This window comes from Erpetoichthys calabaricus, chromosome 17, assembly GCF_900747795.2.
Source record: "Erpetoichthys calabaricus chromosome 17, fErpCal1.3, whole genome shotgun sequence".
Taxonomy (NCBI): domain Eukaryota; kingdom Metazoa; phylum Chordata; class Cladistia; order Polypteriformes; family Polypteridae; genus Erpetoichthys; species Erpetoichthys calabaricus.
Window position 1 is genome coordinate 34,710,548 of NC_041410.2, and position 144,179 is coordinate 34,854,726.

General features: G+C 40.6%; 2 protein-coding genes across 2 annotated transcripts in view; both read right to left on the reverse strand.

Moving 5' to 3' along the window:
* ice2 (interactor of little elongator complex ELL subunit 2) overlaps positions 1-1,883 on the reverse strand; it is a 69,213-nt gene extending 67,330 nt beyond the window's left edge. The window contains exon 1 of the mRNA XM_028823116.2: positions 1,751-1,883. Within this exon, the coding sequence (XP_028678949.2) occupies positions 1,751-1,764 (14 nt within the window). The 5' untranslated portion in view covers positions 1,765-1,883. The remainder of the gene's footprint in view (positions 1-1,750) is intronic.
* Positions 1,884-59,472: 57,589 nt separating this feature from the next.
* LOC114667353 (aminopeptidase N-like) lies at positions 59,473-109,393 on the reverse strand. The gene is made up of 20 exons (XM_028822622.2): positions 108,550-109,393; positions 102,296-102,438; positions 99,413-99,549; positions 97,932-98,058; positions 96,474-96,628; positions 93,631-93,744; positions 93,154-93,297; positions 87,488-87,553; positions 87,252-87,317; positions 83,335-83,510; positions 82,255-82,331; positions 77,084-77,217; positions 74,184-74,239; positions 70,393-70,540; positions 67,338-67,429; positions 67,115-67,225; positions 66,821-66,988; positions 65,785-65,925; positions 65,269-65,350; positions 59,473-61,261 (listed from the first exon to the last, which is right to left on the reverse strand). Exons 1-20 carry the CDS (start codon positions 109,170-109,172, stop codon positions 61,109-61,111), a joined length of 2,913 nt encoding a protein of 970 aa, XP_028678455.1. The 5' UTR covers positions 109,173-109,393; the 3' UTR covers positions 59,473-61,108.
* Positions 109,394-144,179: the final 34,786 nt, after the last annotated feature.

Here is a 144,179-nt window from a genome sequence, read left to right on the forward strand (position 1 = left end):
CTATTTTTTGCATGGAGCTGGACAGCTTGATATCTGTGGCAGAGCGACGGGCGCCGAGCAGGTACCTGTCAATCATGGAGAATCCACTGCATCCACTAAACAGTGTCATCTCCAGAGAGAAGAGCAGCTTCAGCGACAGACTGCTGTCACTGCCCTGCTCCACTGACAGACTGAGAAGATCGTTCCTCCCCCAAACTATGCGACTCTTTAATTCCACCCGGGGGGTAAACGTTAACATTATACAAAGTTACTGTCTGTTTTTACCTGCATTGTTATCCATCTTTAATTTAATATTGTTTTTTGTATCAGTATGCTGCTGCTGGAGTATGTGAATTTCCCCTTGGGATTAATAAAGTATCTATCTATCTATCTATCTATCTATCTATCTATCTTGTATAATATTGTATTTTAATTAATCAAATAAAGAAGAAAAAACACCAACATTAGACGGGATGCCACTTAACTACAAAGAACTCTTGACTTTTCGACATCGAGCCAATAACATGGATAAGGATATGTTGTAAACGTACAACTTTAATGGTGAAAACAGGATACAGAACGTGACCTAAACCTATTGCTTGTCACATTATCCTCTAAAAATACACATTAATCACTGTTCTCCACGAGTGGCACGGTTCCACAGCTGTTGATGATTATTTTTAAACACTGAATCAAACGTCTAAAAGACGTGTTCGTTTTTAGGACCCAACATGCTGGAACTACTTTATTCAAATTTAAACGCCTTCAAATGAACATCTGGACAGGTCTGACCATCTTACTTATAGCCTATAACTGCAGCAGTTCTCCAGTATCAAAGTCACAGGTTCTTATGTGTGTTTAGGTGATTGTTGTTTGTTTTCTTATTTATAAATTTCTCTATCGAGCTTCTGTAATGTTCTCATTTCCCCTTGGGGACAAATAAAGTATAGTACATCTATCTATGTATCTACTAGTCAATATCTTGCATACAGCAGTGGCCCATCTCTGCCCGAAGTCCCCTAGAGCCAGTTCTGAGTCGCCAGTTAAACTACCGTTCATTTCCACATTTGTACGGAGAGGAGCCCTCGTGATAATCAAACAAACTGCCGTTCATTTCCACATTTTTACTGAGAGGAGCCCTCGTGATAATCAAACAACATTGGTGAGGAGACGTTGGTAACCTTTATCAGTATGCTGCACTAAGAACAACGCAGCATTTAATGATAAACGCTGCGATGGGATAAATAAAACAGACGTGTGGATACATTTACAGAAGCCATTCATAAATGCTGCACCAAGAATTACGCAGTATTTAAAGTTACACACAGCATTTAAGTACATACAATAGATAAACATTTACTGAAGCCCTATAAAAAGTGACAAACGTCTAGTCTTGTATAACAGAAACAAACCAATAGGGAAATGCTGCACTTTGAATAATACAGCGTTTGAAGACACACTGTGCAGTCTGATAAATAAAATAGATGTGCGGATACATTTACAAAAGCCATTTTAAAAAGTGCTGTCCTATGAATAATACAGTATTTAAAGATGCATTCAGCAATCAAATAAATATACAGTAATGGGATATGCAGATCCATTTTACTGAAGCCATTCAAAAAGTGGCAAACGACTAGACTTGCATAACAGAAACAAAAAAAACATTGAAAGTTATAGCTCACGTAAAAAAAAAATAGCATCACTTTATTCGGTGCAATAACATTACGAAAAAAGCTGGGCAAAAATTTAAAAACAAATATATAAATCTTACCAAGTCAACGCCATTTCAAAATGTTAAAGTTTCGGCATTACAATGACATAATAACGCTACACTCATAAGCTTGTTTACTTCTGACTGACAGTGCAGTTCATGCCATTCCGCTTCTAATGCTTGTTAAACCACGTGTCAGGTTTGTGTCTCGTTTTATTCGTCCCCTCGGAAACAAACTGTAATCCAAAAATCACTGCAAAATAACAGTCTCGATCCATAGTGTATCGCACCCTGTTGGAAACACATTTCAGTACAGTCTCCTGCAGTTCATTGGGTAAACATTTCATTTGAAATACTTTGTGATCTTACTGTTTTATTTAAAGTGAAACACGTATACATAATCTATGTTTAACGTGTGTTGAATCAGTGCTGTCATAGAGCTGCGCCTTTCTGTTACTGCATGGATTCGGGTTCGAGTTTCGTTTGCATTTCTTTTCTTTTTTTTTTCCCATGAAATGTTGTCTCTGATAGTCCTCGGAATGAGACATTGCTTGTTTTAGTTATATGAATATGTTTTATTTGAGCAATTTTGAAAACGAAGTACTGAAATAAAATAAAAAATGCCCTCAAGCAAGATGAGGTCTGAGCACCTATTGATAAACTTCACAATTAAAAAAAAAAAGAAAGAAAAAGTAAAATAATGATTGAGGAGTCTCTTTTGTGGATAAGTGCAGCCACTCAACTGAGACAGCGAAGCTCAATGGCGATGACATCCACTTTTTTCATTTTCAATGTATGTTATGTATTTCCCCGGCGAAAGGTTTTCTTATGAAAAGGTTAACATAAATAGAAATATAATATAGGCCTTTTAAAACAGTGACATTTCATTTCTATTATAGCCAGTGCACAAGTCTCTCATTTGAATTCCTAAAATAGTATTAAATTAGTATTATTTTCCAAACAAAATACAGCCAATGTTTGTTTAATAAGTGAACTAACTCAATAAATAAATCCTGTGAAACCTAACATAATTTTTGATGATACTAAAACATAATACTATGATACTTTTTGACATTTAAACCAGCAGCAGAAACAAAAAACCTAGATAGACTTCCTATTTATTTTTCCCCACTTCTAGAGCTCGGTCCTGCATCTCCTTGCCAGTCAAGCCCTTTCCCATCAAATCTTCTTTTACTTTATCCACCCAACTCTGTTTTGTCCTCCCTCTATTTTTCTTCCCTTGTACTCTCATTCCCATCACTCTTTTGGCCACATCTTCATTGTCTCTGCACATCACAGCTCCACACCATTTCAACCTACTTTCCTGTACTTAGACATCTCTCCTACTTTTGTTGTACGTCCATTTTATTCTTCTGTCTTTTTTTGCAACTCCACGCATCCATCTCAGCTGTCTCATTTCTGCCACATCCAACTTCTCCTACACTTCCTTTACTTCTCATGCCATATATACACCATTGCTGGTCTTAAAAACCTCACCCTTTATCTTTGTATAATTCCTCAATCACACAATACTCCTGAAATGTTCCTCCAATTGTTCATTTCCCCACTACACTCTGTGGGTTGTATCTGCATTTAGTTGCCTATATTGAGCTGCCACTGATCCTAGATATTTAAATATATCCACTGTCACGCACGAGAGCTTAGGAAGAAGCCAACAAGCCCAAAGGTGAGCGATACTACAAGGGATAGGGGGTCAATTGTGGTTACTAATGCTTCTCTTTCCCTATAAACAGAACCAATTTCGGTCATTTGCAATAACTATCCTGCATCACTCCCAACAATGTTGCTTGAATGCACAAAAACAAATTGAATACACAAAAGACAATGTGAAAACACAAAAACAAATCAGAAACCGCAAAAACAACTTGAATCTGCAAAAACAAATGAAAAAGGCAAAATCAAATTGAATGTCAGTCAGTGTCTAACCCGCTATATCCTAACACAGGGTCACGGGGTCCGCCGAAGCCAATCCCAGCCAACACAGAGCGCAAGGCAGGAATAAACCCTGGGCAGGGCACCAGCCCACTGCAGGACACTCACACCAAGCAAACACTAAGGACAATTTAGGATCGTCAATGTACCTAACCTGCATGTCTTTGGACTGTGGGAGGAAACCCATGCAGACATGGGGAGAACATGCAAACTCCACACAGGGAGGACCCAGAAAGCGAACCCAGGTCTCTTTACTGTGAGGCAGCAGCACTACCACTGCGCCACTCAAATTGAATGTACAAAAGCAAATTAAATACGCAACAACAAATCACAATATGCAAAAACAAATGAGACACAACAACTGCAAATGGAGAAGCACACAAACAAAATTAAAAATATGCAAACAAATTGAGTAGCATAAAATCAAAAAGAGCAGCGCATAACCCAAAAGGAGGTGGAAAAAACATTGAAAACTGAAGATCATAATGATTTAATCCCAGCTTTTCGACGGGTGGTATGGTGGAAGCAAGAATGGTATAAGGTAACAGAGGTTTCTAATCTATTGTAGGTATTTTATATTTTATTTAAATTATAACGTTTGTATAACTTTGAGCACTCTCCACCAGAGCAGGGTTTCTGTCACTTTAGGTCGTGCCATTTTCTTCATTCTATGCCCACAGCTTGTATTGCTCACATCATGCCTTCACTTTCTCCTCACTTTGCGCACTCCCTTCCCATTCCTCCTTTCACTCTCTGCATTTTACATCTTCACTTCAGGCCATCACTTTCTTGCCCGTTCCCTGCAGTCATGCTTTTCATTGTTCAGTTCGAAAATTAGATGTGATGTTTGCTCTGAGGATGTTGATGGAGAAGTTTAGAGAAGGCCAGAAGGAGTTGCATTGTGTCTTTGTGGACCTGGAGAAAGCATATGACAGGGTGCCTCGAGAGGAACTGTGGTATTGTATGAGGAAGTCGGGAGTGGCAGAGAAGTATGTAAGAGTTGTACAGGATATGTATGAGGGAAGTGTGATAGTGGTGAGAACTGCAGAGGGAGTGATGGATGCATTCAGCGTGGAGGTGGGATTACATCAGGGATCGGCTCTGAGCCCTTTCTTATTTGCAATGGTGATGGACTGGTTGACAGACGAGATTAGACAGAAGTCCCGTGGACTATGATGTTTGCTGATGACATTGTGATTTGTAGCAACAGTAGAGAGGAGGTTGAGGAAACCATGGAGAGGTGGAGATATGCTCTAGAGAGGAGAGGAATTAAGGTCAGTAAGAACAAGACAGAATACATGTGTGTAAATGAGAGGGAGGTCAGTGGAATGGTGAGGATGCTGGGAGTAGAGTTGGCGAAGGTGGATGAGTTTAAATGCTTGGGATCAACAGTACAGAGTAATGGGGATTGTGGAAGAGAAGTGAAGAAGAGAGTGAAGGCAGGGTGGAATGGGTGGAGAAGAGTGTCTGGAGTGATTTGTGACAGACGGGTATCAGCAAAAGTGAAAGGGAAGATCTACAGGACGGTAGTGAGACCAGCTATGTTATATGGGTTGGAGATGGTGGCACTGACCAGAAAGCAGGAGACAGAGCTGGAGGTGGCAGAGTTAAAGATGTTAAAATTTGTGTTGGGTGTGACAAGGATGGACAGAATTAGATAGATAGATAGATAGATAGATAGATAGATAGATAGATAGATAGATAGATAGATAGATAGATAGATAGATAGATAGATAGATAGATAGATAGATAGATAGATAGATACTTTATTAATCCCGATGGGAAATTAGAAATGAGGACATTAGAGGGTCAGCTCAAGTTGAATGGTTGGGAGACAAAGTCAGCGAGGCGAGATTGCATTGGTTTGGACATGTGCAGAGGAGAGATGCTGGGTATATTGGGAGAAGGATGTTAAGGATAGACCTGTCAGGCAAGCGGAAAAGAGGAAGGCCTAAGTGAAGGTTTATGGATGTGGTGAGAGAGGACATGCAGGTGATGGGTGTGACAGAACAAGATGTACAGGACAGGAAGATATGGAAAAAGATGATCCGCTGAGGCAACCCCTAACGGGAGAAGCTGAAAGAAGAAGACTCTTCCTTTTGCGCTCTTTACTTTATTGTGCATGCCACCGCAGGAAAACGGCCCCTTCCATCTTCCTCATCTTCGATCTCAAATAAAAGCAGTGACATTCGCCTTGCTCTTCTGATTGCTTGCTAGCTGGCTCGTGTCACCTACCCATTCATCGAATCCTGTATGTCCCCAATATGTCATGTTATTGGAATACTGAGTAGTCCTGACACGTGGGAGCGAGCAGTTTCCCAGTGAACTACTGCTTTGGCTTTCAGCTGGTAGATGCAATGCAATGCACTTACGTAGCAGACAGTACTTCAGATCAACAAGTCTTTGAGATTAACTTAATGTAATCCTTTCCACTCGAGAGAAACACCGTTTGAATTACTTGAACAACTCGCACCGTCAGCCTCACCTGACAGGTGGCCAAAACATATACTGCGCCTTTGTGCTTTTTACACGTAAACCGATAGAGAACAAAGGGAAAAAATACAACTCATGCTAAATGTGTTTCTTTATTTCAGCATCCCCTTTGCACAGTCCTCCGCGTGCAGCAAGCTACGCAATAATAAGCGATTCCCTATTCACTTCACTCTTCACACGCATATGCTATAGCCAAAAAGAGTTAGCATCAGACTCGCGCATGCTCCCTAACTTTTTTTTTCTGCGTAAGCTACACAAGTTTCCTTTGCAAATACTTGCTGAATGCCAACCTGCGTAGGACCTGGCGTAGGCAAAGGCTCCCTGCGTAAACCCGTTGAAGACTTCGGACAGCAGGATTCACCTGCACAGGGCCACTTAATTTCAAGATCACGTTATAAACATTACTTCCTGCTGATATTTTTTCAATCTTGATTACAATCAGCAGTCCTCTTTTAATGACAGTTTCAAACGCACACTCTGATGTCAAGTTCACGCTCTCAGTTTACTGTTCATGTCATGCCTGCGAATAACCCAGCAGGTGGCGACGTACTGCAGCTCCCGCTTGCAGTCCAAGAAAACCCTGCATGCGTTCACCTCTCACTCTTTGTTGCATCCTAACATTTGCCATGCCAACGCTTGAGCTCACATTCTGCATTTTAATGTCACTTTCGGTTCGTGCCATTTTGTTAATTCTACCCTCTCAGCTTGTAGTGTTCACATCATGCCTTCAATTTCTCTTCACTTTGCGCACTCCCTTCCCATTTCTCCTTTCACTCTGCTTTTTACACATTCACTTCAGGCCGTCACTTTCTTGCCCTTTCCCTGCACTCATGATTTTCATTGTTCAGTTCGTAAATTAGCATTGTAATCTTCCTTTGGCACTCTACTTTATTCTGAGGCCACTGCAGGAAAAGTGTCCCTTCATCTTTCTCATCTTCGATCTCAAATAAAAGCAGTGGCAATTCGCCTTTCTCTTCTTATTGGTTATTGTTTAATAAGTAATGTGGCCAAACTCCACGTACTAGAAACATATTCAATATTTTAATTGGAAGTGAAGTTATAACTTCATGGCGGCAGCACTCCGCATTGAAAAACGTTTGTTATTTACCTTTTTTTCATTACATTAGTATACACGCTACTAACGTGTTATTTAACATGAGCATGTAGTGTTTGGCGTCAGAGAAGGAGAAATGGAATCTGCCGTTTTAAGCTAGACTGCTGGATGTGGCCCTAAAAAGTTACCGTTCACTTCTTCAGCTTTTACAAGCCACCCGGCTCCGTGTCACTTCGCTCACACAGTGTCAGGGACAACCCATACACAACACTTCCCCCCGGTTCCGTGAGCCGACCCAAGGCCAGCGTCCACATAAGATGCTCATTGGAGGCCCAGCATCACAACCGATTAACTTTTAGCTTCCGGGCGAGGGGTGGTCTGCCCCACCTTGCACCAGTTACTCACAGGACTGCCCTTATAGAAGGCTTCACCGGGAATTGGACACCGGAGGAGTGTTAGAGGTTATGCTGCCACCTAGTGGCTCACACTATATAAACAGACAGCCAGTGAGTCCTGTTGGCAATTGACTGTTTAACACCGACCGTTTGAGTAAAGCAGAGTTGGCTTGTGGAAAACAGCTCCGCATGGTCTATATACATAAACATGGTGTCAGAAGTGTGTACTGCAACCGCGCCGATTTTACGACAAATCAACTACATATCCAGCTAAAAAGCCATTGGAAAAATACTTTATAACTACAGTGGTGTGAAAAACTATTTGCCCCCTTCCTGATTTCTTATTCTTTTGCATGTTTGTCACACAAAATGTTTCTGATCATCAAACACATTTAACCATTAGTCAAATATAACACAAGTAAACACAAAATGCAGTTTTTAAATGATGGTTTTTATTATTTAGGGAGAAAAAAAATCCAAACCTACATGGCCCTGTGTGAAAAAGTAATTGCCCCCTTGTTAAAAAATAACCTAACTGTGGTGTATCACACCTGAGTTCAATTTCCGTAGCCACCCCCAGGCCTGATTACTGCCACACCTGTTTCAATCAAGAAATCACTTAAATAGGAGCTGCCTGACACAGAGAAGTAGACCAAAAGCACCTCAAAAGCTAGACATCTTGCCAAGATCCAAAGAAATTCAGGAACAAATGAGAACAGAAGTAATTGAGATCTATCAGTCTGGTAAAGGTTATACTGTAAAGCCATTTCTAAAGCTTTGGGACTCCAGCGAACCACAGTGAGAGCCATTATCCACAAATGGCAAAAACATGGAACAGTGGTGAACCTTCCCAGGAGTGGCCGGCCGACCAAAATTACCCCAAGAGCGCAGAGACGACTCATCCGAGAGGTCACAAAAGACCCCAGGACAACGTCTAAAGAACTGCAGGCCTCACTTGCCTCAATTAAGGTCAGTGTTCACGACTCCACCATAAGAAAGAGACTGGGCAAAAATGGCCTGCATGGCAGATTTCCAAGACGCAAACCACTGTTAAGCAAAAAAGAACATTAGGGCTCGTCTCAATTTTGCTAAGAAACATCTCAATGATTGCCAAGACTTTTGGGAAAATACCTTGTGGACTGATGAGTCAAAAGTTGAACTTTTTGGAAGGCAAATGTCCCGTTACATCTGGCATAAAAGGAACACAGCATTTCAGAAAAAGAACATCATACCAACAGTAAAATATGGTGGTGGTAGTGTGATGGTCTGGGGTTGTTTTGCTGCTTCAGGACCTGGAAGGCTTGCTGTGATAGATGGAACCATGAATTCTACTGTCTACCAAAAAATCCTGAAGGAGAATGTCCGGCCATCTGTTCATCAACTCAAGCTGAAGCGATCTTGGGTGCTGCAACAGGACAATGACCCAAAACACACCAGCAAATCCACCTCTGAATGGCTGAAGAAAAACAAAATGAAGACTTTGGAGTGGCCTAGTCAAAGTCCTGACCTGAATACAATTGAGATGCTATGGCATGACCTTAAAAAGGCGGTTCATGCTAGAAAACCCTCAAATAAAGCTGAATTACAACAATTTTGCAAAGATGAGTGGGCCAAAATTCCTCCAGAGCGCTGTAATAGACTCATTGCAAGTTATCGCAAACGCTTGATTGCAGTTATTGCTGCTAAGGGTGGCCCAACCAGTTATTAGGTTCAGGGGGGCAATTACTTTTTCACACAGGGCCATGTAGGTTTGGATTTTTTTTTCTCCCTAAATAATAAAAACCACCATTTACAAACTGCATTTTGTGTTTACTTGTGTTATATTTGACTAATGGTTAAATGTGTTTGATGATCAGAAACATTTTGTGTGACAAACATGCAAAAGAATAAGAAATCAGGAAGGGGGCAAATAGTTTTTCACACCACTGTAAGCAACCATGTACACGAACACAATACCGCCATCTTAAGGCAGCAATTCAGTTCTGTTTTGGACTTGCATGAGTAAAGAACACTTGACAATTTACCTCTTTGCAGCCGAAATTCATGCCTCGTCTCTCAGAGGTGTGCAAGCCCTTGAACAGGCTCCTTGATAAAAACACACAGTGGCACCAGAAAGCCATGGACGAGGTCAAGCGCCTAATCGCTGCAGCACCAATACTAATATATTACGACGTTAACAAGCCTATAACAGTACAAAGTGACTATAGTCAGAATGGCCTCGGCTGCTGCCTACTGCAGGAAGGGCAGCCTGTAGCATGTGCTTCCAGAGCTCCAGAGCAACCGACCAGAATTACGCTCAGATCGAGAAAAAATGTTTTAAGCATTGTGTGTGCCTGCCACCACTTTCATAGCTATCTGTATGGTTGGGGGGAGATCACTGTTGAAACTGACCACAAACCGTTAGTCGCAATCTTTAATAAACCTTTGCTTAGCGCCCAAAACGACTTCAAAGTATTCCACTTTCACTCCAAAACTACACTCTGGAAGTAACCTATAAACCAGGGTCGATTATGTATGTGAGCGACACACTGACCAAAGCCACGATACGCTGTCACGAAACACACGCCACATGTCCGGCATTCAGTCTGCAGCATGTACAAAGAACAGAATGATATAGAGAACATAAACCAGGCTGAGTACTTGAATGTCACGTGCCAGCGTCTGTCACAAATCATAGAGTCCACCAAGCGTGACAAACACCTCCAAATACTCAAGTCAGTAGTGCTGAACGGATGGTCCGACATGAAGGCAGAAACACCCGTGGTCATTAGGGAGTATTGGGTCTACTGCTATGAAATCAGTCTACATGACAGGGTACTTTTTAAAGGCCAGTGTGTAATTATTCCAAATCAACTGCATCCAGAGATGCTGTGGTGCATACATTGGAACCACATTGGTGGTGAAGCCTGCTTTAGATAAGCTTGTGAGACACTGTTTTAGCCAAATATGCACGGGGAGATTAAAGACTATGTAGAACAGTGCACTGTGTGCAACAAATATGCGCATGAAGAGCAGAAAGAGACCATGATGTCACATCCATTCCCCACATGCCCATGGCAAATTCTGAATATGGAGTAAGTAAGGACTTTCTGCTGATCGCTGATCACTACTCAGACTTCTGGGAAGTTGAACTATTGCTCGACATATCAGCAGGCACCACCATTAAAAGATGCAAGGCTCAATTTGCCAGGTACGGCCAGCCCGACCGAGTCATTATGGACACAAGGTCTACAATTTGCTTGCACTATGTTCTATAAGTTTGCTTGGGAGTAGGTAGGGTTTTGAGCACGTTACTTCATCCCCAAGGTAGCCTAAAGTTAATGGCAAAGTGGAATCACTGGAGAAAATTGTTAAAAGCGTTTGCAGACGTGTGAACCAAATGAGTGATGACCCATGGAAAGCAATTTTGCACTGGAGAAACACACCAACTATGGATGTGGACACCAGCTCATAGTTACTGACACACTGCTCCAATCATGTGTAGTTGCGGATGTTCCTGATAAGCTGCATTTTAAACAGCAAGTCGCAAAACAATCTTATAAATGGCCAGAGACCTTCCCGAGCTGAATGTGGGGCAAAGCGTAAGAATGAAGCCTCTTCCGGGTGACAGAACCGGCATATGAAGACAGGGAGCTTGCCTCCAACAGGTAGCCCTGCACTCCAATCTGGTAGATGTGGAAGGAGCCCTGTATCGACACAACCGAGTGGACCTCAGGCCTGCCGAGTCTACTCTGACCAGAATGGTTTCAGGCTCACTGAGAGCCAGCGAGGTACCGCACCAAGACGCACCAACCGAGGCCATGGCAGAGAACCAGCTGGAGCATCCACCTGCAATCAACAACGCACCCATCTCAAAGCTGAGAAAGAAGATGCAAACTGAGAATGCACCTGACATCTCGCACTACACGCACAATAGTAGACGGATTCAACTGCAGAAAAGACCCGACCTCTGAATATTTAATTGATGCGGTTATGTTTGGTCACTTTATTGAAATGTTCTAGTTTAAAAAAAAAAGTTTTTGTGGGTAAATACTGTAACTAATGTCTCTTGTGTAAATGTGTTGGACTACAAAGTCGTAAGAAGGGAGATGTTAAAGGGCTATGCTGCCATCTAGTGTCAGACACTATATAAACCGACAGTGAGTGCTGTTGACAGTTGACCGTTTGACACAGACAGTTTGAATGAAGCAGACAGAGTTGGCTTGTGGAAAACGGCTCCTGGTGGTCAATTTACATAAACAAGGAGCATGTCCTTATCACATTCAGACCCGGGGCGCTGTGGTATTGTCATTTGTAGATGAAACAGAAAACGATTTTACTTTGTGGAGTCTCTCATAGCAGTTTGTTGCAAGAGCAATTTTGATAATTTCAGTCCCACATACAGTGTGACTCAGGTACTTTGTGCTATACTTATTTATATTTCACTTTCAGCCTTTGTTATCACCATATTTATAAAGTGAGTATGAAAAGAGACAGGCATTCCTTTTAGTGTATGACAATTTTATGTTAAATCCTGAAGTCTTTCATGTCAGTGTTCATATTTTAGCCTGGTCACTCTTTGAAATGTTACCACAAATACCATCAAAGCCAGAGGTTAAACAGCAATATGTCAAGAATCAATTACTGGGTCTTAAGGGATGGCATGGTGAAAACAGTGACACCGAATGTCTACTGTCTATTTAGCTATTTTTTAATGATTGGACATTAAAACTTTTGCATACCTGCCAGAGATCCATTTAAAGTATTACACACACAAGTTTCTAAGTCATGTACTGACTTAGAAAACCATAATGTGTGACGGCAAGCAAATATTAACCAGAGTGTTGCAGGACACACATAACCAACCAAAAGCAATCGGCTATGACAAGCGACAACTGATCTTTTTTAATGTAATTTGTTAGCAGGCTGATCTTAGACCAAACTATTATATCTGATACCAAGGCATCAAATTTGTTCTGCTGTGCTTGCAGTAGACATGTCAGATTTCTCCTGGATACAAACCCATTCACTGGTGACACCCCAGTCGGTTCTGCCATTGCTTTGGTCGAGAATGCTCGAAGTTCTTCAAAATACCTGAAAAAGATAAGAGATGTCTTTTACCTTTTAGCGTTCTCGCTTTCATCAAACCACTTGTTGAAAAACTGGGATTAAATCGTTATGAATTTCAGTTTTCACTGTTTTTTCCGCCACTATTTGGGTTATGCGTTGCTCTTTTTGTTTTCATGCTTCTCAGTGTGTTTGCGCAGACTTCATTTTGTTTTTGTGCTGCTCTATTTGCATTTGTTGTTTCTGATTTGTTTTTGCATATTCAATTTGCTTTTCCATTTTCTCATTTGCTTTTGTGTATTGTGGACCTTGGTCTGTGTACTTTTTGGTATTTGAAATTTCATTTTAGAAGCAAAAACGAAAAAATGAAAATGAAAGGAATTTTCAGATTTTTATTTCTGATTAAAGAATAAAATGAGGGAAAAAAAGGTATTTTTTAATTCTGTGGTAACAAATAGCAGTCATAAACTTAAAATTACACATACTTTTCTGGATTTATTTGTGATTCAAATAATGAAAGTGTTATAGCTCAAAAACAACAAAACAGACACATTTTCGTTGTCTGAAACCGGAGATACTTGTGTGCGATTCTTGACGATACATGCAAACAGTCCTCCTCACAACACATCGATCGACGGCCGGCAATTTTTATAGTGCTAGCATTTTGAATGGTTGCTCATTGACTTTTACCGGCTACTATAGCTAGTAAACGTTTCGAGTATTAACAGTGCACAAAGTGTAACACATGTTAGGAGAGCAACGTGATTTACAGAAAGTTTTCTTAACATGTGTTACACTTGTCAATGAGCAACCATTCACACAATTACACACATTCAAAATGCTAGCAATATAAAAATTGCCAGACTTAGTGTTAGCAAATGAAATCACCAAATGTTAGCTCTTTCACCATAAGTAACAACATTAACGTTCATAAAAGAACTGCTACATCAGTGGAGCAAAGTCTGCAAAGCTTGTATTTTTACCTGAAAGATGAGACTCAGTTTTTCTGCAGTTATGTCCTCGTCCCGGAGTGAACATTGAAAGGTTCTTTTAATGTACTGAAAAACAACGTAATGGTCCATCCTCTGCTGATGCCATGCAGTGTAACTTCAAGGCCGTTGGTCGATGTGTTGTGAGGAGGACTGTTCACACATGTCGTCAAAAATCGCACAAAAGAAGAAGTACCTCCGGTGCCAGACAACAAAAATGCGTCTGTTTTGTTGTTTTTGAGCTATTACACTTTCATTATTTGAATCACAAATAAATCCAGAAAAGTATGTGTAATTTTAAGTTTATGACTGTTATTTGTTACCACAGAATTAAAAAATAACTTATTTTCTCTCATTTTATTAATCAAAAATCAAAATCTGAAAATTCCTTTCATTTTCGTGTTTTCGTTTTTGCTTCTAAAATGAAAATTCAAATACCATTTTGTGGTTTCTGATTTGTTTTTGTGTTTTCTGATTTGTTTTTGGTCTGTGTACTTTTTGGTATTTGAAATTTAATTTTAGAAGCAAAAACGAAAAAAAAAAATGAAAGGAATTTTCAGATTTTGATTTTTGATTAAAGAATAAAATGAGGGAAAATAGGGTATTTTTTAATTCTGTGGTAACAAATAGCAGTCATAAACTTAAAATTACACATACTTTTCTGGATTTATTTGTGATTCAAATAATGAAAGTGCAATAGCTCAAAAACAACAAAACAGATGCATTTTCGTTGTCTGAAACCAAAAGTACTTCTTCTGCACAATTTTTGGCGGCACGTGCAAACAGTCCTCCTCACAACACATCGATCGACGGCCTTGAAGTTACACTGGCATCAGCAGAGGATGGACCATTATGTTGATTTTCGGAACAGTAAAAGAGTGACACTCCGGGACGAGGACATGACTGCAGAAAAACTGAGTCGCATCTTTCAGGTAAAAATACAAGCTTTGCAAACTTTGCTTCATTGATGTAGCAGTTCTTTTATGAACGTTATTGTTGTTACTTACTGTGAAAGAGCTAACATTTGGTGATTTCATTTACTAACACTAAGTCTGGCAAATTTTATAGTGCTAGCATTTTGAATGTGTGTAAATGTGTGAATGGTTGCTCATTGACTTTTACCGGCTACTAGTTACTAGCTAATTAGTAAACGTTTCGAGTATTAACAATGCACAAAGTGTAACACATGTTAGGAGAGCAACGTGATTTACAGAAAGTACAGAAATGTCCTCTTAGAGAGTCAAGGCTGGGGGGCTGTCAAAAGGCACTGCCTGTTAAAGTCCATTGTGGCACTTCTTGTGTGATTTTGGATTATACAAAAATAAATTGTATTGTATTGTATTATCAGTGACTGTGGGTGTGCCAGCATCTCCTTCCTGTATTTTTTCCACAATGCAGATTCTTTACAACACAGAATGGATAAATCAGGTTCAGAAACTGAATGGACTGCCCCAGTCTCCATTTTTATTAGTTTTATTTGCAGCAGATGCCTTCCTCAATTTTTTACATTTGCACTCTCACTATTTTCCTGTTTCCCAATGGGAATTTTCATATTTTAATACAATATGGTTAGCAAAGAAATGCTTACATTACTGGGAATTTCTTATGTATGACTTAGAGGCCCGCACACACCAGCGGCTGCATTCAAAGGCAGGGAAGGGCTTGTGGGAGATCAATTTGCGTCAATCACTTTGGCCCTTTCTCTCCTCTTTGTACTTCTCATCTATTAAATAGATGATGAGACCTTATGATAGACCTTTCAGCACCTCAGTATGATTTTTAAGATTAGTATATCAAAGGATCACATACAGGGTATTAAACATATGTAACACTATCAAATGTAAACCAGCAATAAAGAAACAAGACACAATAAAAATGAATTTGGACTTTGGAGTCCCCACATCATTCAAAGCTGCAAAGGTTTGACATTTACAGAGTCAGAGACAACCTACCACACTGCTTTTATAAGCTTCATTAACCAGAGGTTTCAGAACGCAGGCTACTTTTAGCAATAAAGAGCAGATGTTGATTAGAGTCATCGTCTTTTAAAGCGGACATTTGAACTTAGATTTATTGCTGGATTTGGCATTAAAATTATTTCCACATGAGGTGAAGTGCAGCTGAGAGCTATAAAGTGCAAAAGTGTGGCAAGGCAAACTGATCTCCTGTTCGATCGGCTTGTGAAAACCCCACTAATGACATCTGATGGACTAACGTCATCAACTCAAGACCATTAGTGGCAGTGAATTCTCTCCCATTTCATTCACTTGATTTTTATTGCAGTCTGTATTCTCCTCAAAGCAGATTTAAAGTGTTCTTCTTTTGCTTGTAAGGCAGTTTATTTGTTTCTCATTTATTTCTTCTTTTCATACTAGATTAGCTTTTCGTCAGCAATATTTGTAGTATCGTTGCCTCCTCTCAATGGATGTTGGCTTATTTCCTTATGAGATTATGGTCTGTGTCACATGGCAGGGTCACAACATGCGACATCTGTCACAATTAATATTGTTTAACAGAAACAGCCGTGACTCTCTTCCATCAGGAGATACATAAAAGGAACATTTGTGGGAAATGAAGGGGTAGACAAAAGGAAAAAAAGAAGTTCTATCATGAAAACAAAAGGCTGAAGTGAGGGATCACCCATCTAAAAGGTTTCCTTTCGTCTTATATCCTGCTCTCTGTCACTGAGAAAAAAATCTCTTCAGGCATTTGGGCTGGTAACTGTACAAGTGAAGTTGTTTAGCACTTCAGAATGAGTCCAGTGCAAATTAAGATGGATGTATCTATAAGTGTGACCTGCAGTGGATTGTCGTTCTCTCAAGGTTTGGATTCTTTGTTGCAGCTAGTGGTGCAAAGATAAGCCTTAGCTCTTTGTGACTCGTCAATGAATATTGCAGGCTGGTAAAGTGGATGGATGATAAAATGAACTTCTTAACATTGTGCAGACATTTTTATAGGTAGGCTTTGAGTAATTCAGGTTGTTCTCCCCCTTGTGATGGGTATGCACAGTGCAGTGGACTAGGAGACCACAGAAAAGTATAACATGGAGGTCTTCGTTTGCAGTATCACTGCTATAAAGTAAGTAGTGCAAATATGGTAGGTGCTCTAGATGGTCTACGGGCAGAAGAATAGGATATGGTGACAGAAAGAAAGTAAAATTCAATCTTTCAGGGAAAACCATATTGTTCCCCCACAATTCAAAAGGGCATGTGACCTAACAAACACCCGGGGAACTACTCTTCCTCAGGCTTAGATAATGTGTCCAGGAAGAACTTGGGTGAGGAGAGAAGACCTCTAGACCAAATGAGAACAGCACAAAGTCCTGGGCCAGGAGAACAGAACCAGGTTCTTTCATTACAATTTAATGGTTCACCTGGAAAACTAGTCTTTCTAAAGTAGAAGGTGCCCAAAGTTTCTGGTGTAGTGAGTCAAAATGAAATTCCTAAGGACATCCAAGGATCAAATTGGTTGTTGAGGTTTGGGGGGATAGAGAACTGCCACCTTGTGCAATGGTACATATTAACAACTTAAGCAAGCGGAATCACTACTAATTCAAATGAAATATATAAATCTCTCTTTTTCAATTTCCACCATAAAGTCATGAAAGTATTCTACATTTGCTGCTCTGTCTTGTTCAGTGACAAGAATTAGTGTTTCACAGTAGACAAAGCCATTTGAATATGTAAAGTTCCCCTTCACATTATATGATTTTTGCAAGGATTTTTAGTCACACAATTTCCTTACATAATCTTAGCAAGTCGGGAGCAGTTACATTACACTCACATGACCGTCATTCATGTAGTCAGAAATTTCCAGGGATTCAGTAGAATCAGTCTGTGACTTTCTTGGAGCAAATCAGCCAAGTTTCATTTTGTCTTAAATTGTAGGGATGGGCTCGTGCATACGCTGACAACCAATGAGTGCTCACCTGGAAGTAGAATGTATATAATGTACAATACAATACAGTTTATTTTTATATAGCTCAAAATCACACAAGAAGCGCTGCAATGGGCTTTAACATGCCTTGCCTTTATGACAACCCCCCAGCCTTGACTCTCTAAGAAGACAAGGAAAAACTCCCAAAAAAACCCTTGTAGGGAACAAAAATGGACGAAACCTTGGGAAAGGCCGTTCAAAGGGAGACCCCTTTCCAGGCAGGTTGGGCATGCAGTGGGTGTCAAAAAAAGTGGGCAAGTACAATAGAATGCACAGAACAGAATACAAGTAACCCTCAATACAATATAATATTACAAGTACAGAGCAGAATTCAACACTAGATGATATCACATAATACAATTTGTAGCTACGAAGAATAAGGAATGAGGGTGTTTTGAATCTTCAAATAAAAGAGTAGCTTGTGTTCCATCAGCAAACTGGCAGATAAACTTGAAAAAAAAACTGAAGGTGAGTGTAAAAAAACAAAACAAAAAAAGATATAAAGCAAAATGAAACCAAAGCCTAATGTAACAGACAATAATCATGGGCGAGAGAACGAGAGAGTGAAAACCAAAAGTACACGTGAGAAAAGAGCACAAAGATAAACTTTGAATACTTCAGAGATTTGGTATCCACTAGTTGTAAAAGAATTTGTACTCATAGCCGTCCTTTTATTGCATTGTGTCGATTACACATGGGTCACAACCTCAAAGGCCACAACCCTAGTTATACTGGAAGCGGACCTAACGATGGAAATAAACACTGGCGGCCTTTGAGGACCCAATAGCTTGTCTGCCAGATGCCTTGTGTTTCATGTACTGCAAGAGAAAGGAAAAAAGAAAAAAAAATGCAGTTATTGCAGCTGAATTTGTCATAACTGGAAAGCATTGGTGCAGCACAGACTCTGACAAGAAGTTGGCTGTCAGAAAAAGGAGCAAGCCCATGATATTTTAGAAGTGCGAAACTGCTCTGGAAAACCATCACAGAGTCTTCTAATTTGTCACTCCCAAGGATTTTTTATTCATGTAACCTGACACATTCAGGAAAACGAGAACAGCAACTGCAGTCGTCAATTTTGATATTCCCTCCAACTAAGATTCATGTAATGTGACACCAGCTTTAGCTTTTTCAGAGCACAGCAGCCATTGAAATTAACTACTCTATATACAGTAATCCCTCCTCGATCGCGGGGGTTGCGTTCCAGAACCCCCTGCGAAAGGTGAAAATCTGCGAAGTAGAAACCATATGTTTATATGGTTATTTTTATATTGTCATGCTTGGGTCACAGATTTGCACAGACACACAGGAGGTTGTAGAGAGACAGGAACTTTATTCAAACACTGCAAACAAACATTTGTCTCTTTTTCAAAAGTTTAAACTGTGCTCCATGACAAGACAGAGATGACAGTTCCGTCTCACAACTAAAAGAATGCAAACATATCTTCCTCTTCAAAGAAGTGCGCGTCAGGAGCAGAGAATGTCAGAGAGAGAGAGAGAAAAAAGCAAACAATCAAAAATCAATAGGGCTGTTTGGCTTTTAAGTATGCGAAGCACCGCCGGACAAACCAGCTGCAAGGAAGAGAGCAATGTGAAGGTAGTCTTTCGGCATTTTTTAGAGGAGCGTCCGTATCCTCTAGGCCAGCGTGCGAAAAGCTCCTCTGCTCACACCCCCTCCGTCAGGAGCAGAGAATGTCAGAGAGAGTGAGAGAGACAGAGAAAAACAAACAATCAAAAATCAATACGTGCCGTTCAAGCTTTGAAGTATGCAAAGCACCGTGCAGGAAGCATATGTGAAGATAATCTTTCAGCATTTTTAGACGAGCGTCCGTATCGTCTAGGGGTGCGAACAGCCCCCCTGCTCACACCCCCTCCGTCAGGAGCGCAGAGAATGTCAGAGCAAGAGAGAGAGAAAAGTAAACAATCAAAAATCAATATGTGCTGTTTGATCTTTTAAGTATGCGAAGCACCATGCGGGAAGCATATCGCTTGACAAAGCAGCCACATGTATGCCCAGCAAGGATGGCAGCAATGTCAAGGTAATCTTTCAGCGTTTTTTTGAGGAACGGCCGTATCCTCTAGGGGTGCGAACAGCCCCCGTGCTCACAATATATTTGAGGAGTTTTATTTAATACGTAATACACGCTCTGGTTGGGTAGCTTCTCAGCCATCCACCAATAGCGTCCCTTGTATGAAATCAACTGTGCAAACCAACTGTGGAAGCATGTACCAGAAATTAAAAGACCCATTGTCCGCAGAAATCCGCGAACCAGCAAAAAATCTGCGATATATATTTAAATATGCATATATATAAAATCCGCGATAGAGTGAAGCCGCGAAAGTCGAAGCACGATATAGCGAGGGATTACTGTACTCACGTATAACTCTGGTCTTGAAACCCGAAAAATCAATCATAAAATCAGACCCCGACTTATACGTTCGTTCAAAAATGTGGCACTTAATTTTTTTTTTGTTACATCTTCTTGCCTACTCCAATCTTGCATCAGTTTCTCAGACACATCGAATTTTGTTGCAGCAGCGCAGTTACCAATTTCTTTCACCACTTCAATGACGTTTAATTTAAAACCAGCTTCATATTTTTTTCTGATTGAATGCTCCATCTTAGATAAGGGATGCTCTTACGATAAAGGTGTATGAGGGTGTGAGATACAAAAAACACAAATCAGTGCAAACGTCACTTCGGAATAGTTTGGGTATTACCAAGTGGTCACGTAGGCACCATAGAAGACAGGGAGAGAGAGAAGTTAGGGGCACACGCTGATACAGCGCATTAGCGCACCCACATAGAAAGAAAAGGCCGTGTGCTCCATGGTTACTCTCTCGGGTGGGCGTTAGCATTCGACTTATACAACCAGCATTATAAAATACCACAAATTATACTGCAAAAGCTAATCCGTGGGAGAACTTAACCGCGAGTATATACAGTATTTAATGAATTCTCCAGTGGCAAAATCTCTTCTGCAGTACGTTTTGTGATGTGTAAACAGTGTTGGGGATTGTTACTTTTAAAAGTGACTTAGTTACATTACACATTACTTACAGAAACAAAAGTAACTAAATATGCTACATATCTACTTATTGTAACATTTAATGCATTTTAAATAGTGTGTTCCTTTTGTGTTACTTGTTCTTCTTTTGTATGAAAAACTGCACATTTCACTGGCTGGCATTTGTTATTAAATCTTAAACCTTCATGAAACTGACCAGAGGTATGGCCAAATTGCACCATTTTCTTGCGTTTTATAAATACTGTGGCACTTCTGGGTCTAGACCTGAGAGGGACATGCTCCTTAAATGACCATGACTTTTCTGAGTCAAATGGGAGTAGCTGGCTACAAAAGGCAACCCCCTGAAAAGCACAGGTGGGGGTGCACTTAGAGAGAACTTTGATTGTGTCTCCCCCAGCTAAGATGATCACTGGCTCTCTGTGACCCTAAACTAGGAAAATTAAAAGTACCCATCAGTGCATGTAGAATTAGTTAAAACAAATAGGCTATCACAGTTGATGACCACATCTCCTGCCTCTCAAACATATTCATGCATCAAAATCACCTGACTGGCTAGGTTTTCAATTACTATGGTACAAAATCCATATAGATACATGAAGTACTTGGGACTGTCAGGGTTCTTGCAATCCAGAAATGAAAAAACTGAATATCTAAAAAAATCAATTATAGCACAATCAGAATTATACATGCAAGGACCTAAGAGTGAAATAAAGACATGCAACAACATCTGTATAAAAAATCACATCTCCATCACTGCATTTCAAATCTCAAACTACTCAGTAGGAGCTACATTTTAATATAATAGGATTTCAGTGAATTGAATAGACATTACTGAAGCATTTCCATTACAATTGCTCAGACTGTGTCAAATATTTGGGAGAACTGTTAGTCTGGCCACAAAAACTGTAATCAGGGGGCTGAGGGGAGAAGTGAGAAGATTGCAACTCTGAAATTGTTTCTTGTTGATGTTTTCACAGCAAAGAACTTAAAAAGATTTGGTGTGTGGCGGACGGCTGAGAAGGATCCCTGGATGCCTGGAAGGACAGATAGAGGGACAATACCTCCCCTGGGTCATTAGAGGGCAGTTGCCCTGGTCTGCATCAGGGCCACAAGATCAGAGCTTAGAAGCTCAGCCCTGTTGCAGCCCGTGGCCACCGCCAGGGGGCGCCCAGAGGACTGTGGAGCTCTGGATTACAGGGCTCATGCGGCACATCCGCCACACCAGGAAGATCATCACAAAGCACCTGGAACACATCCGAGGCATTATAAAAGGGGCAGCCTCACTCCATTAGTCGAGTTGGAGTCGGGTGGAAGAGGACGGAGCTTGCGTGTGGAGGAGTGAGGGTGGCAGAAAGAGAAGAAAGAGAGAAAGAAGGGACTGAGTATTTGGCTGGTTAAAGTATTCTGTGGTGTTGTACATCGAAGAGTAATAAACGTGTGTGTTTTTGGACATCTGGTGTCTGTCTGTCTGTGTTAGGGGGCTGAACTTCACCAGGTGTCAGGTTGGTTTTCAGGGCTTCTGTTTTCAAATCTACTCTATATATATAAAATCTTAAGTCTAAAAGTGCAATGATTTTGTGCAGCGATTTTATGTTACGTTTTTTGTCACGCTTTAAATCAGGCTTATTTTCAAACCTACATATATATGTTTGGTATCATTGTTTTCAGAATGTGATGTTGTTAGATTTTTAGATTCTTATTCTGTTTCTAAATTATAAAGTAAAACACATCAAGAACTCACGTCCTGCGAGACGATACTTAACTAAGAGTGCCAAGAGATTTAACTACGCCTGGGGCAGGAAATAAAAGACAAAGAGTAGGACAGCTGCTGTACAGGCTTTTAAATGTTCGACACCACGCGAGATGCAGATCACGCGGCACGGCAGCAGCAGCAGCAAGCCAGCAGCTGATTGAGCAAAGAGGAGGTAAAAAAAAACTATTTGTTTCCCATTGCATCACCGTTTACAGGGAGGGTTTCTGTGGAGCGACTGCGTCTTCTTGGGGTGTGTTCAGCCCCCCTCTTCACAACGCGAGTGGCAGACTGGCTGCAACTGGGGGTTGGGCGCCAAAGACCCCAGGAAGGCTTGCCCCCCAAGTGTTTTTATAAAATGTATTTCAAACTTCTAGTCCCCCACTGTAAACTCCAAAACTACAAAATACCATTTGCACCAAAATTAAATAAATAAAATGGCAATTATGAAATAAATAAATAAATAAATAAAATAAAAAATAAAGTGATTATATGTAAATGAGTCAACAAATTGTGAAAAACTGCTTAATTGAATAAAAATGACCTAATCATTACTAAAAGACATCTAATTATTATGGAATACAATTTCATCATTGTATTATTATGACATGTTTTATTTCACAAGGGCCTTCTTTTTAATGCAGTTTTTATTTCACAATGTGACTTTTCCAAATGGCACATTTCTGAATGGCTTTCTTATTTATTTCCCAATATCTCTTGTTCTGATTGTTTTGTCAATCAAGACAAAGACCACCCAAATTGACCTGTTCCTATTGGTGAATCCTTTGCTGTCAATTCTTGATTGTAGGCAGTAGGCAGCCAAAGGTCTTTTAGCACTACTCACATTGAAACTGGAAAACACTCCAAGACAGCTGAAAGTTGGCATGGTCAGCTTGACAAGAAAGAGATTGTTTAACATATGGTGCTATTTTGAGACAAATTGGCAATATATTTGAAATACTCAGACACAGAAATGCTCTTCAAAATACTGGCATTGATAACAAAGTCATTAGTAGTTTAAGAGACTGAAAGAGCAATGTGTCTGCAAGAAAATGCCCATCCAAGAAATCTCCAAAGGCACACCATCCATCCATCCATTTTCCAACCCGCTGAATCCGAACACAGGGTCACGGGGGTCTGCTGGAGCCAATCCCAGCCAACACAAGGCACAAGGCAGGAACCAATCCTGGGCAGGGTGCCAACCCACCGCAGGACCAAAGGCACACATTAATGCTAAATGTCCGAGGCTGGAAATTTCAGATGACATAAGAAACATGTAAAAATGTGTAGAAACGGAGCTCAGTTGATCGTAAATTACCCAGAATCTCTTCATCAACGTGAATAGTTTGAAGATCACTCATTCCCAGTGTATCATCAATTCATCTTAAAACAGACTGCTCTTCAGATTGGTGGCGGCTCGCCGTGGGGCTAAATGCTTGACTGACAGTAACCTGTTAGAAGGGAGCAGGGTGCCCTTGCATTCCACAAGTCTTGAGAACATTCAAGATGATTGGTAGAGACTTTCAGAGGAAAGACAGTGGGTTTTTCTTACTGAATCAAGGAGAGTGAAAGAATGGGAGACACAGAACAACAGGGCGATCACAGCTACACCGGCAGTGTGACATTAAGGAGGGGGGAACAGAGTGTCCCTCACAGCAGGTCTTCTTTCATCTGGCATTTCCTGTGGATTGTAATATTGTGAACAATGTGGTCATTAGGCTGTTATTGTTCATTTTATTATTGTTTGATAAAGCTTCATATACTGTATTTCATTCATAAAACTAACTACCACAGATAATGCTGCCTTGATGTTTTTCCAGTTTGTGAGAAAAGTACAAGTAGCACTTGTAATGAGTAAAGAAAAACTTGTGACAACTTCACGAAGGTTTGGGGAGCAGCCCCGTATAATGTCCAGCCGAAGGACACAATATTAAACATAGAATCAAAACAGAATCGTCTAACAAAAAAAAAAAGAGGTTGATATGGGGATATTTACACAAAAGTAAATCAGGAAATGGAATCAAAATATGGGGACGGAAGTGACATCATCGGCTCGTTGACGGAAAAGACGTTGTCATGTCGGCGCCGGAAGTAACGTCATTGAGTCGGCATCGGTAAGCTATTCTTTTCCTTCGCTGGTTCTGTTGGTAGAGAGGGAGATAGGTTAGTACCATGATTCACCCCTTCGTCCCTTGCTGTTTCACTCACCTTAGGGCTTGTTGGCTGTCTCCTAAACACACATGTGTGATACACTAAAAGGTCTTTGGTAACCTACCACTTATACCAGACAAAAGTAATCAACAGCAAAGAATTAGCCGATTGGAAAATGCTCCGTCCAGTTATCCTTGATTGACAAGTGACGAAACCATTAAGAGAGACTCCAACAGACTCCAGCTTCAGACCTCCAGAGCTCCATTTTGTTGAGGAGGTTGTCGCCTTACATTATATGTCAGTGATATACTTAGTTACTCTTAAGGTTTCGATTAGGGTTGGGGAAGGTTATCTAACTGAAGTTGAGTAAACCAGGTGGCAAAAAATAGCGCTGGAGTTTCTCTTCTCTGTACTCAAATGTGGCACTTGGTGCCACGGCCCGCTGCACACCCAGCCTACCTGGAAAGGGGTCTCTCTTTGAACTGCCTTGGAAGGTTTCTTCCATTTTTTCCCTACAAGGGTTTTTTTTGGGAGTTTTTCCTTGTCTTCTTAGAGAGTCAAGTCTAGGGGGTTGTCATAAAGGCAGGACCTGTTAAAGCCCATTGCGGCACTCCTTGTGTGATTTTGGGCTATAAAAAAAAAAAAGTATTGCATTGTATTTAAAATGCCACTCAGAAATGTGCAGTTGTGGAATAAAAACGGTCTTTAAAAAAGGCCAATCTGAAATAAAACCTATATTAATAGTAAAATGATGACATTGTATTTCATAAGAGATGACTTTTATTTGTGTTTTGTCTCAATTTATTGACTCATCAATGAATATCACTGCAGTTTTGCATGCTATTTTTTATTTCATAATTGTCATTTTATTTTATTTTGCACAATGAGAGAACATGGATATACTCACCACGTGGGAGTCTTGGTGGGCACTAAGTATAAGCGAAGCTGCATTTCATGCGCACTTTGCACTAAATGTTCTCCCAAATCACATCCCTCTCAAAAAAAAAAATCTCTTGTTGCTAGGCAACAGTTTGTTTTGTGTAACCAAGGCAAAGCTACAGTCCCTTTGTTATGAATTGATGGTCCTGTTAGTGTTTTACAAGAGCAGGTTATTCTCTCTGTTGCGAGTTTAGTCCCAAACAGTATGGCCAAGACTGTCAAAATTACAAAGAAGCCACTGAAATTAACCCTTTGCACTTATGAATGATTTCCTTTGTTGTTGTTTGCTGATGTCTACCTGTTTTGACATTGTCTCATAAGCCATGATTCTTCTGATTGCTCTTCTAGATCTGTAAAGTTCCATCAATGGCTTTCATTTTCCAGATTATTGACTATGACCTACCGTTCACATGCAGTGTCCTTATATTAAATGACTCTTAAAGCCCACCACAAACAGTGTGAGGAGAACTCAGTAGCAAATGGTGAGTCTCATACAAAGTTCTCTTTTATAGAAATGGAAAAAAAATGCTCAGACTGCTCTAATGATGAAAAACTTGCCTAGTCAAATACCTTTTAAGCAGAGTATTGATCTCTTAGCACAGTAATGGCAATGTATCTCCAGATCTCATAAGTCACTTTGTCTGCCTAACAAAAATAATCCGATCAATTCTTGAAAGCTTTCCACATTAACAGCCAAGAAGATCTATATTTTTGTGACCCAGCAAAACACAGTAGACTTATGGCCTCTTAAAAAACAAATAAGCTCTTAAGTATGAATATGTGTAACTGTACTCATTTGCTACTTCTGTGATCATTGATCAGCCCCAAGTTTCTGTTTCAGTCATGTTATCACACAGATAGCAGATCCTGATTTTTAGGAGTTTTTCTTTTCTTCTTAGAGAGTCAAGGCTGGGGTGGCTGTCATAAGGCAGGGCCTGTTAAAGCCCATTGCGGCACTTTTTGTGCGATTTTTGGGCTATACAAAAATAAATTGTATTGTATTGTATGTGAATTTTTGTTAACAAATAACATTATGAAAACACAGACATCACCAAGTTCAGGGTGTTTTTCTTCTCCATAGGCATTTAGAAAATGGAATATTTGTTGATCAAACCTTTAACACAGACATGTCTGCACATTTTTCTCTTTACTCTGTTGTTTATTTTAACTCATAAAAAGATTACACTTCTTGGAGAACATACCAGTAACCACAGGGTTCTCCAAGAACCCAGTTTGAAAGCTGCCACCTCACATCTTCAAAGCTTACAGAATCCACAGAAAGGAAAAACTTAATCTCTTACAGCGACACTAAGGCTCAGTGGCTAACTAATGCAGCTGCTATGAAAGTGCTCTAATGTTGGTAAAAGCAATGATGTCAAAAAAAATATTTGAATTTGTATTTTCAGGAATGCCTTATAATGGAGTCATTTGTGGTACAAAAGGACTTTGAATGTGGTGTCACACTTACAGATGATCTTAATAATAATTCTTTGCATTTATATAGCGCTTTTCTCACAGCGCTCAGCAATTGCAGGTTAAGGGCCTTGCTTAAGGGCCCAACAGAGCAGAGTCTCTATTGGCATTTATGGGATTCAAACCAGCAACCTTCCGATTGCCAGTGCAGATCCTTAGCCTCAGAGCCACCACTCCGCCTCCGCCTTAACACCATGTCTTTACTGTGTTTTCCTTTACTAAACAGTATCCACCCAAACCTGAGGTCACTCATCTACTGCAGTACAATTGCTTCAGGATGAGTGGGATTTTGGATGGAAATGTACAGGAATATGATTTTCGCTTCTGAATCTGACATATGCCCTATCTTGTGCAGAGGAGCCATGGCTATCGAATATGTGAGGATCAAAAAACTTTGATTCAGCAATGTTTTTACTAACTTGAGTAGCACTGAAGAGCCATAAGAGATGTAGCCATATCTCATTTTGCATAGATGTGTGTACATTCTCAAAGTTACCTAATCCAAGTCAGGACTCTTGGGGAGGAAGGGTGGACAAAGGAGCCAGTCTATTGCCAGTCCAGGGTCCACACAGGGTAAGCACATACTTACACACCCTCACACTCACTAGTGGTCAATATAGAACCAACAGTCAACACAACACACATATCAGACAGATTACCTGGAGGAAAACCCACCCAGACCCATGGGGAATACGGAGACTCCACACTGATAATAACCAGACACAGGATTCAGACACTTGATCTGTAATGCAACAGCATTTACCATTACACCACCATACCACCCATATATTTATATTATATTATACTGTTTCTTAACCATTGAGTTGCAACCCACTTGGGTCATGGGCTGCCACTGGTGGTTTGTCAGTTGGTATTGTTTATAATGGTAGTAAGTCACGGTGGGTCAATCGTCCTCGTATCACCAAGGGGCAAGTGCTTTGACAATCGCTCTCTATTCACTAAGTGGGGAAACCCCCATTTCCCCTGGTGCATTGCAAAGACACATTCATGGGAACAAGTGGGTTGTGACACCAAAAAGGTTGAGAAAAAACGTATAACACTTTAGTTTAGGTACTGCAAAAAATCATCCATTACTCATTTACTGTTAAGTAACAAGATTTTAACAAAGGTTTCTTTTGCTCCTCAAAACACTTATTAAACATCAGTAGATCAGTTATTCATCTCTGTGCAGAGTGGCATGTTAAAATGATAGTAAAATTATTTGTTAATATGAAGGATTCACAGGTCTTATACTAAATATGTAATATCAAGAGAAGTGTGTCTCAGTTAAACCACCTCAGACAATTCCAAGGTGAAGTTTTGTTAGAAAGGTCACTTTGAAGAGATGAATAACCTATCTACTGATGTTTTATAAGTTTTATGAAATCCTAAAACAGCTTTTGTTAAGGGATTGATGCATATGCGTAAATGAGAAATAGATTCATTTTTTCAGTACCTTAAAGTGTTACAAATGATATTATATTATATTATATTATATTATATTATATTATATTATATTATATTATATTATATTATATTATAGTAGGGGGCTCTGCCCCCTGCTCGCTTCGCTCACCAACTCCTGGGTCGGTGCTACACACAGGCCTCTTTGTGGTTCAGCCACTCACGTATGGGGATGCGGATGTACAATTTAAACAGATTGTAATTTTCATGGGAATTGTTACATATGCATAATAGAACTAACTATTTTACATTACAGTGAGTAATTAACCTTATTAAAAAATAGTAAAATGTAATAATTTAAAATTAAATTATATTTCATATTGCATTATAGTTATTTGTTGCATTATATGATGTTGTTCTGTTTGGATTTGAAATTAATACGCAAATACTTTTTAAACTTACACTTTTATTGTAAAACTTCATTAAAAACAATTTTTTGAATAAAATGTTCGTCAATATCGCATTGAATTTTGATTCTGTGTTTGGACTTACATTGTGACAATGCAACATATAACTGCCCATGAGTGAATTTCGTTTCTTTCTTTCTAATAAATAAACTGACTTTTTCGAATGTTTGCCTCTGTGATTTGTTAATTGTCATAGTAAAAGCTATTCTTACGGGAAACTGTTAACATTTTAGTACAAATGGCATATCAAGATTTCCTTTGGTGTCTAATGTTATCCGCGGAAGATGTACTACATTACCTTTCTTGGATATATCCTTCTTTCAACAGTAATTCATGCGGTGGAAGACAATACACTGTTAATGGTTGTAGATATTCTTCGGGATATTGTAAGTTGATATTTTCATCTTCCGCACAATCACCATCAACTCTTTCAGCACAGTCTTTTGATACGCATTCAACCAATTTGATGTGTAACTGTTCAACAATTTTTGTATTAATACTTTTGACTTCATCTCGGTGCTAGGATTGCCAATGTACTCATTTCTTCTGTTAATAACCCTTCGGGATGAAATTCTTCAATAAGATTTGGACATAATAAGTTTTCTTTTTATTGGGAACTTAAAGTGAGAAAAACATAAAAATTTATAAGAGCTAAGAGAGCAGGAAGTGTGTCTGTCAAAAGCATTCACAAGAATGAGAGGTGAGAGGACCATATGCATGGTTGTATATGCTTGAGATGAAGGCGGGACAAGAAAAAAATCTCATGGCCAAAGTCTCATCTCGTGGGACTTGAACTTATCTTTTTGAAAAAGTCTCGTTCCAGGATTTCCTTTTATAATAGAGAGATTATATTATATTATACAAGGGACGTTCAAAGGGTTTCCGCACTTTCATATTTTTGTTTTAAACGGTGAAGGCAGGAGGAGTAGTAATTAGGCATTAAAAAGTTGGTACGATGCTGCGAAAATTGCATTGCAAATGAAGGTGACTATGTAGAAAAGTGATATCATTTGTTTTTGAAATTCTTAATAATTAGAGTAAAAAAGTGTGGAAAGTTTTTGAACGTCCCTCGTATTATGACTACATGGTAATGAAGATGTTAGTACTGGTGCCTCAAACATTTAGAAGAATGAATTCAAGTTCTTTTCTATTGAATGTCTGTGTGGAATTTTCACAAATGCTCTCCATGTATCTGTGTGAGTTTTTCTATGGATACTTCAGTTTTCCTTCCACACTGTGTTTGGGGGATTGGTGACTCTAACCTGGGCTGGTGTAAGTAAGTGTATGTGTACACGAGTGTGCCGTATAATAGACTGACAGTATCCAATGCTGGTTCTTGGTAAAGCATGTTTAATAAACAGATACTGTGGAAATACTATATCCCTTGTCTGTCCATGTGTTCATTTGTTTTTATATCACGTAAAGTTGCTGCAAAGAATTTTTAAAGAACATTGCTATTACTGCCTCATTTACAAAATCTGCTGCCTTATGAGAGTTTTCAAAGTTACTCTTTGTGATAGCAGATGTTTCTACTGTGTTCAGTTCCTATGCATTTCTGGTTAGAATTTTGGAAGTCCATATTGATTTGCTGCATGATCTGTTCCAAAGACAATTCAAGATTTTGTTCTCATTACCTGAATGTCAAAGCCAAATCATGAAGCCAGTGTCAGAATAGGAAGAATAACATTATATGATACACATGCCAAGTCACCACAGTGCTATAAAAGAGAGGACTGAGTTACTGCTGTTGGTTGTACTTCTTAAATACACAGTTAACTACACAAGGACGTGATTAGTTTAATTTCCCATTGTGATAAATTAAAGTTGACAACACGTCAAAAAGTGTTGGGGAATTGCTCCATATATTGTTTGGATGGTTCTTGGTCAAAAATGAATTGAAATAATTCAAACATTCGACAGACAACAGTGCTGACATGATCGTTTATATAAGAAAATGGCTACAGGAAATGAGTTGGCAGGAAGTTAGAGGGTAACGGAAGTGATGTCATCTGAGAGGGACGGAAGTGACGTCATCATCTTGGGACCGGAAGTGACATCATCTGGATTGACTGGAAGTGACGTCATCATTATCGAAGGACTGGAAGTGACATCATCTGGATTGGCCGGAAGTGACATCAACATCAAGGGGACCGAAAAGTGACGTCATCCGCGGGAGTAAGAAGTGACGTCGTCCCGGAAGAAGTGGTTGTTTTGGAGCCATTTTCAAATACCAGAAATGTTGTTGGTGAGTGTGGATTGTTATTATTTTTCCTCTTTGTTTCTGTAAATTTAGAGAGAGAGATATCAGTACCCCAATTCAACCTTTTGTCAGACAATATATCACTCACCTCCGGGCTTGTTGACTGCCTCCTAAGCGCACATGTATGACACCATGTCCTTGCAAGTTACTGATAAAGGGCTATTGGATTCAGGATTCTGCTTGAGTAGATTTTACTGGTTCTCTTATCAATACTTAACCTTGCACAGAAGTAGCAGCAGGACTGGCTCACACATCAACAGACTTTAATTAAAATGCCATCTATGCGTGCTAAAGACAAAGACAAATAGTTAACAGCTACAGTTGCAAGGACTAAAGTATTCAATATATTCAAAATACTGTATAATCAAATAGTGAAAAATCATATTTATCAGTAGAAATAAACTCTCACGGAGTATATATATATATAACATTGCGGTCTGAACTTACTAAAATTATTAAAAAGGAAAAACAAAATAAAAAGAAAGACACTTCTGGCTTGGCAGTTACAGCCTCTGAAGGATAAATTTATGTGGAAGACCTCATTCAGACAGAGTCATGCTCTAGATATAACGAACTGTAGCTTGGCTATCATTTGAAAGTTTGTCCAATCTAGGATGTGCAATTCTACTTAGACATTTAATCATCTTCTACAAGATTATTTCTTTTTTGCACAGAAAATATTTTCATTGACTTTGTAACATTCCATTTCTGTGCCTCCTTCATGAATTCCTTCTTCTGAATAAAATAACAAACATGCCATTCCTTAGCCTTATGATCGATTGAGAGTGTTGGCTTTTTTATGAACTTTCTACTAGTGTTTTTATATTCCTTCTTTTTGGGTATATTAGCTATTTTTCATTTCATTTGTAAAGATACAGATCTGTTTCAAAATTTAGAAATGCTAATAAAAGTTTACTTTATAAAATGGGCACACATTGACAAGGCAGGCAGAGAAAGACAAACAGAGCTGCTATTTACAGTCATTCTGGCTCCGTGACCAGTCTCATGAAATTTTCAGACTAACAAATAAATCTTTTTCTTTTTCAGAGTGTTAATTTCTTGGATGACCTTTCTGTATTCATGTTAGTCTACTCCCAAGCTTCAGGACCCCTTTATTTACTTACCTTATAAAGGCATCTGACAGCTTGTGACCCACAATACTGGGGAAGCAGAGCACTATAGAAACTGTTTTCCACTCTCGAGCTCTAATGGTTCAGTTCCTTCTTTATCAGGCAGTCAGTCTGATTTTCCATAATTTTTTGGATAAGATACAATATGCTGAAGCAGCTTAATAGCCTACAGTATTTGTATCTAGTAGTGTCACACATGTGCACATGGGAGGCAGCTAAAGGGGTTGAATGAGAGTAATCCTGAGCCAGACCGGGAGCTGGCGGAGTGCATTGACCCTTTTTCTCACTTTTCTGCAGACTGTTCACGGGAAATTCCGCCTGGTCCTGATGACGTCAATTTCAGTTCTGGCCCCTTTGACATCACTTCCAGGTCTGAGCCTATGGATGAAGACCCTTCCGGTTCCGACCACTTTGAGGTCACTTCCTATACTGGCCTTTAAAGCCGCCGCCTTTCCTTCATCCCCTCAGTTCTGTTCTGGACTCCAATCTGTGCACATCAGTATAAATCTTTAACCATTTTGTAGCCAGGGAATAATATACAAGTGACTGCCCCAAACCATTTTGTGGCTCTTTTTAATTTTTGTGACACTAGACTGAGTGTAAATATTTATTAATTTCCAATTCTGTCATTGAAACGCATGAGTGTACCATGGGGAAGTGGAAGCATGGATGAGACAGGTGTGTTTAGAGTTAAATTGAGTGCACTGGCATTGATTCCTGCCTTGCAACTGTAGCAGACTCTGTGGCCCTGTGACCGTAGTAAGTTCCAGAAAGGACAGATGGGCATGCCAGCTGGACAGAAAAATGATTTCTTACCCCCCACTGGAGGTTGTTAAAAGATAGACCTGTAGAAGAAAAGAAGTAAGAGAAGGAAGTAAGCAGCCGGGTGGAGAGTAATTAGTTGTTATCCTGAGTCTCGCATGTACTTTTCATTAAAGCAGACATTTGGGGGTCATTCTAATAGTAAACAGCAGATGAACCCTGGGATTCCTCCCTTACATTTTTAAATTGCTATTGAACCAAATGATTACAACATTCTAATTATTCTAATTGTAAAAACTGTCAATTACTTTTGCCATTTAATTTAATTTTCTTTCCCAGCAAGGTCTCTGCAGATTTGACCAATTTTATCCTTTTTATTCTCAGCATCCCTTTTCCTCATCCACGGTCTTTATTAAATTTACATTTTATAGTACCACTCTGATAGCAGAAAATTAAAGAACCCACAAGTCACAATAAGCTTTGAGCTACTTGTACCTGTGCAAAGACGTCGAGGTTGGCGTGACCCACCGGGGGATTGGCTATACCGTAAATGCCACTTTCTTGTCATGAGTACGCAGTGTTGACACATCAGACTGTAAGATGTTTTCTTTTGGCACGTATGGCTCCAGCTTTTCCCTGTTTTCATAAATCATAAATAAGGTGAATGAGAGTTTTGCATCTTAGACTGGCGAGTATCCTCCCATTTGGACAAGGCGCACTGATGTTTCCTTGACTTTAAGTGCACTGGGAGCCATGCAGAGGTCTTTATCTTGCTTCTTGTCTCCTTCGGGGTGATTTTGCTTCCATGTTTTAAAAATAACAGTTTCCTTTGATAACAGAATGGCCATGAAATAGCACACACTGATGTGTCACTATCAGGGAGCGGAAGAGATTGCTGTTAATTAAAAAAAAGAAAAAGACTCCAACAGCATAGAACAAACATCTTTTGATAATGTGCCCTCCATGCAACCTGCATGATGAACATTGTTTTTAAACTATCCTTTTAATCAGTGTAACACTAGATGGCGCTATACCAGCGCTTAACCCAACACACAGACACTGACAACATGAATTAAAAGCACCAAGATGTTGCTTAATCTTCTTTTGCCTTCTAAAACAGAGCCCAAAGCACCTCCACCACAATAAACAGGTAATAATAACAATAATACACACTCAATAAGCACAATATTTTCTCCTCCACTCCTCCCAGCAAGTTCTGTCACACACCTCCTGACTCTGGCTCTGTTGCTGGGTCTTCAGTAGTATGTTATATAGTCCTTGAGGTTTTCTTCAGCCCGGAAGTACTTCTGTTCTTCCGTCCCCATGACTTTGGTGTACTTCCGGGCTATGCAAACAGTAGGGACTTCCCAGTCTCCCTGCAGCGTCTACTGGTGGCACCCATGGTACCCAGCAGGGCTGTGTTGCCGAACTCCAAGTCCCATAGTGCCCTGCGGGCATCCGGGGCACCACTGCAGTCCAGGAAAGCTGCCGTCTATCGTCCTGGGGGAGGCAGTGTCCCTGATAATCCGATACTGGGGCGTCCTGGCCGGGATAAACTGTTGGCCATTCCTTACTTTAGTAACTATCCTCTTGAGATAATCAGATTATCATTCCTTTTCATTCCCAATTGAATCCAGAAGTTCATTTCTGCCAATTTAGAGAATAAATGCTGAAATAAATTATAATAAAAATGTTTACAGTTAAACCTGTTAAGGAAAATCTGAGGAGCACAATTCAAGGCATGTTGTGCCACATTTGTCATGTCATGTCATTTGTTGGAATTCCCCCGGAAGAGCTAGTAGAAGTGGCTAGGGAGAGGGAAGTCTAGGCATCTCTGCTGAAGCTGCTGCCCCCCGCGACCCAATCTCGAATAAGCGGAAGACGATGGATGGATGGATGTCATTTTCTAACCTGCTTAATCCAGGCCAGCATCATAGAGGGTGCAGGAGGCTATTACAGCTAGCATAGGGCACAAGGCAGGAGCAAACCCTGATCAGGGTACCAGTCTATTACAGGGCCACCACACTACACACACACACACACACACACTAAACACACATGAGGGCCAATTCAGTGTCACCAGTTCACCTAACCTGCATGTCGTTGGGAGGAAACTGGAGAAGCCAGAAGAAACCCACACAGATAGGGGTAGAACATGTAAACTCCACGCAGGGAGGATCCAGGAGACAAACCTTGGTCTCCTGACTATGAGGCAGCAGCCCTACCAGTGCAGCATGGTGCCAACCCTGCCACATTTGTATAAAGCATCAATTTAAAACTTTGTATAAAAAGGGTGAAGGCAACACTGCGGTTCAACAGTTAGTAGAGGCTGGTTTTAAAGTGGTCTCCACCTGTATGGAATTTGCAGACCCACATTCACACAGGGCCATTTTGAAATCACCAGTCCATCCCACCAGTTCATCCTGGATGATATGTTTAATGATATGAGAGATAACCTAGAGTACCTGGTGAAAAACCCATGCAGAGAGGAGGGTGCAAATTCCATATAGGCGATGACTGGCGTCAAGCTTTCTATCCCAGACCTATACTGGATCTGTGGAGTAGAAGCGCCAACATCTGTGCCACCATACCCCCCCCCCCCCCCCCCCCCCCCCCCCCCTCTATTTTATTTTGTTCAATTCAGCTCATTAAACCTCATGTCTTGTGATCAATACTAGGTACTGAACCTAATAAGTAAAAAATGGATACCTAGGTTAGAGAATTAATAAATGAATGCATTTTATTGTCCACCCATCTATCTTTAGAATGCAGGACTTGTGTCCAGTTTTGCTGGATTGGGCTATATCATTATTATTAATATCATTATTATAATAAATATAAGTACTGGGAGTAGTAGAGTTGTATTATTGTTACAATAGTTCATAGATTCTTCTGTTAGAAATAATAGAGGTCTGTGCGTATGGATATGCCTCCCTTGACCATCACTGACCCACCACCAAGCCAGTCAAGCTGAACGATGTTACAGGCAGCATAACATTCTCCACAGCTTCTCCAGACCCTTTCTCATCTGTCACATGTGCTCAGGGTGAACCTGCTCTCATCTGTGAAAAGCACAGGGCACCAGTGGTGGACCTTCCAATTCTGGTATTCTATGGCAAATGCCAATCAAGCTCCATGGTGCTCATGCCACCATCATGAAGTCTGTTTCTGATTGTTTGGTCAGAGACATTCACACCAGCGGCCTGCATGCTGGAGTTCATTTTGTAGGCTCTGACAGTGCTCATCCTGTTCCTCCTTGCCCAAAGGAGCAGATACCGGTCCTGCTGATGAGTTAAGGACCTTCTACGAAGGGCCCTGTCCAGCTCTCCTAGAGTAACTGCCTGTCTCCTGGAATCTCCCCCATGCCCTTGAGACTGTGCTGGGAGACACAGCAAACCTTCTGGCAATGGGAGGCACGTATTGATGTGCCATCCTGGAGAAGTTGGACTACCTGTGCCAGCTCAGTAGGGTCCAGGTATCGCCTCATGCTACCAGTAGTGACACTGACTGTAGCCAAACGCAAAACGAGTGAAAAAACAGATGAGGAGGTAAAAATGGCAGTGGCCTCCACCTGTGAAACCATTCCTGTTTTGGGGGTCGTCTCATTGCTGCTCCTGTAGTGCCCCTGTTGTTAATTTCATGAACACCAAAGCAGCGTAAACTGATTAACAGCCCCCTCTGCTATTTATCTGATCAGATCAATAGCCCAGAAGTTTCATTGACTTGATGCTATACTCTCATTAAAAATTGTTCCTTTAATTTTTTTGAGCAATATATTTTAAACTCAGACCATAGGCTTCTCATCCTGAATTGTAACTTCAAATGTGTTCAAGGTAAAGGCTAATTGGGATGTGGATTGATTGTGATTATCTTGTTATAAGTCCAGGTCTTTCTTTCTTTCTTTCTTTCTTTCTTTCTTTCTTTCTTTCTTTCTTTCTTTCTTTCTTTCTTTCAATTTAACACAAACAGGTAAGAAGGATGCAGATAATTTTGTACATTCACCATTATATAATAATGATATAATTCCCTACACCTTAACGCTGGCTTAGTGCACACAGTGAAATAGCAAATTCTCCAAACTAAACAGTGAAACAGCAGATGTTCTAAATTCGCATTTTTCGGAGGTCTTCACATGCAAGGAAGTGGTCCGCCTCCCAGTGGTAAAAGGAACTTGCTAAGGAGACACTGAGCGATTTGGAAATTGTAGAGGGAGAAGTGCTGCTCAGATTAAATAGGCTAAAATCAAACCAATCACCAGGACCAGATAATAGTTGCCCTCGAGTTCTTAAGGAGGATAGCGAGTTCAGATATAAATCCTTGACACATACTTTTGGGAAGTCACTGCACTCTGTGGAAAGTCCAGTGGACACAAAAATGGCAAATATTATTCTGTTATATAAAAGTGTGATCAGGCAGGTCTAAGCAACTATAGGACAGTAAGCTTAATGTGTATGACAGGAAAAATAATGGAAGGAATTATTAAGGAAAAGTTTGAGCAACACATGGCAAGAACATGAGTTTTTCTGAACGGTCAGCATGGGTACAGAAGAGGCCGAGTTTTACCAACATAATGGAATTCTATGAGGAAGCAATAAAAGAATACGATCAAAGTGGTGAATACAATATTACTTATGTTACTTCAAAAAGCATTTGATATGGTGCCACCTGAGAGGGCACCAAACAAAAAGAACTGGGATTTCAGGATGAGTGTGTAGAAACTTGTTAAGGGTTGATTTGTAAATTTGTGTTGGCTTCCTGTAGTGACACATATTAAATTCAAATCCTGCTTGCCTACTGAGCAGTCAATGGGTCAACACCTACTGTATGTCTATATACTGAGACATCTGTGAGGTTCGGTGCTCCTTCTCGAACCCTCACACTGACCTCTGCAGTCTGTGAAGCTACTTCTGAGGCTTTTGGTTCAGATATGGTAACCTTTTCTGCTACATTTAGCACACTTGTTGGAATGAGTGTTACTTGGCTCCCCTCAGCTTTATCAAGGACCATTTCACACTGCATTTCCTTATGCTTTACTACACAGGGAACCACCTGTGCAGCAGAATCAGCTTTAGGCAGAAGTCCTATGCCTACCTGTTTCAGATAGGTTTTCAGGTTTTCCAATGGTGCCTTAGCCATGTCTTCTATCTCCTTCATCACTTTTTCTAAGATACTGGAGTACCCGTTGTAGTGTTTGTATGTGCTGTATAATCACCTTCAGCTCCTGATGATCTGTCCAACATTCGGGTGTTTCCCCTTACTCCTCCGGAGTCGGTCGACAAGCAGTAACTTCACGCATGCTGAGTCGGGTCTTGCAATGCTTCCTGGGGATTTGTAGTTTGGAAAGTTGCCACAGTAACTGAGTCTGTTCCGATTACGTTAAACTGATGCTGACTTCCAGACACGATTCTCAACTACAGTTGTTAAACGAAATAGGTGAAGGTGTCTCACTCACAGGTTCTTCATGTATATCTGCTTCTACGGTGTGGTACATCGGTATTCGCGGCTTTATTTCCAGGATGCCATTTTGGTTTTCCCATGAGGCTTCGTGGTCTTCCCCGTGACTGGTTTCCTCAAATGGGGTGTCCCATATGGAATTTTCTTGCCTTGGAAAAAGGGGTGAAGGAGATGGCAAGCCAAAGACTCGCCGCACATATAAGCGGTAAGCACAGGTTACTGGGTGATTCTTTACCCAGTAATTTTAACTCAGCGGCGAGATGTACTTGGCTGTTCGTGTCGTCTCCGAAAATGTTCTTTGAAGTGTTTACGAGCGTGACCAACTCATCCCCCTGGCCGTAAGCTGCTCCGTCTTTCTCGGACTAGGAAGGTTTACTCCGATGTCTTCCCGGCAGCTAGGCATACTCTACGCGAGAGCCAAAGGTTCATCCCCCAAGGTATTGCCGCCTTTCTTAGGCATTTTCTTCCCTATTGTTTTACTGTACCAGTCCCGTTTAGCGTTCACTTTATAAGGTTGTTCTGAGTTTTTTTTTTTTTTTTTTGGCCACAACATATTTTTAAATGGGCCTCTTGCCAGCAGATGGCTAGGAAGTCCCATCTGGGATGTCACTTGTGAACCACCAAGGGGTGTTGCAGCACCCCAAAGCCCTGACACATCCTCACAGACACGAGTCCCAGTCTGGATACAAGGTTTATTCTTATAAATATCTTTCACAACAGGCTTTAAACAAAGGAGAAACAAACTACCACACAATTATTTTCTTCTCTTCTTTCTCTCTGATCTTCCCTGCCATTCCCTTCCTCCACTCCTGCCAGGCGAGCTTTGTCCACTTCCACCCAACTCCAACTCACCCGAATGTGGCAGGGCGGTTCCTTTCATGTTGGACCTGAGAGTACTTCTGGTGCTAGGGCATAGCCTGATGGAAGTTCTTCCAGGCCAATCGGAAGTCCCACAAAGTAGGGAATTGTTAATCCCTTCAGTTCCTCCTGGTGGCCCCCAAAGAACCCCATAGGGCTGCATCATGGGACTACAGTTTCCAGCAGGAATCCACATGGGATTCTTACCCCATAGAGGCTGCCACCTAATGTTTTGTGGGAGAAAATGTCCCAAATAAATTATCTTCCCCAATTCTTCCATTATACTGGCCTCCCACCCGGGTAAAGATATTTGTTTAGTTCTGGTCCTGCCATCACTAGATATTGAACATACAGTCAAAATCAACAAGCATTAACACACAAATGCCCAGTCACAGATGGATGGAAAAAACAATGCAAATTATAGTTGGACTTTGAACAGAGATTCTGTCCCTTCAGATTTCCGACTGTAGCAGTCTTGACTATCACTTGCGTCATCTATCGTGTACTTATTAGCTCAAAACAGCCCATTTTATTAACATTGGCAAGTAATTATTCCTGGAACAGAAAGCTTCATTCGATAAGAACAGTGGATGATGGCCAGCTACACAGATCCCTGAGAGTTCATTTCTAGTTCACTTTCCATTTATTTTACCTTTGAATGCTTTTCTCCTGATTTCAAATGAATTTGCCTTTGTCTTCATCATTTGTTTAAAGACTGAATTGTCTGCTGCTTTGCTGTCAGATTGGGTTTTTACCTCTTTACCACACTACACTGCTCATGCAGTAGAACTACAGTAACTCTGCTACTGTAGGAAAGAAGAAGAATAACTGAGACTCTACCGATCAAACTTACCTTATGCTTCTAGTTCCTTCTAAAGCTAAGGGACACAAACTTTGTGTAATTAAACACCCACCTACCAGCCAATACGCTATTGCCCCCACTAGCTAGTGGGACACTTGTCCTCTCTGGAGTCCCTGTAAGCCCCTTGCACTGTTTCTGTGGCTGCTCAACCAGATAAGGCTGGTGACGTCAAAGTGTTTTTAAAATCCCTTACCACAGTCACATCTGGCAAGCCCCCAAGCCACTAGCAATGCAATCTAAACACTCTTCTCATTTGGGAGCCCCCAACTAAGAATAAAGACAAGGAGGATAAAAAGGATAAAAAAATATACACAAATAAGTGTTTACTCTATAAATTAAAATCATAAGACAAAGCACAAAACAGACAGAAAGATAAACAAAGCCCAGCTATCTCGTTGGACTTATCTAAACAGATGTCGTACCCTTGGCTATTAGGCAATGAGAAGTAAAACAAAATGACACCTAATACTGGCTAACTAAACCGATTACAATATGAAAGCAAAGGGGCCTGAGCTGCCCCAGAAGCCTGCATATTGTAATCTGTATGGTTAGCTAATATAAGTTGTCATTTTGCCTCACTTCACTCTATTATGAAATGATTCATTATTAGATTGTTGAAAGGTTTTCTTTTATGATTTTCATGGATATTTCTCCCCTATTCAGGTTCTTCAAAAATAAGCAATTAAAATATAATGTCAGTTTTGAAATCTAATAAATATTTAAGGCTATTAAAATGACTGTGCACCATATCCATTGCCATTTTCTTTGGGTATTGGACATTGTAATAAGGCGCTATATAAGCGCCCGACCCAACACAGATTAGACATGGGAGGTACGTATAAAATAAAAAGACTTTTTATTTTCTTCAGCTGGAGGGCACTTCTTCCCCGTGTCCCCCAGCCACAACACAGTCCCAAGCACAAACTCAAAACACCAAAAACACTACTCTCTTCTACCACCACTTCTCCACAAGCTTTGTCCTCATCCTCCTAACTCTGGCCCTTGAGTGGTGGTTGTTGGCTGCTTTTATGGCCCACCCGGAAGTGCTCCAGGTGCTTGATCACCTGTTTCCAGTTGCACTCTCGGATGGGGCTGAAGATTCGTCCAGCTGGGCTGAGGGACCCATGCTGCGCACCCTGGCGACCACCCCTGATCCCAACAGGGCTGTGGAGAACTCCATCTCCCATGAAGCCCTGCGAGAGACTGAGGCACCGCTCCAACCCAGGGGGGTGGCCATCCAGTGTCCAGGGGGAGGTACTGCGCCATTCAGGGCTGCTCCCCCTGAGTACACATCGAAGGGGCGTCCCGGCTGGGCATGGGACCCGGCTGTCTGCCACAACATGGACCTTTTGTGAGTCCCGTTGTTATGGCGCAATCTGCAGTTGCTGTGGGCGTGGTCTCAGAGGTTGTGCTGTGTGATGTCATTGACCAAACTGCTGGGGTTCATTTTTGATTCTTTGATTTATGTTGATTACATTAAGGTTACTTTTGTTGATTTTCTGCATTATTCTTTGTATTTGATTTTGTTTACGTGTGTTAGCTGCCTGTGTTATGCAGTGGCGTAGCTCGAGTTCGTGCCGCTCGGGGCGGTGCTTCAATTTGCCACCCTCCAACATATCTGAATATGTTAACCTATTTAAATAGAAAATTAAAATTACGTATAGAGAAAAATTTAGATTTTGCATAGATTTATTCATATATAGAGAAACAGCAATAATTTTTCACATATAATTATTTATAAGCATCAACTAGACAAGAATATCATATAGACACACTGATAAGTCGTGTTCTAATTATTTGTTTAAAATAATTATGCTGCGAAAAACCAGAACCAGTGTAGTGTACAAGTGATAGGTGGGGATGTTTTCTGCACAGAGCAAGAACGCATTCGGATTGATAACAAAACAAAATTATAAATTGTAAATTAGTTGTTTATCTTCCTAGAAATTATGATCGGTGTAATGTTTATGTTTATTTTTGTTATTGCGTCTGTAAGAAATAACACAAGATAACCAAGATTAACGGTTGGGGATTCCATCCTTATTTACTGTAGATTCAAGCGTTTTAGTGCTATGGTCAGTTTTTCAATAGGTACACACAGACAAAGTATTGGTGGTACAACAAACAATTTATGCAGTGGGAACAGAAATGAGGAAAACAGTGCGCTGAGGGTTGTGGGATGGTGACGTCATCACTGTGGGACAGAAGGGAGTGGAGGAACCTGAAAGCGACCCGGACGTCTACCGAAGAATTCAAGGGGCTGTTTTCTCATCTTTCCTGCCAAAATAAAGAGAGATTGGCTAGTACATTGTCGCAGTTCCTTGCTTTGTGGTTTTGTGTTGCTCGTTGGGTCCCTAATCACTTGTGTGTGACACCTCATACATTTCAACTGCTGTGTCTGATGCCATCACAGAAGGGCAGTCTGAAAGTTATTTTTGAAGAATTTGTACCTAAAAATCAGAGAATTTTACTTTTTTCATTCATGAGTGATATTTTTCCAAACCCTGCTGCTTGCACACAAATTGTACTGAGCCTTTTGGCCAATAATGCCGCCCCCAAAAATGTGCCGCCCAGGGCAAACTGCCCGCCCCAAGCTACGCCACTGGTGTTATGTTCCATGTGTTTTGTGGGTGGTCCCCGAAGAGGTGGAGCCTTCTGCCAATCACCACTAGGAACTGCCCTGTGGTCAATAAATCTGTAGAGTCCGTCACAGTTGCTGATGGTTCATTTCAAATGTGCCTTTGTGTGATGTGTTTACCCGCGTTACATTGATTTTTTGGAATCATGAAATAAGAAAACAAGGGAGAGGCATTGCATAAAAATGTGTAAATACACAAATTAGACATCTCCCGAAGCATGTGGTGATCATCCGTCATATGGTGTGGTGAATCCACTTCCCAAAAAAGAATCACAATCATTCCTCCCTTACCCTTCTTTCTAATTGGCCTCTCTTCTGTTCTCCAGTCAACCTCTCACTCCATTCTTAACTTCAAGCTCAGCTTCTACTAAACCAGAAGGACTATTAGACTGTACAGAAGGACTGTAAATGTATTAAGCTCAGGCCATATTCTTTATCCAGAGTCAAAAATGCCCTTGAGAACTCCTTGATCTGTCCATTTTAAATTGTCCCTGGCTGCCCCAATTGTCCCTATACTTCCCATTTAAAGGTCCAGGTCACCCCTAGATTGCCTGCTCATTATAATTGGTAGCAGGAGGCCATGTATAAGAAATTAGGTTTTCCTCTTTCCACCAGGTGACCACTCCTGAAACCCAAATTCCTCCTTTGTCCTTCCATCATACTGTAGCATCATCTGGGAAATAAGTGCCTCCTGGTATTCCCACCACATTAAGGGGTATAATGAACCCCAACCCAAATGTATTGGCACATCCAAGCAAATTGCTGTTGCGTCTGTATACTCTAGTCTGGCATCTTGTTGCCTGACCTGTTGTCCTAAAATATGCTTTAGCACCCAAAGTTCCATTTCCTACTGCATCCTCCTTCACACCACCTTACTGGGTACACTTGCCCACCAGATACTGGCACAGTCATGTGTGCAGACAGTGCTATTTAAAGATAGTGGGCAGGTGCCTTTGAATTGTGTGGTGTGACATTTGGAGGGAGAGAAAAGTGGTAAGAGACCTTGGTGTGGCAGTGGGTGCCAGACGTGCTGGCAAACACATAACTAGGACAACATCCCCACAGCAGCTTTTGTGCACAGTAATAATGAGTGCATCACAACAAATGGTGGTACTGTGGTTAAATAGAAGCAAATCATTGATGAACAGAGCTGACAACTTGTGCAGAATTCAATGTTGGCTGTACTCTATCATCTAATAGATGAGCTGAAGATCCGCACTCAGAAAGGGTACCAGAAAGCACAGCTTGGAATATCTGGTCGTGCATTTCTAATGACAAGTATGGGTTTGATCAACTCTTACCGTAGAGCTTCAGTGGGCTAAGGAGCACAAGCAGTTCAGGCTAAGGCTTCTAGCAGTTCATATGAACAGGAAGACTAAGATATGGCAAAAACCACATAATTATTCAATACATTTATATAGCGCTTTTCTCAGTACTCAAAGCACTATCCACACAGGGAGGAACCGGGAAGCGAACCCACAATCTTCCACAGTCTCCTTACTGCAGCCCATGAATCCATTCAAGTATCTGTCAGCAGTGCAGGACAAAGATGGTGACGTAACATTCTCAATTACTGCTTTTCAAAAGGCCTAGCAACTGTGTAAACCCTGATGTATTTTATATGCACCTACATTGTAGACATGTGTAAAATAAAATAAAATAAAAAAAATTGAAAAAATCGTCGAGAAGACTTGCTAGAACACTGCACTCAGAATGGAAGCTGAGTTTTATACTCAGGTGATAAAGTGACCTAACTAGCGACCTAACAACTCAGGTTGTGGTATAGCAGGTCCACAGCTCAGATGAAAAGGCCAGGTTTAAATAAATAATCGGCGCACTCGTGGCTTGTAGAGGGGTCGTGGTAGTGTGGCCCAGAGCAGTTCTTGGACGCTACATGATGCGGCTGTTTCCTTGCTTAAATGCACATCCGTAATTGATGTCGAGAACTGCTAATCGCCACACCTGAGCCACGTCCCCATTATAAATAGTAGAAGCGTGAGTGCGGAGGGGAAAAAAAAGAAAGGAAAAAAGAAAGTGGACGGAGGTCATGGGAGAAGAAGGCTGCAGGTAGCTGAAAGTTGGTGCATGCAAGCGTGAGTGAGTGAATGAGTGAGTGAGCAAGCAAGCGAGATGGTGAAGGCAGGCTCAATAGAGAGAGCAGGCAGCTGGAAGAAGAGCCCCTCGGGAGTGTTAGGCTGACACTCGTGAGACAGCTGGAAGTTGAGCGCTTTGGAGGAGGAGGAGTGACCGAAAGGTGGTTGGCTCGCCACAAAAGGTAGCGGGAGTCAGGAGGCCTGGGAGGTGGCAGCCCCAGTGTAAGCATCCTGGTCGCTGGGGAATCCAAGTCATACTCTGGAGAGTCCTACGGAGCCACGGACCGCAGGGCTACAGACTAGAAGGAGAAGGTCAGCTGCAGGTAGGGCAACTCCCCTGGTGAATAGCCTGGATGGGAGAAGCAGGGGAGCCCCCAGTAGTTTTTAGTTTGTTTTAAAGGACTGCTTCCAGCCGTAGTATTTTAACTTCGTTTTTATGGATTTATTCATTGGATTTTAAGCTCCACCTTTTCACTGGGTTTTAATGGTTTATTTATTTATTAACTTTTAGAAGCACTGCACTATTTATTTTGAACACTGTTTTTGGTTCTGTTGTTTAATAAAAGCACTTGCACCTTTTTGCACCATCCCCTTGCTTCGTTGTGTCCTCACTGTCCAGCTCATACGGTTACATTACTGATGGTGTTGGGTTCAAGAGTTCCCAAAAGCAAGGTGGGAGCATGAAGCTGAACCCACATCGTCACTCAGGTCACTGTCTATGTGGAGTTTGCATGTTCTCACCATGTCTGGGTGAGCATTAGATTAGATTAGATATACTTTATTCATCCTCATCGGGGAAATTATAATTTTCCAGAAGCTCAAGAGAAGAAAAAAGTATATATATACTAGGGGGTTTGCCCCCTGCTCGCTTCACTCACCAAAGGCCTGCGCTATGCGCCAGCCACTTCATGTCTCTGCCACTCGTGTTGTGAAGAGGGGTGCTGAACGCATCCCCGATCTCTTGGCACAAAGTTTCGTCTCGTGGGACGTGAGTTCTTGATATTTTATAATTTAGATTAAGAATATAAAAATCTAACAACATCACATTCTGAAAAGAATGATACCAAACATATATATGTAGGTTTTAAAATAAGCTCGATTTAAAGCCTGACAAGAAACATCACATAAAATCGTTGCATTTTTAGGCTTAGGATTTCATATATATAGAGAAGATATATCCATAAATCGTATATATAAGCGTCTATGCGTGGAAGTGTGTGTATGTCTGTCTGTCCAGGCCCGGAAGTGTGAGGCTACCGCATGAAGCTCAAAGAGCCAGCAAGACAGCCCCAAGTTAATGAGTCGTAAGAAGAGTGAAGTACGAGGCTACAGCATGAAGCTGAAAGAAAGCGACTCCATCGGCAAAGTGAAACCGCCGAGGAAAGACAAAATTAGCTGCTAATACACAAGCAAGGCGAGCACATCAGCAAAACAAAACCTCCAAAGAGAGAGAAACTCACTTAGCCGCTGATAGACAAGGCGGGCGAGCACATCCACAAAACGAAACTGCTGACTCTGCATTTCAATTTTTTATCCGATGATTTCAATAGTTTCTAGGAGCCCTCGGCTTTTTACAGCACAGGTTTATACAGTTAGTAAATAATACAAGTATAAGTGTCTGTGTATTTGTCTCTGTGTCTGTCCATTTGCTATGTCTCTGTCATTTTAAAAGATGGTACATCACAAACATTTCTAGTAATGCATTTTATTACTATATGCCTTACAAAATACAATCCAATAGATCATGCACTGTAAACATTAACGCTCAGGTCTATGTTGATTACTTAGTTTTTAACACGTCTTAGACAGGTAGCACAGCTAATAAATAAATATTATAATAAACAAACAACAACTTCTCCCCAAACATACCTAAGAACTTTTGGTTTGGATATTGAAGAGCTACTGCTGTAAATAACAGGCTTGTAGGTGACATTAAGATGGTGAGTCACGTCCAGATGTACCACAGATTTACATTTAAAGGCATCAGCATTTGAATTCAGCAGGTCCAGCTTACAGTGTCAAGAAAAGGAACACACAGTTCAACCAAGGTTGCCTGGTTGAAGACATTTCTGACATGTGTTGATTTCCTCAATCCATTTATCTATTGTAACCAGTATGGGGTGCCACCAAACCCCAGACCCAATAATGCCCAACACAGTCATGGGTTCAAATAATGGATTTTTAATCCACCAACTATGTTATATCTTGAAGTAAAGCCATTAATCATACAGAACCAATTAAGCTCTTTCCTCTCCTTCTGCCTCCACTTAAGTGTTGTCTGCTACCTCCCGGCTCTGACTCCTTTTTTATATGCTGGACCCAGAAAGGCAGTTCATGACTTATAGGGACCACTTCTGTGTTGTTTGGGAACCAGGGCAGTACTCACACATCAGCACCTGGGACCCCGGCGTGGCTGCACTTCTGGGCTCTACTTCCAATGAACTCCTGCGGGTGCCCAAGCTGGGATGCCTCCAGCAGACTACTGCCACCTAGTGTATGGGGTATGGAACTGCTCCTGGCCTCTGGCTTCTTCTTGTATATCCCCTGGCACCTTCCATCTTAGTAACAATAGTGTTTATGTCCATTTTCTAACAAACTGCACTTGGTACAACAAAAAGGCACCATACTTATATTTGATGCCAGTCCGTCACAGGGTATGCACAGCCACACTCAAAGCGCAATTAAGCCTTTCAAAACCTGAAGTTAAAAAACATTTTGTAGGTCATTAAAACTTGAGCGGACCATTAATGCCTGTCACCACAGCCGGGGATGATGCCTTTCTTGTGCCCAGAGGCACATTTGGGATAGGCGCAGGCCTCCTGTGACTCTAAACTGGATTAAGTGTCTTTGAGAATATTATGTTATGTTACAGATAGATAGATAGATAGATAGATAGATAGATAGATAGATAGATAGATAGATAGATAGATAGATAGATAGATAGATAGATAGATAGATAGATAGATAGATAGATAGATAGATAGATAGATAGATAGATAGATAGATAGATAGATAGATAGATAGATAGATAGATAGATAGATAAGAATTTCTGGCTTGGATACTAGAGAACTGCTCAATCAGTAACAGACTTTAGGTTGGCAGTAAGATTGTCAGACTTGTCCAGATGTTCATTTAAAGTCTGTAACATTTGAATAAAGCAGGACAAGCTTGTTGTGTCCGTAAAAGGAACGTGCCATTATACATTGGTTATGTTATGTTATGTTATTTTATGTTATATTATATTATATTACTATGACAAAATGATTGCAACATTACAGCAGATCCACATCACTACCCTCTTCTAAGTGAAACCAGTAAGGTTAAAATTGTTCTGTAAAACTGGTAATCAAAGAAAGAGGGATGTGCTAATAGGGGCATTAAGCAGATGGTGTCATTTCTTCTCATCCTCTGTCAAGATTCTTTTGTTTCATGTTGGAGTTATCTGCTGTGCCTTAATGAGAGTTGTTACTGTGCTAATTAGTTTAATTTGTTTACTCAAACAAGGGTTCAAAGCAATGCCGATGTGCTGCTTGGCTTGGGCTTCAGCCACACCTCAGCTAATCCCACACAGCCGTTATTGCCTCTAGACCACAGGAGCCGCATAATGTTTCCAATTGACATGGCCGTGCCAGGATAACTTTGTCAGGATTAACTAGGCCTGCTTTTATCTCATGCTGTGGATGTTGGAAAAGCTACACAGACGGCTGTCTTGCCCCAAGTCAGGAATTTCTTTGATTCTGGTGTTTTTGAGCCTTCCTTTGTTAAGTGAGGGTCTTACAGGACATGAATTTGTCACAATGCCTCTGGGTATGGAGAGAAAGGACACCCAACCATTGATGGCATTTCACCAGTCCACCCATCTATCCATTTTAAGTTCATCACTTAAGACTGTGAGCAGCCTTGATGTACCCCAAGAATGATGTGAGCAAGGTGGGAACCAACCCTGCATGTGGTGCCAGTCCATTACTCAAACATCTAAAATAGACTTTCCAGTTAGAGTAACTTACACATGTTAGAAATGTAGGAGGAAAGCCAAAGTGACCTGAGAAAATGGAGAAAATGTAAAATCTCCACAAAGCAAACCTCAAAATTTAAATGTTTTCAAATAAGTTAACAGGAGTCAGTGTGCCTGTAACTTGGCTTTGGGCATTGGGGAGAAAAGCCAAGCAAAATGACACCTTTTATTGGCTAACTAAAAAGATTACAATATCCAAGCTTTCAAGGCAACTCAGGCCCCTTCTTCAGGCAAGATGTAAAAGGGAACGCACTCATCCATATTCCCATAATGGTAGGCAGGGGGCGCTAATAGGCTGTGTGACACAGCGATGAAGGCTTTGAACTTCACACCCTAAGGCTGTGGGTGCAATTAATGCTGTGTGATCTTGAGCAACTCACTTCACCTGCCTGTGCTCCAATTGGAAAAACAAAAGAAATGGAACCAATTGTATCACAAATGTTGTAAGTCACCTTGGATAAAGGCATTATATTATGTTGGAAAGAGAAACACTGACAGCGCTTAAGCGCAAAACCAATCTCATTTTTCTTTACTTCCAATAATCCTTCCTAGGCCCAAGAAATCAAGCTGTTATCTTCAAATGCAGACCTACACTACAAGGCTGCATAACGGAACCCTGTAATTCAATTATGACACTGTGCACATACATAACACATCGGCCAATACTAATAACAGTCATAAGGTTACTGCCATACCAACTACATTACCACATGCTCTTCAGAAGAGGTCATCCACATGAATCTAAGAATATTTAGGCCTGGACGGTTCTTGGACTATTAGACCATCTAGGAAAAGCTTGGGTTGCTGCTGGAAGAGGTGATGTTGAGGCCAGCAGGGGGCACTTACCCTGTGGTCTGAATGTGGGTCCCAATGCCCCAGTGCAGTGCACTGTACTGTGAAGATGGCACCATCCTTCAGATGAGATGTAAAACTAAGGTCCTAACTCTCTGTGGTCATAAAAGATCCCTGAGTATCTTCGTAAAGAGCAGGGTGTATCCTGATGTCCAGACTAAATTGCCCACCACAGCCTTGTCAATTTGGCCCCCTAATCATCCTCTGTCTCTAATTGGCTATCTTTGTATAGCTAATGTGTGGTTAGCGTACCCTCACATCATCCACGTGTCACTTCCTATCTTCCTGCTGATTCATGGGACTCATATAATCCATTTAAGAAAATGGATGGATGAGTGTATCTACCCCAGGCTGTTCATTTAAAGTTTTAATACCAAGTGTAACATAATAAATGAACAAATAGTTTTTATGACATTGTTACTTTGGAATGATCATTATTTTTAACCCCTATAAAAAGAAAAACGTAGCCACCACAGCTCTAAAAGTCACAGGCCGTAACATGACTCATGACTCCACTTTATCCTGAGCAGGCTCCTGAGCATTGATCTGTAAATTCCCAGGCTATTCTCTTCTAAGTTTTCTGGGAAACAGAGCGGTCTGGGGCAGGTCAGCGTACCTGTGCCAAGAGCCTACATTTTCATCAAAAGGAGCCTTTATTACTCATAAATTAATAAATCATCAGAGAGGTATTACAAAAGACCTTTGAGCTGTGGCCATGAAAGATTTCAAATGAAGAACAAGCAGCAAAGGGGCACTTCACTAAACTACAAAAGTACAATAAAATAAGGACTGCCAACCTCTGTGTTAGCCTTAATATTAAGTTTTTTATATTAAGTCTAACACCAAAAGCAGCAAACTTCTCATTTTGGACTTTGGCCAGTGGAAGGAGCAAAAATTAGCAGAAAGTGACTCTGTGAATCTTTGGCTTGCTACATGAACTCTTGAGCTTCTTGTTCACATTCAGGGGGCTAAGAGTCAAACATGGGGTGTTGTTGTTTTGGAAAGGATGTTTCTACTGCTTTTCTAAACTGCTGTTCATTGAGCGAATTATTGAAGAGCAATGGGGCATTGCAGTCCCAGGGATAAGAATGTTTCGGACATGTTGAGATGCCAAGGCCTAACACTAAAATGAACCGAAGACAGTGGACTGGGTGACCAAGGGACAGCAGCTCATCTACTGCAACAATTCCGCTGATGGATTTTAAATACCAGCAGTGGATTGCAGAGAAAATCACCGGGGCTGGAAGTCAGAGAAAGGAGTCGGATTTGTCTTCCCTTGTGTTTGGATGGAACTGTGTGGAACAAATTTTCCCCAAGATGAAGAGAGGACCACAATAACATCAACTATGAAAAATAAATAAAGGTTCTTCAGGAATATCAAGGGTACCCTCCTACTCTTGTGCAGGGTGTGCTGTACAGTAGTTGTTAAGGTATTCAAACTCCTGAGACAATGACGCTTAGCCTGTCTGTACTCCAATTATTAAAAAAACAGTAACGGAGCACTGCACGCTTGACTTGAGCATTCCTAGTTTTCCTCCTCTTTCTCTGTACGTTTAGCTATCGTTTGCTCAGAGGTTGATGTCCTTGCTGCTTCCTGAGCAGCAATTCTTTTCTCCACCCTAGCGACCCACTTCTTCTCTTCTTTCATCGGCATCTTTTCACGTTAAGACTGATTAAGTCATTGTTTGTGTTGCAATTACTTTGTACGTTTTCCTTAATTTTTCACTTAAACTTTCACTTAAGTCCCCAATGTGCATCAAGAATGATTAAGATATGAAGAAGTACAGGAATGAGAATGGCACCCGTACACATGCACTGCAAGGCCGCACTGCTGGCTGCTGCCAAGAGTTGCTTCTACAATAAAATAAAATTAAAAATTAAAAGAGGAATAACCTTGGAGATCAATCATCACTCTGAAAGTGGACAGTAGATATCATGTAGTATATGTGTACCAAATTTCAGGTCAATCGGTCAAACGGTTTGTGAGCTACAGGTGATTTAAAATCCTGGACAGACAAACGAACATCCACGGTACTGTATTATATATAAAGAAAGTCACTATACATAGTTATCAGCCAAATATACAATACAGTACACCCCCAAAATTCACGGGGGTTGTGTTCCTAGAGCACTCGCGAATTGTGAAAAAACCATGACTTTTGGATGTGGTTAAAAAATGCCTTTTAAATGCCTATTTTTATAGTTTAAACCCTAAATATGCCCCCATAGCACTTTAATTTCATTGCAAATGCAGCTTAATACATTAATACATTACCTAAAAAATTACCTTAGTACATTACCTAAAAGAATAATGTAAAGGTAATCCGTCTACTGTACAGTACTGTACTGCTATGTCTCCCGCAGTGCTAGAATGTAAAATACTGATCTTACCGCTATACGTTCTGTAATTCATGCAAGCGCGTTTTCTTTGGTATGCGCTGTCATTTTCTTTGTTATAAGTAGAGTAAATACGTCATAATTTAATTTAATTAAAATACAGTAAAATATACAGGTACTCACCAATGATGAATGATATTGATGATGATGATGAAGTAGCTGTGCAGTACGATGCAGAGGATTTACAGCTCCTCGGGTGGCGCCTCTTCTTCAGGCACTTCAGGAGGAGTCGTATCTTTTGACGGGTCTTCTTCTGACAATATTTTTATTCCTTACGGTCGTTACCTTTTTCGCACTATCAAAGAAACTTACAGATACGGAACTCCGGATCGCTGCCTCGTTCTTCTTTCACTACTGCAGCATAACTTTTGAGTTCCTCGAGCAAATCCAGTAGTTCAACCTTCTCCTGGAGTGTTTTAAACTTCTTCTGGCACTTAGTATCAGTGCCAGAAGCCTTAGAGAATGCAGGGTGTTTCGGTGACATCTTGTGCATTTAAGAATAACAAAATGAACACAGTAACAAAATGGAAAACACGAGGACACTCAGCTGGAGACACGTCACAGGGCAGCAGTCAATCAGCAGCAAGGAGAAATGAATAACGCTCTCGGATTGGCTACTTTCACCATCCCAAACTGCATTTCCCTCAGCGGTTGCTTCCTGTTCTCTCTACAGCACTGTATTACCACGAAAAAAGCCATAAAAAATTGCGGAGGATATTTGCGCTTTCGCTAACAATTAATAGTTAGGTTCTAAGGAAAAATCCGCCAATGACTGAATCCGTGAACCCTGAACCACGTCTTCGCGGAGGTCTATTGTAATCTTCTTCTGAAGCTTTCCCACTTTCATGTGGGGGTCACCATACCAGCTTTCTCCACTGTCGACACTTTGTATACTTCCTTTCTGACCTACTACTCCCCCTGCAATAGCATCCAAACTTAACAATAGCAATTGTAATCATTTGTCTCAAATCTGTGTTGTACGAGGGACATTTAAAAAGTTTCCGCACTCTGTTTATTAAGAATTTCAAAAACAAATTACACCACTTTTCTACATTGTCACCTTTGTTTGCGATGCAATTGTCCCAGTGTCGTACCAACTTTTTAATGCCTAATTACTCCTCCTCCCGCCTTCAACGTTTCCAACGAAAATATAAAAGTGTGGAAACTTTTTGAATGTCCCTCATATTACTTATAACAGTGCTTTTAAGATATGACTTTGTGTGTCCTATAAAAGGTACAACATCAAACATCCATCTTCTGATCCCCATTCTCCTTTACAGAATATCAGGTAGCCAGTAGGACTGAGAATGATGTGGGAGAACAAACCCTGCAGAAGAAGCCATTTAATCACTAGTCACTTTAATAACTAGTCATAGCTGGCAAGTTAGGGTTGCCCAGTAGGCCCGAGTGGCATGTCACTGGGAAGTGGGAGGCCCCTGAGTGCCCAGAGAAAGCTTTCACTGATGTGGAGGGAATATGGAAATTCCATACAGACAGTCTGGGATAGAGCCCAGGTCCCTAGAGGTGACAGATGCCACTATCATGCCACTATTATATTCTGGGAGCTCTGTGAGGACAGAGTTGGCTTGAAGTGTAATTGAGTCTTATTGTGTTTCATCCTGGCATAAGGAGATCAGAGGCTCCTAGTACTGTAAATATGAAGACAGCAACAGGAAAAACACAAAGTTAGTCTTCATCACCAGTGATGTGCATTTCCTCTTCTCTATATGTCATCCATCCATTGTGATAGACAGCCGGGGACCTTTCCTGGTCGGGACGCCCTTTTGAGGAGAGGACCGGGGGGAGTGGACATATCACCAGCACTACCTCCCCTGGGACACAAGAGGGCAGCCCACCTAGTTTGCATCAGGGCCACCATCTTGGGGGCACCAGGACAACTCCGGAGCCATGGTCTGTAGCACTTCTGCCACACTCGGAAGTGCTGCCGGAACTTGATTGAGGAGCATCTGGAGCACTTGGTGAGTTATAAAAGAGGCTGCCTCACTCCACTCAAGGCAGAGGACAGAGCTTGCGACAGTGGAGTGAAGGCGGCAGAAGAAAAGGACAGGAAAAAGAGATAAGGACTGAGCATTGTGGGGTTTATGCACTGTGTACGTTGTGGTTGTGCAAAACGTTAATAAACATGTATGTTTGTGGGACATTCTGAGTCCATGACTGTCTGTGTCCTGGGCTAATCTTCGCACCATCTATTATCAGACCTGCACAGTCCAGGTCAGAGTCACTGGATTCAGAGCGTATCCCACCAGCAATGTGCACAAGGCAGGATCCCACCCTGAATATCCTCCAGGAAGGAAACATTTTTATGTTCTTGGTAGCTCGGTTTTACTGCAGGACTAGCAATGAGTCAAATCATCTCCCATTGCAGGAGTGGTCAGACTGCTAGAGAAGGCGTTTGGAGTAGCAGAATGACCTCTGCCCCCCAGATAAGAGGAACACGAGGAAGCTGACCTCCTGCTAGGCCTTTTAAGTTGTTTCCTGATGCACAGCTGGTGATTTTTAGTGGCCTCCTGTCTAAGTGGTAATTGAGAGCCAGGCTTATGATGGAGACAGGATCACAAGGCCTCATTCCCGAGCAGCTACTCATGCAAGAAATTCTTGTGGGAGTGACATTTCATGGAGATTCTGATTTATTTAAGTGTAAGTTCATCATCAGTCACAAGTCCGGTGGGGGCCCTGCTGTGGGCTAAACATGCTGGACAGCACTTAGGGTTAAATATACTAGGTAGTGTTCATGTATCTTAACTGTATGTAAAAAGAGGAGTTTATTTTCTTATCATCAGTTATTTTCTGAGTGTATTTCTCTGTTACGTGTTAGGTGAACTCGGCTTTCTAAATTCAGCTCAGTATTCTGTATGCGCACCATATGACTAACCTGAAAAACTCATTAAGTCCCTCTTTGCCATTACAATGAACTTAATCCAAAAAAAACAATTTCCACTGCATTTCAGCCCTGCCACAAAAGGACCATCACTGCTTTGCACAAAAGGGCTTCATAGGCAAGAATATTGCTGCTAGTAAGATTGCACCTAAATCAACCATTTATCAGATCATCAAGAAATTCAAGGAGAGAATTGTTGTGATGAAGGCTTCAGGATGCCCAAGAAAGTCCAGCAAGGGCCAGGTCTGTCTCCTAAAGTTGATTCAGCTGCGGGATTGGAGCACCACCAGTGCAGAGCTTGCTCAGGAATGACAGCAGGCAGGTGTGAGTGAGGCGCAGACTTTTGGAGGATGGCCTGGTGTCAAGGAGGGTGGCAAAGAAGCCACGATAAACATCAGAGACAAACTGATATTCTGCAAAAGGTACAGAGATTGGACTGCTGAGGACTGCTGGAGTAAAGTTATTTTCTCTGTGTGATGATGCAGGTTCGCTCCATGCTCCCATCTTGCTTTTGGGAGCTCTTGTACCCAACACCATCAGTAATGTCACTGATGAGCTAGGTAGTGAGGCACAACAAATCAAGGTGATGGTGCAAAAAAGTGCCAAGTGCTTTTATTAAAACTGCAAACAAAAAAACAGTGTCCAAATAAATAGTGCAGTGCTTTACAAATCTTTATATAAATAATCCATTAAAACGAGTGAAAGGTGGAGGTTAAAATCCAATACCAGAAATCTTTTTAAAACAATGGCTGGAAGCTATCCTTTTAAAATACAAAGCACGGTGCCTTTCTTTTACTGGTGACTCCCCTGCTTCTCCCGTCCAGTCTATGCACCAGGGGAGCCACCCTACCTGCAGCTGACCTTATTTCTGCCTTCTCCTGCTGGTTTGTTCACCTCACCAATCCCTGGCTCTGGTAGGCTCTACCAAACCGCGACTTGGGCTCCCCAGCAACCAGGGCGCTAACGGTGGGGGGGTTCATTTCCCAAGTCCTGACTTCCACTGCCTTCTTGGCCTTATGCGGCGAGCCATTCTCTTTCCGGTCACTCCCGCTCTCCACAGAATGCTCAGCGGGTGCAACCACAATCGACTGCTCCTCGGGTGCCGACCAAACACCCAGGCTCACTGCTCAGCTGCCCGCGAGCCTGCACTCGCTCTCGCTCTCGCTCTCGCTCACTCTCACTCTCACTCTCACTCTCACTCTCACTCTCACTCTCACTCTCCTTGCACCGGCTTTCCTCTACCTGCTTCCAGTCTTCTTCTGCTGCAACCTCCGTTTCTTTCTTTTCCTTCCTTTTTTATCTTTTTCCTCCCCCAGCCGCCTCACGCTTCTATTTATCATGAGGACGTGGATCAGATGTGGCAATTAGCAGCTCCCGGGAACAATTACGGATGCGGACAACTCCTCACCTGTGCACTTGAGCGAGGTTCGCCCACATCATGAATTCCCCGGGAACCGATCTGCCACACTACCGCGCCCCCTTTCTAAGCCGCAAAAACGGCGATTATTTATTTAAAAAGTGGCCTTTTTGACGTGAGCTGTGGACCCGCTACACCACACTCTGATGAATTCCCTTTCTGATTGTTTGGGGCATCTGGAAAAAAGAAAAGGTGAGCGGCGCTACCATCACTCCTGTGTCACGCCAAAAGAAAAGCATCCTGAGACCATTCATGTGTGGCGTTGCTTCTCAGCCAAGGCAGTGGGTTCACTCACAATTTTGCCTAAGAACACAGCCATAAATAAAGAATGGGACCAAAACACCCCCGAGAGCAACGTCTCCCAACCATCCAAGAACAGTTTGGTGCCTTTTCCACCATGATGGAGCACCGGGCCATAAGGCAAAAATGAGAACTAAGTGGCTCTGAGAACAAAACATCAGAATTTTGGATCCAGGAAACTCCTCAGACCTTAATCCCATTGAGAACTTGTGGTCAATCCTCAAGAGGCGGGTGGACAAACAAAAACCCACCAATTCTGACAAACTCCAAGCATTGATTCTGCAAAAATGGGCTGCCATCAATCAGGATTTGGCTCAGAAGTTGATTCACAGCCTGCCAGGGTGAATTGCAGAGGTCTTGAAAAAGAAAGAAGGGCCAACACTGCAAATATTGATTCTTTGCATAAAATTAATGTAATTGTCAGTAAAAAACCTTTGAAACTTATGAAATGCTTGTAATTATACCAGAAATATCTGACAAAAAATCTAAAAGGTCACTTTGAGGAGATGAATAACCTATCTACTAAAGTTTTATTAAGTCCCAAAGAAACTTTTGTTAAGGCATTGTTACACACACATAAAAGAGAAATAGATGCATTTTTTCAGTACCTAAAAGTGTTACATATTATATTACTAGGGGGTTTTGCCCCCTGCTCGCTTCGTTCGCCCACTTCATGTCTCTGCCACTCGCGTTGTGAAGGGGGGGTTCTGAACGCACGCTAAGGAGATCAGCGTCTGATCAGCTGCTGGCTTTCTGCTGCTGCTGCCAAACTGCCTGTTCTGCTTGTCACGCTGTGCGTCGATCATTTAAAAGCCTGTACAGCAGCTGTCCTTTTGTCTCACATGACGTTAAAGTGTCTCTTGCGGGATGTCAAAGTGTCTTCCGAGAAGATTACGTATCGACCCAAGATTTTTTTATTATAATAGAGAGATATTATATTATATTATATTATATTATATTATATTATATTATATTATATTATATTATATTATATTATATTAAGGGCGGCACGGTGGCACAGTGGGTAGCGCTGTTGCCTCGCAGTTAGGAGACCTGGGTTTGCTACCCGGGTCCTCCATGTGTGGAGTTTGCATGTTCTCCTCGTGTCTGTATGGTTTTTCTTCGGGTACTCTGGTTTCCTCCCACAGTCCAAGACAGGTTAGGTGCATTGGCGATTCTAAATTGTGCTTTGTGTGTGTGTGTGGGCTGGCACCCTGCCCAGGGTTTGTTTCCTGCATTGTGCCCTGTGTTGGCTGGGATTGGCTCTAACAGACCCTGTAGTTAGATATTATATTATATTATATTATATTATATTATATTATATTATATTATATTATATTATATTATATTATATTATACTAGCCGTCCCCTGTTGTAATGTAACATAGTTAGTTCTATTATGCATATGTAACAATTCCCACGAAAATAACAATCTGTTTAAATTGTACATCCGCTTCCCCATATGTGAGCGGCAGATCCGCGAAGCGGCTAGCATGTAGCGCCCGCCCGGGGGTTGGCGAGCAAAGTGAGCAGGGGGCAGTGCTTCCTAGACTTTAATAAAGAGTCTAACTTCAAGTTGGGCATTGGTAGCCCCAGCTCCATGCTTTAAGAAGAAATCTTTTATTTTGTAAAGATCCTGCATTTGCCCTTATTTCTAGCAGGAGTTTATCAGTGATTTTTCCCCTCTAATGGGCATTTTTGGAAGTGCTGTTGGAATTTACTGGAGCTTGCGTGCTTTGGGACTCCTTGTTTATGACACTCTTATTATAATTGTAGCACGCAGCTAGTGCAAGCTCTGCTTATTGTCTGGTGTTTATATGTCTGCTATTTCATTTTATAGCACTGATGCTCAGATCAATTCCTGTATGGCTGACATACTGACATTAAATTGTTCTGAATATAAATCTTAATCTAATTGTATCAATACAGTGTCCATGTTTAAGTACTTTCTTACAGTATTCTTTCACCAAAACTAAGAGATGGAAACAAAAATCAAAGTCAGAGAACAAAGCAAAGATTCCGATAAACCAGAAAATCAAACACAAAAGTGCATACCACCAAGGAAAAGTTTATTATTCAATCTCGGATGTCAGGAAGTGCATGGAGCTGCCATTTATACCCTTGACCACTGGTGACAAGAGATGGCGTCACCTACAACAGCACCACAGTGACAACAGTACAGCACAAACTAGGGGCATCCATGAGAAGCAAAATGGAGTTTGCAGGGAGATGTCAAATATTTTTAGGACCCTTTGGGCAGGAGACATCCAGAAAACTAATAACAGCGATGAATTTCATGGATAACAGTACTCTGAACAAAAAAATAAATACAATTTTCACTTCTAAGAGAAGAACAATAAAGCAAGAAGAAATGAAATTTGAAAGCACATCATAAGACATGGCTTGAGCATACAGTATATTGCTCTTCCATCACTGTATGTATGAAGAGACTTACTGCAGATGATCACTGACCATTATAGATGTTGAAGGTGGTTCAACAAAATACTAACATGAGTAGTGGACACTATAAAAATTACTATTTTGCTTCATCCATTACTGTTTTTTGCATTGTTGTGAGTTTCTCTGTAAAGAAGTTCTCAATCAAAAATGGAACTCTTCAGCCCAAAGCAATCCAAGGCTGTGAGAGTCTTAGGTGAGGTCCAGAGATTCTGAAAGTCATTTTAGCCATGAACGTCGCCTCATCCAGGACAACATTAAAAATACACACTGAATCATAAACGTCTACACAATCAAATAAGTCGAAAATGTTCATTTCACCTTTTTTTTTTTATTTGTTCAATGATGCAGTTTAAAATACAAAACCACATAGTGGAATCATCCAAAAAGAGTATGAGAAGTGGCCCCTGAAAATGAAAGCACAACCTCTGAACGACCTGAACTCCTGCTTGATTATTTGATACCAATCAGTCAGATTTATTTTACAGATTGACCCCCCCATTCAGTCCTACCAGACAGTTCACACTCCAGGAGAATCGAGATGGCTGCAATGAATCATACGGTGGCTCATCAATGTCTGCTACCTTACTTTATTGATGTTCAATCACTAGAAAGGTAATTACAGTGTGCCATAACATCCAAATTGTGATTCTCTTTAAGCTTGCGTTTTAACTGTTCTGAACTGATTGCATTTATATGACAGCCAAAGGCTTCTTGTTTTGTTTTAATACTAAATCATCGCATGAAGAAAAGTCTCCTTGAGTTGCCTACACTTGATACCTAATGTAAGAAATTCATTATTCTCTGTCAGTCAGTCTGAAATGATTTGCTTGAATGTCCAGTGTCAGAACTGGCTTCCTGCACTGTAATAAAGCGATCATTGCAGGGATGCAGCATGTACAATGTTGATGTAAGCTCGGTGCACATCTAATATTTCACATTATTTATATTTGTACCCATGGTTCAAAGTGGATATCTCCAACTCCCTGAGACTTTGACCAGTAGAAATAGTGGAAGGACAGATCACTGCTTTTGTTAAAAGAATCAATCAAGACTAAAATGGATTGCATATTCCTGATAGCCATCAAATCAGTGTATAAAGCGTAGAAGGATTTCGGTATTGTCAACGATTTCCTAAGGAGGATGGTGCCACACTTGTATTCAATGAATATCGCTAGTCTGAAGAAAGACGTCTTCAGAAGCTGCTTTCCCTAATCAATATCCACAGTAACATAAGAAGGCACTTCATTAGACCCAAACATGTTCAGTTCACCTTCCACATGAGAGGACGGTTCAGTGCAAAAGTAGATAGAAAATAATAAAAAATTACATACGTTGATAAGCACTCCACATCAACAAACATACACGGTTATCTTTTTCAAGAAAGCTTTAAAATATAAACTTATTTCTTATAGATATATCAATTCATACTCTATATATAAATCATTTGTAGTCATATTTACTGTATAGGATCTTCATTACAAGTATGTACATACAATAAAAAGTCTACATTTAGCCACATAGTGCATTGTTGTCTTCTCTTCAGCGTATGATGACTCTTTTTCCAGCAGCTGCGGCCTTTTTGAGACACAGTGAACAGTGTGAGTGGATAAGCAGGAACATTATGGGGGAGCTTGTTGGACAGTTACACAATATTGGGACAATCCAATTCTTTATTGTTGGAAATAAAAGTCAAAAATCACAGATGCTTTCCTTACTGCTTCCCCAAAGGCACTTGTCCAGTTTGCATTGCTGGTGAAAAAATGTCTAGTTAGATAGAGTGATGGGAGCAGGGCTGTTAGCCAAGCCATTTGATTTTGGTTTTCTTTTACTGTCAAGTATTTCATCCACATACCAGCACAACTTAGCTCATAGCTCTGTCCTGCCTTCTTTATTTGAAGTGCTGCACAAAAGGGTGGCCAGGTGACTCCATGTATTTCAGTCCTATTAAAGCTTGTTATCGTCAAACCATTTCAACACTTTATCCTTGTTAGTGCTCACCCACTGGATGTTGGCTGTTGTCCTCTCCAAAGCCTGCTGCAAAGCTCTCTCACCAGAACCGAAGCCAATGTGCTGGTTATCCTTCCAGAACTGCTCCAGCTGTTGACATAACAAAAAAAAACATGAGAGGACTTGAGAGATTACACTGTGACATACGGCATGCGGACGCAAGCAGAGCCGAGCAGTCTGTGAACATGAGGACGTGGAGTGGGTTGGGACAGAACAAAAACCCAGATATGGCAACTTTGGTTTAAAAGTGACCTTTTATGACGTACATTTACTGCTAATGTTAACTAGATGGCACAAAAAATCCTTTTTAAAATTATCTTCTTATATAATACGTTACCGTGACTGTCCATTTGTCTGTCCAGGATTTTAAATCACCTGTAGCTTGCAAACTGTTTGACCTATTGACCTGGAATTTGGCACACATATACTACGTGACGTCTAATATCCGCTTTCAGAGTGATAATTGACCTCCAAGGTTATTCCTCTTTTTATTTTTAATTTATTTTATTGTTGAATTAACTCTCGGCAGTGGCCAGCAGGGCGGCCGTGTGGCGCATGCGTGCGGGAGTCGTTCTCATCCCTATCACTTTGTCGTCACTTCCCCTACTTCTTCATATCTTAATTCATTCTTTAAGCAGATTAAAGACTTAATTGCCAGCTTAAGTGAAAAATCAAGAAAAACGTACTAAATAATTGCAACACAAAAACTGACTTAATCTGTTTTAATGCGAAAAGATGCCGACGAAAGAAGTGAAGAAGCGGGCTGCTAGGGTGAAAAAAAGAAGAGCTGTTTAGGAAGCAGCAAGCGCGTCAGCCTCTGAGCAAACGAATGCTAAACGTACAGAGAAAGAGTATTAAAACTATAAGTCAAGTGTATTCATTGCACGTTATAGTGCAGTGCAACGTTACTGGTAATTATACAGTATATTTATCATGTACTAATGCCATTTTAATGGATCAAAATGTCTTCGGCTTTTCAAACATTTTATGTGGTGCAGTTTTCGTTAATTTGTTTTTCTTTACATAAAAACAAGTAACATCTTCATTTTAAGAATTTGTTAATTTTATAAATTCCCTTGGGGGCCACAGCCAGTATCAACAGTACCGGGCACAATGCAGGTGCCAGCCTTACTAGCACATTGCAAGCAGCATGAAGATGCCTGGTAAAAAGCAGAGTGTTAAGGCTATTCAGTTCTGTTCTTGGGAACTCAATGACGTTGCTGTCCTCAAGAGCTCAACTGCCAACAAAGTTTCTTTGTATCAATAGATGCACCAGTCTATTCATCCATCCATCAATCAATCATTTAGGTCTTTACATCTTTTTTAAACACTTTATCCATTGACAAGATGTTTCCTGAAGCATAAGTACAAATAGAGAGGCTGAGTAGAGAGTAAGGGCCCAACATGGGCCACACATGGAGGAAAACCCAAACGAGAGGTCATAGAGTATGTCTCTGAATTTATAGTACAGATAGATAAGGAATGCCAAGCATTGAAAATCCTAATAAGGCCACAGAGTGCTCTAAAAATGAACTTTTCCACAGTCACCGGTTTTGGAGTAAGAGGTTATAGGTTGCTTGCACAAGCCCAACATTATTCCTTAAAACATGCAGATGCTAATGAGGAATTCATAAGTAGGATGTTTGAATCATACTGCCTAAAAATAAAGGTGCCAAAGTGGTTCTTCAGAATGATGCCACAGGAAAACCATTTCTCCTTCCCAAATGAAACATCCACGTGAAGCTTCCAGAAAGAACCTTTTATATTGATTTGTGACATGTTCCCTAAATAACCATTGTCATACACATGCGCATGGGAGGTAGCTAAAAGGACCAAAAGAAGGTAATTCCACGGCAGGCCAGGGGGTGGCGGGCACAGTAAACTTTTCTCTTTCATTTCTGCAGACCAGACACGAGAAACTCTGCCTGAGTCCGATGACGTCACTTTCTGTTTCCACCCTGATGACATCACTTCCAGTGCAGGCCCCCCAAGAACATTACTTCTGGTTCCTGTTCCAGAGGACATCACTTCCACCGACCAACCATCAAAGAAGCCCAGCCACCTCTTTGCAGTCAGTTCTGCTGTGGACTCAATCTGTACACTTCTGTGCAACCAAAACCTCATTTTTGCAGCCTGAATCAAGTATATGGGTGGCTGCCCCAAAGCTCTTTTGGTGTCAAAGTCTATTTATTTCACACCATGAATAGACGATAACTGCTTTGTGAAATACCAATAGTTTCCTGGTTTTACAAGGAGTCTTGCTGCTTATATTAACATTGGTTAAGCTGAGGTTTTCTTGATGTGTCTGTATCCTGCTAGGTAGCCTACTATGCATTAGAGATTTCCGTTTTGTCCATATATTCGGAACCTTTAAAAGCCTCCAAAGAACCAAGAAATCTTCCCAGAATTAAGTGGTTCCTTGCCAAGCATAAGGAACCAAGTTTAGGAATATAAGTAACAAGCTGGTTAAGTTTGTAGATGATACCAGGATAGGTGGATTAGCAGATAATTTGGAATCCGTTATATCATTACAGAAGGACTATGATAGCATACAGGCTTGGGCAGATTTGTGGCAGATGAAATTTAATGTCAGTAAATGTAAAGTATTACACATAGGAAGTGAATACACAATGGGTGGTCGGAAAATCGAGAGTACACCTTATGAGAAGGATTTAGGAGTCATAGTGGACTCTAAGCTATCGACTTCCCGACAGTGTTCAGAAGCCATTAAGAAGGCTAACAGAATGTTTGGTTATATAGCATGATGTGTGGAGTACAAATCATAGGAGGTTCTGCTCAACCTTAATAATGCACTGGTGAGGCCTCATCTGGAGTACTGTGTGCAGTTTTGGTCTCCAGGCTACAAAAAGGACATAGCAGCAATGGAAAAGATCCAGAGAAGAGTGACTAGGCTGATTCCAGGGCTACACGGGTGGAATTATGAGGAAAGATTAAAAGAACTGAGCCTTTTCAGTTTAAGCAAAAGAAGATTAAGAGGAGACATGACTGAGGTGTTTAAAATTATAAAGGGAATTAGTATAGTGGATCGAGACTGTTATTTTAAAATGAGTTCATCAAGAACACGGGGACACAGTTGGAAACTTGCTAAGGGTAAATTTCGCACAAACATTAGGAAGTTTTTCTTTACTCAAAGAACGATAGACACTTGGAATAAGTGACCATGTAGTGTGGTAGATAGTAAGACTTTAGGGACTTTCAAAACTCGACTCGATGTTTTTTTGGAAGAAATAAGTGGATAGGTCTGGCGAGCTTTGCTGGGCTGAATGGCCTGTTCTCGTCTAGATTTTTCTAATATTCTAACCATACAACCCAATATTTCAAAGAGTGTATTATAAAGGCCAAATGGCTCAACAATCCTCAAGAACATGTACAGGTCACTTTACGAAGCTGAGTGTGATCAGGGTGTGTGTTGGTTCCAGGGATCACTAGCCTGGCATTCATGGCATTTTGAAGGGCATCTCTGACACTGTATATATCTTGTGGGGTGTCTCACAGGTTGTGGTGGGTATCAACGGCCACTTATTGCTAGAGCCTCATATCTGGACTTGGAAGGTAACCTTGGGGAATGGCTCGTTGACAGAAACGCTAGAGTGAGATGAAAAGCAGGGGAAAAACATACAGAGAAAGAAAAGAAACAGAGCTGGAAGGAAGCCATCCACATCTCGTTAGAGATTAACACAATGTGCAGTCATACCCGTTGGGGTAGACAGGCTGTCCTTATTGATTATTTGTTTTGATAGTTTGTGTTCCAGCTGTCATGAGCACCTTTCACCTATCTGTAATGCACTTATGTTATTTGTGTGTGGCAGAGAGATCAGAGCACTGAATGAGGAGCTAGACCACTGTAAGTCATATTCACACACCCAGTGTTTGAGCCACCAAGTAACCTAACCTGTGTAGTAGGAAAACTGGAGTAAACCTATGGAGCAAGTGGAAAATCACCACTTGTAAGGATTCAAATCCAGAGCTCAGCAGCTGTGAGGTACCAGCACTAGCCATTTGCTTCACAGTACAGTTTCAAATTTAATACAATAAGAAGGAAAGACATCTTGGAAGTCATTTCTAATGGCACATACCTGTTGGAGCTCAAAAGTAGTTGAAAATCTCTTTGTCACCCCATCGATGAGGTTTGAAAAGGAGAAGGAGCCGCCACCATACCTGTGAAATGAGAAGAGCAGAAAGCACTCAGAAGGAGAGTTTAGTTGGTGGTGAGAATGAGTCGGTGCTCACAAATACCATGGCATGCATGTGTGTGACAGGAAAGGATTCTCTCCCAGAATGAGGTGCTTTAAAGTATCAAGGTGATGAACACAAGCTTCTCATAATTAATGCCAAAGACAAAAAAGCTTTGTGAAACTGCTACAACTGTTATAAGACATCAAGGTCATTTTGGGCTTTGGGAAACTTTAGAATCGATAAAATAACATTTGCCATTGAGTTGAGTGTAAGGATAACTATTGCTACATCAGCTGACTAAAGATGCAAGTACGAAAAACTGAAAATGAGCTCTGATTTCTTAGCACATTTCATCATTTGACTGTTATTTATGCCTGTAAGAGTCATGCAAAAGGAGAAGGCAGATTTTTACTTACTGTTCATATATCTTAGCCCAGTTAGCTCGTACAAAATCCCAGGCTAGTGGCTGGCCCACCACATTATTAGCAATATAAACAATGGTGGAGGTGGCATCCTGCTTGCGGATTTTGCTCGGGTTCAGGGCATAATCAAGATACCTGCAAGAGATTTGAAATTTAGTTACATCTTCATGTTCTTTAAAAATCTGAATCTACAGTTCTGTGAGAGAAATTTATGAGGAGCAAACAGTTCATGACATGTCATAAGAAGGAATGACAAAAATAAAAAGCTCAGCACTGAGTGTTGAGAAGGCAACCAGTAATACAGGTGATCAAAATTCTGTGCCCATTTTCTGATTTTGCCCCATTGTGTAGAATAGACAGATTGATAATTGAAATAAGACGTGCTACTTCCGCCATAATTCTTAATTGAGCTATAAACATCCAAAATTGCTGCTGGATGAAGTAACAGCTTGATATTTTTATTTGCACATGTTTGGACCAGATGTCTGCTTAAGAAACGTTCAGTTTTACAAAAGGTTTATTTTATTTGTTTTGCTTAATAAATAAGGTTGTAGCCAGTAATCCACCCATTTACTAAACCTATGTAATCCAAAATTAAGGGCAAAATTATTGTGGTTCATAGGAGATGAAGATGATTTGAAAACAGAAGGGAAGGCTAAAAGTTGTCATGAATAGTTTCATATTCAGAATGTGCTGCACTAGAAAATGAGCATGCAGGAGACAGAGATGGAGGGAGACATACACTAGTGTCTTCTGAAAACTTTCAGTTAAGAGTTTTAATATATGAAAACTACCTTTTCTTCTTATCATTAATTTTTTAAAATGTGCACAAGACTTCTTTTCCAAGACCTTAAAAATGAAACTGACTGACAGGATTACAATTTATCAAAAGCAAGCAACATTCCCAGTTTATAATTTCGCCACGTTGTTTACAGTTACCCACCAGCGATACTGAAAATGTTAATCCCAATTTTTTATTTTCCCCAGCAATACCTGCTTCTTGTATATTAGTCTGAAAGCTATGACTGACCTGTTCAAAAGCCAGGGCTGTTTCGTACAGGAGAGAGCCGAGCGCAGTTTGTCTGCTTCAGTTGCGATGGATGCGTTGTTGAACATTTCCCAGCCAAAATCCCATTCTTGTTCCCCACCAGCAGCTATGGCGTTGCAGTAGATGGTTGTTCTCAGATTTGGATGAATTCTGTTTAACACAAAAATTCAGACCCCACTCACAGTTACTTCTCCCTAAATAAAACTAAACTTCTCCCTGAACTAAAATGAGAAATTGATTTTAGTGACAGATGAACAGTAAAGCAATTCCACTCACGGGTTATTGTCAGAATTTTTTCTCCATTGCTGATAGAGGTTAACGGCCAGGTCTCTGCACTCAGTCAAGCCATTGCTGCAGGCAATGCTAATGGCATTTATTTGGTTGTACCTTCAAAGTGAGAAGTAGGCACAGGTCAGTAGAGGTGTTCTGATTTTTGTACAGAGATGACAATCTGCATCACTTTCAGGTATCATTGAGCACAATCTAACAAATGACTTACTGCTCAGTGAGGCCAGTGGGCACTTTATTCCAGTTTTCAGTGATATTTTTAAAATGTTTATAGAGAGGAGTAACTTGTTTCCTAAGGTAAGCCTAAAAGATATAAAAATATTTCAGAAATTATTCAATAGTATTAAGAAAGCCTTACCATTTATGTCATGACCTCATTGACTACCTTTTTGTCTTTTGTCTTTTGGTTATTATATATTTATGCACTCATATTTCAGTTCTAGTCTGCTATTTAACATTTTCTTGTCCTACAGTAGTACTCATTTGTACCAAAGGTTCCACAGCCTAGTCAGAACATCTCTCTATTTTGTCAAAAAAAAGACTTTTTGGAAGATTTATTCAAGTCCCACGAGATGAGACTTTGGCCATGAGATGTTTTCAAGTCCCGCCCTCCTCTCAACCATTTTCAACCACGCACACGGTAATCTCAGCTCTCATTCGTGTGAATGCTTTTGACAGACACAGTTTCTGCTCTCTCAGCTCTTATAAATTTTTATGTTTTCCTCACTTTAACTTTTTAATTAAAGAAGACATATTATGTCCAAATCTTATTGAAGAACTTCATCATGAAGGGTTATCAACATAAAAAATGAGTACACGGGCAATCCTAGCATGGAGAAATGATAAAGTTAAATGAATTAACGCCAAAAATGATGATCGGTTACACGGCAAATTGGTTAAATGCGTATCAATAGACTGTGCTGAAACAGTTGGTGGTGATTGTGCAGAAGATGAAAACATCAACTTACAATATCCTAACGAATATCTACAACCGTTAACAACGTCTGGTCTTACAACGTGCGAATTACTGTAGAAAGAAGGATGTTCCCAAGAAAGATAATGTAGTACATCTTCCGCAGATAACATTACACAACAAAGGAGATCTTGATATGTCATTCATATTAAAACGTTAACAGTTTCCGATTAGAATAGCTTTTGCAAAGACAATCAACAAATCACAGAGACAAACATTCGAAAAGTTGTTTTATTTAATAGAGGGAAAGAAATGAAATTCAATCACAGGAAGTTATACGTGGCATTGTCACGATGAAGGTCCAAACACAGAATCAAAATTCAATGCGATATTGACGAAAATGTAATTAAAAAATAGTTTTTACTGAAGTTTTACAATAAAAGTGTAAGTTTAAAAAATATTTGTATGTTAAATTCAAAGCCAAACAGAACATAATCGTATTATGCAAAAAATAACTCTAACACAAAATGAAACATAATCTACTTTCAAAATATTACATTTTACTCTATTTTAATATGGTTAATTACTTGCTGTAATGTAAAATAGTTCTATTATGCATATGTAACAATTCCCATGAAAATAAAAGGCTGTTTAAATTGTACAACTGTATCCCCATACACGAGCAACAGAACCGTAAAGAGGCTAGCACGTAGCGCCTGCCCGGGGGTTGGCGAGCAAAGCGAGCAGGGGGCAAAGCCCCCTAGTCTTTAAAAATGATTAATTAATTACTGTGTCTAGTAATTACGACTTTAATTCTGAATGCAAGCTCTTTATAGATCAAAGTGGCAAGCTGGTTTTCCCACCAGAGAGCATGGCAACAGTCTGCTACAACTGAAGAGATTTCCATCCTGATTAATTTGCCTCTAGTTCTTTATCATTCATCGATCCATTTTATGAACACGAGTTTTCCAGTTAAGGGTCACAGAGGGCCAGAACAATCCCCACAAACACTGGATTTCCATCCATCAAAGTGTATATTTTCACACACACCCACACAGGGCCAGCTAATGGCCACCAGCTCACCTAACCTGCATACCTTTAGCATAGGGCGTCTGAACAACATCCAACAAACTCCACCAAACATCGATGGCAGTAGAAATCTCACCCAACTCTATGTGTTGTTAGCTACTAATTGATGAGTTGCCATGACTCTCAGCCATTCATTATATTAAATCTTACACATCCGAGGTGTGTACATCTGTTTCTGATTTATAGGGACATCATTTGGACAGCAAGAAGGAACCTTAAGCAGCCCATGGAATGTTATAAATGCTGAAGATAACTTAAAAAAGAAGAGTCCAGTGAAAGAGAACATTTTAAGGCAAGTCTGTTATCATGTGTACATAGTACAGTGAAATTCAGACTTGAGTGACTACTTATAACAGTTGACCAAAAATACAATACAATAAAAGATATAAAAAGTATACAATACATAGCATTCACAGAATACATATATATATTTGCATTTTTATGTATTTGAAGCTTTATGATTGACTCCTCAGCAACTTTATGGCTTGTGAGTAGAATCTGTCTCTGAATCTTCTGGTGCGAGTACCCATGGTCCTGCACCATTTGTCAGAATGTGAATTTTATTGCGAAGGAATCGTTACTCAGTGATGAGGTTCCCCTGATACTGTGCTGACTCTTTTACACATGTTTTTCAGACTCCTCTAAAATGCGTAAGAAGAAGCCAACATCCTGCTCATGCAGCAGACGTTTCTGTAGACCAGGAGGTTGTGGGTAGAGTTGACAGCAGGAGTAGTGCTGTTTTTGCATGCTTGGTAGCTGTCTCACACTTGGTTGCTTCTTACCTCCATAGAGGTGTAGCAACAACTGACCTTAGGCATTTGCAGAAGCAGAACATTTCTAAATTCATCATGTGTATCCAGGAATCACCCCATAAGACAGTGAGAAAGCAGGTCATTAGTGGGAAAGGAATAAGCAACTGCTAAAGGACATTTCTGTATTCAGTGCAGCTGAAGAAGTCTCTTTGGGTTAGCCTGGTCTAATCTCTTATTATCAGTGACTCCCCTTTGCCTTTAAACTGGTGATGTGGAATGGGAGTTCAGTGCAAAGTGGTACAGGGAGGATATGAACAAAGAAACAGTGATTTGGAGAGCTAATGTCACATTGCATTATCTTTACTGGGTATAAAAGAGATGGAGAAAAGAGCAATTAGAAAAAGGTTTGAGCTGTCAATTATCATGTTAAAGATTAAAAAGAAAAGCTGTGATAGTTATAAAACCACAGGGAATAAAGGAATGGTGTGCACTTACTGCCATTGATGCCCTACCTGCATAGGCCCATTCACTTCCGTCCGATCAAACATGAGAATGTAGTAGCCGAGGTTGTCTATAGCTGACTCCCAAGGCATAAATTCTACTTCATTGCTGAGATATTTTGTCATGTTCAAGGCATCTGTAGATTGAATATAATTTGCTCTAGAAATAAACAAAAAGGAAACGTCAAATGGACTACACTAAAAGAAAGCAGACAACAAAATTAAAGCATAACATCTATCATGAGAGAACAAGGGCTGAGTTATGTGAACTTTTAAAAAAGCAAGCACACTTTGGGCTCCCCTTCTATTTCTCTCATTCAACCTTCAAGGTATCTTGGTATAAATGCATCCCTGTCTATAGGGATGTTTACACTACTACTGTATATGTATGTAAAGAAAATAACAAGTATGGCAAACCATTCATTGTGTCTGAAAGGGGACCATTCATGTGGGAAGAGTGGTGGCTCTGTGGCTAAGGATCTGCGCTGGTCCCATTACTGCCAGAAGGAGTCCTACTCTGTTGGTCCCCTTGATCAAGGTCTTTAACTTGAAAGTTGCTCTAGGGGTACTGAACCATGGCTGACCCTGTGCTCTGACCCCTAAAGATCAAGCATAAAGACAATTTCCCCTCAGGGATTAACTATCCATCCATCCATTTTCCAACCCGCTGAATCCGAACACAGGGTCACGGGGGTCTGCTGGAGCCAATCCCAGCCAACACAGGGCACAAGGCAGGAAACAATCCTGGGCAGGGTGCCAACCCACCGCAGGACACACACAAACACACCCACACACCAAGCACACACTAGGGCCAATTTAGAATCGCCAATCCACCTAACCTGCATGTCTTTGGAATGTGGGAGGAAACCGGAGCGCCCGGAGGAAACCCACGCAGACACGGGGAGAACATGCAAACTCCACGCAGGGAGGACCCGGGAATCGAACCCAGGAGGGATTAACTAAACGTATTAAATAAAAAAAATTGTATTGTTGTCCACATATTGATTTGGCAAAATTTTTACACGAGATGCCCTTCCTGACGTAACCCTCCCCATTTATCCAGGCTTGGGACAGGCACAAAGAAACACACTGGTTTGTGCATCCCCTGTGACAGAGTAATAGGGATTGTGGAAGAGAGGTGAAAAAGAGAGTGCAGGCAGGGTGGAATGGGAGGAGAAGAGTGACAGGCGTGATTTGTGACAGACGGGCATCAGCAAGAGTGAAAGGGAAGGTCTACAGGATGGTAGTGAGACCAGCTATGTTATATGGGCTGGAGACGGTGGCACTGACCAAAATGCAGGAGACAGAGCTGGAGGTAGCAGAGTTAAAGATGTAAGATCTGCACTGGGTGTGACGAGGATGGATAGGATTAGAAATTAGTACATTAGAGGGTCAGCTCAAGTTGGACGGTTGGGAGACAAAGTCAGAGAGGTGAGATTGCGTTGGTTTGGACATGTGCAGAGGAGAGATTCTGGGTATATTGGGAGAAGGATGCTAAGGATAGAGCTGCCAGGAAAGAGGAAAAGAGGAAGGCTTAAGAGGAGGTTTATGGATGTGGTGAGCGAGGACATGCAGGTGATGGGTGTAACAGAATAAGATGCAGAGGACAGAAAGATATAGAAGGAGACGATGGCAACCCCTAATGGGAGCAGCCAAAAGAAGAATGAAGATTAAATAAAAAAAATACGTCCACATTTCTTGTCTGGATAGTTTATCGACATTTTTAAAATACCTACTTCATTTTTTTTTTGTTTTATTGTTCATTGAACACCTTGCAATTGTAAGCTTTGTGTGAAGAATTACTTCTAGGATTCCCTTTCCTGTTGGCTCTTAACAAGACTTTACCTACTATCCTACTATCATCACGGCTGAGTAATATTGTCCCAAGAAATTGCTATATAAAAATAGTACTAGGGTGTTGTACCATGTTAACCATTATGGATGCAGTGAAAGGTTAAGCAAAATGACACTAGAAAGATTACAATATACAAGCTTTTGAGGCAACTCAGGCCCCTTCTTCTTTAACCTTAGATCTTCAAATGAGTGTCTACTTATAATTCCAAGAGCTAAACTTAAAAGCAGTGGTGAGGCGGCCTTCTGCTGTTATGCATCTAAAATCTGGAATAGCTTACCGAATGAAATTTTCCAGGCTAATATGGTTGAGCACTTTATAAAACTGCTAAAACCCCATTATTTTAACATGGCTTTCTCATAGCTTCATTTTAGTGTAACCCTGATATTCTGTATAAGCATTTAATTATTGTTTTTATCGAAAATCCATATTAACACCTACTTTCTCTGCTGTTCTTTTTCCACTTTTCTGTGCTGGTGATCTGTGCCCCCACCACCAGATCAGGGCACCATGAGGTCCCTACACTGATGAATTGAAGGCCAGATTTCCACCATCATCATCTACTTCTTCCATGTGAACTCTGAATACCATGAGGACTGACTGAGATCATTTATATTTGGCTGAATGCCTTGTGGGAGCTGGGTGGTCTTGTGGCCTTGGAACCCCTGCAGATTTTGTTTTTTTTTCTCCAGCCCTCTGAAGTTTTTTTTTTGTTTTTTTCTGTCCTCCCTGGCCATTGGGCCTTACTTTATTTTTTGTTACTTAGTATTACCTAATCTTATTTTTATATTTTTCTTTTTTTTTCTTCATCTTGTAAAGCATTTTGAGCTACATGAAAACGTGCTATAGAAATAAATGTTATTGTTGTTATTCTTAGCCAATAAAAGGTGTCATTTTGCTTAACTTCTCACTACTTACAATCCTGTAAATCTGTAGAAAGTATTTTTAATTAAACCAGACAGAAAATATACATTGATGATTGGAGTAATGCAGACTACACAGGGTTGGAGCTGAGGAGCACAGATCTACTGTGGCACCTGGAGCTTTACACTCCCATCATTCTCAGGTGAGAAAATCTCCTTTTACAGTACAGCATGTCACGTAACCCACTGAGAAATAAAACTGGACTCCAGTCAGCTGTTTTTTTTTATTCTAACCAGACTGCCTGATCCTGGCTGAAGTGCAGCAAGTAAAGGGTTTCATAGAAAGCTGAATGCACATTTTAATTCATATAGGACCTTCCTAAGATGAAGGGTTTACCGTTACAGAGATACAATGCCTTTATTTATGTATATTTTTATGCAAAGAACAATAGAAAGGGTTATACTGGTGTCGAAATATCAACTTTCAGTTTTCACTGGGATTATATGCTTTACTTTTCCTTGAACATAGTAAAAATAGATTCCAGTGTCACACCTTTCTGTGTACGTGTGAGTTTGAGTGTGGGTGTGGGTGTCTGGCATGCGTAACTTGGGATGAATCGACTGATTGAAGGCAAATTTAGTTTCTTTTACATGAGAAATGTTAGAATCTTATCGCTTTCTGAAAATGTTGATGAACAGGAACACCCATCTTCAGTCTCCCACGTTGATAAGATGTTAATCTCGTTGTTTACCTTCCGTGGAGTGGGCACTGATGGTTTTATTATTGATGCGTTACATTTGCACAGAGGAGCAGAAATGTTCTGCCAACAAGTTTGATTAGTGTATGAAAAACATTGTGTAATGCATATGCTCAGCCTGTTAGAGCCGGTGCACAGGCAGCTGAAGTAACTCGCTGTGGGTCACAATGCAACTAACGGGAGGGGTCTAAACCAACACCACTTACCATTAATCCTAAGATCACATTAAATCTGTTTCCTACTACAATTGTCTGGCCAAATAAACAGCATTTGATTTCATTTTGAAAAAGTGCATTGTTTCTCCCTTCCCTTTAATCTAAACACATTTACCTTGCTAGATTAAATGCATCATCGATGATCTGGGCTCTGTTTATAACTGGAATGATCTGAAAAGGAAAAAAGAATGGCTCAAGTCCAAGAGTATAATTATGAAGCACTGCTGCTGCTGGCTGACTAGTTGATTTTGACAATGATGGCCACCCTTACTGCAGGCCACACCATTCAGACCAACGAGACAGCAGTTACTGTATATACGTATGTTTATTGCCTTGTGAGCCTAGAACCGACTCTGTTTCCATGCCCAGCTCTTAAGTATACATTACAGAAAGCTTACAAAATATGAAACTAAAATACTCATAATATAAAACAAACAATGCAAGAGCACCATTTTAATCACTTTTTAAACTTCAGTTTTTACACAAAAGTATAATTACAGAAATAGAGTAAAGGCTCTGCTTCAAAGGATAATCAAATCTGCATTCTTCTGGTCTCCAATTAAATTCCTTATTATCAGCTCCAAATCATCAGATTTATTAAATAAGTAAAACTATGCAATACATTGAAACAGAAGAACAATGACAGGCTTGTGTCACTTTACCAAAAGCCTCAATGAAGGGGATGCTGTTCGTGTCAAAGACCATGATGAGACTGCATTTTTAATGCAGAGAACTCTGCCCTTTTTACAATCAGGTGTTAGGAAGTATTGTGGAAGAATAATTTTAGGGTAACATAGCATTCATCTTAAAGGAATAGCATAAAGGCTTAATAAATGTCAGAAACCTGTTCAGGCACACCAGGGAGCCAGATAAAGGTCTAGTGAGCAACAAAATATACACTGAAATATAAGAAATGGTTGAGGAAAAATACTGAGATGGTCAAGTAAATAAAGAATATACCAGAAGAAAGGTTGATGTAATATACAAAATGAACTGAAGGATGACTAAGAGATGACTAAGAAATCAGCAGATGTCCTATAAACGAGAATGGACAGTTGTGATATGCACAGAAAATTCAAGGGTGGTAGCTCATCTCAAATAGTATAAAAGAACCAGAATATAAATAAATTACTATTATATATATCATTTGGGTGTAAACCAATGAACCAACCAGATTAAAATGTATGCATTGATTGACACTGTTATGTAAATTGAGTAGTTTATAAAATGAACCTCTATCTTTTGTTTCTCTGATCATTCTGACCACACTGTGACAGACTGCTTTTGAAGAATGCTCCCTCTAAGGCATTTTGCCGAGGAGTAATTAAAAGATACCATGAACAGCTTTTCTCCTGCCTGATTAATGGTTTGTCCTGTTAGACGATGTTTCTTTCTTTAATAAGATGTTACATTTCTACCACAGTATAGAAGAAGAAAAACTGTCAAGGTGTCCAAGTACACTGCATCCTCTGTGGGCGGAAATGTACAGAAGTGCAGTACAAGCATGCACTGGATGCTGGATGGAGGGCTACCTGTTTGTCTGAGTGATTCACTTGGAAGGGTTGGTCACCACCGTCAATGAAGCACACAAATGTTGGTACTGGGTATGCATGGCTGATCATTTTTTCTCTATCTTTGCTTTTGTTTTTAATGCTTCATTAAATTTTTAATCCTATTTTTTCTTTTACAAGAACATCTTGGTCAAGAACACCACAGTATTTAATTCTCATGTTTTACTTTTATACTGATGTGTTATTCATTTTTGTATCCTGCTGTTTTGATTTTTTTTTATTGCTCTCTCCTTGTCACTGACATTTTCATGGTATTGGATACTCGGAATTGCTGGGCAATGTGTTGAGTGTGAGTGCAGTGTGTGATGTTTGCATGGTGGAGCTATAAAGAAGGCAGCATGAATGTTAAAATTTTCAATCAATAAAAAGGAAAGCCCTTACTGAGATACTTGCACTCAAACGGCATGCAAACAAAGGCAAAACAATTTGGGAAACTACTGATTTTTGTAGTATTGAATCTTTTTTTATCCCCGTAACACAACAAAAGATTAGTGATAAATTTAGTGTTCTGTTCTATTCTCCTAACTGACCCCCATTAGATGGCAGTTCAGAGCTCCAGGATTCCCAAAGTTTGAAAGTATCTTGTACGCAGTGCTCATTAGAAATGATAATTAACATTACTGTCAAGGACACTCTAGAAACAGGGGTGTCAAACTGCGGTCCTAGAGGGCCGCAGTGACTGCAGGTTTTCATTCTAACCCTTGCCTTAATTTTAATTAACTTGACTCAGGCCCCTTTGTTTCTTTTTCCTTAATTAGCAGCCAAACAATAATGAGACACAAAACAAGCTGCCACATGACCAGCTAACCTGTGCCCATCACACAATATCTGAAAAAAAGAAGGGTGAACATCTCAGTAAAGTTGAACCTTTCACCAAAACATTTTTGGAAATGTCTGCTGTGGTAGAAAGAGAGCAGCAACAGGCTGTGGAATTAAATAACGGGTTTAATTAACAGCAAGAATTGTATTCTCATTAACAAACTGGTTGGAGTGAAACTGATTAGAGTTTGAAGTCCCAGTTTAGCTGGTCATCTGTCAGCTCATTTCATGTCTCATTTCTGTTTGGCTACCATTTACTTATGAAAAGAATGAATTCAGAGGACTGAATCCTTAAAAACAGGGCTATTAAAATGAATGGAAAAGGAGTTAATTAGCAGTGAAAACTGGTCACTGATTAGGAAAAGTGGCCTGGAGTTTGACATCTATGCTCTAGAAGTGCAAACCAAAGTGTAGTTAAAATATCAACTTTGAATCATTAAAGTGAACGCGATATTAGCAAACAATCTTCATTTTAACTTTTATATAACCTATCACTGGCTTGACTTAAGCAGCAATTTCAAATGGCCCGGGCAGACTCTATGAAAAGACAGAAGAAGAAATAGAGGACACTAATACAGCATGAATAGTTGATCTTGCACTGATATTACTTAATTCCAGTACTTACATTATGGTCGCTCTCCAGCTGTGTTTGAAGTCTGTGCCAGTTCTCTGGGTCATAGTTAACCCTGTAGTAGCCAGTGACATTGATGTTTGCCAGGATCCATTCATTTCCAGATGTAGTAAAACTGTTCACTATTTCTATTTTGGAAATAAATATAACAGTTAATAACAGATCTAGGGCTCTTTCAGAAGAAATCAGTGTTGTGATTGCAAGTCCATTCATAACATCAATATACAGTTGTGTGGTGGAGTGATTTCTAGCATATACAGTAGGTTGATAAATATTTTGCATGTCTTTATTTGTAAAATGTTGATGAGATGTTTATTCATCCAACCCCCAAGTCGTAAGGACTGACTCAGGATGTGAAATTTCTGCTGAGGGAGATGGAGCAGGTATCAGTCCAGTTCGGCAAGGGTGACTGAGTTTGGACTTACATGAGCTTATAAGCCCCCGTGATCCTGTGTCCAGATTCAGCGGGTTGGAAAATGGATGGATGGATGAGCTTATAAGCCATCCACTGCAAGAAGGCCATAAACTGACTAAGCAAAGCAAACGGGGCCTGAGTTGTACTGGGGTGCTTTCACTTGTACCTTGTCAGGAAGAACATCTCCCCATTGGTTTGTGATTTGTGGTAAGAAGGGTATAAAGTTGGTCACCTTGCCTTTTAGCTCTCCCTCTCATCTTGCCATGAAAAGATCACCTTTTATCTCGGCAGCCATATTGAGACAGGCATGTGGCCTGTTTCAAAACTCTGTTCAAAAACCATGCGGTAGCAAAGCAAGCTAGACTGAAAATAAGCTGAAAGGCACCGATGGACACAAGAAGCACTGCTACTTAGGTTCTAAAGGTATGGTTTGCCAATATTCAGGGCTGCAATATTGAGGGCTGACATTTTTTTCCATAAAACACAGTTTTCTGAAAACCACACAAAGCAATAGTTTCACGCAGAAATCAACATAAAACATCTGTTGCTGCGTGTTGTGGTCGCCAGTTCATGAGGAATATGCAGCAGTCTAGCAGCCACGCTGTCTTCGTGAGGCGGTTAGAGGGGCATTGGCAGCAGCGTCCATATACAGTCGCAGTGCATTGCAATTTGGTTTGTACCTCTTGTCATTGTAAGTGGCACTCCCCCAAGGCGAACATTGCCGTAGGTGCATCAGCTACATGAACCTGTTCAGCACCGCAATCAGCTGGGGACCAGTCAGGTCCCTGGTGCCTCACGTTTGTTTTCAATCACTTGTATCAAAATCGGACAACTGAGCGATAATATGCGAAACGTCGTCCTTGGAGTATTCTGCTTTACACATTTGCTTCGATCTCTCACCAGATGTTGATGCCATTTTTGCCGTTGTTTGCTACTCGCCACTCACTCAAGCGCAGGGAATCTTGGTCAAACCAATGGAGCTAATTTTCCTTCCAGCAAAGGGACACCAGCTAAAGCATAACGGTGGGTTCTGTCACCATTTACAGTTGATCAACCCCTTCAACCCCTCCTTTTGACAAAAGTCGACATCTGCCCTCAAAGGGTTACTATTTTTGGGCATTTTATCAATAATACATAATTCAATGCGTAACTTAGCTCCTGCCTATTTATTTATTCTGCCTAATTACCTGAGGTTGTAAATTTAGAATGAAAGGGGGTGGGGGTGCTAAAATACCTGATCACAAAGTGGATTTTAGACATTTTATTAAGGTCTACACAATAAAGAGTATAAAAAGGGAAAAATTGGTTCACCATAGGAAATTCAATGATAAAACAAGTTGCATAGTACAGTACTGATTGGAGTAAAAGCCAGCTTTCGGGTACCAGGGATGTTGTGGTGTGGAATTTTGCATATAAGTTGATAAATATTTTGCATGTCTTTATTGGTAACTTGTAACACTAATGTCTATCATTAATAGGAACAGCAATGGTTAGATGGTTAAGGACCCCTTCCCATCTTTTAAAAACCAGTCCTTTGTCATTTTTACAACAGGGTTGAGGGAAGTGCCTCAAAAAGATTGGCAAATGTTTCTCTGCAGGGCTCTCTCAATCAACCCCCAGAGGAAAGCCAGGCTGCCTAACTGGCAAGCTTCATGGGGGCAGACGTGAAGGTGTTCTCTGCCCCATCGGTATGAAGTATGGCTGTTTGGAATTGGCTTGTATCAGAAGCCTTTAAGTACTACAACACCCTATTGGCTGTAGGAGTTGGACAGAAAACCTAAAAATTTGCTTGCTTTACCCAGCTCTCTCTCTCTCTCTTACCAAATTGATGAAAGACTATCTCACACCATGAACTGAAAGGGACAACACAATGAAGAGCACAGCTCTTCATGTGGCCTGTTCTGAAGAAAGATGACCAAACATTATGCCTTAACTAGAAGCATTTTAGCAACTAACAAGTCTCTGTGCCGCCTGAAACTACACATCACCATTTATCAGGTTGTATGGTTGCCAATATTCAAATGTACTTTGCATATTGTTATCATTTATGAATATTATCAATAATGCATTATTTAAAGTGTAACTTAACTCTTGCTTGTCTTTTAATTGCCTAATTGCCTGAGGTTATAAATGTAGAAGGGAAGGTGGGGAGAAGTGATAAAGTACAATACCTTATAAACCAGGGGTGGGCAAAGTCATTCCTGGAGGGCCGCAGTGGCTGCGGGTTTTTGTTCCAACCCAGTTGCTTAATTAGAAAACAATCCTTGCCAATAATTACATTTCATGGCTTGTTAGTGCTTTAACTCTGCTTTGTCAAGTCATTCTCATATCCTAGATTAATTTTCCATTCTAAGGATATCATCCAAATACTTTGAAGTGTAAAACAGATGGGTAATTCTCAATCCTTCACTTTCTTCTCTTCTCTTTCCTTCCAAGTATTTAATTAAACCAAATAGTGCACGATAAATACACATGGGTGTAAAGGGTAACAAGCAAACTGGATAACTGCAGGTTTCTTTTGTCATTTGCATTTTATTGTTAATAAGGAGCAATTAAAAACCAAGAATGCAGCTATTTAAGACTTAAAAAAGCAATAAGCGTTCAAAATCTTAACGAGGGAGATAACTAAATTGAAGCAGAAGTGTTTCTAGAGCAATAAGTGCTTCTTATTAAGCAACTGGATTGGAACAAAAACCTGCAGCCACTGCGGCCCTCCAGGAATGAATTTGCCCACCCCTGTTATAAACAGTGGTAAGTCTACACAATAAAGGGGAAAGCAGAGTAATATAGAACTCTACCAAGACAAAACAAGGGATATGAATCTATCTAGAGAACATTCTTTTTATTTCAGTCCTCTGCAGAATCATTGTGCTGGAGCAGTGCTCTTCCAGGCCTCTGCATGCCTGATGAAGAGGCCTTAGCTGCCTCGAAAGCTTGCATTTGTAATCTATTTAGTTAGCCAATAAATGGTGCCATTTCACCCTACTTTCTCCTGTATCTCGGGACATAACGTGAGCTACCACAGCTATGCTGATGACACACAGCTGTATTTATCAATAGCACCTGATGACCCCGAATCTCTTGATTCGCTAACACAATGTCTAACCTGTATCTCAGAATGGATGAATAGTAACTTTCTCAAATTAAATAAAGAGAAAACCGAAATCTTAGTGATTGGTAATAATGGATACAATGAGGCTATTAGAAATAAACTGGATGCATTAGGATTAAAAGTCAAAATGGAGGTAAAAAGCTTAGGGGTAACCGTTGATTGTAATCTGAATTTTAAATCGCATATTAATCAGATCACTAGGGCAGCATTTTTTCACCTAAGAAACATAGCAAAAGTTAGACCTCTTATATCATCGAAAGATGCAGAGAAATTAGTTCATGCGTTTGTTTTCAGTCGGCTAGATTACTGTAATGCACTCCTCTCAGGAATACCCAAAAAAGACATCAATCGTTTGCAACTAGTGCAGAATGCAGCTGCTAGAATCCTTACCAGAAAAAGAAAATCCAAGCACATCTCTCCAGTTTTGATGTCACTACACTGGTTACTTGTGTCATTCAGAATTGACTTTAAAATTCTGCTTATGGTTTATAAAGCCTTAAATAATCTCGCCCCGTCTTATATATCGGAATGTCTGACACCTTATATTCCAAATCGTAACCTCAGATCCTCAACTGAGTGTCTCCTTAGAATTCCAAGAGCAAAACTTAAAAGAAGTGGTGAGGCGGCCTTCTGCTGTTATGCACCTAAAATCTGGAATAGCCTGCCAGTAGGAATTCGCCAGGCTAATACAGTGGAGCACTTTAAAAAACTACTGAAAACACAATGTTTTAACATGGCCTTCTCATAACTTCACTGTAATTTAATCCTGATACTCTGTATATCCAATTCATTATAATAACTATTCATTCAAAATCTGTACTAACCCCTACTCTCTCTTCTGTTTACTTTTCCGGTGTCCTGTTGGTGGTGGCTTGCGCCACCACCATCTACCCAAAGCACCATGATGTTCCAACAATGATGGATGGATTAAAAGCCAGGAGTCTGTATGACCATCAGCATCAAGTGACTCCGTGAGAACCCTAACTACAAAGAGGACTATTTCATTTATGTTAGGTAGAATGCCCAGAGGGGACTGGGCGGTCTCATGGCCTGGAACCCCTACAGATTTTATTTTTTTCTCCAGCCTTCTGGAGTTTTTTTTTGTTTTTTCTGTCCACCCTGGCCATCGGACCTTACTCCTTTTCTATGTTAACTAATGTTGTCTTATTTTAATTTTGTATTTTGTCTGTTATTTTTCTTTTCTTCATTATGTAAAGTACTTTGAGCTACTTTTTGTATGAAAATGTGCTATATAAATAAATGTTGTTGTTGTTGTTGTTGTTGTATCAATCTATGGATAACACGGTACAACACTCTACTGCTACATACAATACACGTAAAGAAGGCACATGAGCCCCCTCAGATTGGGATGGCTGACATTGGAACATTTTGCCTATAATTGATTATTTTTCTGTACTGTATTTTGCATATCATACCCAGTATACTGAGTGCTCATATTCCCTTCATTTTATGTAAAGTACACGAATTTGTATTTGCTGAATACATCAAAGTAAATCCAAAACTGATCTTGATGAGGGTACCTAATGGATTAATTGCAACACATTCATAATCATAAACAGCTATAATCATGTGCCATCTGAGGTTGGCCTCATAATGATCAAGCACTGCCAAGTGTACCTGACTTATCAAGCATCCAGTAAGTCTTCTCGTTCTCTCCTGGTTTCAACCAAGTGATGGGCACAAACCAGACGTAGCTAGAAAGAATAAAAAAAAAGTCAGGTTCTGTTTCAACATACAATTTGAAAATTCAGATCTACAGAAAAGCATGCTATTGATTATTAGTGACATTTTAAATCATATAAACAGTATTGATCTCTTAAATATTTTTGCCTACTTCATGCTCAGTGGAGTCACCACAAGTTAGAATCAAGCCTGCCTACATTGGATAAAATGCTGGTGCACACATGGTGGACAAATGCATAGAGACATAAAGATAGCAACTCAACATAACTATTGATCCAGATGACAGGAAGTGGACAAAAAGGAAGAAAACTGGACCCTAAGCAATCAAGTGCCCAAGTATCTGGCACCAGTATTATTCTGCCTGATGAGGAGGATGTACAGTTCTAAGCACTTATTTATCTGGAACAGATAAATCTACAGATGTTAAACACTGCCTTTTTCCTTAAATAAACTAAATCCCTCAATATCCATCCATTTTCCAACCCGCTGAATCCAAACACAGGGTCACGGGGGTCTGCTGGAGCCAATCCCAGCCAACACAGGGCACAAGGCAGGAACCAATCCCGGACAGGGTGCCAACCCACCACAGGACACACACAAACACACCCACACACCAAGCACACACTAGGGCCAATTTAGAATTGCCAATCCACCTAACCAGCATGTCTTTGGACTGTGGGAGGAAACCAGAGCGCCCGGAGGAAACCCACACAGACACGGGGAGAACATGCAAACTCCACGCAGGGAGGACCCGGGAAGCGAACCCAGGTCCCCAGGTCTCCCAACTGCGAGGCAGCAGCACTACCCACTGTGCCACCGTGCCACCCCATCCCTCAATATATTTGAGTTAATTAATCTCCTCCTAAAGCGTTTGGACTTTTGCATTGTCCTATTTGAGTTAATCAACCTCCTTTTAAAAGACAGTAAAGACCAGAAGGAGTGTCCCATGGCTCCAAAATGGCTGGCTAAGCTTCTAGTGAGGGACTTGCAACTCTGCCATTTCATCTTGCTTACTTGTATGGAGATGTCCTGTTGACAATGGATGAGCGATTGAGAAGAAAGTGTTCTTGAGAGATATTTCCATTTCTGGTATCAATGGTCACAACAGGAAAGCCCATCTGCAGAGTCCAGCGATTCATGATGTTGCTTACTGTTTCGGGGAGTTTCACTTCTGTCTGGCTATCTAGTGCCTTGTTTAAATGGGAGAAGAACAGAAACAAAAATGTTATTCCAGGTTTCAATTCAGCCAAAGAATCACACAAAGTCAATGTTCATGAGCGACCAGCGCAGATCAGTCTGCGGCTGTGAAAGGCAAACGCTTGCTGCAGGAACATTAACTTTTGAAGAAATGTTGAAGTCCTATTCTTAAAGACTGCATTGATTTATAACATGGTATATAAATATCGGTGATTTTGTTTATGGAGCCTTCAGAATGCTGCCTCACTGAGTGGTAGGTTAAAACTGGCATGGTGTGAGTGAGAGTGGTCGAGTGCACGTGGGTACTCTGTGACAGATTGGTGACATATCCAGGACTGGTTTCTATCCTGCACAACATTTTTTCCTTTGACCCTGCTTCGATAAATGGAATTAGAAAGTAGATGGATAAATATTTCACAAAATAGTGGGTATATGTAATAGTTGGTATGTCATAGAGCACAGTTTTGAGGATTTAAACTCTTGGCAAATTCATATTCTCCTTGCCACTGTGGTGGACAGCCAGGATGCCCCAAGTATGGAAGGAGAGAGCATTTTCAAGACCCTTTCTCCCTTGGACCGAGAGAGCGCAGCCCCCTTGGTCTCTAGCAGGGCCACGGGTTGTGAACATGGAAACTCAAACCTGTTGGGACTCTTTGGCCACCCTCGGAGGTACCTGGACTTTTACAGGGCCCTATTTGGCAGCACTTCCACCACACCCGGAAGTGCTGTCGAAAGAAGCTCTTTGGGCACCTGGAGTTCTTCTCGGTGACAGTTAAACAGGAGACAGTTAATGGTTAGAATCAGGAGGAAGAGGACAAAGCCTGAGGAGGAGTGGAAGTGGATGGACTGGCGGCAAAGAAGGGATTGTGCTTTACTTTGTGCTGTGGATGGCAATAAACTGTGTGCTGTGTGGCAAAACTGGTGCGTCCTGCCGGTCTGTGTCAGGGTTAGGGGGGCTGTACACAACCCGGGCATCACACAATATATATATCTTAGACAACCCTGAATATAACTTACAAAGAAATGTTTCTAAATGCTGACTATATAACATTTTACTGCATGATAAACTGTAACGACACCTTAGAACAATCTGAAACAGTCACTTTCTCAAACCAACTTCATCCAGTTCAGGGTAACTGATGCTGGAACAACCCTGCCCTGGGTGCCAATGTATCGTAGAGTCCACTCATGCACACAGACCTGTGAACCAAAACTGTAAAGAGTTTGAGATGTCCACACAGACACAGGGAAAATGTGCAGACTCCACACCAACAATGGCCAGGTAAGCAAACCTGTTGACTGAGTCAAAGTGTGCTATCTGACATCACTGAATGTATAAAAGAGATTTCATCTAATTTTCTGAAAGTATCTTAAAAATGAAATTTTATTATGTAATAACTTTCATTTGACTGTTAGATGTTACAGGCATAATTGCCAGAAATGGCTGTGCAATAAATTCCTAACAATTTTGCTGCCATTATAGGCTGTTGGTAAAAACTACAATGTCATGTAAACTGAATGGCTGCCAGTGAAGCTGACATGGCCATTTTCTTGCCAGTCCTGTGCTCTGATTTCCTGGATATTACTTTCAATAAAACAATGGTTTAGTAGATTTTAGCAATGACTTCAGTGCATTAAACTTCTAGTGCTGCCATCTCACCGGTGGCCACAGCCATCTCATTGTCTGAAAGTCCACTTCCTGATTCACAGCCAGCAACTCAATGGGATTTATCTCTCTTTGTGTAGCTCCTAGCTGGAGGAATAAGCTGCCCACCTCCATTGGACATTCTGGCTCCCAGAATGAGTTTAACAATCGTTTGAAGAATCTCACATAATGGTGAACACACTGTACTCTTAGAAATGTCATAGATAATGAGGTCAACATGAAATTGAAATAGCCAAACACAAAAATTAGGCCTTCAAGGAAGGAGTCATTTGGGTCCTACGCTCCACTCATGTCTGCTGATGAATGGCGCCTGATGATGCCATATCTGTATAGCATCAAATGTCAAACCAGTCTATTTTCATGTGTAGCTTCTAGCTGGAGGAATAAGCTGCCCACCTCCACTGGACATTACGACTCCCTCAATGTGTTTAACTCTTTCAGGGCTGATGTCGACTGTTGTTGAAATTCAGGGGTAGAGGACGGTAGTCAGCTGTAAAACTACAACAAAACTTGCTGTTATGTTATAATTCGACTTTCCTTTGCTATGAGGAAAGTTAGCTTCGTTGATTTGACCTCGATCCCCTGTGCAGGCCTGAGTAGTGAAGAGCAAACAACTTCTAAAATGGAGTTGACATCTAACGAGAAACCAAAGTGAATGCACAAAGCAACATACTCCATGGGCAACACTTTGCATGTTATCGCTGAATCGGACTCTGACTTTTCTGGACTTCAAAACTGATGCAAGTGATTTGGAGATGGAGATCAAAAAACGAAAGTGATGTACCAGTATCAGTGGATCGGCCCCATCATGGTGCTGAACACATTTGTGTAGCTGATGTGCCTACAGCAACGTTCGCCTGGGAGGTCCGACACTTATGATGACAAGCGGTACAAACCAGATTCCTTCACGTTGCGACTGCCACCGTCACCCACCTGCTATGGAAAGACTTCCAGGCAGCCACGCATTCCTGCTGGACATTGAGCCGCCCCCCACGCAGCTCCTGTTGCTAGAGACACCAACAGCAACCACAGCACGCACCAACAGACATTTTATGTTGATTTATATGTGAAAACATTGCTTTGTTAGTTAAGAAGCATTAGAAGAATCTCACACTGCTCTTAGAAATGCCATAGATAATGAGGTTACCATGAAATTGAAGTCACCCCCCCAAAAAAACAGGCCTTTAAAGAAGGGGGCCTCCAGGGTTATTTGGCTCCTATACTCCTTCTCGCCCACTCAAGGCAATTGATGATTGGTGTCTGGTGATGCCGCATCTGCAAAGTGCCAAGTCTCAATCCACAATCTTTTCATGTGTAGCTCCTGACTGGTGGAGTGAGTTGCCCACCTCCATTTGAATTGCTGACTCCCGCATTTTCTTTAAGAAGCATGTGAAGACTCTCTTATTTGGTGGATTTCTGTATAACTGATATCAACTGTTAGGTTTTTGCAGAACTGCAGTTGTAACTCACTTTGATCTCGTTCTGAGCTCTTCACTTGTGGTGATCAATTTTGTCACCTTGTCCTGTCACACTTGCTTCTAAACAGTTCCCCAGTACGCTCCATTATGTTGACCTCGTTTGTAAATTAATTTTGGGTAAAAGCATCTGCTTAGCACATAAATGAAAATGTAAAAGTACATTTGGCCTTTGCCTCACCTCATGGTGGGCATCACCTCAGCCAAGTATGCAAGGTCCTCCAATTTAACACTAGTTGTGTTGTTCAAATGGAGTTGAGCAAGAGCATTAAAAATGTAAGGCTAAATACAATTGTCATGCATTCTGTGAATATATTTTTTTACATGCTAGTGTTTACATTAAAACACTTTTACCCCTCTACGTGAACACAATATGAAACAGCCTGGACCTCATCTAAGGTCTTGGAGACACATTAATGTTTCTGCTCAGCCATTAGAGCAGCAGAGCATGTGATGGTGGACTTGAATCCCATAAGAGGTCATTATACTAAAATGTCACATAAAGACTGAACATTAGCTGGATGAATGAACCACATTTCACATGTGTAATAAAATCCATCATTCTCCTATCGCTTCTCCTTTTCTTATCTCACCTGTTGCAAGTGATCCCAAAGGTTCTCGTACACGGTATTGCTATATTCAAAGGCTGTCAGGTAGGACTGCAAAATAAAAAGAATAAGCATAATGAATGTGTCAATTGGCACACTTTACTACACAGTAAACAGAACCAACCCAATGCATGTATAAAATAAGCTGAGTATTCTACAAGGAGCCTGATCTGGAATGATAGATTTAGAAAATGGATAGCCAAATACATGAGAAAACTTACCGTCAGTCCCTGAAGAAAGACGTTTTCAGTCAGAAATTCAGACAGCATTCTTAAAACAGATGCTCCCTGTAGACAGAATAAGCAGAAGGCAAATGAATGAAATACAACGAAAGAAAATGAAAAACATATTAAGATTAGAGGCTGAATTGTTACACATTGACAACACTTTGATAAAAGCTCAATGGCTATGACTACCCAACTACAACTCCAGAGGTTTGGATTTGGTCCACAGGCCAAGCTCTTGTTTGTTCAAAGTTTGCACATTCTCTTGTCTGTTCTTGATGTCTCCCAAACTGAGAGGCTATGGGTGTCTCTTGCTCTCTGCGTGATTTGTGCTAAACATTCATCCCACCTATGCTTGCTTCCTTTCTTGCTGCAAGGATAACCTGCTTAGGACAGAGCAGGCTTACAAACTTAATCAACGAATGGATAAATACATTATTGGAATGAATTCATCATATTAATGCTGTTGGAAAAATGAATCACTTCTTGCAGATAACAAAGACCGCACTCCAGGCGTACTGGAATTTTAATCCATGGAACAATTCCTTTTGTATCAATGGACGTAGTGTAGCATTGTGAAGGGTGATATGTCATGGTGTGGGGGTGCTAATATGAATGTAAATTAATACTGGGTAACATATATGTACTGAAGTAGGTTAGGTGGATTGGTGATGCTAAGTTAGCCTTAGTGTGGGTGTGTATGTTCAGCCTGCGATGGACTGGCACCTTGTCCAGGGATTGTTCCATCCTTGCACCCTATGCTTGCTCGTTTTGAAGATGGATGGATGGTTTTCGTATTATCCCCCAATATAAGCATTCATAAACTTACAATGGCTGAACACTATAATTGTGAATTAAATCCAGACTAGATGGGTCTTTAGGAACTGCAACTATAGCATCAAAAACTACAACAGCTATTGTACATTTTATTATGGATCATAAACTCCCTAACCCACAAGGATGTCTGTGCCCAAATTCAAGAGAATTTCTTTTCTTCTAGTTATTCATGAATTGATTACATGTTTATTGATGATGATTTCCTACCCTATATTAAATCAAGCAAATTTGAAGATATTTTCATCTCCATCTGTCATGAGGATGGTGTCATTTAATATTATGACAAAAATATGATGATGATTTTACCTTCACCTCTGTTGCCCTCCCCCTGGTACCACAGGGCTCCATCCTGGAACCTCTTCTGTTCTCCTTGTATCTGCTGCCACTCAGCGCTATTTTCCGGAAACACAGTATTTCCTTTCATTTTTGTGCGGACGACTGTCAGGTTTATTTCCCTCTAAAGCGCCCTGGTCCATGTCTCGATGCATGCTCAATAATCCAGGTAAGAAAATTCTAGAAAGATGATTCTGTTCATCTGTGCCAAGAGGATTGCTATGAATCATATATCGGGGAAACCAAACAACCACTGGTGAAGCGGATTGCACAACACAGAAGAGCTACCTTGACAGGCCAGGACTCCGCAGTCTATTTACACCTACAAGACAGTGGTCACTCTTTCAGTGATGAAGATGTGCACATCCTGGACAGGGAGGAACACTGGTTTGAGCGAGGAGTCAAGGAGGCCATTTACATGAAAAAGGAACGACCATCTCTGAACTGAGGAGGGGGCCTAAGGGTACATTTTTCACCATCTTACAATGCGGAGATTGCAGCCATTCCCCAGCTCTCTGTGAACGGTACTCATGGCCACTGATCAATTGACAATTTGCATATCATTGATCACACGGCCCATTGTTAGTCAATGGTGCTAGTTTGGTCATTAGGCCAAGGTACTGTTTATAAGGTTGGAGAAACCTGCAGTCAACTGAGACTGAGGAAGTCACTTGAATGAGTGATGAAACGTATCGGAAAAAAACTATGTCCAGATGAACAGAATCAACTTTCTAGAATACTCTGGTCCATGCTCCGTCCAGCCCCAGCTTGATTGCTTTATTGACATCAGGAGTTGGAAGGCATTCAATTTTCTAAATTTTCTAAATTTTAATGAGAACAACACAGAAGTCATGCGATTTAGACCCAATGGCACAAGCGGGAACCCCTGCTTCAACCTTTTCACTGTGGCTCAATATGAGATATCCATGATCACAAATTTAGGTGTGAAAATGGATTCTACCTTAACACTTGATAGCCATGTGAATGCGTGGTAAAATCTTGCTTTCTCCAGTTGAGACGGCTGTCAAAAATCAAGCCTGTTTTGTCTAAACGCCACTTTGAAACAGCGATACGTGCTTTTATAATCTCTCGTCTAGATTAGTGCAATGCGCTTCGAGTTTGGAATTAGCCAGGCCACAATTGCTCACCTATGGCTGGTGCAAAATGCCGCTGCTCGATTTTTAACTGGTACAAGTAAGCATGAGCATGTTACTCCGTTTGTGGCTTCACTTCACTAGCTTCCAGTTCATTTTCGAATCCATTATAAGATCCTTGTATTTGTTTTTAAATCCTTTAATGGTTGTGCCGCATTTTATCTGTCGGTACTGCTGCACCCTTATGTACCATCTCACTCTCTCAGGTCAGCAGACCAGATTCTTTTACTTGTCCCTAAGACACGATGCAAACTCAGAGGTGATCGGGCTTTTTCAGTTGCAGCTCCAAAACTCTGGAAGGATTTGTGTTTGCACATTAGGCAGGCTTTTTCACTTGCTATTTAAAAAACACACTTTTACACCCTGGCTTTTAAACCAGTATGATATGTTGACTATCTGTGTATTTTTTATTATGAATTTCTTCAGCTCTTATGTGTTTATGTGTTTCTGTTTCTTTTACCCTTTGGTTATTGTGTGTCTGATATGTTGGGTTTTATTGTACAGCACTTTGGTGAGCCTTGATGTTGTTTTTAAAGTGCTTAATAAATAAATAAATAAATAAATAAAATATGTACTTAAGAAAAAACCCATTCTTGTACTTACCAGGCTAAAACTAGTATAGATACGATCTTAGGAAAGACCTATGCCAAGGGACTTACTGGACTGGTCAAAAGGCATGAGGAATGAAGCAGGAGGAGTCAGCCTGTACTACGATGTCTCATTTGTGTGGGAGGTTCATCAAGGGAGCCACAGGACTGGCATAAATTTAGGTGAACAAAGAAGCTCAGTGTCTCTGATATTCTATCTAAACAGAGGCTACCCCGAATCAGAGATCAGCCATCTTATGAAGACAAAGAGCCACCTGGTAGTCTAAACATATTACACGTGTAGCCATCTAACAAAAAGAACTGCTGCCTCTGCATTTTGTATAGGTATTATGTTTTTAAACTCATTTGCCTCTTTTTGGTCATATTTAGCAATCTTAAGTTAATCTATAAAGGTACAAATAAAAGTGTAAAGCAGGGGTCTCCAATATGTCGCTCGCAAGCTACCGGTAGCTTGCAACCCCTTTCCAAGTAGCTCGCCAAAGGGTTAATGAATCCTACATAAATTTGAAAACTTGATTAGTCAAATTACGGAGGTCCCTCTTTCCAAATAATCATACCACAATCCTTTTAACACAAAATCACAATCCACAATCTGAATTGCAATCTATCTTTTCAATGTGGCATACACTTAAGAGGATATCTGGACTCAAACTCATTAAGACCTAAGTAACACTTTATTTTAAATATCAAACAAAGTTGAATTCAATTGTTCTCTCGTTCGCTAGCTAAGCGCAGTTAAGGCACACGCCCCGAAGCTGGCGAATGAGTGAGGAAGGCCACACCCCACCCCACTCGGCCCGCTGCATGTTTCTCTGATTCACGCAAATAAATCGGTAATAAAGCGAACTCTGATACATAGCGAAATGAGAGAAGTCGCAAAATCAATAGGAATGATCAAGAAAATTATAGAAAAAAACCTGATCTAAATCCGTTAAGTAGTTCTCTTGTGAAAATCAGACAGACATACAGACAGAGAGACATAGGACTTTATATATTATATATTAGTAAACCTTCAAAATAATGTGCAGTTAAAGTCGCAACAGCATTCTCAGCATTTCTGGAGCTTAGTAAAGCGAGATAACTATAAGAATCTTCACCAAGCAGCTCTGAAAATGTCTGCTTTGTTTGGGTCTCCATACCTCTGTAAGTCTGACATGAATGTCATGAAATTAAAGTTCAGAACAAGACTGACAGACGAACATTTAAATGACTCCATAAGAGTAAACCTCAGTGGCTCCACTCCACCATACACCTGCCTCTCTTGTTGACTCCATGCAGTGCCAGTCATCTGACTAACTAAAAAACACATCCCACATGCAACTAGACATGTGAATAAAGTGACACAGTGACATGGAACTAAATTACAAATGAATAAGAAATATCTGTATATTTGGAATTACATTGTTTTGTTTTGACAGCATTCATGTTTTAATTCAATAGTGTGAGATACCCTGGAAAATGCATACAGACATACAAAATGCACTTGCAGGTGAACTAAATATTTTTTGTGATGTTTTAATGCAGAATGTGAGTTGTGGACACCAACATTTTGTAAATGTTCAGGCAAAACAAGTTTATTCAGTTTGTTTGGGTTGAAATAAGCTATGAGAATAAACATCAGAAAACATGAGCAGCTCTCTGCCATTTTCATTTTGTAAAAGTAGCTCTCAGGGGAAAAAAGGTTAGAGACCCCTGGTGTAAAGCTTCTGTTCTGCTTGTTTTGGTTCTTCATTTTGTTGCCTGGGGTCACAAATCTAAAGAAAGGGACAAGTCTTTAGCTACTGTGGCAGTCATCCCTGATAGTGACCAACTGGTAAAAGTGAACAAATAAGGGCTACAGTTGGCATATACCTTTGGGACACTCAGCTGAGTGTGTTACAAAACACTGACTGTAATATTGTATACCACGTTACTTACATGAAGACCAATTTTGATTAACTAGAAGGATCCCAATCCATCATCAATATCTCAGTGGAAAGGTGATGTTCCATATATTACCTCAGATTGAAAAAAGTCAAATTCTCTTTGTGACGATTTTTGTTCAAAAGTTTTTTCTGTACTTGGCAAGAACCCACTAATATAATTCTAAAGTAAACATGCCAGGTCTGTCTTTATCTTTTTTTATTCTACCAGCTATTTTATTCTATATAGGGAACTGTTTTATCTGTAGTTCTCTATTTGCATTCTTCCCTTTGTCAGGTGGGACTTGAACGCTGGGAATTTTCAGATTGTTTTCAAAGCAAATGTTACTCTACTTTGTCTGATTGAGTTTCTGTTGTAATGTTTTCTTTCCAAATAAAAAAGGCAACACTCTCCTCCATAGTACCATTAGATATGTGTTCTGCCCCCAACGGTGTATTTATAAATTGTTTGATCACTTGCAGTATATTTCGTGTCTTCAGCCTGAATTGCCCCTTGGGATTAATAAAGTATCTATCTATCTATCTATCTATCTATCTATCTATCTATCTATCTATCTATCTATCTATCTATCTATCTATCTATCTATCTATCTATCTATCTATCTATCTATCTATCTATCTATCTATCTATCTATCTATCTATCTATCTATCTATCTATCTAAATGAAAGAAAAGCTTATCCAGAAGTTTCATCTAATATTGCCTAGCCTGAAGTGTCACAAATGCCCCGTCTGCAGAGTTTCATTCATTTGGTATAAAAGACCTTTGCCAGCTGAGCTCATTCTTCTTGTGCAGTAATGGTACAGTACCTTGCTATAGGAGATGGAATCAAAAAGTTCACTGATTTGAGCAGGGGTGTTGATTTCTTCTTCTTTAGAGGTCAGCGGATGAGAGGAAGCAAGGGCATCCACAGCAAAGACTCGATGGATGTCGTTCAGGACAATAAGATCTTTCTAAAGAGACCAAATAAGAGGTTTCAAAGTTATGAAGGCAAATAAGGAAGGTCTTGAAAAAGCAAAAATTCTTTACATGGCAAACAATGGACCTGTGCTTGTAAAAAATTAACCTAGCTTCCTATTTCTCACTTAATAGGAATAACATGGACATGGCAGTTGACAAAAGCTGAAAAAATCCAGTCACATGTACTCTGACCTTTCATCTCATGATGAAGCTGCCATTTGAGATTGTTAGACTTTTAAGTTAATGGAAGACAGCACCTTGTAAATGACATGACCCCACATGACATTTGATAAGCAGACACATTTGAAAAGAGGAGGAAAACTCACAATATTCCACTCGGGCTCAGCATTGTCTGCACCAAGGTACTCAACGTAGGAAGCAAAACCTTCATTGAGCCACAAGTCGTTCCACCACTTTAAGGTCACAAGATTTCCAAACCACTAAAAAAAAGAGTGGAATGGAACAAATTTTAGACACAGAGTTCAACAGTAAACATACAGAGATCAGTCCTCCTCACGTCATGCTTCCACTTTCTTATAGAACTTATTCTGTGCAGGATGGAGAAGTTGGAGCCAGTGGGTACAAGGCTGACTCTTGCACCTAGCCAACATGTTATTATATTATATATGTCATAGTTTAACTCTCTCAGACCTGTTTAATCCAATTCAGGGTCCTGAGGGCAGAGCCTTTCTCAGCAGAATTGGAGGAACCAATCCAGGACTCTTTTTGAGACTCTTTTTTTCAGGACTCTCTTTGTCTGCATGGGGTTTTCTCATAGTACTCTGATTTTCCTCCCATATTTCCAAGGATTTACATGTCTTGTCAGCTGGCACTTCTAAATTGAGTGTGCATGTGATGAGTAAGTGGACCACAAGATAGATTGGCACAGAGCCTAGGCTTCGTTCCAGCTCAAATAGGGTCCAACTTCCATGACACAGAAATGTATTGGGTGGGGTTGAAGGCATTATGTTTGAAGCATCTTCAAGAAATTCCTAAAAAAGCTATGATCTATAAACTTCATAAATTAAAAAGTGTATCAGAGGGTTCATCGTGAGTTTTCTCCTACAAATTGGATGTACCTCTAAGAACCGAGCATAATGTATTCATTTGTATATTAATGGATTTTTTTATTTGAACATTTTGGCAACTTTGATGAGAACAGGCCATTCAGCCCATCATGCTCACTAATCCAGTCCATCTAATTTCTCCAAAATCACATGGAGTTCAGATTTGTAGTTTGTAGAGTTCTGTTCTCTACCACACTACTTGGTAACATATCCCATATGTCTGTGATTTGCTGTGAGAAGAAAAACATTCAAACATTTGAGTGACATGTATCCTTATCAAGTTTCCAGCTTTTCAGGTAACAGCCAGGATCCACTTTACTGATTTCTTTCATGTTTGCTTAATCTATGCTTGCTTCAAATGAGAAAGGTTAACTCTTTTGAGATTTCCTCTGTTATTACCACAAAACCACTGAGGTGGCATAATTAGAGGACCAGGGGCCGCATGTATAACGCCATGCGTAGAACTCACACTATAACATGGCGTAAGCACAAAAGCGTGAATGTGTGTACGCACAGAAAAATCCAGATGCAGGAATCTGTACATACGCAAACTTTCACGTTCTTCCACTACATAAATCCCGATCAGCATGAAAAGTAACGCATGTGCACGTGCCTTCTGTCCCGCCCCAACTCCTCCCAAAATTATGCCTCTTTGAATATGCAAATCAATATAAATAGCCCTTAAGCTCAGCCTTCTGTGAAAAGACAATGGGAAAAGAACGGGGAAAAATATAAGAATTTCAGCGAATACCAAGTGGAGGTAAAGGAAAAACGTACTATTTGTTGGTTTAAACAGTGATATAAACAACAAAAGGAAGTTGATCAAGTGACAGAGTGTCGGAGAAACTTGAAAGCTCAAGTTCACAAAGTCGCACAGTGCCCAAAATAAAAAAAGAAGTCACATATCAAAGTCGCCGTGAAAAGGCGAGTCATAGCCCACCGTCTGAGTGTCATATGAAAGCTTATTAGGGTACAGACAAAAAAAAAATAGGCACACAGTAGGAAAAAAGCACAAAATGTCAACTTTAATTTTGAAATTTCCACTTTAATCACATAGTTTATTTTGCCATTAAAGTAGAATATCGTAAAGTTTATCTTAAAATTTACTAGTTTCTCAAATCCCATCATAACTAAAGTAGAACGTTAAATGCTTTGTTTTGTATTTGATCTTCTATGTGCTCTATGTGTATGAATCACTACCTGCTTCTTAAATGGGCTTTCTCTTTCTCTGACAGGACACATAATCCATTGCATTCGTGATATTACAGCTCTCTGAATAATTAAAATACTGAGATGTATACGTGATATCTTTTTCATGATGATAGGAATGAAAGCATGTTATTAAATATGGGAACACGGTGGCGCAGTGCTTGTTCATGTCTCACGCAAGAGGCTTGCTGCGCCATGTGCGACCTTTGATGAAATAATTTATTACAGAAGTACTGTGGAAGAAATTCAGGGAAACAAATCTTTAAAAAGCAATTCAATTAAAATGAATTCACAAGAAGTTAATTAGCAGCACAAACAGGGCACTCATTAAAAAAAGGGTTAGAATGAAAACTTGCAGCCATGGTGGATCATTGTGTCCTTTCAAGTGTAATGGCCAAAACTTTAAAGCCCAAGGTTGATAGTTCAGTTCTTTCCTTGAACTCTAAATAATTCATTTGCCCATTACTACATGAGGTGTCGGTCAATATATGCACACTCCCAGTGAAGTTTTTGGACCTTGATTTCTGTCTTACATTTTGGTTTTGGAGATTGCACTACTGACTGTGTGGCTTGGACTCAGGCTTGTTTGACTCACATTTTCTCTCCTGGTCCTCCAATTATGCCACCTCAGTGGTTGTGTGGTAATAACAGAGGAAATCCCAAAAACTTCATATTAATGAGAACAAACACAGAGCTTCTGAGTATTTAAAGACATTGCTAATTTCACTGGTTTTTAAAATGTTATCATGTTGCAGCCATAACTGGCATTTTTCTTTATTCTGACCTACCATTTAGCTTATGTTTAAGGATTATGATGTATTGAGAAGGTCACTTGTGATCAACCATCTCTACAGTAATGAAACAAACGAAACAATTTAGGACATGCGTGTTACCTGATGTGCCAGCTCATGAGCGATCACTGTCACAACTCGCTCCTTATTTCCTATTGAAGAGATCTCGGGGGAGTACAGCAGAGCAGTCTCTCGGTAGGTCACAAGACCCCAGTTCTCCATTGCACCTGCATTGAAATCTGGAAGTGCAATCTGATCTGAAAATAAGAAGGCAACACACAGTAAATGTATTGAAGGGCTCTTGGTAACAAATATTTCAAGAAAACATGACCTGAAATTGTTCTTCTACTATTTCAGTCATATATATATATATATATATATATATATATATATATATATATATATATATATATATATATATATATATATATATATATATATATATATATACACACACACTCTGTAGGCACAGTGTTTCCAGTTATTTTCTTATGCTATTGAGTTGCCCTGAAATTTGCTGATGCATTCAGTGTCATTTTTATCTTTAATTTACCTAAGGGGTGGCACGGTGGTGGAATTGTAGTGCTGCTGTCTTGCAGTGAAGAGACCTGGGTTCGCTTCCCGGGTCCTCCCTGCGTGGAGTTTGCATGTTCTCCCCGTGTGTGCATGGGTTTTCTTCCACAGTCCAAAGACATGCAGGTTAGGTGCATTGGCAATCCTTAATTGTCCCTAGTGTGTTCTCATATATTTTTACAGCCTGAGGAGCAAGGCAGAATGAACACATTCACATACTCTGTACCAGCACATGGGACAAATCTACAACTGCCATAAACCACGTAATCTATACACAGTTTACTTCAATAATAGCCTTCACAGACACTGGGAGAACATGCAAACCATGTGCAGCACATGCAGCAAGAGACTGGATCACAATTCACACCGACATCTCACAAAGTGTGACGCACTGTGACCAATACGGGGCGCCACAGACCCCCAAACACCCCAGACAAAACCACACAAGGTATTCCCATGGGAAAAAAACACTGTTTATTAACAAAATATCTCCAATATCTCCTTCCTTCTCTACAGCCCAATAAACATTCCTCCCAGGTGAGTTGTTGTCCTTCTTGTTTCCCATCCCCAACTCTGCCTAGCTGGGGGTCGAGATTCCTCTTTTATCTCGGACCCTGGGGTACTTCCGGTGCCAGGGGCACAGCCCAAAGAAAGTACTTCTGGGTCAATTGGAAGTCTTAAAGTAGGGCTTGTGTATGCCCTGAGCTCCCCCTGGAGGCTCCCATGGAACCCGACCTGCGGGTATCCAAGTGGGAAACCAAAGCCAGGGAGATTGCCCTCTAATGTGTTGGGGAAGAAACTGCTCCGCATTGAATATCCTCCCTGGTCCTTCCATATTATAGGCATACCTGCCAGGTAAGGACCCAAATTGTGTTCCGTCCGGGATGCCAGTTCCCATGTGATATTTCTCACTCTGTGCACCATCAAACTGCCCCATGAGCAGCACACTCTGCTTATTGTAATTCTGTAAGTACTTGTTAAACTCACCTGATTTTGGTAGAGGGTATTTTACATTATAGTAGCTTTCAAAAAAAGAAAGTATGGATCCTGTTTTATTCAAGGCATACTCTCCTTGGCCTTCATCAATAGCTTTCTTGCGAGCCCAGATACCAATCTGTAAAATTAACAAAAAAGGTCATTGTGTCAATTCGATCCAACTCCAACTGCACTTCTCTTTGCATGTGTCTTAAAACAGCTTTTTTCATTTAGCTTTTTTATTTAACTTTTTACATATCAAGTTAATGTCCAGAAAGTGGTGTCATCTCCAGTGTCTACCTCCTGTCCAAGGATAGTCAGAAGAGAGCAGTTTAAGTATTCCCGAAAGGCCTTCAATCTGCCTTCAAGCAGAAGTGTAGACTGCTCCTTTCTCGTCTGCCAGTCCCCTCTTATGTTATACGAGGGACGATCAAAAAGTTCCTGCAATTTTTTATAACACTATTTACTAAGAATTTCAAAAACAAATTACACCACTTTTCTACATTGTCACCTTCGTTTGTGATGCAATTTTCCCAGCGTTGTACCAACTTTTTAATGCCCAATTACTCCTCCTCCCACCTTCACTGTTTCAATGAAAATATAAAAGTGCGGAATCTTTTTGAACATCCCTCGTATGTTTCATAGTGACACCTCATAATAGGAATGAGGTGACTGTCGCCTTCACTGGTGTCTGCTTGCACCTGCATTTCCACCTTTATCATATGCTCTCATCACAGGCATTCTGCTAAACTTTAAATCAAGTCCAGAGACGTCTGTCAAAATCCCCTAATCACTCAAACACCCAGGCAAGGACAAAGAACTTCACAACTGTTCCTTGGCCAACAAATGGCCTGCAGTTGTCCACGTGGATCTGAAGCATGCAAATCAGACAAGTCTCCTGTCCATAACTCCAGCATAGACATTTTCAGAAAAGGCACTTTAATACAGTATAGCTGGAAAACAAGACTCTACTTTGTTGAAACCAAAGATACTGTCCCTGCATTCCATGCTGAAGAGGCACGTCCACAGAAACACCCTAACAACAATGTCCCTTACCTTCATCAGCTTCTGCATCCTGTCAGTGGTGGACATTTGGGACAGTTGCAGGGATCCTAATCACTCTGCCTCTGAAATGAAGGAGATGCACAATGCTTTTTGCCCCTTCCACCCTCTTCATTGAAATCCTGATTCCTCCTAAGAAACCCATGACCTGTACACCCTTTGAGACGTGTGGAATGGAGAGTGAGGACACTCTTAACACCTCCAGAGGCCCTGTACTCTCGCTCTCTTACACTCAAGTTTTACTTCAATTCCTGCACACCCAGCATTGTGTCTACTGCCCAGAGCCTCTGAGCCAAAACCTGAGGCTTACCAACAAGCAGCACTTTGAAAGACTCCATTGTTCACCTGCTTGTTTGCTTTTTCCCCCTTTTGTATTTGAGAAAATGACATATGAACACAATCTGTTAGTAAAGATAAGAAGCAAAAAATACCGAAATGTTGTTCTCTTTGGATTGAATGCTGCCAAAATCACAGACTATGAAAGCCAACAGGTAGGTAGACATTTTTGGTGTTGGCTCAAAGCTGGTGACATCCCAGGTTTCTCCGCCTATAGTTGTCTGTATTACCTCTGCAATTAACAAGATGAAAAATAAAATCAAAAAGGAGCAATGCTTCGTTTACCAAAGAACTTCATAAACTGATTTCTGAATGCATTCATTTTTACATTGGTCTGATTCATTACTGGAGGCAGAATGACAGCACTGGTTGTAAGGCAAAGACCCAAACTGGAAGGTGCGTCAACACATAGCCACTCACAATCATACATTCAGGACCAATTTAGAGTCACCAAACGGCCTAGAATGTACATATAAAGGAAAAAACGATCTATCTATCTATCTATCTATCTATCTATCTATCTATCTATCTATCTATCTATCTATCTATCTATCTATCTATCTATCTATCTATCTATCTATCTATCTATCTATCTATCTATCTATCTATCTATCTATCTATCTATCTAGGTGAGGACACACTAGAGGCAGAGATGGCATCGCCTGCCATTATCGTGAGGCCAAATGTCACTGACCACACTGACAGGCCTGGGCACCTTCTCCGTTTTGGTACTCTAGTTGAGAAAGACTTTGAACTGTTTACCAAAAAAGAACTATATAAACTATGTGTTAAAGTGACATTTTATAATCAAATGAAGGAGTTACCAGACACACTGTGGAGGAAGGAACTGCAGGTCTCTGAGAACATCACACCTTCATGGAGAGCTTATTATAAACTTCCATTGCAGAAAAGACTTGGAGATCTGCAGTGGAGGATAACACACTCGGCATTAGCCACAAACTCGTTTCTGTTTACAATTAAAGTTTCAGAGACTGACCAGTGCCCGTTCTGTAATGTGAGAGAAACCATTTTTCATCTATTCATTCACTGTGAACGGCTGAAGCCGTTGTTCCTGTTCTTGGACTTCCTTCTTGGTGGATTTGGTTTTAAGTTCTCTACTATTTGCTTTGTCTTTGGTATTAATTATTACCAAAACAATAAGAATAAATGTGTTATTGGAAATTTCCTCATAGGTCAGGCCAAGTTGGCAATTTTAAAAACAAGAAGAAATAAAGAGAAGAACCTCATGGGGACTGACGCTCTGCTGCTCTTTAAAATTTTAATTAAAAGTAGACTGAAACTCGATTTAATTTACCATAAATTAACAAACAATTTAGAAATGTTTAGCGACATGTGGGGGACACGACAGGTACTGTGTGCTGTGGAGGGGGGTGAACTGGTGTTCAACTGGGACTAACAAAAAGTAATGGTGGGCATCAACATCATGTAGTTATTATTGTGCGGAGTAGGAGGAGTGTAAAGGGGGAGTAAAGGTGGTCTTTGTGTTATAATAGATTATTAACTGTTAAAGTTCTTATTAATGTGCGGAGTAGGAGGAGTGTAAAGGGGAGTAAAGGTGGTCTTTGTGTCATAATGAATTATTAACTGTTAAAGTTCTTATTTATATGCGGAGTAGGAGGAATGTAAAGGGGAGTTAAGGTGGTCTTTGTGTCATAATGAATCATTAACTGTTAAAGTTCTTATTAATGTGCGGAGTAGGAGGAGTGTAAAGGGGGAGTAAAGGTGGTCTTTGTGTCATAATGAAATATTTACTGTTAAAGTTCTTATTAATGTGCGGAGTTGGAGGAGTGTAAAGGAGAGTAGTTGGGGTCGGATGTATGGCTCTCTTGTTTATTATGACGCTTGGTTTTTTTATGTAAATTGAATGTGTATATTGTTATGTTAATGTTTTTGTCACTGTTTAAAATAAAGGACATTTTAAAAATAAAATAAAATATCTATCTATCTATCTATCTATCTATCTATCTATCTATCTATCTATCTATCTATCTATCTATCATATAGTGCCTTTCATATCTATCTATCTATCTATCTATCTATCTATCTATCTATCTATCTATCTATCTATCTATCTATCTATCTATCTATCTATCTGTTATGTAGTGCCTCTCATATCTATCTATCTATCTATCTATCTATCTATCTATCTATCTATCTATCTATCTATCTATCTATCTATCTATCTATCTATCTATCTATCTATCTATCTATTATATAGTGCCTTTCATATCTATCTATCTATCTATCTATCTATCTATCTATCTATCTATCTATCTATCTATCTATCTATCTATCATATAGTGCCTTTCATATCTATTTATCTATCATATAGTGCCTTTCATATCTATCTATCTATCTATCTATCTATCTATCTATCTATCTATCTATCTATCTATCTATCTATCTATCTATCTATCTATCTATCATCATAGTGCCTTTCATATCTATCTATCTATCTATCTATCTATCTATCTATCTATCTATCTATCTATCTATCTATCTATCTATCTATCTATCTATCTATCTATCTATCAGAGAGTGTCTCACAAGAAGCCTGAATCTTCCTACCCTTATTTGCCTCTAGAATGGAGGGCCTCTGACGTTACCTCAGCCCAGCTCCCAAAATCCCAGCGTTTTCCAGTACTTCAACAATGTGAGCATAAGAGATGTCAGAAGTTCATTTTAAAACCATCTTCTCAAGACGACAGAACTACGATATGATGGGAGTTTACATTTTGGCACTAGCATAGTCTAGCTGGAAGTATCCATCTTCAAAGACTTCTCACTGTGTGTTCACTTTATTTACAACTGACTGCTTCTTATTAAACAGACCCCCAACTATTTTCCAGATTCCATTTCCTTTTATTACACTATCTATATCAATGCATTGGATGTGACAAGCACAGTCTGTTGACAGATTGCTGGGCTCAGGTGTTAACATTTGAAGATCTGCTTACCTTTAACTGGACTGTTGGACAGAGCATGAAATGTATCCTTGTGGATCAGGGTAATATTGAATACAGCTTTCATGGCTGGTTCATCAAAACATGGGAAGGCTTTCCTTGCATCTGCAGCTTGCATCTGTGTGGTGGCCACATACCTTTAACATAAAAAAAACATACTTGAACAAAATGTACCTTAAAATATTAATGTTAATATATATGGTGTTCACAAAATCATTCCGCTTGTTTTCCTAAAACATACGCATTCATTATATAATAAGACTTTATTTCAAGAAGAATGCTCATACAGTAGATGCCATTCCTTTACCATTCCAGCACTGAATTTCAGGATAGCTTATAACTGACTCCGTAACTTCACTTTTTTTTCTTTACCTTCATGTCTTGTAACACCATTTTGGCCATGAACACCTTTTTCCAAGGTCACATTCATACTCTTTTTTTACTTTCTCATTTACAAAGTATAGGGAAAATATTGGAATCATCTAAAGACGATTCCGATGTCGAGATTTTGATGAATCTCAGTGTTTTAGACCTCCCTGACTTTCTCGTATATGAAGTATAGGGAAAGTATTGGAATCCTCCAAAAATTTCATTTCAAGATTTTGATGAATCTCGATGTTTTAGACCTCTCTGAGTTAGAAAATACCATTTTTGGAATTATGTCTGTGTGTGTGTGTTTAAACATGATAACCTGAGTATGCTTTCACTTAGGTCAACCAAATTTTGCATACAAGTATTAGGAACAAAACATAGATTTCTATCAACTTATGGGCTATTTCCACTAATTGGAAGTGGTACTTTACCTTTTATTCATGCAGCTGCAGAATCTGATTTATTCAATTTTACTTTTATAATAATTGTTCAATATATTATTAATTTGATTTGATTTGTTGCTGATGGCCCTTTAATGTACATAATATAAAAATATAATCATTGTCTTGCGGTTTACTCCTCAAATATCCATCCCCTTATCTGAGTATACAAGAAACTCGAGGGAAGAGCTCTCCCGATTTTTAAGTGTGGCACAGACTTGAGTGATCCGCTAAGTGTCACACAGTGACTCCAGGTTGTGCTGAACCATCCTCCTTGTACGGCACACTCCAGTGTCATAGACAATAGACCTCACTGGCTACCATTTTCAGCAACATTTGTAAGGTGGCTCATAAATACAGTCCATTAAAAGAAATTAATCCCAGTTACAGCTCTGAGGTAATTAAATATGCCTGCAATTATCATCAGACAGCTTTATTGTGGGTTGGGGCGTCCATTTCAATTTTAATCTGAGGGCTGGCTGAGAGCACTGTATCAAGCTTCCAGGTAAATCAACACTTAATGAATACACAATTATAAAAGTCTTCATTAGTTCAGTTAGAGCAGGGGTCCTCAATCACAGTCCTGGAGGGCCACAGTAGCTGCAGGTTTTTGTTTTAACCTGGTTGCTTAATTAGAAAACAATTCTTGCCAATAATTTAATTTCATGGCTTGTCAGTGCTTTAACTCTGCTATGTCAGGTCATTCTCATATCCGAGATTTTCTTCCCCTTTCTAAGGATATCATCCAAATGATTTGAAGGCTAAAATGGAGGAGTAATTCTTAGTCCTTCACTTTTTTCTCTTCACTTTCCTTCCAAGTATTTAATTAAACCCAATTGTGCACGTTAAATACACACAGGTGTGAATGGTAACAAGCTAAATGGAGAAATGCTTGTCTCTTTTGTCATTTGCATCTTATTGATAATTAGGAACAATTAAAAACCAAGACTACAGCTGTTTAAGACTAAAATAAGCAAAAACGTTTCAAAATCCTAATGAGCGTGACAACTAAAGTGAAGCAGAAATCTTACTTTAGCAATAAGTGCTTCTTATTAAGCAAATGGGTTGGAGCAAAAACCTGCAGGCACTGCTGCCCTCCAGGACCGCGATTGAGGACCCCTGAGTTAGAGGAATCCTTGCCTGCCTTTTGTGGAACGGTGATGTCCATTGCCGCTCATGATCAGAGAAAACGGCATTTATCCTGCAAGGAGCAACTGAAAATCCTCCGGGCTGTTCTAGCCTTTTCTTAATTATAGCATTTCTTTTAAGGTAATCAAAGAAGTTGCTGACCATTCTTGATCACTCTAAACTCTTTGGAAATGTTTATGTCTCTCGTATTTATAACTTACTATGACTTAGTGTAGTGTGATAGAAAGGTGATTCAAATGTGGCAGTTGGACAACAGTTCTGATACATTACTGTGACCAACTTATTGACTTAAAATGCTTGTGTTGTATTGATATTTTAAAATAATACATTGTAAAAATATCATATAGTGATTCAATGCTTTTAGTGGTTACACATATTGTTAAAGAATCAAGAAATCAGGGAGTACATATTTTCCTCTACACCTTTTATAATTTGTGTATTCTTTGACATCTAGCAGTTTTCCATCCATCCACTTTCTAAGCCCACCATATCCTGAGCAGGGCTGTGGTGAAGCTGGAGCCTATCCCATGAAGCATATGGAGCAAAGCAGGAGAATCCCCTGGAGAGGATGGCAGTCCATCACAGGGTGAACGCACACACACACTCACACTAAGGCCAGTTTAGCATTGCCAGTTCACCTAATCTGTATATTTTTGGACAGTGGGAGGAAACACAGAAATGGGGAAAATAGCAAACTCTGCACAAGGAGGACATGGGACGTGAACCTTGGTGTCCTTACTGCAAGGCACCAGTGCTACCACCATGTCACCCTCTAAGGGCTTTATGAACCTAAAAATCCATTGGCATACTTATATACTGTAGTTGGCATGGTGTCCGACTATAACTACTTCATAGGGTTTGAATCCCAGCCTCTTTATGTGTCCCCCCAATCTGTGTCTGTGTGGGGTTTCCTCCAAATATTGTTGGTTTCCTGCTAAAGTGCATCTCCAAAATGTAAACTGGCTCTGAAGTGAGTGAGTGAGTGAGTGAATGGCCTCTGCAATGCACTAGCACTCTACCCCCAGTCTTCCTTCATGGTTTTGCCAAGTGGGCACCACTCTTAAAACCCTTGATATGAAACAGGGTGAACAGGAAGTAGAGAGAAGGATGAATGCTAACATTTATCAAAAAGCAACTGAAAACAACACACTAAATATTTTTGCCTGACCTGACAGATTTTAAAGGTAAGGTTTGGCTAATGACAGGGTGTGAATAGAAGAGCAGAAGTATCATACAGTATGTCTGTTTTTGAGTCATATACAGTCGATTCCACTTAATTGGGCACTGGTTAATTGGAGCAGCCGCTTATTTGGGCCAAATCTCAAGGAACGAAAACCAAACTAATAAACTAATACATAATTTAAATGCTTAATTGGGACAATATTCAGCTTAATTGGGACAGAAGTAGATGTGTGCTGCCAGTCAGTCATCTATCATTGCCCGTCGAAGAAGTACAAGTAAGTTCGGCTAGTACAATCTTAGAGTGGAGTAGCATGTGTCTGCTTAATAGTCTACCATCACCACTACCGTACCGTATTCAGTTACCCCTACACCACCTCACGTGTACATATAACGTATGAGTAAACTTGTTTTTTGTCAATTTTATTTAAAAATGTAGAACCCTTGCCAAGATGCCAAGAAAAGGTTTTACACTTTCAGGTAAAACTGCTTTGCTGGATAAAATTAAAAGCCAGCCATTTAATACAAGCCACCGTAGGCTCACTATAGATGACGATTTACCATGTTATGATGAAAGTGAAGACTGTGAGGATGCAATTATTGAAGTCATTAAATCGAAACATCAAAAATCTGATGAAGAAAATGATGATGATGACCCACCTGTTGCCACCTGTTTCCTGTGACTAACCAGGAGGCAAAAAATGTATAGTTGGGTTACAGCGTTATTTTATGCAGGAAGGCAATGAAGGAAGCCCTACATCCACAATGAATATCTGTGCTGATTTTGTAGAAGTGCAAACTTACAGAAACAAAAGACAGACTACACTTGATGCATTTCTGCAGAATTAAATTGTATGTACATACCTAATTATTTTACTTTAGAATTTATTATTATTTTTTCTTCACGGTGTCACAGGAAGCTGGGGGTCAGACCCAGCCGGGATGCCTGGAAGGACTGGGAGGTGACTTATATGTCCCCCAGGCCACGAGGGGGCAACCGCCCTGGATGTTGAGGGGACCACGGGGAAGGAGCAAGCAGGCTCAAGCCCACTGGGGCCCGTGGACACCACCAGGGGGCGCCCCGAGCGTCATGGAGCCCGGGAGATCGACACTTCTGCCACACCTGAGAAGGTGGAGGAAGGACCTTCCAGAAACTCCTGGAATGCTTCCGGGAGCAAGGTCAGCACTTCCGCCACACCAGGAAGTGCTGCCGGAAGAACATCAAGTACCTGGAGCACATCTGGGTGGAAATAAAAGGGGCCGCCTCCCTACAATCAGGGAGTGAGAGTTTGGAGCGGGAGCAGAACGAAGCTCCCATGAGGAGAGGAAAGGTGGCCCACGGACAGGGAGAGAAGGCCCGTGTGTAGGGTGATTGGCGCTGGGAGTACTGTGTGCTGTGCAGGATTGTGTTTATTAGTAAACGTGTGTTTTTATAAAGTGGTGGTGTCTGTCTGATGGTGTTCAGACCTGTTCTTTATATTATTTTGTTTTCTTCTTATATAATGTGCTACCGTGGCTGTTTGTTTGTCTGTCCAGGATTTTAAATCAGCTCACAAACCATTTGACCGATTGACCTGAAATTTGGTACACATATACTACGTGACATCTGCTATCCGCTTTCAGGGTGATGATTGACCTCCAAGGTTATTAATCTTTTTATTTTATTGTAGAATCAACTCTCAGCAGGGCGGCGGTGCAGCGTATGGGTGCCGTTCTCATCCCTACCACCTTCGCCACACTTCCCCTACCTCTTCATATCTTAAGTCTTCAATCTGCCTCAAGAATGATTTAAGTGCCAGCTCATGTGAAAAATTAAGGAAAACGTACTAAGTAAGTGCAACACAAACACTGACTTAATTAGTTTTAATGTGAAAAGATGCCAACGACAGAAGGGAAGAAGCGGGCCACTAGGATGGAGAAAATAAATGATAAACGTACAGTGGAACCTCTGTTCACGAACGTCTCAGAACACGTACAAATCAGTTTACGACCAAAAACTTTGCCAAACTTTTGCATCTGTTCACGACCACACACTCGGTATACGAACAAGCCAGTTTACCTTTCGATTTGTTCGTGTTCAGTCTCTCCCTGTGCATTTCCTGTGCAGCGAGCAAGAGAGAGAGAGTGTGACACACACACGGGAGAGAGACACACGCACACGCAGGTGCGCGAGAGAGAGAGACACACACACACAGGCAGCGCGAGAGAGAGGGAGAGACACACACACACAGGCAGCGCGAGAGAGAGACACATACAGGCAGCACGAGAGAGAGAGACACACACACACACAGGCAGCACAAGAGAGAGAGACACACACACACACACACAGGCAGCGCAAGAGAGAGAGAGAGACACACACCGAGGCAGCGCAAGAGAGAGAGAGAGACACACACCGAGGCAGCGCAAGAGAGAGACACACACACACAGGCAGCGTGAGAGAGAGACACACACACACAGGCAGCACGAGAGAGAGAGAGACACACACACAGGCAGCGTCAGTGTTATTCAGTGTTTTGTACATTTAGTTTACTATTACGCTGTGCATTCTATGGTTTAATTAACTATATTTGTGCTTAAAAACTTAAAAAATATATATATTTACATACAGTTCATATGGGCTGGAATGGATTACTTGTATTTACATACAATCCTATGGGGGAAATTACTTCGGTTCACGACCAAATCGGGTTACAACCAGAGTTTTGGAACGAATTATGGTCGTGAACCGAGGTTCCACTGTACAGAGAAAGAAGATGAAAACTAGGAACGCTCAAGTCAAGTGTATTCAGCTGCACGCTATCATGCAGTGCGCCATTACTGGTAATTTATATTTTGGTTCAATAATTTATTAAAATACGTACCTACTTATTATTTTAATTTGGAATTTATTATTATTTTTTCTTCACAATTTATATTATTTTCTTGTAATTTATATTTCTTTTCAATAATTTATTAAAATATTGAACGAAAATTATTCATTGTTTAATTTTATGTGGAATTCGCTTAATTGGGGCAGCCACTTAATTGGGTCAAAATGTCCTAGTCCTAATGTGTCTCAATTAAGCAGAATCGACTGTATTACTATTTCTCTCTAGATATGCAACTTACCTCTTTTGTCCATTCTCAGTGTATTCACTGCGGTAGAAGCCTGCTAAGTCATCTGCCAGCTCTCCCACAAAACTTGTGAATAGTCTGTAGGACTTCTCAACTTCCAACTCTTCTTGGAGCTGCAGGACCAGGTATTGAGTCTTTTCTTCCATAAAGCTTTTGAGAATTACCGGATCCTTTGAGCCACCTTCAGCACTGATTATGGCATAGTGATCTCCAAACTTTGTCAAGTTTAGCTTGTTGCAGTGAATCAGAATGTAGTTGGTTGCATTTTTACATTTGAAGATGACTGTGGAGTTTCCAGTAAAGATGTGCATGTCTGGCTCTAACCTTGGCCAAAGCAAGACATCGTATGATATTGGAACAAGAGAGTCCGGCAGCCTGTATCTATTCCATATGTAATTCGGTGGAAGAGAGGTGGTCGGATGAGAGGTTTGACTGGTCACCTGAGTGGTCACCTTAGTGGTCACCTCAGGAGCAGTTGAGGTTTTAATAGTCTCCTTGTTTGTGGATTTTGCTTCAGAGTAGACCACTGCTAGGGCAATGATGGTGGCAACAGCTGCAGCTGCAAACAGGATGCCCACCACTGCCAAGGTCTTGCTGATGTAGAACCCTTTGCCCATGTCTAATTCTTCTGTGCAGCTCTTGGAGTAAAGAGGTTGTGCCTACCCTCCGGCTCGCTTTTATATCCCTATTGTCAGTGTCCTTTAATTATCCAAGCCACACCTCTTCAGATTATCTCAGATAAAGGAGAGCAGGCTACTGACATAAAAAGTGGGCAATGTTCAGCCAGGGAGGAGACAAAGGTGGAGAACTTCTGAAATGCCTCTTTGGTTAGCAATTTCTGTGCCAGAGAAAAAGAAGAGATGAAAAAAAGAGAAATTAGCACATATGGAAAATACAGCAGGCGTATTTTTCCTTCATTTTTAGTCAGTCACAACAGATGTAGGGTTGAAGTTACTTGGCAGGTTAGGGTTATGGTTCTCCCAGCACAGACAGTGCAGCCTGACATACATTTGTATCTGCAATCAATATTTATTTTATATAGTACCTTTCATAAACTGCGCCATCACAAGGCAGTCTAGAGATAAGGACACAGTTACAAAAGCTCTTGGGGTAATTGCTCCAGAAGGATGGTGGCTCAGTTCAACCTCTGGCTCGGTGAGAGCTCTGAGCAAGTCATTTAACCTGCTAAGGCTGAGGTTACGCAGCTTGTCAGAGAGACGACACCAACCGAGGTGGGTAACATTGAAAGTTTGAATGCTGCTGCTGTCTGTGAACCTTCTAAGGTGGGTGAGCGGGTGGAGGCCAGTGCTGAGTCCACAGTACGCAGTGTAGTTGCTCGCCCTTTTCTAAATCTCAAAGTAGTGGCAGAGTCTGAACAAGGCACTACTTCAGGAAGTACAGTTAGAGAAGTAAAAGCTGGAGTAGTTGAGGAAATGAACGTTGATGAAGAATGAACGACACTCCCCAGAAAGAGGAAAGAAACCACAGACGGTGGAATAGGGGCCAAAAGAAGTAACTCTGGCTCAATGAGAGATCCGAGCAAGTCAGTTAACCTGCTTGTGCTTCAATGAATTGTGTGACGAGTCTGATTTTGTAAAGTGCTTTGCCTTCGAAAGGCGCTATATCAAATGTCTTTTCTTTGTACCATCACCTTCTGCTCACTGCTCGATCCTGTATGTTGATTGTTAATCCAGTAGTTTCAGCAGAGAAGTGTGCTACCAAAATAGGAAAAGTAATTGGATGTAAAAACATTAAGTCTGCTTCATGGATGAATAAGGCAATTGTCAGTCAGTCAGTCATCATCCAACCCACTATATCCTAACACAGGGTCACGGGGGTCTGCTGGAGCCAATCCCAGCCAACACAGGGTGCAAGGCAGGAACAAACCCCGGGCAGGGTGCCAGCCCACCGCAGATAAGGCAATTGTGGTATTTCTAAATGGAGAGGTCTTAGTTCACCAACTGGTTCAGGAAGGCCTAGTTATTAATGCCACCCTCATTTCTGTTTTGCCACTTTCGACTCCCACAAAGAGGATTATAATCTCTAATGTGATATCAGTCTCCTTCACACCAACCAGACGAGGAAGCTGTTTGACTGGTCTTTTTCAAACTTCTTACAAAGCTGCCAACTTTGAGAAGACGTTGCCAGCAGCCATATAATCTGTATTTCAGAACAGACAATCCAACTGAAGCTAAGCATGTCTGGGCCTCAATAGTACTTGGATGGAAAACCATCTAGGAGCTTGTGTTGCTGTTGGTGAGGCCATCAGGAGGTGCACACCTTGTGGTCTGATTGTGGATCCCAGTGCTGTTGTGCAGTGATGGGGGCACGGGGCTGTAAAAGCACTAAACGTAAAAGCAAGGTTCAGTCTGTCTATAGTCACAAAAGATCCCCTGACATTATTTAAAAAATTAGGGTAACCTGCCAATGTCCTGGCAAATTTTTGCCCCATATGGCCTGGTCGTTCTGGCCCCCTAATCATTCCATATCTCTAATTAGCTAACTATCGCTCTCGACTCCTCGCCACATAATAACGTGTGATGAGCATACTGGTGCAAAAATGGCCAGGTGGATGCTGCACATTGGTGGTGATTGAAGTGGCTACCCACTGACTATGTAGAGCACGTTGAGGAGGTTAGAAAAGTAGGTTAGAAAAGTGCTCTGTAAAAGTAATTAATTAATTTTACTGATTATAATATAGTATTCTCAAACCTGCTTAATCCAGTCCAGGACTTTGGGGGCATCACCCTGCTCCAGCAGCATTGAAAAACTATGCAATTGACATTGTCAACCCTTAGTGAGCTTTTTGAAATACTGAATGATTTGGACTTTGATGGAAAAGATGTGTGACTCTTGCAGAATTTGTATTGGAAACAAACATCAGCAATCGAAATAGACAGTGAAATAGGAAGATGGATCAAGATGCTTAAAGGAAATAGACGAGGGATGTGTGCTATCGCCAGAGTTGTTTCGTAATTACGCAGAAAAGAATTTTCATCCATTTATAGAGTTGCTAGGTGTTACAGTAGGAGGATGAAATATCAGCAACACAACATTTGCAGATGATACCACAAGAGAAGCTTTAACAGCTGCTAGAATGTGTAGTGGAAGAGAGTGAAAGGAGAGGGCTAAGGTTAAACATCAAAAAGACGGTCTGCATGGTAATAACAAAGATATCATCAAGTTCCCAATACAGTCTCACGGCGCATGGATAAACAGTGGAGCAGGTGGATTATTCTCACTATTTGGGGATCACCTTCACATTGGACGGCAGACAGCAGATTAAGAGGAAAACTGGGATAGCTAAAAGGACTTTTCAGAAGAAGAACTGACTGCTTACATTAAAACAAAATGAGCATGAAAATGAGACTTGGGATTCTAAAAGGTTATGCCTGGTTGGTGATGCTTTATGGATACGAGACATGGATAATAACTATAGCCGTGTGGACAAGGATTGAAGCAACTGAAATGTGGTTTCTCAGGTGTAAGTTAAAGTACCGTGGACAACACACGCAACAAATAAAGGAGTGTTTGTTAATGGCAAGCTGGTAAGATAAAAAAGCATGAATTTTGTGGACACGTAAAGAGGTGAGAAGGTTTTGACAAACAAAGTTCAGAGTGAAGGATGCCAAGGGAAGAGGAAGGATATGGTTAAATTGCTTGGACATTATGAAGAACAACACAGTAGAAGTTGGTCTGAAAACAGAACTGTACATGATGCAGGATACAGCATACTGGAGAAAAGTGATCTCTAACTTCACAGGCAACAAGGCACACTGATGATGATAAAGAGGACAAAACATTACATTTCCAGATCCATTTTCTTATATGATATGCTACCGTGGCTGTTCGTTTGTCTGTCCAGGATTTTAAATCACCTGTAGCTCGCAAACCGTTTGACCGATTGACCTGAAATTTGGTACATATATATTATGTGACCTCTATTATCCATTTTCAGGGTGATGACTGACCTCCAAGGTTATTCCTCTTTTTATTTTTATTTTATATTATTGTAGAATCAACTCTCGGCAGCGGCCAGAAGGGTGGCCGTGCGGCGCATGTGTACAAGCGCCGTTCTCATTCCCTACCACTTTCGCCGTCACTTCCCCTACCTCTTCATATCTTAAATCATTCTTGAGGCAGATTGAAGACTTAAGTGCCAGCTTAAGTGAAAAATTAAAGAAAACGTACTAAGTAATTGCAACACTAACACTGACTTAATCAGTTTTAACACGAGAATCAACTCTCAGCAGCAGCCAGCAGGGCGGCGGTACGGCGTATGGGTGCCGTCCTCATTCTCCACCACCCTCGAGGTCACTTACACTACCTCTTCATATCTTAAATCATTCTTTCTCATAATGTGAAAAGATGCCGATGAAAGAAGAGAAGAAGCGGGCCACTAGGGTGGAGAAAAGAAGATCTGCTCAGGAAGCAGCAAGTGCATCAACCTCTGAGCAAACAAATGATAAATGTACAGAGAAAGAGCATGAAAACTAAGAATGCTCAAGTCAAGTGGATTCACTGCACATTATCGTGCAGTGCGCCGTTACTGGTGTAGTATAATTCAAGATATGGGGGGGGGGGGTTTGTAGCCCCTCCTGCCATGGACAGGTTACCAGCCTATTTCAGAGCCTATTCAAAGGGCAAACGTGGAATCACCAATCAGCCTAATCTGTAAGTGTCTGTAGCAGAAAATCCCACACAGATATGTGGAAAACACGTCACCTCCACACAGACACAGGAGTCAAGCCCTGTAGAACCACACACTGTGCCACTCTGCCACCTGGGTTTAGGGCACAGAACAAGGAAAGTGATAAAGCTGGGGAATTACGAAATCTTGTGTCATCTGTGCAGAGGTGCAAAGTTCTTGGCAGATGAATTCATTGCTGTTTTTGGCTTTTTATACAGTTGTAAAAGAAAACTTCATAAAGCATTCAATTAAACATTAACAAACCTAGTGTATGAAGCCCCTGCTTCTGCTCCTCATCTCTACTCTCCTAGTCATATTCACACCTTCTCTCTCTCTCCTGTTGTTTATATAAAACTCAGAAAAGCTGTGAACATTATACCATTTATATTGATTTTTTAAACATTTCTATCCAGACCCCTTCATGTCCTTCTTTATGCACTTTGCTATCTTTCTGTCCATGATTTCTAGGTGACATTTTTGGGCCCTAGTCATAATAACCTTATCACAAAGTCTGGTAAGTTTAGTCACAGTGGTGCCAAAAAAAACATCCAGCAAGCATCAGTTCTGCACAAGAAGACCTTATTGACAGTGGCAGCCTGTGAAAAATTGTTTGAGAGGGGATGGGTTTTGTGGGGGGGGGGGGTGTTGGGGGTTATGGTGGTAGGAATGGGACTTAGAAGTAGCACTTCATAGCTCAGGAGAAAAGAAAAGAAAAAACACACATGCAAACTGTAATGTTGCCTACACACTGCCCAGTACCACTTGTCACACACGTGCACATGGGAGACAGCTACTTACTTCCAGTTCCGGGGCAAGTTACATCACTTCCAGTTCCAGGCCCGATGACCTCACTTCCGGTTCTGGTCCCAATGACATCACTTCCCCTGACCGACCTTAAAACTGCGCCATCTTTCCTCTGTTAATCAGTTCTGTTTTGGACTCAATCTGCACACAACTATGCAACCTATTTTCTCTTTTTGCAGCCAAAGCTCAAGTATACAAGTGGCTGCCCCAAACCTTTTTGTGCGTGTGAAGGCTGATTATTTCACACACTACTTGAAACTAAATTTCTGAATTACTTTCTGATTAAATTGAGTCATTTCTGTCACCAGTCTCGTTTCCGTTGACAGCATGGCCATTGCATTCAACCTCTTCTGAGTCATGGAGTTTCTGAGAAAGATTTTATGTACTTTGAAAAACTTTCTAATATGTAGAAAAATACATACAGTCATTTCTGGACGGAGGGATTGGACCTCATGTCTGCCTTATTGCCAACTAGGATCCTGAGCTGTTTCATTGTGTGGTGGGTGCAGCAACACTGCACCAACCTGACCTGACCTGACTTAAAAAACATTCAGTTAGCCAGCTCCATTTGTCATAACTAGAGCAGGAACAGTCCGTGTGTAAGCTTGTCCTCGATCACAATTTATGAAGGGTTGTTTCATGAAAGAAAAAAACAAATTTTCTTTGGTTTCTGAAGTTCCACTTGAAGTTGAAATCACTGTAAAGTTGCGCTTGCTCATCTGTAATTATGTTAATGGCAGGTGTGAAGTGTGAACCATTGACATGAACATGAAAAAGTACATTGACGATTGTCCAATCACATCTCTCTATTATAATTAAAAATCTTGGGACGAGACAAGACTTTTTAGCCTGGAACGAGATATAACTTTTTCAGAGAGATACTTTCATGTCCCGCAAGACAAGACTTTGTGCAAAGAGATTTAACCACGCCCGGGGCAGGAAATAAAAGACAAAGAGTAGATGACAAAGTGATATGTTGTAAATAATTCAAAAACATTGGCGCGATACACATGCAGAGTAGGTTAGAGATAATGAAAGTACTAAAATTCGAAAGTCTCAAAAAAATGATAGGAAAGATCGCATTAGTGCAATCAAATGGAAATTATTACTCGGTGAAACAATGGAACAACGAAAAGAGATCGAATATATTGTTCGGCTGGGTGTGGCGGAAGTGCTGCATCCCAGGTGCCCCCCATGGGCCCGAGCAGGGTTGAGCTTCCAAGCTCCAAGGCCGTGGCTCCAATGCAATCCAGGGTGGTTGCCCTCTCGTGTTCCAGGCGAGGTATTGCTGTAAACATGTCCTCTCTCCCAGTTCTTTCATCAGAAGGGCATCCCAAATCGGGCAGGGCTCCCTTCTGTCTGTCATAAATGTTATACAGTATATGCCCTGTTGTTCTTTCTGAATTTCTGTGAAGCACTTTAAGCTTGAGAAAGATGCTATATAAGTAAAATGTATTACAGTACTGTTACTTTCACTCCTATTCTCTTTAGTTAGCTAAATACTACGAGGAAGCACTGCTGCTGATCATAAAAGCAGCATTTGCAGAAAAAAAATGAAAGTCATTTTATCCTTTACTATAAAATGCACCACTCACAAACACAACATATCCTGGTAACCAATATGTCAATTACAACCTAAAATATGTCCTACTGAGTTTATTTTGTTTAACTGAGTGCTCTTCATTAAACATGGAGTGGAATTGAGTGAGTATGTCTGTGACACAAGGTGGAGGGGCATCACTACCAACAACTGAAGAATAATGTCCCTGGCATGGACCAATCACAACATAAGTGGGTGTGTCCTTCGCCATCCATCCATACATTTTCATAGTCCGTTGAGCCTATCCCAGCAATCATTGGGCTCAAAACACTTCTTGGACAGGGTGCCAGTCCATTGCAGGACGCGCACACACAATGTGTGTGTGTCTCGGTTCTTCACCTTCTTCTGCTTTTATGTTAGTCTGATCATATTTCCCATCTTACTCTCTGGAATGGTCATATGTAGAATTAATTTTGTAAGAGACTATTTTTTAAACTTACAGACAGAAGAATTCTATAGGAAATATGATCTTGTACTATCAGCACCAGGCGGCACAGTGGCGCAGTGGTAGCGCTGTTGCCTCACAGTAAGGAGACCTGGGTTTGCTTCTCGGGTCCTCCCTGTGTGGAGTTTGCATGTTCTCCCCGTGTCTGTGTGAGTTTCCTCCCACAGTCCAAAGACATGCAGGTTAGGTGCATTGGTGATCCTAAATTGTCCCTAGTGTGTGCCTGGTGTGTGGGTGTGTGTGCCCTGCGGTGGGCTGGCGCCCTGTGCGGGATTTGTTCCTGCCTTGTGCCCTGTGCTGGCTGGGATTGGCTCCAGCAGACCCCCGTGGAAAATGGCTGACTGACTGACTATCAGCACCATGACCATCTAAGGCAGTCTGGGATTTGTTTTTAAATTCCACCAGCCGGTTGCATGTCTCAACACTCCTCGGCCAAGTTTTCTTTACCAGCAACTCAGTCTCAGATAAAAGCCAAAGCAAAGTGGCAAACCTCTGTGCAGCTCAGTAGTAAAGTCAAAACATGATAAGCCAAGTGACAAATATTATGGAGTTAAAATGTTATGTACTCTTCAATTCATATGTATCTGTCACGCATTTATGCCAGAGGGTCAGCATCTGGGTTCCTACCAGGTATGTAATACCACCACAGACCAAGAGGGGGCACTTCTGCTGTCTGTCTGGTCTCCCTTTGCCTCCACAGTGACCAGGGAGGGCAGTTGACTCCACTCCATCCGGTCCCAGGACCATAAAAGCCCAGCCGCCCAGAAAGAGCTGTCACTTGTTGAATGGAGAGAAGAAGAGGTGGAGTTCCTTCACGCCCAGAGCAATGCGTTTAAAGTAGTTTGTTTGTTAGAATGCCAAAGGATGACATTTTTGTTTCGTACCCATTCAAGTTGGTTTCTTAAAATTTATTGGTCTTTCAGCCCGTCATTACCTTGGATGAGCACAGTATCACATAGTGCACAATTTAGATATGATAATTATATAGTGGCTTTTCATTTTAACAACACATGGGGCCTTGGCATCTGGGTATCTTTAAAAACTGGTACTGCTGGAAACGAATCTGAGTTGTGGTCACCCAATGTATCTCCGGGTTGTTATGGTTTAATTGCAAAACTCAAAAGACATTAATAACCAGACGTTTCGAGAGCAGGAACAGCGACCAAGACACTGCAACTATTAGATTGATGAAGTAAAAATACTCACAGGCTCCAAAACTGCCACACTCAGGCCAAAGCACGAGCCCCTTTAAAACCTGCATTTACATGGCCCTGGGGGCTTGTTTGTTTTTATGTGAAAGCAGTCTTATTTTATTTTAACTGAGAAGTAGCTGAAGTAGCTTGACTTCAGATGGTTTGAAAACCGTCAAGTTCAGTGGGAATCAGCTCACCCCACAACACTGAACGGCACTGCGCATGGACGGCATCACTCTCTGGCTATCCATTGCAGCCTCTGGATAGAAGAGTAGAAACGAGAGACTGAGGTCTTGGAATGAGAACCTGCTTAGTGTATACTGTTATTACCTGAAAGATCATTCAAGAGCCTGGCGCAGTACATAAGAATGTAAGAAGCCTGAGAAACGGGAGGAGATCATTCAGTCCGTCAAGCCTTTTGGTGAGTTCATAGCAACGCCAAATCCCCAAATCTCATCCAGATACGTTTTAAAGGTTGTTACGCTCTCAGTCTCCATCGAACGCCTTTGTAGTTTGTTACAAATTCCCACAATCTTTTGCTTGAAGAAGCACTGCCAGGTTTAGAACTGAAATGTGTCAACTTTGTTTTTTTTAAACCACTTAGCACAGAGAAAGCATGACTTGCGGCGATCTGAATTTAATCTTTCATCAAAACCCAAATGCTAGCCAAAAAGCACAATCAAGTCCCTCACAGGCATTACTAAAATAAACTTTTCCTCATATGTTTTATTTATTTTATTTTATTTATTTATTTATTTTGTAGAGAAGGATATGTGTGTGCCACCATTATTTATGGCAGCAGTGCACTGATGTCACACCTCCCAGTCAACATCAATTTGGGGAAACAAGTGTTACAGGACAGGGTCACCAAAAGTGAAGAGCTCCAGAACAAAATACAAGCGAGTTACAACTTCAAGGTTGCAAAAACCTAACATCAGTTAGACAGAAATTCACCAGACTAGAGGGTCTTTAAATGCTTCTTAAACTCACTGAAGCAGTCATAATTTCAAGTGGAGGTGGGCTGCTTGTCCCACCAAATACGAACTACACATGAAAAGAGTCTGGACTGAGATTTGATACCACACAGAGGTGGCATCACCTGATGCCAATCATCTGAAGACCTGAGTGGTCAAGAAGGAGCATAGGACTCACAAGTGTCTCCATATATACAGAGTGAGTCAAAATTATGTTAACATTTGAATGGCAGAAACAATTTATTCACAAAAAAAATTTCATATGTGCAAGACGGTTTGCAGGAATGTCTCAACCTGTTCGCCATCATGTTCAACACACAAAAAACCAACGAGCAACAGTACCATTTCGTGGGGAATAGATGATACCACAGTCCATATTCTGTCCTTCAGGTCATTGCTATCACGAACGTTCCTGCTATACACGTGCTCCTTCACCATACCTCATAACCAGAAATCACAGGGTGTCAAATCAAGAGAGTGTGGAGGCCATGGCAATGTCCACCACAACCCGTCCATCGACATGGAAAGGTGTGGTTGAGTTAAAAATAATCCATTAGTGTTAACATAATTTTGACTAACCCTGTATATATATATATATATATATATATATATATATATATATATATATATATATATATATATATATATAGGTACTGGTCCATTGACTACTCTGTAGGGAGGCAGAGTTAGACCGAAATTCACCAAAGAAAAAAGTCTTCAAATGCTTTTTCAGCACAGTGACGGAATCATAATTTCAACTGGAGTTAGGCTGCTTGTCCCACCAAATAGGAACTACACAAGAAAAGAGACTGGACTGAGATTTGGTACCTCACAGAGGTGGCATCACCTGATGCCAATCATCTGCAGACCTGATTCACACACACAGAGCACATAGAAGATCAAATACAAAACAAAGCATTTAACGTGCTACTTTAGTTACGATGGGATTTGAGAAACTAAACATTAAACGATTTTAAGATGAAGTTTATGATGTTCTACTTTAATGACAAAATAAACTATGTGATTAAAGTGGAAATTTCGAGATTAAAGTTGACATTTCGTAGTTTTTCCCCACTGTGTCCCTATTTTTTTTTCTCTGTACCCTAATAAGCTTTCATATGACACTCAGACGGTGGGCTACGACTCTCCTTTTCACAGCAACTTTGATATGTGACAACTTCTTTTTTATTTCCGGTACTGTGCGACTTTGTGAACTTTCTCCGACACGCTATGTCACTTGATCAACTTCCTTTTGTTGTTTATATCACTGTTTAAACCAACAAATAGTATGTTTTTCCTTTGCCCCCACTTGGCATTCGCTGAAATTCTATTTTCCCTCGTGCTTTTGCCATTGCCTTTTCACCGAAGGCTGATCTTAAGGGCTATTTATATTGATTTGCATATTCAAAGATGCATAATTCTGGGAGGAGTTGGGGCCGGACAGCAGGCGCGTGCACGTGCGTTACTTTTCACACTGACCAGGATTTATGGAGCGGAAGAACGTGGAAGTTGGCATTCGTGCAGATTCCTGCATCTGGATTTTTTTGTGCATAAGCACATTTCCGCTTTTGTCTGTACGCCATGTTATAGTGCGAATTCTACACACGCCGTTACGCATGAGGCCCCAGGAGTCTCCACCAGATATGATCTGATCTTGCAGATGTTGCTACATGCACTGTTGCCATCAACAATATGATTGTGTCCATGAACAATAACAATAAAATTTATAACAAGACAATAAGGACAGTCCATAATCCAAATGTTAACAACAGCAAATCAGGAAGTTCAAAAATTAAACACATAAAAATAACAAATACAGCTGCAGAAATGCTTAGAAAAAATGAACAATGATGTTCTAGTCCATTTTGTAGAAAATGGATCACATTCTACACAACAATGTCTGTTTACAGTACGACTATGGGGGCTGACTTGTCTGTCAGAGTAGGCTATGACTTTTAGTTCTGGTTTCCTCCTGCTTGACAGAAGGTTGAAGATGACACAGAATGTGTGACTGGAACATATGAAGGTAAGACTCTTTTGTTCTTTCATTCATTCACTTCTTATTTTGTTCTTATTGGCACTAATTTGTTCAATGACAAACCCACTCAGTCCAATTCAGAGCACTGTAGTGCTGGAGGCCATGCCAGAAGCAATAAAACAGATGCCAGTCAGTTACAAGGCTTTCTCAAACACAAATAAGCACAGCTTAATTTGGACATAATCCATCCATCTGTTTTCTTACCCATTTGTACTCACAAATTTATTATAGGGACTTTTTGAAGGCTGAAAATGTCTTTGTTTTAATACAGTGAATAGTTGTGGGAATCTTAATTAGTTAAAGTATTATTAGGAAAAATAAGGGGATGAATGGTAGTGGCAGACTGAGGTTGGTCTTCCATGTGTGGAATTTGCAGTTTCTCCCTGTGTTCCTCCAGATGCCCCTGTTTCCTCCCACAGTCCAAATGCAGGTTTGGTGAATTGGCCTTATTGTGTGTGTGTGTGGTGTGTGTGGTGTTTCCCTGTGTTGGGCCGGTACCCTGTCCAGGGACTGTTCCTGTCTATAATTGCTGGGATCTACCCCAGATAAGTGGGTTAGGAAGATGAATGGATGGATGGTGGTGAATGCAGTATCACCTTCCAAAAAAATCTTCAATTAAAATATGCGTGATAGAGGGCATGGTGAACTGTTCAAACACATTTCTTCAAATTTTGTGGATTAAAAGGGCTTTTTTTAATGAGTAGTGTGACACATTGTGACTCAAAAGAGCAAGGTTGCAGTCCTAGCTACCTGGTAGGCTAAGCATTTTAGAGGCTATCTTATCTTTCTTATCTCTTCTAGTTCTGCTTTAACTCCTACACATTATAAAAGAGCTTTTTAAAGTGATCTCTGGTTTCAAATGAAATGCTATCCATATCTCCTGATCTTTTTATTGTTTGTGTGATAACAAAAATATTGCTTTTGCCTCTTCTTGTCAGCTGATTATCAAGAATTGTTTTCCACATCACCACAAGAGTCTGGCTGAACATCGCCTCCACTTATTTTACCATAAGAGATCCCAACTTGAGACATCCGCTGTTTTTTTTTGTATTTTAAAATTGTACAGTCATCCTGTGTCTGCATTTCAGAGGTTTGGTGGAGTGAATGGTACATCTTCATCTGTTTCAGACATTTGATTCTTTTTGTTTGACTATTACACAAAAGTGTCTGCCCTTCAGCTCTTCTGCTATGTTCTGAAAATCCCAAAAATATGAGAAACTTAAATCTGTAATTAAAATAAACATTTTTTTTCTTCTCTTTTGTGTCCAGGGGCATGCTACTGTACTCTTTAAATTTTCACCCAGGCACTGGTGTGCAAGGTTTAAAAGGTGGCACAGTAGTCTGCCTCGCAGCTCCGGAGGCCTGGGTTCAGGGTCTTCACTAGTCACTGTCTCTATGCAGTTTTCGCTTTCTTCTTCAATTCCAGATTCACATCCCAAAGGTGTGCTTGCATTGCATTATGTTACAATTGACTATTGTGAGCAGCAGAGATGTCTAAAACATTTTATAGATTAAAACAAATTTAAAAACATATGCATATGGTGTAATGTTCGTGTTTGTTCAGGGACTTAGTTTACTGTTTTGAAATGGTTTCTTTCTACTTTATCTACTTAATCAAAGCCAGACGTATCCCATTCTTTTTTATGTTATATATTTTTTATAAAAACTAGACAAAAAATAGCAGTGATATTTATCATTGTTGGTTTTAATAACATTTCACAATATGCCATAATGTTATAAACTGAGTCCAAATAGGCATATGGAAATTGAAAGAGCCTTCAAGGCACCAGATTCCAACACAAGTGATGTCAACACTGCATTGATTGCTGTCCTGTCATCAGTTGTTGGTTGTGGAGGATTTAGATCTCTTAAGCATACATTTTTTGAAAGAAGTACCTGGCAGATAGTTAAAATCTATGAGGTTTCAAACTAAAATTATTGGTTGCATTAGAATCTGACGAATAGCAGGTCATTGTGCCTCTTTACTGGCAAATTACAGTGTCAGGAAAATATTGAATTATTATTGTCTACAAATAATGCAGTTGTAAAATTGTTTTAGTGTAATATGAATTTGGAGTGGTTTTACTTTGTTATACAGTATACGAAGTATAGGGAAAGTATTGTAATCGTCCAAAAATTTGATGTCGAGATTTTGATGAATCTCACCGTTTTAGACCTACCTGAATCTGAAAAATTCATTTTTGGAATTATGTCTGTGTGTGTAAAGACTATAAATTGAGTACGCTTTTACTTAGGTGCTCATTGACACATTTCCGGCAGCACTTCCGTGTGGGGCAGAAGAGCAGCCGAGAAAAGCACAGCAGCTGCTGTAGCACCCCCTGGAGGAGCCAACGGATTCCAACAGGGCTTTACCAAACTCCAACTCCCATGGAGACCTGTGGGAGTCTGAGGCACCGCTGCAACCCAGGAGGGCTGCCACCTAGTGCTTTGGGGGAAGTAATGCTCTGGCCTTGCAACCCCAACCGAAGGCAGGGGCCCTGGCTGCCTGCTACAATATACATATATATATATATATTGTGGTGGATTGCCGGCTTCTTTCTCTGGCCCTCACCCCCAGGCCGCCAGGAGGAGCTCTCCCAGCAGCGTGGACATGCCCCGAGTTCCAGCAGGGCCTCATGGACTATGTAGTTTTTATACACAGCCCTGCTGGATACCTTGGGGGCCACCAGGCATCGCTGTAGGGGGGCTCGTAGGCTTGCATGTGCCCTATAACCAGGGAGTACGTCACGGTCACGTGACAGGAAGAAACAACGTGCTCCCGGGTTAAAGAAAAGGACTGTTTACCCTGACCCGGAAGGGAAAAGGAACTGTGGACTGTTGAATGGGAACACCTCTGGGTCAGGGTGTATAAAAGGACTCTGGGAAGCCCAGTACACTGAACTGAGCTGGGAGGTAGGGTGGCAAAGTGTCTGGGTGAGGAGGAGAGTTTATTGTTTATTGAGAGAGTTGGTGATTTATATGAGTGTGGTGCGGAGAGTGCTTTGTGCACGTGACAACAAAATAAACAGTTGTTGTACTTTTACCTCGTGTTCAGAGTGGTACCTGAGGGTTCAAGAGGTGGACAAAAGCCTCAACTGCGACAATATATATATATATATATATATATATATATATATATATATATATATATATATATATATTCACGGCATTCGTAGTCTGAATCACAATCTGATTGTATGGGTGGTTACTTACCAGGTAACGCTTGTGGTTGGTCAGCAATTCGGCTAACATCCGCCACGATGCCTTCAGTTGTGAGAATCAGATCATAGAATGGTTGAAATAGTTTACTGTCAAATAACGCAAAGAGTACGCAACACGTGTTTCGCGACTGATGAGCCCAGAATTAGGGCGAAACACGTGTTGCGTACTCTTTGCATTATTTGACAGTAAACTATTTCAACCATATATATATATATATATATATATATATATATATATATATATATATATATATATATATATATGTGTTGTGGACACTTGAGGGCGCTGTTGAAACCCAACAGACAGATGCTCTGGACACAGGTTTAAAAGCAATAAGAAGACTTTTTAATCTTTTCCTCAAAATAGTGCCTTCAAAGCACCATGTCCACAATAAACAAAATGCATCAATACAATAATTCCCTAAATTCTCCTCCTCATCACCCAGCAAGCTCTGTCTCACTCCCTCCCAACTCTGGCTCACTTGCTGGGTCTCCAGCAGTTCTTTATATAGTCCTTGACCCGGGTCAGATGGAGAATTAACTTTTCTTCAGCCTGGAAGTACTTCGGGGCTTCCGTCCGCGTGACTTGTGAGTACTTCCAGGCTATACGGGAAACAGAACTCCCTATGTCTCCCTGCAGTGTTTCCTGGAGGCACCCGTGGTACCCAGCAGGGCTGTGAAGCCGAACTCCATATCCCATGGAGCCCTGCAGGTATGCTGCAGGGAAATCGACATCTAGTGTCCTGGATGTGTCGGCTGGGTTGAGCTGCCAACTGCCCATCACAATACATACATACAATATATACAGTCATATGAAAAAGTTTGGGAACTCCTCTCAGCCTGCATAATAATTGACTCTACTTTCAACCAAAAAGATAACAGTGGTATGTCTTTCATTTCCTAGGAACATCTGAGTACTGGGGTGTTGACCGAACAAAGATTTTTAGTGAAGCAGTATTTAGTTGTATGAAATTAAATCAAATGTGAAATATATTAAAATGTACCAAGCAGTTATATGGGAGTAATGTATTTTTTTTCTTTTTAACAGTATTTTCGTCTTGATTTTCATTCTACTTTTTTTATTTACCAATTAGTGGGTCTGATGCTAAAGTAGTTGCAGCCTTTGATTATTCAGTGTTGTTTGCCAGCGTGCTCATTTTTAATTGTTGTTAATAAGATACAACGAAGTGGGAAAACTGCATAGAGAAAGGGTAAAATATAATGAAATCAACAAAAGAGAGTTAAGCATTTGATTCTATAGAAAAAGCAGAAATATTTCTAAATGTATTATAAATGTAAAAATCATGCTCCTATGTTTTTCTGAATGTAGAATAAAAATAGAAAAAAATAGTTAATTAAATGAGATCAGTGCTATCAGGTGTTGTCACTGATTAGGAGTCTGGTTGGAACAAAAACCTGAAGCCACAGGGGGTCCCCAGGACCGAGTTTGGGAATCAATGGTTTAGGGGAAGGCTACAAAAAGCTATCTCAAAGGTTTAAACTGTCAGTTTCAACTGTAAGGAATGTAATCAGGACATGGAAGGCCACAGGCACAGTTGCTGTTAAACCCAGCAAGTCTGGCAGGCCAAGAAAAATACAGAAGTAGCATATGTGCAGGATTGTGAGAATGGTTACAGACAACCCACAGATCACCTCCAAAGACCTGGAAGAACATCTTGCTGCAGATGGTGTATCTGTACATCATTCTACAATTCAGCGCAATTTGATGAAAGAACATCTGTATGGCAGGGTGATGAGAAAGAAGCCCTTTCTGCACTCACGCCACAGACAGAGTTGCTTGTTGTATTCAAATGCTCATTTAGACAAGCCAAAACACATTCGAAATCTACAAAGGCATTCATGCAGAGGGAGAAGTACAATGTTCTGGAATGGCCGTCAGAGTCCCCTGACTTGAATATCATCAAAAATCTATGGGATGGTTTGATGCAGGCTGTCCATGCTCGGCAGCCATCAAATTTAACTGAACTAGAGGTATTTTGTATGGAAGAATCGTCAAAAATACCTGATACAGCACATTGCCTCACCCACCACATGACAAACCAACTCAGGATCCCAGATTAGGACCCGAGTGCAGCCATGCAATGAGTGACACCTCAGCACCACACTAGTTCAGATGAAATGGAACACTGGGAGGTTTTTTTATGGTGGCTGGAGTGGGAATTATGCCACCACCCCCCAGGTTTTTCCCTGCAGGTTGGAGGGCCTACATGTAGATTAACGTTATACTCAGGACTCAGCAACTGCAGATTAAGGGCCCAACAAAGTAGAGCCACATTTGGCATTTACAGGATTCAAACCGGCAACCTTCCGATTACCAGTGAAAATACCTAGCCTGAGGGTCACCCCTCCACCCATGAGGGCCACCCCTCCACCCAGTAAATTCCCCAAAGCTCACCTAATAATGTTTCACTTCTTTAGAGCGGTAGCATTGAGGACATTAGTTCCACTAACCAAACGCATAGTCTTAGCTTGGAAATGGCTCAGAAAACAGAATATCTAAAAGATGAAGTGTCTTAAAGTGCTGGATTACTCGAAAACCTGATAACCTGATAATCACAAACACACCATTGTCAAAATCTCAGGACATTCAGCTCTGCAGGCACTACACTGCAAAAAAATGCATATGCAAAAACTAGACAAAAAAACAAACTTTAAATGGGAAATGTTTTGCTTTTATTCCGCAAACAAATCTGCCAATGGACTAAGCAAATTTTACTTGACAAGATTTCTTAAAGTAAATAAACAATCTTAAATAAACAATTTTTGATAACTCAATAATTCTTACAATAAGGAAAACAAGATTTACTGTCATGATATAAACACTTTTCACTTGCTTAGATTTCACTTTTTCAGTGTAGTCCAAACATGAAATGATCTCTAAAAATGTTTATCTACATCAATTAAACACAACAGGGGGCAAAAGCCACCTGCAGATAAAGAAAATAAAAACTTGGTTAGCAGCCATCCAACCATAGGAAATAACAAGACAAAGCCTGTTTGCTTGAAACAAAAATTAAACTGAAGCTGGCAAAACAATGAAATCAAATAAATGATGCCTTTGTTTGTACAAAATGAAGATTTCTGTAGGAGTTTTATTACTAGACCTATGTTTTTCAGACGTTCTTTTTAATTTCATAATTTTTTTGAACTTCTACAAATAAAATAAGAGACAGTATATACAAGTGGTGCCCATGACATTGTACATTCACACATAGCAATGTGTAAGGCAACAGTGACAAAGCAATGAAATTAGCACAGCCGTGGTGCACGTGCCTCATTGAGGTGTTCTGCCGTTAACATCCAAAACCGCACAGGAAAACACAAAAGAACTCAAACAAAATTTAAAAAAAAAATGTGGTAGAATAGTCATTGCAAAAACGTACTCCAAATGCTCCAGGCCCTGACAGTTTTGGTCGTGATTATCCACCCATCTATTTCGTAGCCTGCTAATACAGTTTATGGGTGGAATGGTGGCTCTGGGGCTGGGCATCTTCACTGGCAATCGGAAGGTTGCTGGTTCAAATCTCGGAAACACCAAAAGGGACTCTACTCTTTTGGGCCCTTGAGCAAGGCCCTTAACCTACAATTGCTCCTATCTGAGTATGACGTTAATCTACATGTAGGCCCTCCAACCTGCAGGGAAAAACCTGGGGTTTGGTGGCAGAATTGGCACTCCAGCCTCCATAAAAAACCTCACACTGGTCCTGCTCCATCTGAACTTGTGTGGTGTCACCCGTTGCATGGCTGCACTCGAATCCTAATCTGGATCCTGAGTTGGTTTGTCATGTGGTGGATGCGGCAATGCGCTGTATCGGCGTGGGCTCCTAACCTCCTCCTCGTCCTCCTAATCCAGTTCAGCATCATTACTCATTTCTGTTTGCTGTAATTATCATTTTGGAACCTCTTGTTCTTAGTGTTGGATGTTTGTACTTTATTTAATATTTACAATATTTTGTCATTATTCTCATTCCATCATTGTGATATATGCACTTGAGATAGGGGTATTTAAGGTAGCACGGAAGAAGAAGTTTGATGTGGCAGAAAAGAGAATGTGGAATTGGATGTGTGGAGTTACAAAGGAAGCCATAAGAAGAAATGGGACAATCCAAGGTACACCAGAAGTAGGAGAGAAATCTAACAAAGTCCAGGACAGTAGGATGATGGGAGACAATGAATATGTAGAAAAAAGAGTCATGAGCCTGTAAGTACATGGGAAGTGAAAGCAGGTAAAGTTGAAGCAGTTGGTGGAGGAAGTGAGTAAAGGAAGACTTGAAGGAAAATGGTCTGACCAGAGAGGATATGCACGGCCGTGGCGTATAGAAAAGCTTACTTTAGGCACATTGAACCCCACGCTAAAATTTGAGATGAAGAGGAAGAAGAAGCCCACTGTACTTTGTTCTTTTAAAAATGTAAATTAATTTATCTTTATTCTGACAACACTATCTTTGTGTTTGTTTGTTGGATGGCATCTGTCATTTCCGGCTGTCCCTGCAGTCTGTTGTTTACTGTTACAGGCCCTGTTGCCATTCATGCTACTTGGAAGTCACCTAACACATCACGTCGTCTTTTCCAACTTCCAAAAGACGTTGCTGCACAGCTCCTGGCATCCATGTTTTGGATTTTTTTTTGTCAAATCTCACAACCTTCAGTGTTAGTAGAAGCTATAAGGTGCATCTGAGGAGACTGCAGTGCAAGACTTTTTTGTCTCTGTATTCTGATCTCAGGTTTTGGTTTTCTGCTTTTTTATTTTGGCACTTTTCTCTCTCTGTATTTTGATCCTTGTTTGTTAAATTCCTGGTCTCTAGCTTTGATTGTTATGCCTGGCATTAAGAAAGACAACGAGAGTAAATGGAAAAGACCAGAAGAGGAAACATTAAACAAGCCAGAAAGTCGAAACCTAGACTTCCATTGTTCATCTAGTCAAAATCGTAAGTTGAAATATTATTGTAACTATACAAAAAAGTAAAAGTCACAAACTGAGGTATCAAAATAGCACTACTACTCACATACAAAATTTTGTTTAAAATTTCCGCAAACTCAGATGATGACACATCTAATACAGTAATTTTTACAGCTGTGCACCAGTTACGTCAATTGTGTAACTTCCAGAAATGCGCTCTGTAGCAACCTGGAAAACCAAAATGGCCATGGAAAGTAAAGAAAATAATTTTAATAACCAAGACAAAATCAAAAATACAAATAAATGCAAAAATTTGAATCTGTACTACAAAGAAAAACACGTAATGAGAATTCAAAATTAAGAAGTAAATGAAAAACAACAATTCAAAAAATTCTTACTACACTATTAGGGGGCTAATGAGCTCCCAAACCTCAGACACAAACAACCCTCCACAAATTCTAGGTAAAATATATAGTGTATGTACTTACTGTATATATATATATAAGCTGAGCGCTTTGAGTAATGAGAAAAGCGCTACATACATGCAAAGAATTATTATTGCTATTATTATAAGCATTTACTTCCAACAGCTTTTCAAATACATTGAACATAAAAAGTCTACACAAAACACAGCCAATTAATTACAATCCAAGACAAAAGACTTCCTTTTCTTGTCCTTCTCGACCAAGTTGAAGTATTGCCCAATGCCTCCCGATTCTGATTCCAAGCGTCTTTGCAGTGGGCTCTTTTTATGGTGTACCCGGGAGTACTTCCGGTGACACAGCATAGCTTGTTGGAAGAACTTCCAGGTTATACAGAAGCCAGGGCAGTCTTCTCCCTGGCAGCACCCTATCGTCCCCCACTGACCCCAACAGAGCTGCACCTCCGGACTTCGACTCCAATGCAAGCTCTGTGGGTGTCCAAACTGGGACCATATGTGAGGGACGCTGCCACCTAGCATTGAGGGGGACTCACTGCTCCCTGCCTTCAGTATTTATCAATCCATTGACTTTACTGGCTTCCCTGTCAGCACAGGCATTATAAGGCATCCCGGACAGGTAATTTCCATAAGTGTTAGGGATTTTCTTCCGTCATGGGCATCGTGGGGCATCCACAACACCCATTATGGCATCGATCTGATCAAAATCTTAACAGTGTCTTCTGTGAGCGAGGTCAACTACATCTGAGAGGTAGGCAACCAACACAAGTTTCAACCACTAATAACAGATCTGTGGAGCTCATGAACTGCGTGTAAGTGGCTACAGTCATTGAGCGTTTGCTCTGTTCATCAGTTCGGTGCAGCTTCACAAATACAATGGCCGCCTGCCTTGTAAGGTGTATTGCCCATTTGAACGTTTTAGTGTAAGTGGGCAAAAGTTAAAAGCCTTTAAAAATCAGAGGCAGACAAGAACACCTCAGAGGGTTTCAAAACCTAAAGGATAAAAGCAAAAGCCAGCATGCTTTGACCACCAGTGGACCATATAAGAGGATTAGTCTCAGACTCTGGTTTCAACTATGCAACGCTGAGATTATTCAGGAGTTGCATAAATTGTGTCATTTTATGGTGCAATGTACTGATGTAATTCTCAAGGGCAATAAAACACTCTGTACTTTCTTCTGAACATTCTTCTTGATCCTCACAAATCCTTGCTGTTGATGATAATGCATTTTGTGATAAGATACCGGCTTTGAAATGGCAGCTAGTAGCTTGATATTTATATCTAATCGCCTGGCTCTCACAATTAACAATGGTCCTTTCTTTGCATATTAATCCATGACTTTAAGCTTGCTCCTTCAGGCCTTGTACTGTCATTGTTTTTGGGGTTTATAACATCATTCCAATGTTTTCTGAGTCTTGAACAGATTATCCTGACCAAACAAAAAATAATTAACCCCTCTGATGTTCGGTTCAGGTGATTTTAGAGTTTTCACAGCTCCAACTTGCGACGCTTCACCTTGCCACTTCAATGCATTCACATGAACTTCCAGTTGGACTTTTCAGAGATTTGTTACTAGGCCTTCAAAACAAGCAATTAAGGATAAACTTAATTTTACAGTATGTGAAAATAAACACTAAACTCAATATATTAAATTACTTTGCTTCAGATGCAATACGACCACAAAAATTACTTTTCTGGCTACCATATACAGTATACTCGCAGATACATCCTCCCGCGGATAAGTCGGGACTTGATCTTATCATATAATTTCTGATATTTTATAATATAGGTTGTGTAAGTTGAATGCAGAAAACTCACGCTATTGGTCCAAGAGATTATGATATGCTAACTCCATCTGAGAGAGTAACCACGGAGCACATGGCCTTTTTTTGTGTATGTGGGTGCAGCAATGCACTGTATCAGCGTGTGTTCCTAACCTCTCTGTCTCTCTCTATTGTGCCTATGTGACCACACGGTAATACCCGAACTTTTCCAAAGCAACATTTGCACTGTTTTGTGTTCTTTGTATTTCACACCCTCATATACCTTTATCGTAAGAGAATCCATTATCTACAATGGAGCGTTCGATCAGAAGAAAATATGAAGCTGGTTTTAAATTAAACGTCGTTGATGTAGTGAAAGAAATTGGTAACTTCACTGCTGCAACAAAATTCGATGCGTCTGAGAAACTGATGCGAGATTGGTGGAGGTAAGAAGATGTAAAAAGAAAAAAATTAAATGTCGAATTTTTGAATGGACATATAAGTCGGGGTCTGATTTTATGATCGATTTTTCATGTTTCAAGACCCAACTTATACGTTAGTATATATAGTAATTAGGCTATATTTTTATTTAATACATTTGACTAAGGTGAAAGGTCAGCATTACATCACAACTCGGGTAGCTTTATTTTCTGTGCATCGTCTTCAAGTTCATAAGGCATTCACATTTAATTTCAAATTAGGAAACTCACTCGTATTTACTGTCTGTCCGATAGCACGTGAAAACAGAATAAGTACTTTTACAATACAATACAATACAATTTATTTTTGTACAGCCCAAAATCACACAAGAAGTGACACAATGGGCTTTAACAGGCCCTGCCTCTTGACAGTCCCCCAGCCTTGACTCTCTAAGAAGACAAGAAAAAACTCCCAAAAAACCCTTGTAGGAAAAAAATGAAAGGCAGTTCAAAGAGAGACCCGTTTCCAGGTAGGCTGGGCGTGCAGTGGGTGTCCAAAAACAAGGGGTAATTACAATACAATGCACAGAACAGAACACAAGTAATCCTCAAAAAGTAATTCTTTTAAAGACCATTAATACACATAGAGCCCAGAGAATATGGGGCTTTGTATCAGTCCAATGATCACTACGTTTACATGCACGCACATAATTGGGTTAAGGTGAAAAACTCGATTTAGGAAGAAACCTGGTTTCTTTCTTAATAATCCATGTTTACACATGCAAGTAGAGTTCTCCGTCATTAAACAGCACAAAAAAGAGTTACTTAAACATCATTATCGGCCACAGCAAATTCAAAAATTAGCATGATGCCTGTGATAGTTTTCTTGCGTTTTATAAATATGTTTAGTCAAATCGATTCTTTATTTATAGGTTTCTGTTACGGGAATGCCTGCAGCAAACTCTTTTCTTCTTGGCTGTGCAATTGAGCCCTGCAAAGGATCCAGTGTGCGTGCTTCTTGTCTTACAATCAGTGCTGCCGAAATGATAATAATAACGCAGATATTGTTATTTCAATAAGATAAGTACTGCATTAGGGAACTTATTACTTTAAATAATAATTAGACTACTTGACGCGTGGTACTCTTACCATGTTACCCTACTGCTCCTGAGATTGCATTACTCAGTTTAGCACTGTACGCTGTCACACACGTACACTTAGGAGGCAGTTAACAAGCCCAAAAGTGAGTGAAACATCGCGAGACAAGGGGTTGATGTGTGGTACTAATGCCTCTCTCTCTCTGTTGTCAGACAAAAAGAAGAAAAATAAAACATACCTAACTTCCGGGTTCCAAGATGGCCACCAAGATGTCACTTCCAGCACCTCCTGATGACGATACTTCCAGCTCCTTGCAATGATGATATTTGCAGCTCCATCTGATGATATCATTTCCTTCATTACCTCACTTCCGGTCCCCCTTTGATGATGTTGTATCCATCCAACAGTTTCCAAGTCATCTCCTGCCAACTCATTTCTGTCCTCCATTTTGTCCTTGTATATAAATGCCATCTTTGTCTGTTACTGTTGTCAATTGCTATAATGGGTCTGTATCGAAGGAGTGACTCTTCATAGGAGTGATATAACAAAGGAGTGACATAAATACCATATTAAAGGAGTGACATTTTATTGGAGTCACCTACCACACACAACTGAAAGTACACTCGCCAAAAAATCGTTGCTACCACTTGGATGGTTGGTTGGATGGTTGTCACTCCTTTGAAATTTATATCTGAGGTTTCACTCCTTTGTTATGTCACTCCTATGTCATGTCACTCCTTTGAACAGGACCGGCTATACATGCTGTTTGACAAAAACCAAAGTCTTTTTTGTGTTTTCTTTTGTCCAACCGACATTATACGGGGATAGGCCCCAAACCTTTTCCTTTTGTGGAAGTGCTTTATTTTGAAAGCTTATTACAACGTTCAGCTCATCAACACAACTTGAGCGATTTCTTAAATACTGAGACTGATTATTTCAGCCAGGAGACAGAGTGATGCGATCACCTGAGCATTTGTATCTGTGTACGTTTCTATCCGCGGCTAATGAACGCAAGTGCGCAGTTAACACACGAGTAGGCTGACAGAGTGCAGCAGACCTGCCCAGTTCTGAATAAAATCAAGGGAAGCAGGCTCTTCAAACTGCATGAGTGACGCCTAACGACATGTTCACTGCCATAGGAATTTCCTAGTTGTGCCATCTTACCTCCCCGTTTTGTTGTATTCATGTGAATTTCCAGTTAGCATTTTACAAGAAACACGAGGTTGCCTTTGCTTTGCTATTTGAGGAGCAAAAAATGCAATCATCATAAAAGGAAGATGTTATGTTTTATAACCTTAAATATATTAAGCACAAGATATTCTAAATACCATGCGACCACAAAAGTCCCAAGTTCTGGCTGTCTTGTTTTCAATTTTATTGTTGAATGATGTGAACATTTCACCCAAACTCAGCCATTTCAGGCAGTATAAACCACTCTGAAGGGAAGTCACTTGAAATTTCCAACTGGAAAACTTGTATTTCCCACAGCACAGGAATGCAGCACAAAGTCAAGTGATCTTCTATATGAAAACCGCTTGAAAGGATTTCACAAATCATATTATGAATATTAAAGCAAAAAGAAAACAGTGTGACAACATACTTTGTGCTTAAAAGTACAGACTATATGTTTACTCTTCCTTTATAATGAAAGAACAAATTGTGGCAGACTATCACAGATTTTGATCAAACATATGTGCTGGGTTGAGGTAACAGAGTCACCATGACCATGTTAGTTTACTGTCAAATCCAAAGAACTGGCAGAGGGTGTCGGAGTGAGAAGGAGTGGAATCCTGCCCTGGGTCGACTCATGCCTTGCTCTTAATGGTGCTGCGACACTTTCTGGACCTTGTGGCTTTATGTTAGGTTAAGTAAACTACAATAGTGGACACCAGGGGACACTTCAGATCCCCAAACACCCAGCAAACACCCAGCAAAACAGGCTCAGACATAAGCTTAAAAGGCAAAGAGTCTTGCATTGTGGGAAACTCTTCCCAAAGTGTTTCCCATCACAGCCACAAGTACAATTAAGCTTGATAAGACTCGACTCTTTTCTTCCTTCTCCCTGTCATTGCCTCCTTCACTCCTCCTCGCAAGCATTGTCTACCTTCAACCCGACTCTGGCTCATCCATGCCAGGCAGCCACCTCCTTCTATCTCCCACCCGAAAGTACTATGAAGTAGGGCTCTCCAGTCCCTGCAGCATCCCCTGGCGGCACCCACAGAACCCAATGGGGCTGAGTCGAAGAACACCTTGTCCATGCTGCCCTGTGGGAATCCAAGATACTGCTACAACTCAGGGGGGCTGCCATCTAGCTCTCCGGGAGAGATAATGACTTATGAAGACTCTCTCCCATCTAACCAAGTAAGGACGTGGGCCATCCCTCACAATGTTTAACAGATTCCAAAGCTGTTTCACCTTCAGTGCATTTCTCTTGGTCAGTAATTCTAAGAAGGATTTTCCTGAAGATGGCAATAAAATCAAGACCTTTCACACATGACATTCTTTATAGTTTCCTGGATTTTGAACAGCTGGAGTAGAACATCTGCTTCCCAGATTAATTGAGGATTGGCAGGTCCCAGAAGTAGAATTTTTTTTTTGTTCAATTACATGCAGGTTTGCATTCCGATGTAAATTTGAAACACAGAAGAGTGAATATTGTTGCCTTGCTAGTTCATATAGTTGGCAAAGATCGGATTCTACTTATCATATGCTGTATTAAGCAAGAAGTCTGAGGTTTGGTAGATTAAAACAGTCTCCCTGTCCATTATTAACTTTATAATTCTAGATAATAAATTACAAAGAAATTCAAAATAATACCACATGCTGTTAAAAGCACCCCTGGACTGAGATCACATTTTTCTTTTGTTGCTTTTGTCCAAGATTCAGATTTAATTTGTATAATGGAAAAGTCTGATTCTAGTATTTAGACTTTGTAGCATGAACGAGCTGAATGGCCAACTGGCAGTGCCCAGTGAAGCTTCTAGTGAAAAAACACTTCTGTCCTTCGCACACCAGCCAGGGCCATCTTAACGCATGAGCACGCTGGGCAGTTGCCCGGGGGTCCCACGAGCATAGGGGCCCCATGCTAATCTATGTATGTCGTGACTTTCTGTCAATAATTACATACTATACTATATTAGACTATAAATGTTTCTTATTGTGTTACAAGTGGACATTGGTATTTGCCTCTGATTTAGTATCACGGTCACCTCTGCAACTTCATGTGCCTGTATTTGTACGGATCTCATGCACTACCAAACATAAAAGCATACAGTATATGTTAACATCTCTTCAACTCAATTCTCTGTAATGAAATTTCGCAAATGTTTGTGTTGAAGACTTGATTAATAATAAAGAATTCATAGCAATTTCATACTATGCCATCTTCGTCCGTATGGTTTACCAAATGAATATCATTTATATGTTAAAATTTTATATGTTATATTGTTCAAATGTTTGTGTTGATTAATCTTTGTTGTACAGCGTGTTTTTTAATGTCTGAACACTGATTTTGTTGGAAGTACCAATACAATAAACATATTTTTAATTTTATTGACCATTTACATTTCTATTCCTGTGAGTAGTTGTGTAGGTAGGGGCCCCAGTGCACTGCTTTGCCCGGGGACCTATAATGCTGTTAAGATGGCCCTGACACCAGCTACCTCTGAGCCGATTGTTGAACTTTTGTCAAATTCATGAGACCATTACAGTGAAGATTTGCCCACAGAGCGGCACAGTCACAGCAGCCGTGGGTTTGATTTCCAGCCTGCTCAAAGTCTCACTTTACCTGTTTATGTTTTCCCACAGCATTCTGTTTTTGGACTGACTGCCATCTCTAACTTGAGAACTACCCAATCCAAGATGTATTGCAGTTTCTGATATTGCTGGCATTAAACTTTGGCTTCCCATGAGCCTGTCATGAAATATCTGAAACGAGGAAATGGTTGGTTTTATTTGCCATATTGCACATCTGTTGGTTACTCTTTTCCACCCAGTGTTATAAAAAAGAATGAAATGCCCCAACAGTATTTTTTTGTTTTTAATTCATGTACTCCATGACTTTTTTCTTTTACACCCGAAGACAAATGGTTGTAGTTGGCAATGAAATTCAGCGAGTACATTACCTGAAAACATACTGCCTGAAAATCAGTCCCGCATGACTAGAGCACAAATCATTGAACAAAGACAAGTTTGGCCATCTCTGCCAAGAGAAATAATAAACACATTCCCATGAAAAAGACGTCAGACTGGTTCCTTTATCTTTTTTCTTTGATTCCTATTGCAATTTGTCCTAAGTCATTATTTCTGATTTCTTCTGCCAGCTTTAGAATCAGAGGCACTGCTATAGACACTGCCACATATGCACCTCAGTGGGTCACTTTCTGAGCAGTATATTTTAGGATACAAGGGGATGCTGTCACTGATGTTATTGTCTCTTTTTCCACCCAAAGCTCAAAGAAACTGACCAATGAGGGCTACTAACTCTGCCCCATCTTGTCTAGTGAATAACTAGCTGCGGTCATTTCATTCTGAGAAGAGCAGACCACCAGACAGAGCTAGAGCCAGACACTTTCTTGGCTTTACATTGCACATTACATTGAGGAGTGGAGAAGAAGTGTACTGGTGCCGATTTTTAAGAATAAGGGGGATATACAGAACTGTAGTAACTACAGGGGGATAAAATTGATGAGCCACAGCATGAAGTTATGGGAAAGAGAAGTGGAAGCTAGTTTAAGAACTGAGGTGATAATTAGTGATCAGCAGTATGGTTTCATGTCAAGAAAGAGCACCACACATGTGATGTTTGCTCTGAGAGTGTTGATAGAGAAAGCCAGAAGGAGTTGCATTGTGTCTTTGTGGACCTGGAGAAAGCATATGACAATGTGCCTCGAGAGGAGCTGTGGTATTGAATGAGGAAGTTGGGAGCGGCAAAAAAGTATGTAAGAGATGTACAGGATATGTACGAGAGAAGTGTGACAGTGGTGAGGTCTGTGGTAGGAGTGACGGATGCATTGAACGTGGAGGTGGGATTACATCAGGGATCAGCTCTGAGCCCTTTCTTATTTGCAATGGTGATGGACAGGTTGACAGACGAGATTAGGCAGGAGTCCCCGTAGACTATGATGTTCACTGATGACATTGTGATCTGTAGCGATAGTAAGGAGCAGGTCAAGGAGACCCTGGAGAGGTGGAAATATGCTCTAGAGAGGAGAGGAATGAAGGTCAGTAGGACCATACAGAATACATGTGTGTAAATGAGAGGGAGATCAGTGGAATGGTGAGGATGCAGGGAGTAGAGTTGGCAAAGGTGGATGAGTTTAAATACTTGGGATCAACAGTACAGAGTAACGGGGATTGTGGAAGAGAGGTGAAAAAGAGAGTGCAGGCAGGGTGGAATGGGTGGAGAAGAGTGTCAGGAGTGATTTGTGACAGACGGATATCAGCAAGATTGATAGGGATGGTCTACAGGGCAATAGTGAGACCAGCTATGTTATATGGGTTGGAGACGGTGGCATTGACCAGAAAGCAGGAGACAGAGCTGGAGGTGGCAGAGTGAAAGATACTAAGGTTTGCATTGGGTGTGATGAGGATGGACAGGATTAGAAATGAGGACATTAGAGGGTCAGCTCAGGTTGGACGGTTTGGAGACAAAGTCAGAGAGGCAAGATTACGTTGGTTTGGACATGTGCAGAGGAGAGATGCTGGGTATATTGGGAGAAGGATGTTAAGGATAGACCTATAAGGCAAGAGGAAAAAAGGAAGGCCTAAGAGAAGGTTTATGGATGTGGTGAGAAAGGACATGCAGGTGATGGGTGTCACAGAACAAGATGCAGAGGACCGGAAGATATGGAACAAGATGATCCACTGTGGCAACCCCTAACGAGAGCAGCCCAAAGAAGAAGAAGACATTGCCTTGTTTCACTGCCTTTTTTGTTTCTGTTGTTCACTCCACCGAGAGCCTGCTTAGTTTATGGGACTTATTAGTTATTAAAAGGGGCAACCCAGCTGGCACCACAATATTTCTTTGGTGGATGTGTGTGTTCCCTTAGGTCAAGGACAACACAAAACCAGTTCCATAACTTGTGCATTTACATCACATCTGGACTTTGTGTTGTCAGTATGCTGCTGGTCAGCATGTTACGCCACATACACTAGTATTCAAAAGTTTGGAATCCTCCGGTCTTTTTCATGTTTTTGATAAAGATGGATACTTTTTAATCAAAGTACCATTCAACCGATTTAAAAATATAGCCAAGACATTACTAATGTTGCAAATAGCTATTACTGCTTGAAATAACTGCTTTTTAATGTATTATTCACATATGGCTACAAAGCTCCATTCTCATCGGCTACTACTTCAGTGTCCTCACGGGGGAATTCTTTTAGCTCACCTGTAATTAACCATGTTTAAATGTTAATTGGTTATTAGAGAAACATTTCTAATTAGGTTAACACATTCAAAACATGTCTTTATGTTCAATAAAGTAAGTCAATTGTCTTTTCCTGGGTTGCAAGCTACTGCTGTTCCTAAAATTCAATTCTGTGTTCACAAATGGCCACCACGAAAGAGTTTCCTCAAGAAACATATCAGTCCAGTGTTGCTATGCAAAAGAAAACTAAAAAACTGCAGAAATTAATTTAAAGATAACCACTACTTTCTTTAGAGAAGGTGGGAAACTGAATCTAACCAGAATAGAAGAAGAAGGGGAAGGCTGAGATGCACATCTGCATGAGAGAATAAGGACATCAACATCCATAGTCTGAGAAAGAGAACCTAACAAGTCTTCAGTTGGCTGCTTCCTTAAATACATGACAAATAACAGCGTCATCTGCAATACAGAAAAGACAACTCCAGGATGCCTAAGAAGTAGAGTTTCAAAGAAAAAGTCACATCTGAAAGTGGCAAAAAAAAAGAAAAGGTTATAATGGGCAAATACGTATAGAATCACCCAGAAGTTCATGTTCCAAATGTCTGTGTTCTTGACCCATTTTAACCTTTTCTTTTAACTTTTGTAAATGACACTAGTGTCTGGGGTGTATTTAAGGAAGAAGCCAGTTGAGGACCTGTAAAGTATTTACTTCTCACGCTATATACTTCAATGTTCTCATCCTCTTATGCAGCTGTGCATCTGGGTCTCCCATTTTTTCTTCTATCCAGTTACATCAGTTTACCCTCTTTTCTCATAAGAGAGTAGAAAGTATGTCCAAAATGTTGTTTTGGCGATGATTTCATCCCTGGCTCATAAGTTTTTCTGTTTATTTAGCATGTTTATTGTTTTCCCAATACTATTTTGTACATTATGTTTTTGGTTTTTTGGTTTGATAATATATTATCTACTGATTGTTGTTTGGTTTATTGCTTACTGCACTGTTTTGTTTTTTAGTGGTTTGGCGTTATCTGCCCTGTCTCCTGTATGTGGAGCCTAAAGAGCCGTGGCCACCTAATAATGCAGCTGGAACAATGGCCCCTGCATATACTTAAGCATTGCTGGCAGTTATACTGCAGCTTTGGCACTGCTCTGTTTTTGAATCCTACTTTTCACTTTTGCGTGCCTTTGTTTCTAAAGTGCTGATTTCTGATTTGTTTGCTTTAGATTGTATCGTTCAGGTAAACCTATTTTATTGTTATTTTTTAAAATTATTTATAAAGCACCTATTTCAGACAGTAGTCATTGAGTGCTGTAGTACAAAGTAGTAACATAAATACAATATCATAATAAAACACATTTAAAAACTGACTGCACTACTAAAAACAAACGATAAACAGCAAGTAGACATATGACTCAACTTAAAACCACCAAGTTAAATGCTTGTCTTAGCAAATGAGTTTTTAACTGCTTTTAAATAATAGAAAGCTCCGCACGCAAAGCAGAAGGAAGGCTGTTCCATAATCTCAGAGTAACAGACTGAAAAGCTCGATCACTGTGCAGTCTCGTATGTGGGATAACTAGAAGATCTTGGGTGAGATGACCTTAGAGCCCAATGAGAAGAATGGTGATGCACAAGATCAGCAATATACTGCAGAGCTAAACCATACAGTGCTATATGAGTGAATACCAGAATAAAATGAATTCTGTATTCCACTTTAAGCCAATGTAAAGATCGCAGAATTGGAATAATATGAGACTTCATTATTTATTAGACCTCATTAACAACCTGGCAGTTGTATTTTGTATGTATTGCAAACAAGACAAAGACATTTTACTCAAACATGTAAATATAAACTGCTCGAAAAAATTAAAGGAACACTTTGAAAACACATCAAATCTCAAAGGGAAAAAAAATTCTCCTGGATATCTCTACTGATATGGACTGGTAATGTGTTAGGAATGAAAGGACGCCACATCGTTTGATGGAAATGAAAATTATCAACCTACAGAGGGCTGAAATCAAAGTGAAAAAATGATGCAGGTAGGCTCGTCCATTTTGCCGAAATTTCATTGTAGCAACTCCAAATCGTACTCAGTAGTTTGTATGGCCCCCACGTGCTTGTATACATACCTGACAACGTCGGGGGGGGGAGGAGGGTGTGCTCCTAATGAGACGACAGATGGTATCCTGGGAGATCTCCTCCCATATCTGGACCAGGGCATCACTGAGCTCCTGGACGGTCTGAGGTGCAACCTGGCGGCGTCGGATGGATCGAAACATAACATCCCAGAGGCGTTCTATTGGATTTAGGTCTGGCGAGCATGGGAGCCAGTCAATGGTATCAATTCCTTCGTCCTCCAGGAACATACTCTCCCCACATGAGGCCAGACATTGTCGTGCACCAGGAGGAACGCAAGACCCACTGAACCAGCATAGGGTCTGACAATGGGTCCACGGATTTCATCCCAATACCTAATGGCAGTCAAGGTGCCATTGTCTAGCCTGTAGAGGTCTGTGCGTCCCTCCATAGATATGCCTCCCCAGACCATCACTGACCCACCACCCAACTGGTCATGCTGAATGATGTTACAGGCAGCATAACATTCTCCGCAGCTTCTCCAGACCCTTTCACATCTGTCACATGTGCTCAAGGTGAACCTGCTGTCATCTGTGATTTCTGGTATTCTATGGCAAATGCCAATCGAGCTCCACGTGCCAGGCAGTGAGCACTGGGCCCACAAGAGGACGTTTGGCCATCAGGCCACCCTCATGAAATCTGTTTCTGATTGTTTGGTCAGAAACATTCACACCAGTGGCCTACCTGTAGGCTCTGGCAGTGCTCATCCTGTTCCTCCTTGCCCAAAGGAGCAGATACCCATGGGTCCTGCTGATGGGTTAAGGACCTTCTACGAGGAGTCCTGTCCAGCTCTCCTAGAGTAACTGCTTGTCTCCTGGAATCTCCTCCATGCCCTTGAGACTGTACTGGGAGACGCAGCAAACCTAATAGCAATGGGAGGCACGTATTGATGTGCCATCCTGGAGAAGTTGGACTACCTGTTCAGCTCTGTAGGGTCCAGGAATCGCCTCATGCTACCAGTAGTGACACTGACCGTAGCCAAACGCAAAACGAGTGAAAAAACAGATGAGGAGGGAAAAATGCAAGTGGCCTCCACCTGTTAAACCATTCCTATTTTGGGGGTCGTCTCATTGTTGCCCCTCTAGTGCCCCTGTTGTTCATTTCTTGAACACTAAAGCAGCTGAAACTGATTAACAACCCCCTCTGCTACTTATCTGACCAGATCAATAGCCCAGAAGTTTAATTGACTTGTTGCTATACTCGGATATACTTGGCCTTGAATTTGGGTCTAAGCTGCCTGGAATGAGGCCCAGATTTGTAAAGAGGACCAGTCTAGGATTTTGTTTGATTCTTTTTAAGCTTTCATTCCCTTTTTGCTGTATTTGTAAGTATCAGGAGTCACAATACAGAAAATGAGACAACACAAAGTCAAAAGCTGGCCAAGGTTAAACTAAATGGCAGAAATCAAAATATCACAATGTAGTACATAAATCCAAAATTGCTGTCAAATTTACATGCAAGACTCCACAGGGGTCTAAACATGTAAGCGCAAATGACTTAATTAAGGCAATATCTTGGAAATGTTAAGATTCTAAATGAAAGGCAGAATGCACCACCACTTCTGTTTATGGCTGGCTGCAAATGAACAGCGCGTTTTTTAGCAATGGATTTGGCAAGTCATAAATGGTTACATAGATGTATGCCATAAATCAATCAGCTAAATTTCTACAGTAAATGAATTTGATGCCAAGTCATTCACTTTCCTTGGGCCTTGATCATATTAGGAAAGCTTTTGATTCCTTTAATATGATGTGAACGTTCTAAAAAACCGCATTTCTCCAGCAGTCATGTCCAAACACATTCATTAAATCAAAAGTCGCTCCACTTAAACCCCCAACAAAATCCTGCCAAAAAGGACATGACATGGATGAGCCTAAAATCATATCAGCTAGCACGAGATATTACTGATGATTTCTTTTTTTTTTTCTTTCCAAGTACCATTTAAAAGTAAAAGGATCTCACTGGCCAATTCTTTTCAAATGTATGTTTGCAATTATGGTGAAAAAATTACAAAACAATAAGGCTGGAATGATGTGTTCAGCATGAAAGAAGTGGCCAAATTTTTATCTTAAAACCTACAAAGTAATCTAAAATAGAAAATGGCAATAAATAAAATGCTTTTGGTTTCTTTGACGTCACTCAGTCCTCGAAATGGTCTTTTGTCTTTCTTAGAAGCCTGCTGACTGTCACTTTTCAGTTGATGTAAGAGAGGAAACGTCTCCCCGGCAGACACCGCCCTGACCACAGAACAGGCCGTCAAGGCTGCAATGGTGAGGATGACTGGGGCCAGAAGAACCCGCCTTGTTGTGGAAAGCCTTGAGGTGAAAGCGCAGCATTTCACTATTACAAGATTATCACAGCTGCACTACTCTTTGTTAAACAAAAGTCCTGATGCTCTCCCGTACCCAATTTAAGTTTAGTAACTTGAAGAAACTGTTGGTTGTTGGCCTCATTGAACATTAAATATTGTCTGAGCCTTCTACAAAGAACTGGAGGTTTTCCTCACATAGTCATATTAAACTTTCTTATTAAAGTTTTGTTGAATTTATATTATTCATTCTTGACTTTCCTTGTAATCTGTGCTTTGTCCCTACTGCTGCAGCCTGAAAGTGAGACAGCATACAGTATAACGTGACCTGACCCAGTCTCGACTCTCGACTGCTTTCATTGTCAGGTCACACTGCTATTGAGTACGAGGGCAAAAGAACAACCGGTCACTCACGCCTGATTTTAGATTAAACATTTTCCATTTGTTACTGACCATGTTGTTTATTTTGGGTTGATTATGTTCAATTTGAGCAGAAAACAAAAAAAGAAAATACTTTGAAGTTAAACAGAAGTACTTGAGTAAACTTGCTCTAATTATTACCAGACCTTCCAGGGAGTGAGTGTACTGCAGGCCTGCACGCCGACTCTGGGAGCATCGAAGGCCACGAGGAAGTGTTGCTGCCAGGTTGCAGAAAAAAAAGACATTTCCTGAAGAATCTCGTTTTTTACACTGGGGTCTTTTCCAGATGTGTATTTTACTCTGCTGTAAAGTTTGCTCTAAACAGTAAAGCTAAAAAAGAAGTCATGAGAGGATGTGTTGTCGTCTGTTATTTTCCAAAGGGACATTTAACACGAATCGTGGTTCAAATATAATATCAGATGTTGAATACAGATAAAAAAAATGGGTGTTAGTGATTTTTACTGATTGTGGTACAAATAAAGCTCTGCATTTTTAGTGGTCAACACAAGATTATCATTATATATATATAATACACAAACACACATATATAAATATATATATATATTGTGGCAAGCGGCTGGGGGTGGTACCCAGCCGGGACGCCTGGAAGGACCGGAGGAGGGATTTCGCCTCCTCCAGACCATGAGGGAGTGACCGCCCTGGTGGCTTTGCAGACCACGGGAACAGAGCTTAGAAGCTCAACCCTATAGGGGCCCGTGGTCACCGCCAGGGGGCGTCCCAATGCCTGAGGAGCCCTGGCCCTCAGCACTTCCGCCACACC

Excerpts from the sequence above, each read along its gene's own strand:
- LOC114667353 (XM_028822622.2), bottom strand. The coding sequence starts at position 109,172 with ATGGGCAAAGGGTTCTACATCAGCAAGACCTTGGCAGTGGTGGGCATC. Across the intron at positions 74,240-77,083 it reads AGCTGGAGAGCGACCATAAT|ATCATTCCAGTTATAAACAG; the intron begins GTAAGTACTGGA and ends TTTCCTTTTCAG. Across the intron at positions 67,430-70,392 it reads AAGTGAATGGGCCTATGCAG|GCTTACCTTAGGAAACAAGT; the intron begins GTAGGGCATCAA and ends TATATCTTTTAG.